This window comes from Triticum urartu, chromosome 7 (genome assembly GCF_003073215.2).
Source record: "Triticum urartu cultivar G1812 chromosome 7, Tu2.1, whole genome shotgun sequence".
In the NCBI taxonomy this organism is placed as follows: Eukaryota; Viridiplantae; Streptophyta; class Magnoliopsida; order Poales; family Poaceae; genus Triticum; species Triticum urartu.
In genome coordinates this window covers 290,895,198-291,039,376 of record NC_053028.1, presented here as the reverse complement: position 1 = coordinate 291,039,376, position 144,179 = coordinate 290,895,198, and the positions used below count along the sequence as shown (strand labels likewise).

At 44.4% G+C, this 144,179-nt stretch overlaps 3 protein-coding genes and 2 long non-coding RNA genes across 6 annotated transcripts; 3 read left to right on the top strand and 2 right to left on the bottom strand.

Moving 5' to 3' along the window:
- The first annotated feature begins 78,292 nt into the window (after nucleotides 1-78,292).
- On the top strand, nucleotides 78,293-79,801 carry LOC125524034. The gene is made up of 2 exons (XR_007290521.1): nucleotides 78,293-78,692; nucleotides 79,536-79,801. It is a non-coding gene; the product is annotated as an uncharacterized LOC125524034 (long non-coding RNA).
- Nucleotides 79,802-85,798: 5,997 nt separating this feature from the next.
- LOC125523443 (protein ALTERED PHOSPHATE STARVATION RESPONSE 1-like) lies at nucleotides 85,799-90,572 on the bottom strand. Its single transcript, XM_048688475.1, has 4 exons — nucleotides 89,047-90,572; nucleotides 88,798-88,946; nucleotides 87,687-87,910; nucleotides 85,799-87,146 (listed from the first exon to the last, which is right to left on the bottom strand). The coding sequence occupies exons 1-4, from the start codon at nucleotides 90,290-90,292 to the stop codon at nucleotides 86,396-86,398; spliced, it is 2,370 nt and encodes a 789-aa protein (XP_048544432.1). The 5' UTR covers nucleotides 90,293-90,572; the 3' UTR covers nucleotides 85,799-86,395.
- Nucleotides 90,573-100,845: 10,273 nt separating this feature from the next.
- On the bottom strand, nucleotides 100,846-118,387 carry LOC125518784. 2 transcript variants are annotated; one of them, XR_007288103.1, is made up of 6 exons: nucleotides 117,751-118,387; nucleotides 109,386-110,261; nucleotides 108,715-109,026; nucleotides 101,687-101,847; nucleotides 101,551-101,616; nucleotides 100,846-101,449 (listed from the first exon to the last, which is right to left on the bottom strand). It is a non-coding gene; the product is annotated as an uncharacterized LOC125518784 (long non-coding RNA). The 2 variants fall into 2 exon arrangements; XR_007288104.1 differs by lacking the exon at nucleotides 109,386-110,261 and having other exon boundaries at nucleotides 117,751-118,384.
- On the top strand, nucleotides 110,289-111,975 carry LOC125518781 (auxin-responsive protein SAUR36-like). The gene has a single exon (XM_048683648.1). The coding sequence runs from the start codon at nucleotides 111,360-111,362 to the stop codon at nucleotides 111,792-111,794; it is 435 nt and encodes a 144-aa protein (XP_048539605.1). The 5' UTR covers nucleotides 110,289-111,359; the 3' UTR covers nucleotides 111,795-111,975.
- LOC125518783 (auxin-responsive protein SAUR36-like) lies at nucleotides 113,943-114,434 on the top strand. The gene has a single exon (XM_048683649.1). It carries the CDS (start codon nucleotides 114,000-114,002, stop codon nucleotides 114,432-114,434), a length of 435 nt encoding a protein of 144 aa, XP_048539606.1. The 5' UTR covers nucleotides 113,943-113,999.
- Nucleotides 118,388-144,179: the final 25,792 nt, after the last annotated feature.

Genomic DNA, 144,179 nt, shown 5'->3' with positions numbered 1-144,179 from the left:
GCGAGGCCCCCGCGAGCCCGAGAGTCGGCCGCCCCGCGCCGCCTCCCTCCTCGGCCCGGCCGCCGCCCCGCCCGGCCGTCGCCGCCCAGCCGTCCGCCACCGCCGCCTCGTCGTTGGGGTCGCCACCCCGAGCCGCCGCAGGAGCTCATCGGCGACGCCCCAGCTCCGGTCGCCGCCGCCGCCTCGGCCACCGGCGACCGCGCCCTCGCCGGCCGCCTCCTCCCTCCTCCATGCCGGCTCCGGCGAACTCGGGTCCGGCCAGCTATAGTGCCTCGAGATCCGATCTGGATCGGGGTTGCTACAGTAAACCCTAGGGGTAGTTTTTTCGCTAAGTCCCGGATATTTTTAGTTCATATGCCCCTGTTCGCGGCCCCGTAACTTTGCATGCGTAGCTCCGATTTGGGTATATAGCATATCAAAATGTTCATCTCAGAGAGTACATCATTTCATTCCATTGCATCATTTTCATTTGAGCTCCTCTTGATGCCCGAAATGCTGTTAGAACAGGGCTACTTGAGTTAATTGTCAGATCTGCTACTCCGTTTAGCACTTTTGTCATTTTTTCCATGATTATTGTGTGCATGCTATGCCCGTGAGTTCTACATATGTTTTGTTAAGGGTTTTGTCATCGTTCCAGAGGTGCAACCCATATATTTTTAGGATGTGTGAGGTGACCTGTGCAAGCTTACAAAGTGGTGCACTTGCTAATTCTGTTTTAGGGACTTAGTAATTTCACTAAGTCCTGGGATTGTTTAGCTCATGATGCCATATGTTCTTGTTGTTTCCTAGTGATCCGTGCCTCTTTTGAGGATGATCTGTAAGGGAGTTTTGTTAATATTGTAGTGCTCTATCCATCCATATCTTTTTTTGCAATTATGGAGCACCCTAGCTTGAGTCAATCGAGCTCTACTTTTGCTTCGTTGCGAATCTGGGCAGATCGTCAACTTGTTTGCGATTTTGCCGATGTTATTGTAGTTGATCCGTGTATGCTATGCCATTGTTCTTGCCATGTCTAGCTTGAATTTTGTGCCTTCTTAAGAGATGTATGCTTGTCCTTCCGTGACTTGCACCGTGGTGAGTGCATCGAGCTCGTAAACATGCCTTCGTGAGTTATATTTCAGCATGTGTCAGTTTTTCACCAAGTCTGAAACTGATTATGTTTTTGCTATGTTCGTGTGCTTGTTAGTATATTTTGTGATCCCTTTTGGCTCAAGGTCACTAAGGGACTTTTGTTAAGCTTGTTGAGTAGCTCCATGCCATGTCTTTCTTTGTCATGTTCAGGCCATGTAGCATGTTGTTTTGTTGCTCCGAAAAGGGCTATATGATCTGAAATTCCAGACAAGTGTTAATTTCACTAAGTCTGAGATCTGTTTTACCATTTGCGTTTTTGCCATGCTTGTTTGAACCTCCTAATGGATGAATTGTCCGTATCTCAGTGCTATACTTTTGCTAAGCATCTTGTGTGCATCACTGCCATGTATTTTGTTGTCATGTTTGGTGGCTGTAGCATGTTCATTTCATTGCATTTAGATGCCTACTTGCTGTAAATCGCAGACCGGTGTCATATTTGAATCGCTTGCCATTTCCAAACCGTAACTCCGATTCCGGCGTTCTTTATATCGTTTTCAAGCGATTTCATCTCATCTTTCCAGTGGCACACTTGGAATTCCAAGAAGAGGCCAGGTTCATGCATTTCCTGTCATATCATGCATTTTGCATCCCGCATCGCATCCCGCATAGCATATCATCTTTGCATCGTGTTGTTTGAGTTTGCACATGGTTGATTGTATCCTTGTTGCTTGTTGGTCTTGTTTGGGTAGAGCCGGGAGACGATTTCGCTAACGAGGAGCCCATTGAGTTTGATTTCGAGGATCCAGTCAACTCTGACAACTGTGCAGGCAAGATGATCATACCCTCGAAATCACTACTATCTTTGCTATGCTAGTTTGCTCGCTTTTTTGCTATGCCATTGCTACGATGCCTACCACTTGCTTGCAAGCCTCCCAAATTGCCATGTCAAACCTCTAACCCACCATTGTCCTAGCAAACCGTTGATTGGCTATGTTACCGCTTTGCTCAGCCCCTCTTATAGCGTTGCTAGTTGCAGGTGAAGATTGGAGGCCGTTCCTTGTTGGAACATCTTTTATTTACTTGTTGGGATATCATTATATTGCCATGTTATCTTAATGCATCTATATACTTGGTAAAGGGTGGAAGGCTCGGCCTCTTGCCTAGTGTTTTGTTCCAGTCTTGCCGCCCTAGTTTCCGTCATATCGGTGTTATGTTCCCGGATTTTGCGTTCCTTATGCGGTTGGGTTATAATGGGAACCCCTTGATATTTCGCCTTGATTAAAGCTTTTCCAGCAATGCCCAACCTTGGTTTTACCATTCGCCACCTAGCCTCTTTTTCCCTTGGGTTTCCGGAGCCTGAGGGTCATCTTATTTTAAACCCCCCCGGGCCAGTGCTCCTCTGAGTGTTGGTCCAAATAGAGCCACTTGCAGCACCACCTCGGGGCAACTTGAGGGTTGGTTTTAGTTGCACGTAGTGTTCATCTGAGTGTGCCCTGAGAAAGAGATATGTGCAGCTCCTATCGGGATTTGTCGGCACATTCGGGCGGTGTTGCTGGATTTGTTTTAACCTGTCGAAGTGTCTTGAATTACCGAGATACCGAGTCTGATCGGTACGTCTTGGGAGGAGGTCTATTCCTTCGTTGACCGTGAGAGCTTGTCATGGGCTAAGTTAGGACTCCCCTGCAGGGATTGAACTTTCGAAAGCCGTGCCCGCGGTTATGGGCAGATGGGAATTTGTTAATGTCCGGTTGTAGATAACTTGAACCTTAACTTAATTAAAATGAATCAACTGAGTGTGTTACCGTGATGGCCTCTTCTCGGCGGAGTCCGGGAAATGGACACGGTGTTGGAGTAATGTTTGCGCAGGTTGTTCTCTAGCTTCTCGCTCGTGCTTTGCCTCCTCTTCTCGCTCTCTTTTGCGTATAAGTTAGCCACCATACTTGCTAGTAGCTTGCTGCAGCTCCACTCATATTTTACCTTGCCCTACCAATAAGCTTAAATAGTCTTGATCGCGAGGGTGCGAGATTGCTGAGTCCCTGTGGCTCATAGATTACTATTACACCAGATGCAGGGCCTGATGATTCCGCTCCAGGAGACGCGTATGAGCTCAAGTGGGAGTTCGACAAAGACTCTCAACGTTACATGTTTCCTTTCCCGATGATCAGTAGTGGTGCCCAGTTGGGGGTGATTGGGACCGTTGTCGCATGTTGGGTTCTCTTTATTTTGGCGCCGTAGTCGGGCCATGAGTGTTTGGATGATGTAATGTTATTTATGTACTTGTTTGACGTGGCGAGTGTAAGCCAACTATGTTATCTCCCTTTTTATTATCTTGTTACATGGGATGTTGTGAAGATTGCCTAACTTGCGACATATGCCTTCAATGCGATTATATCTCTAAGTCGTGCCCCGACACGTGGGAGCTATAGTCGCATCAGGGTGTTACAGCTTGCTTTAGGGTCGCCACCTCGGTCGTGGCCCCTGACAAATATACGTTGATCCTGTCATTTTGCAATCGCGTCTTCTTTCATATATACATATCTATAGACAGGGTATTACTTACCCTTGTTCTCCTCGAGCTGCCTCTTGGCAAGGCCGAGCTCTTTCCTAGACCCCTCGAGGTCCTGCTTCAGTACGGCGACCTCCGCAGTCAGTGCGGCGGACGCCAACAGCGAAGCCTGCATATGCATATTGACATACTTATATTAGACTCCTGCGATATTATTTGATCCTCTGTTCGGCTTTTCTTTGTGAACACCGAACAAAGCATCAGGGGCTACTTTCTATGCGGTAATATTTCCACTACATTTTAAAACACTTACCTCAAAGCCTGTTAGAAGGCTGGCACAGGCTTCAGCCAATCCGCTCTTGGCGGACTAAACCTTCTGGATCACCGCACTCATGATAGTGCGGTGCTCCTCGTCGATGGAAGCGCTGCGAAGCGCTTCCAGCAGATTGTCCGGCGCCTCTGGATGGACAGAGGTCACCGGCACAGGCGTCTTGCCCCTCTTAGAAGGAGGCCGCCTGCCCGAGCCCGGAACCGCTGGAGGGTCCGGCGCGGTGTTCGGCTGAGGGCCGAACTCGGAGTTCTCAGGGGCCCCGTCCCCTCGGCTCCCGGAGTCCGGAAGGTCTCCTTGAGGCGCCTCCAGGACTGTCTCCCCTTCACCCGGTGCCTCTTGAGACAGCACCTCGGCGTCGTCAGCAGGATGAGGGGAGGTGGCGGTCGGGACTGGATCGTTATCCATGTTCGACGAGCCCAGGGAGTCATCCGATGATACATCGATGCTGGTTCGCGGCGGTCTGCATAATCATGTTCGGCATTAGGGAAAGCAGTGTGACAAAGGAATGCTACGAGTTACTCTGGTATCCGAATACTTACGATCTCCCCAGGGGCTTGGCCCTGGGCAACCACTCGTCTTCATCTTCGTCGGCGGCGGTGGAGCTGTCCGGAAGGAGAGTCCTTCCCTTCTTGGACCCTTCGGCCCCCCCAGTTGGGGCGGCCTTACTTTTCTTATCTCCCCCTGCGGGAGGGGGAGCATCTTCCTCTTCTTCCTCGTCTTCTGGGGATGAGTGCGCCACAGAGTCATCAGACGGTGAGTCCGACGACACCTGGCGTCGGGAACTCTTTTGGGTTCCCTTGCCCTTCTTGGTCTTCTCCGGCACCGTATAAGGAGTTGGAGTCAGCATCTCAGCCAGAAGAGCGTCTGCTGGGCCTTCGGGCAAAGGAGCCGGACAGTCGATCTGTCCGGCCGTCTCCTGCCAGTCCTGTCAAAGGTACGGGGGTTTAGATCCCGCATGGAGTCAACCTATAAAAAATAAGTATCCAGCGAGAGGTAAAGCAGCTTACCGCTTTAGCTTGGCGCTTCGCGCTGAATGCACGATCCTCGGTAATGGGAGGGGGGACCTCGGTGCTTTTGAACAGCACCCTCCAGGCATCTTCGTGAGTTGTGTCGAAAAGCCTGTTCAAAGTCCGGTGCCGCGCCGGGTCGAACTCCCACAAGTTAAACTCCCGTTGTTGGAACGGGAGAATCCGGCGGTGGAGCATGACCTGGACCACGTTGACAAGTTTGAGCTTCTTGTTCACCATGTTTTGAATACATGGAGTCCAGTCAGCTCTTCCGAACTACCCCAGGACAGGCTCTTCTCTTACCAGGAGGTGAGCCGCGTGGGGATGCCAGATCGGAACTCGGGGGCCGCTTCCCATACAGGGTCGCGCGGCTCGGTGATGTAGAACCACCCCGATTGCCACCCCTTTATGGTTTCCACAAAGGAGCCCTCGAGCCATGTTACGTTGGGCATCCTGCCCACCATGGCGCCTCCGCACTCCGCCTGGCGGCCGCCCACCACCTTCGGCTTGACGTTGAAGGTCTTCAACCATAAGCCGAAGTGGGGCTTGATGCGGAGGAAGGCCTCGCACACGACGATAAACGCCGAGATGTTGAGGATGAAGTTTGGGGCCAGATCGTGGAAATCTAGGCCGTAATAGAACATGAGCCCCCGGACGAATGGCTGGAGAGGGAATCCCAGTCCGCGGAGGAAATGGGTAAGGAATACTACCCTCTCATGGGGCCTGGGGGTGGGGATGAGCTGCCCCTCATCTGGGAGCCGGTGCGCGATGTTGTCGGGCAGGTATCCGGCTCTCCTCAGTTTCTTGATGTCTCCCTCCGTGACGGAGGAGACCATCCACCTGCCTCCCGCTCCGGACATGGTTGGAGAAGGTTGAGGTGGGAAGTGTGGACTTGGGCGCTAGAGCTCGAGTGTGTGAAAATGGATGAGCAAAGGAGGAAGAAGGCGTGGATAGGAAGGTGAATCCTTATCCCTTTATAAGGGCGGACGAAGCTAAGCGTCCCCACTTGCCTGGTAAAACTCGCTTATCCCCCAAGCACCGTAATTGATGGCGCGGTTGGGTTACCCACGCCCGTATTGATGAGAATCCCGTAATAAGGGGACACGATCTCTGCTTTGACAAGACGTGTCGAAAAACTGCCTCGCGTTATGTGCGGGGCTAGTTAAAGGAAACGGTTCGAATAATCACTGGGCCATGACATAACGTCATGCTGCCAAAACAAGCCTGCAAATTAGATCTGTGAAAATATTATTCTCTCTACGGTGGAATGTGGAACTTATTTTGCAGGGTCGGACACTATCCTCGTATTCAAATTCTTCTGTGATGTATTCGGAGAAGGAACCCGCCTTGCAATGCCGAAGACAATACTGCGCGCCGGACTCATCGTTATTGAAGCCTGGTTCAGCGCTACTAAGGGAGTCCTGGATTAGGGGGTCTCCGGACAGCCGGACTATATCCTTTGGCCGGACTGTTGGACTATGAAGATACAAGATTGAAGACTTCGTCTCGTGTCCGAATGGGAGTCTACTTGGCGTGGAAGGCAAGCTAGGCAATACGGATATGGATATCTCCTCCTTTGTAACCGACCTTGTGTAACCCTAACCCTCTCCGGTGTCTATATAAACTGAAGGATTTTAGTCCGTAGGACAACAACCATAACATACAATCATACCATAGGCTAGCTTCTAGGGTTTAGCCTCTCTGATCTCGTGGTAGATCTACTCTTGTACTACCCATATCATCAATATCAATCAAGCAGGATGTAGGGTTTTACCTCCATCAAGAGGGCCCGAACCTGGGTAAAACATTGTGTCCCCTGCCTCCTGTTACCATCCATCCTAGACGCACAGTTCGGGACCCCCTACCCGAGATCCGCCGGTTTTGACACCGACACCTCCTTTTAATAGAGTACCGGACCAAAGCATTAACACATAGTGAATACATGAACTCCTCAAACTACGTTCATCATCGGGAGTGGTCCCGACTATTGTCACTTCGGGGTTGCCGGATCATAACACATAGTAGGTGACTATAGACTTGCAAGATAGGATCAAGAACTCTCATATATTGATGAAAACATAATAGGTTCAGATCTGAAATCATGGCACTCGGGCCCTAGTGACAAGCATTAAGCATAGCAAAGTCATAGCAACATCAATATCAGAACATAGTGGATACTAGGGATCAAACCCTAACAAAACTAACTCGATTACATGATAAATCTCATCCAACCCATCACCGTCTAGCAAGCCTACGATGGAATTACTCACGCACGGCGGTGAGCATCATGAAATTGGTGATGGAGGAAGGTTGATGATAACGATGGCGATGGATTCCCCTCTCCTGAGCCCCGAACGGACTCCAGATCAGCCCTCCCGAGAGAGTTTAGGTCTTGGCGGAGGCTCCGTATCGTAAAACATGATGAATCCTTCTCTCTGGGTTTTTTCTCCCCGAAAGTGAATATATGGAGTCAGGGTTGAGGTCGGTGGAGCACCAAGGGGCCCATGAGGCAGGGGGCGCCCCCCCACCCTTATGGACAGGTGGAGGCCCCCCTGACGTGGATCTTCCTTCTAGTATTTTTTATATATTCCAAAATAATTCTCCGTTGATTTTCAGGTCATTCCGAGAACTTCTATTTCTGCACAAAAATAACACCATGGCAATTCTGCTGAAAACAGCGTCAGTCCGGGTTAGTTCCAAGTTAGAGTCCAAAACAAGGGCAAAAGTGTTTGGAAAAGTAGATACGACGGAGACGTATCAACTCCCCCAAGCTTAAACCTTTGCTTGTCCTCAAGAAATTCAGTTGATAAACTGAAAGTGATAAAGAAAAACTTTTACAAACTCTGTTTTCTCTTGTTGTTGTAAATATGTAAAGCCAGCATTCAATTTTTTAGCAAAGATTATGAACTAACCATAGTCACAATAACATTTAGGTCTCATGTTTACTCATATCAATGGCATAATCAACTAGCGAGCAATAATAATAAATCTCGGATGACAACACTTTCTCAAAACAATCATGATATGATATAACAAGATGGTATCTCGCTAGCCCTTTCTGAGACCGCAAAACATAAATGCAGAGCACCTTTAAAGATCAAGGACTGACTAGACATTGTAATTCATGGTAAAAGAGATCCAGTCAAGTCATACTCAATGTAAACTAACAGTAATAGATGCAAATGACAGCGGTGCTCTCCAAATGGTGCTTTTTAATAAGAGGATGATGACTCAACATAAAAGTAAATGGATAGGCCCTTCGCAGAGGGAACCAGGGATTTGTAGAGGTGCCAGAGCTCGGTTTTGAAATATATTTGAATAATATTTTGAGCGGTATATTTTCATTGTCAACATAACAACCGAGAGATGGCGATATCTTCCATGCTACACACATTATAGGCGGTTCCCAAACAAAATGGTAAAGTTTATACTCCCCCTCCACCAGCAAGCATCAATACATGGCTTGCTCGAAACAACGAGTGCCTCCAACTAACAATAGTCCTAGGGGAGTTTTGTTTGCAATTATTTTGATTTGATTTGCATAAAGAATGGGACTGGGCATCCCGGTGACCAGCCATGTTCTCGTGAGTGAGGAGCAGAGTCCACTCCTCTTGAGAATAACCCGCCTAGCATGGAAGATACAGACAGCTCTAGTTGATACATGAGCTATTCGAGCATACAAAACAGAATGTTTATTTGAAGGTTTAGAGTTTGGCACATACAAATTTACTTGGAACGGCAGGTAGATACCGTATATAGGTAGTTATGGTGGACTCATATGGAACAACTTTGGGGTTTATGGAATTGGATGCACAAGCAGTATTCCCACTTAGTACAGGTGAAGGCTAGCAAAAGACTTGGAAGCGACCAGCTAGAGAGAGACAATAGTCATGAACATGCATTAAAATTAATCAACACCGAATGCAAGCATGAGTAGGATATAATGCACCATGAACATAAATATCATAGAGGCTATGTTGATTTTGTTTCAACTACATGCGTGAATATGTGCCAAGTCAAGCCACTCGAATTGTTCAAAAGAGGATACCACCCTATCATACCACATCACAACCATTTTAATAGCATGTTGGCATGCAAGGTAAACCATTATAAGCTCCTAGGTAATTAAGCATGGCATAAGCAACTATAATCTCTAATTGTCATTGCAAACATGTTTATTCATAATAGGCTGAATCAGGAATGATGAACTAATCATATTTACAAAAACAAGAGAGGTCGAGTTCATACCAGTTTTTCTCATCTCAATAAGTTCATCATATAATCATCATTATTGCCTTTCACTTGCATGATCGAATAGTGTGGATAATAATAATAGTGCACGTGCATTGGACTAAGCTGAAATCTGCAAGCATTCAATTCAAGAGAGAAGACAAGGTAATATGGGCTCTTTGTCAGATCAACAATAATGCATATAAGAGCCACTTTAACATTTCAATTATGGTCCTCTCCTCTCGACCCCCAAAGAAAAGAAACAAAACTATTTACACGGGAAAGCTCCCAACAAGCAAAAGAAGAACGAGAAATCTTTTTGGGTTTTCTTTTTAATTATTACTACTACAACATGTAAAGTAAACTAACTAAAAGCTACAACTAATTTTGTTTTGTTTTTCTTAAGGTTTATTAAACACACAAGAAGAAAGCATAAAACGAAAAATAAACTAGCATGGATAATACAATGAAAAAGTATGAGCACCGACAACTAGCAATGAGTGTGTGAACATGAATGTAACGTCGGTGAGAAATACGTACTCCCCCAAGCTTAGGCTTTTGGCCTAAGTTGGTCTATGGCCACGGCTGGCCTGGCGGATATCCAAAGTTGTAGTTGGGGTCGTACTGAGATGCAGCGGCTATTGCATCGTGGGCTGCAGCATGGAGGCGAGCTGCCTCAGTCCTCCTCTCATACTCGTTCGCCTCTTCCCTGGTTATGACATATCTCCCTTTTGCCTAAAAGTCAAAGAAAGTAGGAGCAAGGAGAGCGACGTGATAGGTGCGTCGTCTGTCAAAGATTAGTCGGTACTGGAGAAACTGATCGTTCCTCTGAACAAACTGATGACGAACCATAGCCTCATAATCTAAATAAACAGGAGGCAACTCAATATCATACCCACGTATGGGTATATCAAGAAAATTAGCTAGACGGGTTGCACAAATTCCACCAAAGAAATCACCATTAAATCTATTATTATGCAACCTACGTGCAACAATGGCTCCCAAATTATAATGTTTATCTCCTAATACAACACTCCTGAGAACACTAAGGTCAGGGACACACATGTGACATGCTTCATCCTTACCATTTATGCACCTACCTATGAAGAGAGCAAAATAATGTATAGCAGGAAAATGAATGCTCCCTATGGTTGCTTGTGTTATATCTCTAGATTCCCCCACGGTTATACTAGCAAGAAAATCTCTAAACTTAGATTTGCGAGGCTCACTAGTGATGCCCCATTGTGGAAGTTTGCAAGCAGTATTAAAATCCTCTAAGTCCATAGTATAAGAATTTTCATAAAGATCAAATAGGACAGTTTGAGAATTGCGTGATGATGAAATTCAAACCTTATTACAAAGGAATTAGTGAGATAGTGGTATTGGCGGCACTTATCTGCCTCGAAGCTCTCAAGATTGGCATTACACACATACGCGTTAAATTCTTCCTTGATACCTACTCGATCCATAAAGTCCTCTGACGACCATTCACAAGCCCGCACCTGAGCTTCCCTCGGTGGTTCATCATCGGCATCGCGTATTGTGAGACTGGGTCCTTACTTCCTTGAAGGACCACCTTGGTACATTTTCCTCAATGATACGTCCATTTTGCATCATGCTTTTATATCGATATTTATCGCATTATGGACTATTATTTCACTTTATGTCACAATACTTATGGCTATTCTCTCTTATTTCACAAGGTTTACATAAGGAGGCAGAATGCTGGCAGCTGGAATTCTGGTCTGGAAAAGGAGCAAATATTAGAGACCTATTCTGCGCAACTCCAAAAGTCCTGAAACTCCACGGAACGTCTTAAAAGAAATAAAGAAAAATCCACGCCAAAGATGAAGGCCAGGGGGCCCACACCCTTCTCACGAGGGTGCCCCCCCCTAGGGCGCGCCCCCTACCTCGTGGGCCCCCTGGTGGCTCTCCGATGCCCATCTTCTCCTATATGAGGTCTTTCGATGAGAAAAAAATAAAGAGAAACTTTTCGGGATGAAACTCCGCCGCCACGAGGCGGAACCTTGGCGGATCCAATCTAGAGATCCGGCAGAGCTGTTCTGCCGGGGAAATTTCCCTTCGGGAGGGGGAAATCATCACCATCGTCATCACCAACGCTCCTCTCATCGGGAGAGGGCAATCTCCATCAACATCTTCACCAGCACCATCTCATCTCCAAACCCTAGTTCATCTCTTGTATCTAATTCTTGTCTCAAAGTCCGGGATTGGTGCTAGTAGGTTGCTAGTAGTGTTGATTACTCCTTGTAGTTGATGCTAGTTGGTTTAATTGGTGGAAGATCATATGTTCAGATCCTATATGTATATTATTACCCCTCTAATTATGAACATGAATATGCTATGTGAGTAATTATGTTTGTTCCTGAGGACAAGGGAGAAGTCTTGCTATGAGTAGTCATGTGAATTTGGTATTCATTTGATATTTTGATAAGATGTATGTTGTCTAGCCTCTAGTGGTGTTATGTGAACGTCGACTACATAACACTTCACCATTATTTGGGCCTAGAGGAAGGCATTGGGAAGTAATAAGTAGATGATGGGTTGCTAGAGTGACAGAAGCTTAAACCCTAGTTTATGCGTTGCTTCGTAAGGGGCTGATTTGGATCCATATGTTTCATGCTATGGTTAGGTTTACCTTAATACTTTTGTTGTAGTTGCGGATGCTTGCAATAGAGGTTAATCATAAGTGGGATGCTTGTTCAAGTAAGAACAACGCCCAAGCACCAGTCCACCCACATATCAAATTATCAAAGTATCGAACACGAATCATATGAACGTGATGAAAACTAGCTTGACGATATTCCCATGTGTCCTCGGGAGCGCTTTTCCTATTATAAGAGTTTGTTCCGGCTTGTCCTTTGCTACAAAAGGATTGGGCCACCTTGCTGCACTTTATTTACTTTTGTTACTTGTTGCTCGTTACAATTTATCCCGTCACAAAACTATCTGTTACCACTTATTTCAGTACTTGCAGAGAATACCTTGTTGAAAACCGCTTATCATTTCCTTCTAATCCTCGTTGGGTTCGACACTCTTACTTATCGAAAGGAGTACGATAGATCCCCTATACTTGTGGGTCATCAAGACTCTTTTCTGGCGCTGTTGCCGGGGAGTGTAGCACCTTTGGTAGGTGGAATTTGGGAAGGAAAAATTTATATAGTGTGCTGAAATTTATTGTCACTTGTTACTATGGAAAGTAATTCTCTGAGGGGCTTGTTCGGGGTATCTTCACCCCGTCCAGTAGATCAAAGAGTTGCTCCTCAACCTACTGAACCTATTGAAAATGAAATTCCTTATGAGTATCCTTTGGGTATGATAGAAAAACTGCTAGATAACCCTTTTACAGGAGATGGAACAAAGCATCCTGATGAGCACTTAATATATGTGGATGAAGTTTGTGGATTATTTAAGCTTGCAGGTATACCCGATGATGTTGCTAAGAATAAGGTCTTCCCTTTATCTTTGAAGGGAGACGCATTGATATGGTATAGGCTATGTGATGATATGAGATCATGGGACTATAAGAGATTGAAGCTGGAATTTCATCAGAAGTATTACCTTATGCATCTTCTTCATCGTGATCGCAATTATATATATAATTTTTGGCCTCGCGAAGGAGAAAGCGTCGCTCAAGCTTGGGGGAGGCTTAAATCAATGTTATATTCATGCCCCAATCATGAGCTCTCAAGAGAAATAATTATGCAAAGTTTTTATGCTCGGCTTTCTGAAAAAAATCGCACCATGCTCGATACTTCTTGTGCTGGCTCTTTTATGATGAAGACTATTGAATTCAGATGGAATTTATTGGATAGAATTAAACGCAACTTTGAAGATTGGGACCTCGACGAAGATAAGGAGTCAGGTATGACACCTAAGTTTGATTGTGTTAAATCTTTTATGGATACCGATATTTTCCGTAAGTTTAGCACTAAATATGGACTTGACTCTGAGATAGTAGCTTCTTTCTGTGAATCTTTTGCTACTTATGTTGATCTCCCTAAGGAGAAGTGGTTTAAATAGCATCCTCCCATAGAAGTAAAAGTAGCTGCACCTATTAAAGTTGAAGAATAGACTGTCACTTATAATGATCCTATTGTTCCTACTTCTTATATTGAGAAACCACCTTTCCCTGTTAGAATAAAGGATCATGCTAAAGCTTCAACTGGTGTTCGTAAAAGTAATATTAGAACTTATACACCTCCTGAGCAAGTTAAAGTAGAACCTAATATTGCTATTGTTAAAGATCTCTTATCTGATAATATTGATGGGCATGTTATTCAGTTCGAAGGTGAAACTGCTAGAATTGCTAAACCTTGTGCCAAAGATAAACATAGACCTGTGGTAGGCATGCCTGTTATTTCTGTTAAAATAGGAGATCATTGTTATCATGGCTTATGTGATATCGGTGCTAGTGCTAGTGTTATACCTCATGACTTATACAAAGAAATTAAGAATGAAATTGCACTTGTTGAGTTAGAAGATATTGATGCTACTATTAAACTTGCCAATAGAGATACTATTGCACCAATTGGAATTGTTAGAGATGTTGAAGTCTTGGGTGGGAAAACTAAATATCCTGCTGATTTTCTTGTTCTTACTTCTCCACAAGATAGCTTTTGTCCCATTATATTTGGTAGACCCTTCTTAAATACTGTCAATGCTACCATAGACTGCACTAAGAATATTGTTACTGTTGGTTTGGATGATATGGTCCATGAGTTTAATTTCTCTAAATTTAGTAAACAACATCATGAGGAAGAATTACCTAGTAAGGATAAAATTATTGGTCTTGCTTCTATTGCCGTACCTCCTAGTGATCCTTTAGAACACTATTTGCTAGACCATGAAAATGATATGTTCATGAAAGAAAGAAGGGAAATAGATGAAGTATTCTTTAAACAGGAACCTATTCTGCATCACACTTTCCTGTTGAAATTTTAGGGGATCCTCCTCCACCCAAGGGTGATCCCGTGTTTGAGCTTAAACCTTTGCTTGATAATCTTAAATATGCTTATCTTGATGAAAATAAGATATATCCTGTTATTATTAGTGCTAACCTTTCAGAGCATGAAGAAGAAAGATTATTGAAAACTCTAAAGAAGCACTGTGATGCTATTGGATATACTCTTGATGATCTTAAGGGCATTAGTCCCACTCTATGTCAACATAAAATAAATTTGGAAGCAGATGCCAAACCAGTTCGTGATCCTCAACGATGTCTGAATCCTAAAATGAAAGAAGTGGTAAGAAAAGAAATACTAAAGCTTCTGGAGGCAGGTATAATCTATCCCGTTGCTGATAGTGAGTGGGTAAGTCTTGTCCATTGTGTCCCTAAGAAGGGAGGTATTATTGTTGTTCCTAATGATAAAGATGAATTGATTCCACAAAGAATTATCACAGGTTATAGGATGGTAATTGATTTCCACAAATTAAATAAAGCTACTAAGAAAGATCATTACCCCTTACCTTTTATTGATCAAATGCTAGAAAGATTATGCAAACATACACACTATTTCTTTCTAGATGGTTATTCTGGTTTCTCTCAAATACCTGTGTCGGCTAGAGATCAATCAAAGACTACTTTTACATGCCCTTTTGGTACTTTTGCTTATAGACGTATGCCTTTTGGTTTATGTAATGCACCTACTACCTTTCAAAGATGCATGATGGCTATATTCTCTGACTTTTGTGAAAAGATTTGTGAGGTTTTCATGGACGACTTTTCCGTCTATGGTTCCTCTTTTGATGATTGCTTGAGCAATCTCGATCGAGTTTTGCAGAGATGTGAAGAAACTAATCTTGTCTTGAATTGGGAAAAGTGCCACTTTATGGTTAATGAATGTATTGTCTTGGGGCACAAAGTTTCTGAGAGAGGTATTGAAGTTGATAAAGCCAAGGTTGATGCTATTGAAAAGATGCCATGTCCCAAGGACATCAAAGGTATAAGAAGTTTCCTTGGTCACACCAGATTTTAAAGGAGGTTCATAAAGGACTTCTCAAAAATTTCTCGGCCTCTGACTAATTTATTGCAAAAAGATATACCATTTGTCTTTGATGATGATTGTGTAGAAGCATTTGAAATACTTAAGAAAGCATTAGTCTCTGCACCTGTTGTTCAACCACCTGATTGGAACCTACCCTTTGAAATTATGTGTGATGCTAGTGATTATGCTGTAGGTGCTGTTCTAGGGCAAAGAGTTGACAAGAAATTAAATGTTATTCATTATGCTAGTAAGACTCTAGACAATGCTCAAAGAAACTATGCTACTACTGAAAAAGAACTTTTAGCAGTTGTATTTGCTTGTGATAAGTTCAGATCTTATATTGTTGATTCTAAAGTAACTATTCAAAGAGATCATGCTGCTATTAAATATCTAATGGAAAAGAAAGATGCTAAACCTAGACTTATTAGATGGGTTCTCTTGCTACAAGAATTTGATTTGCATATTGTTGATAGAAAGGGAGCTGAGAACACCGTTGCAGACAACCTGTCTAGGTTAGAAAATATTCTTGATGACCCACTACCTATTAATGACAGCTTTCCTGATGAACAATTAAATGTTATAAGTACTTCTCGTAGTACTCCATGGTATGCTGATTATGCTAATTATATTGTTGCTAAATTTATACCACCTAGCTTCACATACCAACAAAAGAAAAAGTTTTTCTATGATTTAAGACATTACTTTTGGGATGACCCACATCTTTATAAAGAAGGAGTAGATGGTGTTATTAGACGTTGTGTACCTGAGCATGAACAGGAACAGATCCTATGCAAGTGTCATTCTGAGTCTTATGGAGGACACCACGCTGGAGATAGAACTGCACATAAGGTATTGCAATCTGGTTTTTATTGGCCTACTCTCTTCAAGGATGCCCGTAAGTTTGTCTTGTCTTGTGATGAATGTCAAAGAATTGGTAATATTAGTAGATGTCAAGAAATGCCTATGAATTATTCTCTTGTTATTGAACCGTTTGATGTTTGGGGCTTTGATTATTGGGACCTTTTCCTGCCTCTAATGGATATACACATATTTTAGTTGTTGTTGATTACGTTACTAAGTGGGTAGAAGCTATTCCAACTAGTAGTGCTGATCATAACACTTCTATTAAAATGCTTAAAGAAGTTATTTTCCCGAGGTTTGGAGTCCGTAGATATTTAATGACTGATGGTCGTTCACACTTTATTCATGGTGCTTTCCATAAAATGCTTGCTAAATATGATGTTAATCATAGAATTGCATCTCCTTATCACCCGTAGTCTAGTGGTCAAGTAGAGTTGAGCAATAGAGAGCTCAAATTAATTTTGCAAAGACTGTTAATAGGTCTAGAAAGAATTGGTCCAAAAAACTTGATGATGCATTGTGGGCTTATAGAGCTGCATACAAAAATCCTATGGGTATGTCTCCGTATAAAATGGTCTATGGAAAAGCATGTCACTTACCTCTCAAACTAGAACATAAGGCATATTGGGCTATTAAGGAGCTTAACTATGATTTTAAACTTGCCGGTGAAAAGAGGTTATTTGATATTAGCTCACTTGATGAATGGAGAACCCAAGCTTATGAAAATGCCAAGTTGTTTAAAGAAAAAGTTAAAAGATGGCATGACAAAAGAATACAAAAGCGTGAGTTTAATGTAGGTGATTATGTATTGCTATACAACTCTCGTTTAAGATTTTTTGTAGGAAAACTTCGCTCTGAATGGGAAGGCTCGTATGTTATCGAAGAGGTCTATCGTTCCGGTGCCATAAAAATCAACAACTTCGAGGGCACAAATCCGAAGGTGGTAAACGGTCAAAGAATCAAACATTATATCTCAGGTAATCCCATAAATGTTGAAACCAATATTATTGAAACCGTAACCCCGGAGGAATACATAAGAGACAATTTCTGGAACGTTTCAGACTCCGAAAAGGAATAGGTATGTGGTACGGTAAGTAAACCGACTCCAAAACAACTTTTAAGGCAATATTTCTCCGTTTTGGAATATTTAGAAAAATAGAAAATAAGTAGCAGTCCGGGAAGGACACGAGGGACCCACGAGGGTGGTGGGTGCGCCCTACCCCCCTGGGCGCGCCCCCTACCTCGTGAGCACCTCGTGTGCCTTCCGGACTCCGTTTTCTTGCACGTTACGTATTTTGGTCGGTAAAAATTCATTATATAATCTCCCGGGGGTTTTGACTCCCGTATCACGCAAATTTCCTCTGTTTTTGTTTTTGAGTTGTTGCTGCTGCAGATTAGAGCAAGATGTCTTCTCAAGAGTCAATCGGGGAGAGCCGGGTATATAATCCGGCACCGGAACCAAGGGCAAACAACGATGCTGACCACTTTGGGCCAGCAACGGAGGAGGAGATGGAGGCTGACTTTATGAGAGTAAAAAAATAGATGCTATGGAGGATCAAGAAGTCGCCTCTCGCCTCCGAGCTGGGTTCATAATGGGGGAACTACAGAGCTTAGCTATTCCAAACTCGGTTATCGCATCTAATGTTAGATTTCTTACTTATGAAAATATGAAGAGGAGTGTCACTTGTTCTCCCGTAGCTATGCAACACCCTTGGGTGCAAGGAGCTTTAGCTGCCACAGGAAAGCTTCGTAAGGAAATAATGGACCTCAAGCAGCAAGTCAATAAGCTCGAGGAGGAGAATTGTATCCTGAGAGGAATAATCGCCAAGAATATTACACCAACAACAAAGAAGGAGACATGATCACATGGGTATGGGCACTCCCCTTGGCAACTGCCAAGCTTGGGGGAGATGCCCCGGTATCGTATCACAATCACAACTCCTATTTTTACCATTTTTCTTAGTTCGATCCTATTAGTAGTATCTTGATCTAGTAGAATAAAGTTTATGGCATGATCTAGTTTTGAGTTTTGCTTTATGATCTCTCTATGTAATCGAGTCCGTGAGCTATATATAATAAAGATTAGTGTTGAGTCAAGGGCCTGATTATTTTGCCATGATCTTGGGTGAATAAAAGAAAGAAAAAAAGGAATAAAAAGAAACAAAAAGTTCATATTGATCTTATTGAGAGTAATGACTTCACATAGAAAGAGTATGATGATTAAAAGTTGTTGGGAGTTGGCAGACATAGCTTTGGTCATTGTTGCAATTAATAGGAAGTAATAAGGAAAGAGAGGTTTTCACATATAGATATATTATCATTGACATCTTTTATGATTGGGAGCACTCAATAAAATATGACATGCTAAAGAGTTGATGTTGGACAAGGAAGACAACGTAATGAGTTATGTATTTCTTATATCTGAGATAAAGTATGTTGTCATGGATCCTCTAACTTGTTGAGCTTGCCTTTCCCCCTCATGCTAGCCAAATTCTCAGCACTAAGTAGAAATACTACTTGTGCTTCCAAAATCTCTAAACCAGTTTTGCCATGATAGTCCACCATATCTACCTATGGATTGAGTAAGATCCTTCAAGTAAGTTGTCATCGGTGCAAAGCAATAAAAATTGCTCTAAATATGTATGATTGATTGGTGTGGGAGAAATAAGCTTTATACGACTTGTGATGTGGAAGTAATAAAAGCGACGGACTGCATAATAAAGGTTCATATCACAAGGGGCAATATAAAGTGACGTTCTTTCGCATTGACATTTTATATATCCAACCATAAAAGCGCATGGCAACCTCTGCTTCCCTCTGCAAAGGGCCTATCCTTTATTATTATCTTCTACCCTATGCAAGAGTCATGGTGATCTTCACCTTTTCTTTTTCATTTTATCCTTTGGCAAGCTCAGCATGTGGAAAGAACATGATATATATACCTAATTGGATGTAGGGGAGCATGAACCATTATTGTTGACATTACCCTTGAGGTAAAAGGTTGTGGGGCAAAACTATAAGCCCCTATCTTTCTCGGTGTCCGATTAAAACTCCGTAACCACAAGTATTGCGTGAGTGTTAGCAATTATGGAGGACTAAATGATAGTTGAGTATGTGGACTTGCTTTTTTAGCTCTGACATAGACTCTTTCCGATGTTATGATAAATTTCAATTGTTTCAATGACTGAGATTATAGGTTGTCGGAGCCCAATAAGGTTTATGATTTATACTTTTGCATTGTGAATAGATCATCACTTGAACATAAGTAATCATATGACAAAATCTATATATGTTGCTGTTATGAGAATAATCATGATGCCTTCATGTCCGTATTTTATTTTTATCGACGCCTCTACCCCTAAACACGAGGACATATTTATTGTTATCGGCTTTTCGCTTGAGGACAAGCGAGGTCTAAGCTTGGGGAGTTGATACGTCCATTTTGCATCATGCTTTTATATCGATATTTATCGCATTATGGACTGTTATTTCACTTTATGTCACAACACTTATGGCTATTCTCTCTTATTTTACAAGGTTTACATAAGGAGGGAGAATGCCGGCAGCTGGAATTCTGGTCTGGAAAAGGAGCAAATATTAGAGACCTATTCTGCGCAACTCCAGAAGTCCTGAAACTCCACGGAACGTCTTAAAAGAAATAAAGAAAAATCCACGCCAAAGATGAAGGCCAGGGGGCCCACACCCTTCTCACGAGGGTGGGGGGCGCGCCCCCCTAGGGCGCGCCCCCCTACCTCGTGGGCCCCCTGGTGGCTCTCCGATGCCCATCTTCTCCTATATGAGGTCTTTCGATGAGAAAAAAAATAAAGAGGAACTTTTCGGGACGAAACTCCGCCGCCACGAGGCGGAACCTTGGCAGATCCAATCTAGAGCTCCGGCAGAGCTGTTCGGCCGGGGAAACTTCCCTCCGGGAGGGGGAAATCATCACCATCATCATCACCAACGCTCCTCTCATCGGGAGAGGGCAATCTCCATCAACATCTTCACCAGCACCATCTCATCTCCAAACCCTCGTTCATCTCTTGTATCCAATTCTTGTCTCAAAGTCCGGGATTGGTGCTAGTAGGTTGCTAGTAGTGTTGATTACTCCTTGTAGTTGATGCTAGTTGGTTTAATTGGTGGAAGATCATATGTCCAGATCCTATATGTATATTATTACCCCTCTGATTATGAACATGAATATGCTTTGTGAGTAATTACGTTCGTTCCTGAGGACAAGGGAGAAGTCTTGCTATGAGTAGTCATGTGAATTTGGTATTCATTTGATATTTTGATAAGATGTATGTTGTCTAGCCTCTAGTGGTGTTATGTGAACGTCGACTACATAATACTTCACCATTATTTGGGCCTATAGGAAGGCATTGGGAAGTAATAAGTAGATGATGGGTTGCTAGAGTGACAGAAGCTTAAACCCTAGTTTATGCATTGCTTCGTAAGGGGCTGATTTGGATCCATATGTTTCATGCTACGGTTAGGTTTACCTTAATACTTTTGTTGTAGTTGCGAATGCTTGCAATAGAGGTTAATCATAAGTGGGATGCTTGTTCAAGTAAGAACAGCGCCCAAGCACCGGTCCACCCACATATCAAATTATCAAAGTATCGAACGTGAATCATATGAACGTGATGAAAACTAGCTTGACGATATTCCCATGTGTCCTCGGGAGCGCTTTTCCTATTATAAGAGTTTGTTCTGGCTTGTCCTTTGCTACAAAAGGATTGGGCCACCTTGCTGCACTTTATTTACTTTTGTTACTTGTTGCTCGTTACAATTTATCCCGTCACAAAACTATCTGTTACCACTTATTTCAGTACTTGCAGAGAATACCTTGCTGAAAACCGCTTATCATTTCCTTCTGCTCCTCATTGGGTTCGACACTCTTACTTATCGAAAGGACTACGATAGATCCCCTATACTTGTGGGTCATCACTAAACATATTTCTTCCTCTGAAAAATTTCTGAAATTTTTAGTAACTTCAAAATAAAAGTGAATCAAATTCAACAAAATTGATAGCAACTACTCCCACAAGTGCCTAGAGGATATATCATGCATTAAAACTACTTTTGACCATATAAATTTGACATGCAAGCTCAAGAACAGGGTCACCTAAGAAACAAAAATATGCAATGAATAAAGCACTAGAACAAAAACTAATTGGACCAGTGGAGGAGTCACATACCATAGAACAATCCCCAAAGCAGTTTTGTGAATGGAGCTTTGAGCAAGGAGATCGAAAATGGCAGCAAGATGAGCTTGGACTTGGGTTTGAGCTGGCTAGTGATGTTTTTGGGAGGAAGAAGGAGTGTGTGGTGGCTGGAATAAGTGGAGGGGAGCCACCATGGGCCCACGAGGCAGGGGGCGCGCCCTAGACCCTCGTGGCCAGGTGCTTGCTCCCCCTGTTGTGTTCTCAGTGCCAGATATTCTCAAATATTTTAGAAAAAATCATATTTAATTTTCAGGGCATTTGGAGAACTTTTATTTTCAGGGTATTTTTCTATTGCATTGATAATTCAGAAAATAGATAGAGAAAATACTATTTTTGCTTTATTTAACATAAATAACAGAAAGTAAAAAGAGGGTACAGAGAGTTGTGTTTTCTAAATTCATCCATCTCATGCTCATCAAAAGGAATCCACTAACAAGGTTGATCAGGTCTTGTTAACAAACTCATTTCGAGTAACATGAAACCGGAGAAATTTCGAGTAACACTATGTTACCTCAACGGGGGTATGCATGTCCCCAATAATAAGAATATCATATTTCTTCTTGACAGTAGGTAGAGGAAATTCAAAACCTCCAAAAATAATCGATGGAATTTTTCCAATAGAGTTTATAATATGAACTTGAGGTTGTTTCCTCGGAAAGTGTACCGTATGCTCATTTCCATTAACATGAAAAGTGACATTGCCTTTGGTCCAATCAATAACAGCCCCTGTAGTATTCAAAAAGGGTCTTCCAAAAATAATAGACATACTATCGTCCTCAGGAATATCAAGAATAACAAAATCCGTTAAAATAGTAACGTTTGCAACCACAACAGGCACATCCTCACAAATATCGACAGGTATAGCAGTTGATTTATCATCCATTTGCAAAGATATTTTAGTAGGTGTCAACTTATTCAAATCAAGTCTATGATATAAAGAGAGAGGCATAACACTAAGACCGGCTCCAAGATCACATAAAGCAGTTTTAACATAGTTTCTTTTAATGGAGCATGGTATAGTGGGTACTCCTGGATCTCCTAGCTTCTTAGGTATTCCACCCTTAAAAGTGTAATTAGCAAGCATGGTGGAAATTTCAGCTTCCGGTATCTTTCTTTTATTTGTAACAATTTCTTTCATATACTTAGCATAAGGATTCATTTTGAGCATATCAGTTAATCGCATACGCAAAAAGATAGGTCTAATCATTTCAGCAAAGCGCTCAAAATCCTCATCATCCTTTTTCTTGGATGGTTTGGGAGGAAAAGGCATGGGTTTCTGAAACCATGGTTCTCTTTCCTTACCGTGCTTCCTAGCAACAAAGTCTCTCTTATCACAACGTTGAGACTTTGATTGTGGGTTATCAAGATCAACAGCAGGTTCAGTTTATACATCATTATCATTGCTAGGTTGAGCATCAACATGAACATCATCATTAAAATTATCACTAGGTTCATGTTCATTACCAGATTGGGTTTCAGCATCAGAAATAGAAGTATCATTGGGATTCTCAGGTGTGTCTACAACAGGTTCACTAGAAGCATGCAAAGCCCTATCATTTTTCTTTTTCTTCTTCTTAGAAGGACTAGGTGCATCTACATTATTTCTCTGAAAATCCTTCTCAATTCTCTTAGGGTGGCCTTCAGGATACAAAGGTTCCTGAGTCATTTTACCAGTTCTAGTAGCCACTCTAACAGCAAAATCATTATTTTTACTATTCAATTCATTGAGCAAATCATTCTGAGCTTTAAGTACTTGTTCTACTTGAGTGGTAACCATAGAAGCATGTTTACTAATAAGTTTAAGTTCACCTTTAATATTAGCCATATAATCACTCAAGTGTTCAATCATATAAGCATTGCATTTCAATTCTCTACCAAAATATGCATTGAAGTCTTCTTGCTTAACCATAAAGTTATCAAACTCATCCAAACATTGGCTAGCAAACTTAGTAGGAGGGATTTCAGCTTTATCATATCTATAGAGAGAATTTACCTTTACTACCTGTGTTGGGTTATCAAGACCATGTGTTTCTTCAATAGGTGATGGATTAAAACCATGTATTTCTTCAACAGTAGGTAAATTCTTAACATCTTCAGCTTTTATACCTTTTTCCTTCATAGATTTCTTTGCCTCTTGCATATCTTCAGGACTGAGAAATAGAACACCCCTTTCCTTCGGAGTTGGCTTAGGAGTTGGTTCTGTGATACGTCTCCAACGTATCTATAATTTTTGATTGCTCCATGCTATATTATTTACTGTTTTGGACATTATTGGGCTTTATTATCCACTTTTATATTATTTTTGGGACTAACCTATTAACCGGAGGCCCAGCCCAGAATTAATGTTTTTGCCTGTTTTAGGGTTTCAAAGAAAAGGAATATCAAACAGAGTCCAAACGGAATGAAACCTTCGGGAACGTGATTTTCTCATCGAATACAACTCAGGAGACTTGGACCCTACGTCAAGGCACACAACAGGAGGCCACGAGGTAGGGGGCGCGCCTGCCTACCCCAGGCGTGCCCTCCACCCTCGTGGGCCCCCTGTTGCTCCACCGACGTACTTCTTCCTCCTATATATACCCACGTACCCCCAAACGATCAGATACGGAGCCAAAAACCTAATTCCACCGCTGCAACTTTCTGTATCCACGAGATCCCATCTTGGGGCCTGTTCTGGAGCTCCGCCGGAGGGGGCATCGGTCACGGAGGGTGTAACACCCATGATGCGGCTATATCTCCCACGTGTCGAAGCACGACTTAGAGGCATAACCGCATTGTAGGCAATGTCGCAAGAGGGGTAATCTTTACACATCCCATGTACTGAATAAGAAAGAGGAACAGAGATGGCTTACAATCGCCACTTCACACAATACATGAATAAAGCATTACATCAACAAGATACAATCAAGGTCCGACTACGGAACCAAAATAAAAGAAGACTACCCCTTGCTACAGATCCCCGATCGCCCCAACTGGGCTCCACTACTGATCAACTGAAATGAAACAACACAATGAACAAGATCTTCATCGAGCTCCTCCTTGAGCTCGGTTGTGTCATCTGCACGGTATCAGCGGCACCTGCAAACTTGGTTTGGAAGTAATCTGTGAGTCACGGGGACTCAGCAATCTCACACCCTCGCGATCAAGACTATTTAAGCTTATGGGTAGGATAAGGTACGAAGTGGAGCTGCAGCAAGCACTAGCATATATGGTGGCTAAACTTACACAAATGAGAGCGAGAAGAGAAGGCAAAGCAGATCGTGAACTAGAAGTGATCAAGAAGTGATCCTGAAACTACTTACGTTCAAGCATAACTCCAACACCGTGTTCACTTCCCGGACTCCGCCGGAAAGAGACCATCATGGCTACACACGCGGTTGATGCATTTTAATTAAGTTAAGTGTCAAGTTCTCTACAACCGGACATTAACAAATTCCCATCTGCCCATAACCGCGGGCACGGCTTTCGAAAGTTCAAATCCCTGCAGGGGAGTCCCAACTTAGCCCATCATAAGCTCTCACGGTCAACGAAGGATATTCCTTCTCCCAGGAAGACCCGATCAGACTCGGAATCCCGGTTACATGACATTTCGACGATGGTAAAATAAGACCAGCAAGACCGCCCGATGCGCCGACATCCTGATAGGAGCTGCACATATCTCGTTCTCAGGGCAACACCGGATGAACACTACGTACAGCTAAAACCAGCCCTCAAGTTTCCCCGAGGTGGCACCGCAAGTGGCTTTGTTTCGGACCAACACTTAGACAAGCACTAGCCCGGGGGGTTAAAATAAAGATGACCCTTGAGTCTGCAGAACCCAAGGGAAGGGGATAGGTTATTAGTGCAACTGGTAAAACCAAGGTTGGGCCTTGCTGGAGGAGTTTTATTCAAGGCGAACTGTCAAGGGGTTCCCATTATAACCCGACCGCATAAGGAACGCAAAATCAAGGAACATAACACCGGTATGATGGAAACTAGGGCGGCAAGAGTGGAACAAAACACCAGGCATAAGGCCGAGCCTTCCACCCTTTACCAAGTATATAGATGCATTAATTAAATACTAAGAGATATTGTGATATCCCAACAAATATCCATGTTACAACATGGAACAAGCTCCAATCTTCACCTGCAACTAGCAACGCTATAAGAGGGGCTGAGCAAAGCGGCAACATAGACAAACAATGGTTTGCTAGGACAAGGTGGGTTAGAGGCTTGGCTTAGCAATATGGGAGGCATGATAAAGCAAGTGGTATGTATCACAGCAAAGGCATAGCAAAAGAGCGAGCAACTAGCAAGCAAAGATAGAAGTGATTTCGAGGGTATGGTCATCTTGCCTGCAAAGATCTCCGAGAAGACGAAAGCTTGATCCTCGTAAACGTACTCAATGGGTACCTCGAACACGAACTCGTCTCCCGGCTCTACCCAAGACAAGAACACAAGCAAAGGAAACAACAATCAACCACGGTGCAATGCACAAGCAACATGATGCAAAACATGGCATGATATGCGGGAATGTGATATGCAATGCATATGCATGTTTCAGAAAAGAAAGATTGAACCAGGCCTCAACTTGGCAAACCAAGTGTGCCACTGGAAAGATGGGTTGATTTCGGTCGAAACCGATATAAAGATCACCGGAATCGGATGCACGGTTTGGAAATGGCAAGCAAAACAAATGACACCGATCTGCGATTAACAGCACGAGGCCATCTAAATGCATCAATAACAACAAGCTACTGCACTCTAACATAACAACAAAGCACATGGCAGTGATCCACTCAAGATGCTTGACAAAAGATGAACATTGAGCTACGGCTAAATCACTCAATAGCAGGTTCAAACAAGCATGGCAAAAGGGCAAAAGATAACAGGTTACAGACTTAGTGAAAATAACAACATGGCAGGAATTTAATATCAGGAAGCAATGTTTAGAGCAAGATAACAACATGCTACAGGAACATATCATGGAAAAGCAAGGCATGTCATGAAGCTACTCAAATCATACAACAAAAGTCCCTTACTGACCATAAGCCAAAAGGGATCAGAAAATACAATGGCAACCATGTGAACATAGCAAGTTTCGTTAACAGATTCAGACTTAGCAGAAAACTGGAACATGGCAAAACAGATTCACGTAGGCATGTTTGCGAGCTCGATGCACTCACCACAAGGCATTGCATGACAAACTAAGCATACACCCAGCAAGTAGACATGATATAGAAGCTAAACATGGCAAGAACAACCTCATAGCATGCGCGGATCAACTACAACAACCTCGGCAAAATTGATTAACATGTAAACAATCTGCCCGGAACATTTTATAGCAAAAGTAGAGCAAGATCGAGTCATGCTAGGGTACTCCATAATTGCAAACAAAGACGTGGATGGATAGAGCATAACAATATCTCAAAATCATCGTTATTGAACATGCTCAAAAGAGGCATGGATCACTCTGTAACAACATGAATACATGGGATAAAAATAACATCAGGCAAAGACAGTGAAATTCGTCCCTGAAATCAGCAACATCACGAGAGCTACTTTGCATGCTTGTGCTAGTCACTACAAAGATCACAAAAATACATGGCATACACCCCTGTAAAGATGGCATGGCATACTACAAAACACATGTAGAGCTCAAGATCATAGGAGGCACACATTAAACATGGAAAAAATGGCAAATGTCCAAATCCTGATAAGAATCTGAAACTAACATTACATAGCACTCTTGCAACAGTATTTAGGGCATCAAGATGAACTCAAACGAACATGGTGCAATGGAATGAAATGAAGTACACATTGAGACGAACAATTTGATATGCTACACGGCCAAAACGGAGTCACGGATGCAAAGTTATGATGCGATGAATATGGCATGAAAATATGCAGATCTGGGGACTTAATAGATTTTCACCTCACGAGAAAAGTCAACGGGCGGACGAGGATATCCGGGACAGAGCGGATCCAGGATGGAGGGCGCCGTTTGGATGGACGAGCGGGTGGATCTGATCCCGCTTCTTCTCCGGCGAGGCGCGAAACTCCGGCGAGGGCAAGCTCCAGCGAGGCGCGGAACTCGGGCAATCTCGAGGACAAGGCGACGGGGTTTTCTGCGGTGGCAGTGCTGGCGAGAAAGGACGGGCGCGCGGCCTCTGACGAGGTCGCGCCAGCGAGGCGGCGCCGGTGAGCGCCGGCGACGAGCGGGCAACGGGCGGCGAGCATGGACGGCGACAGGGCGGTGGAGCTCGCGTGGTGGCGGTGGAGCAACGCGCGCGGCGGCGGCAAGGCGCGAAGGCGGCGCGGTGAGCAAGGCGGCGGGGCGCGGTGGCCGGCGGCGCAGGGGAGACTCGGGCGGCTCAGCGCGGGGGGCGATCTGGGCTCTCGCGGGCTCGGGCGGGTCCCGGATGGGCCTGCAGGGCCGCGGTGGCGAAGTGGGCGCGGTGGGGACAGGTGGCAGCCTCCGGTTGGACGAGGGAGCGGCGGCGACGACGTGGAGAGCCCTCATTGGTCGAAGCGACGTGGCGGTGGCGGTGGACGCGTCCGGCGCGGACGGACATGTCCGGCGGCGCGGAGGGAGTTGGATCTAGGGTTTGTCTGCGCGAGAATTTCGGAGGGAGACACATATTTATAGGTAGAGGGAGCTACGAGAGTACAAATGAGGTGCGGTTTTCGGCCACGCGACCGTGATTGAACGACCGAGATGATGGAGGGGTTTAGGTCGGTTTTGGGCCACTTTGGAGAGGTGCTGGGCTGCAACACACACGAGGCCTTTACGGTTCCTCGGTTAACCATTGGAGTATCAAACGAAGTCCAAATGGCACGAAACTTGATAGGCGGTCTACCAGTAGTGAAACAAGACCGCTTGGCAAGTCTCGGTCCAATCCGAGAATGTTTGACACCCACACACAAAAAGAGGTAAAAGGGGACACCGGATGACATAGGAGCGCCGGATTGCAAAACGGACAACGAGGAAAATGCTCGGATGCATGAGACGAACATGTATGACAATGTGATGCACATGATGACATGATATGAAATGCATGACACGCAAGCATATGACAATCCAACAACAGCGAATAACTGGAAGACACCTGGCACATCGGTCTCGGGGCGTTACAGAGGGCTTCTACATCAACACCATAGCCTCTCCGATGAAGTGTGAGTAGTTTACCTCAGACCTACGGGTCCATTGTTAGTAGCTAGATGGCTTATTCTCTCTTTTTGGATCACAATACAATGTTCTCCCCCTCTCTTGTGGAGATCTATTCGATGTAATCTTCTTTTTGCGGTGTGTTTGTTGAGACCGATGAATTGTGGGTTTATGATCAAGTCTATATATGAATAATATTTGAATCTTCTCTGAATTCTTTTATGTATGATTGGTTATCTTTGCAAGTCTCTTTGAATTATCAGTTTGGTTTGGACTACTAGATTGATCTTTCTTGCAATGGGAGAAGTGCTTAGCTTTGGGTTCAATCTTGCGGTGCTCGATCCCAGTGACAGAAAGGGAAACGACACGTATTGTATTGTTGCCATCGAGGATAAAAATATGGGTTTTTCTTCATATTGCATGAGTCTATCCCTCTACATCATGTCATCTTGCTTAAGGCGTTACTCTGTTTTTAACTTAATACTCTAGATGCATGCCGAATATCGGTCGATGAGTGGAGTAATAGTAGTAGATGCAGGCAGGAGTCGGTCTACTTGTCTCGGACGTGATGCCTATATACATGATCATGCCTAGATATTCTCATAACTATGCTCAATTCTGTCAATTGCTCAACAGTAATTTGTTCACCCACCATAGAATACTTATGCTCTTGAGAGAAGCCACTAGTAAAACCTATGGCCCCCGCGTCTATCTTTATCATATTAATCTCCTACTACTTAGTTATTTCATTTGCTATTTACTTTGCCTTTATTTTACTTTGCATCTTTATCATAAAAATACCAAAAATATTATCTTATCATATCTATCAGATCTCACTCTCGTAAGTGGCCCTATAGGGATTGACAACCCCTATTTGCGTTGGTTGCGAGGATTTATTTGTTTTGTGCAGGTGCGAGGGACTCGCACGTAGCCTCCTACTGGATTGATACCTTGGTTCTCAAAAACTGAGGGAAATACTTACGCTACTTTGCTTCATCATCCCTTCCTCTTCGGGGAAAACCAATGCAGTGCTCAAGAGGTAGCAAGAAGGATTTCTGGCGCCGTTGCCGGGGAGGTCTACGCAAAAGTCAACATACCAAGTACCCATCACATACCCTTATCTCCCGCATTACATTATTTGCCATTTGCCTGTCGTTTTCCTCTCCCCCCACTTCACCCTTGCCGTTTTATTCGCCCTCTCTCTCTCTATCCCCCCTCTCTTTCTGCTTGCCTTTCTTCTGCTATGTGTGAATCAAAAAGGGTTGGGGGTTCTCTCCAGAGTTTTAGTACTTTGGACAACCCCTCTATCCTCGCTAAACTTATAAATATGGATACTATGGAAAAACCTACCGGAGTTATCAATGAGAGTCTTAATAATTTTGATGAATAGGATTCTTGAATTTTTTGTTATTTACTTGATGAATCTTTGAAAGATGCTTGGTATAGACTGTTAAGGATCAGGGCTAGCTATGTTCCTCAATATCAAATTGAAGTTTACCTAAAAAGCTTTTATATTGCCCTTCCTTCTTCTTTTAAGCATGTCTTAGATTCTATATTGGAAGAAGGTTTCCTTGAAGGGGATGTCGTAGACACTTATGAAAAAATCAAAACTATATTTGGGCACCCCATGAATGAGAAAGTTGAATCTACATCTCTTTTGCTCTCTTACCAAAATGAATCTATTAAAGAGATAAAGGCTAGCCTAGATACAAACTTCCGTAACATGATTAATCTTTCTTCTACCATTAATAGCCATGTGCTTTATCAAAATAGAAGGATTAATTCTATATATAGAAAGTTTGCTCTTTTCTTTTCTAATACCAAAGATGGCAATACCTAGATCTATTCTTGCTTGTTATGCCTAGCTAGGGGCGTTAAACGATAGCGCTTGTTGGGAGGCAACCCAATTTTATTTTTATTCCTTGCTTTTTGATCCTGTTTAGTAATAAATAATTTATCTAGCCTCTGTTTTGGTTGTGTTTTTTTGTGTTTAATTAGTGTTTGTACCAAGTAGAACCGTTGGGAAGACTTGGGGAAAGTCTTGTTGAACTTGCTGTAAAAAACAGAAACTTTAGCGCTCACGAGAACTGCTGTCATTTTTATTTGGAGAGTGATATTTAGTTAATTCTTTTTGAAGATGATTAATAGATAAATTCCTCACGTCCATAAATTTATTTTATAATTTTTTGGGTTCCAGATCTTGCGCTAGCTACAGATTACTACAGACTGTTCTGTTTTTGATAGATTCTGTTTTTCGTGTGTTGTTCGCTTATTTTGATGAATCTATGGCTAGTAAAATAGTTTATAAACCATAGAGAAGTTGTAATACAGTAGGTTTAAAAACAATATAAATAAATAATGATTTCATTACAGTACCTTGAAGTGATCTTTTATTTTCTTTCGCTAACGGAGCTCACGAGATTTTCTACTTTAAGTTTTGTGTTGTGAAGTTTTCAAGTTTTGGGTAAAGATTTGATGGATTATGGAACAAGGAGTGGCAAGAGCCTAAGCTTGGGGATGCCCATGGCACCCCCAAGATAATCTAAGGAAACCTAAAAGCCAAAGCTTGGGGATGCCCCGGAAGGCATCCCCTCTTTCGTCTACTTCTATCGGTAACTTTATTTGGAGCTATATTTTTATTTACCACATGATATGTGTTTTGCTTGGAGCAACTTGTATGATTTGAGTCTTTTCTTGTTAGTTTACCACAATCATCTTTGCTGTACACACCTTTTGAGAGATCCATACATGATTTGGAATTTGTTAGAATGCTCTATGTGCTTCGCTTATATCTTTTGAGTTATATAATTTTGCTCTAGTACTTCACCTATATCTTTTAGAGCACGGTGGTGGATTTGTTTTATAGAAACTATTGATATCTCATGCTTCACTTAGATTATTTTGAGAGTCTTCAATAGCATGGTAATTTTCTTAAAATCTTAATATGCTTGGTATACAAGATTAATAATAAAACTTTCTTATGAGTGTGTTGAATACCATGATAAGTTTGATACTTGATAATTGTTTTGAAATATAGAGATGGTGATATTAAAGTCATGCTAGTTGAGTAGTTGTGAATTTGAGAAATACTTGTGTTGAAGCTTGTGATTACCATAGCATGCACGTATGGTGAACCGTTATGTGATGAAGTCGGAGCATGATTTATTTATTAATTATCTTCCTTATGAGTGGCGGTCGGGGACGAGCGATGGTCTTTTCCTACCAATCTATCCCCCTAGGAGCATGCGCGTAATACTTTGCTTTGATAACTTGTAGATTTTTGCAATAAGTATATGAGTTCTTTATGACTAATGTTGAGTCCATGGATTATACGCACTCTCACCCTTCCACCTTTGCTAGCCTCTCTAATACCGCGCACCTTTCGCCGGTATGATACACCCACCATATACCTTCCTGAAAACAGCCACCATACCTACCTATTATGGCATTTCCATAGCCATTCCGAGATATATTGCCATGCAACTTTCCACCGTTCCGTTTATTATGACACACTCCATCATTGTCATATTGCTTAGCATGATCATGTAGTTGACATCATATTTGTGGCAAAGCCACCATTCATAATTATTTCATACATGTCACTCATGAGTCATTGCATATCCCGGTACACCGCCGGAGGCATTCACATAGAGTCATAATTTGTTCTAAGTATCAAGTTGTAATTATTGAGTTGTAAGAAAAATAAAAGAGTGATGATCATCATTATTAGAGCATTGTCCGAGTGAGGAAAGGATGATGGAGACTATGATTCCCCCACAAGTCGGGAAGAGACTCCAGATGAAAAATAAAGAAAAGAGAAATAAAAGAGGCCATAAAAAGAGAAAAGGCCCAAATAAAAAATGAGAGAAAAAGAGAGAAGGGACAATGTTACTATCCTTTTACCACACTTGTGCTTCAAAGTGGCACCATGATCTTCATAGTAGAGAGTCTCTCATGTTATCACTTTCATATACTAGTGGGAATCTTTCATTATAGAACTTGGCTTGTATATTCCAATGATGGGCTTCCTCAAATTGCCCTAGGTCTTCATGAGCAAGCAAGTTGGATGCACACCCACTTAGTTTCTTTTTGAGCTTTCATATACTTACAGCTCTAGTGCATCCGTTGCATTGCAATCCCTACTCACTCACATTGATATCTAGTGATAGGCATCTCCATGGCCCGTTGATACGCCTAGTTGATGTGAGACTATCTTCTCCCTTTTTGTCTTCTCCACAACCACCATTCTATTCCACCTATAGTGCTATATCAATGGCTCACACTCATGTATTGCGTGAAAATTGAAAAAGTTTTGAGAATGTCAAAAGTATGAAACAATTGCTTGGCTTGTCATCGGGGTTGTGCATGATTTAAATATTTTGTGTGGTGAAGATAGAGCATAGCCAGACTACATGATTTTGTACGGATAACTTTCTTTAGCCATGTTATTTTGAGAAGACATAATTGCTTTGTTAGTATGCTTGAAGTATTATTATTTTTATGTCAATATGAACTTTTGTCTTGAATCTTTCGGATCTGAATATTCATACCACAATTAAGAAGAATTACATTAAAATTATGCCAAGTAGCACTCCGCATCAAAAATTCTATTTTTATCATTTACCTACTCGAGGACGAGCAGGAATTAAGCTTGGGGATGCTTGATACGTCTCCAACGTATCTATAATTTTTGATTGCTCCATGTTATATTATCTACTGTTTTGGACATTAATGGGCTTTATTATCCACTTTTATATTATTTTTGGGACTAACCTATTAACCGGAGACGCAGCCCAGAATTGCTGTTTTTTGCCTGTTTTAGGGTTTCGAAGAGAATGAATATCAAACGGAGTCCAAACGGAATGAAACCTTCGGGAACGTGATTTTCTCATCGAATACAACTCAGGAGACTTGGACCCTACGTCAAGGCACACAATAGGAGGCCACGAGGTAGGGGCGCGCCTGCCTACCCAGGCGCGCCCTCCACCCTTGTGGGCCCCCTATTGCTCCACCGACGTACTTCTTCCTCCTATATATACCCACGTACCCCCAAACGATCAGATACGGAGCCAAAAACCTAATTCCACCACCGCAACTTTCTGTATACACGAGATCCCATCTTGGGGCTTGTTCTGGAGCTCCGTCGGAGGGGGCATCGATCACAGAGGGCTTCTACATCAACACCATAGCCTCTCTGATGAAGTGTGAGTAGTTTACCTCAGACCTACAGGTCCATAGTTAGTAGCTAGATGGCTTCTTCTCTCTTTTTGGATCTCAATACAATGTTCTCCCCCTCTCTTGTGGAGATCTATTCGATGTAATCTTCTTTTTGCGGTGTGTTTGTTGAGACCGATGAACTGTGGGTTTATGATCAAGTCTATCTATGAATAATATTTGAATCTTCTCTGAATTCTTTTATGTATGATTGGTTATCTTTGCAAGTCTCTTTGAATTATCTGTTTGGTTTGGCCTACTAGATTGATCTTTCTTGCAATGGGAGAAGTGCTTAGCTTTGGGTTCAATCTTGCGGTGTCCTTTCCCGGTGACAGTAAGGGCAGCAAGGCACGTATTGTATTGTTGCCATCAAGGATAACAATATGGGGTTTTCTTCATATTGCATGAGTCTATCCCTCTACATCATGTCATCTTGCTTAAGGTGTTACTCTATTTTTAACTTAATACTCTAGATGCATGCTGGATAGCGGTCGATGAGTGGAGTAATAGTAGTAGATGCAGGCAGGAGTCGGTCTACTTGTCTTGGATGTGATGCCTATATACATGATCATACCTAGATATTCTCATAACTATGCTCAATTCTGTCGATTGCTCAACAGTAATTTGTTCACCCACCGTAGAATACTTATGCTCTCGAGAGAAGCCACTAGTGACCTATGGCCCCCGGGTCTATCTTTATCATATTAATCTCCTACTACTTAGTTATTTCCTTTGCTATTTACTTTGACTTTATTTTACTTTGCATCTTTATCATAAAAATACCAAAAATATTATCTTATCATATCTATCAGATCTTACTCTCGTAAGTGGCCCTATAGGGATTGACAACCCCTATTTTTGCGTTGGTTGTGAGGATTTATTTGTTTTGTGCAGGTGCGAGGGACTCGCGCGTAGCCTCCTACTGGATTGATACCTTGGTTCTCAAAAACTGAGGGAAATACTTACACTACTTTGCCGCATCATCCCTTCCTCTTTGGGGAAAACAAACGCAGTGCTCAAGAGGTAGCATTCAGGAAGTGTCCAATTATTTTCATTGGTCAACATATTATTCAAGAAAATGTCAGCTTCATCTGTTGTTCTTTCCCTGAAAACACAACCAGCACAACTATCCAGGTGGTCTCTGGAAGCATCGGTTAGTCCATTATAAAAGATATCAAGTATTTCATTTTTCTTAAGAGGATGATCAGGCAAAGCATTAAGTAATTAGAGAAGCCTCCCCCAAGCTTGTGGGAGACTCTCTTCTTCGATTTGCACAAAATTATATATTTCCCTTAAAGTAGCTTGTTTCTTACGAGTAGGGAAATATTTAGCAGAGAAGTAATAAATCATATCCTGGGGACTACGCACACAACCAGGATCAAGAGAATTAAACCATATCTTAGCATCACCCTTTAATGAGAACGGAAATATCTTAAGGATATAATAGTAGCAAGTTTTCTCATCATTAGTGAACAGGGTGGCTATATCATTTAATATAGTAAGATGTGCCACAACAGTTTCAGATTCATAGCCATAGAAAGGATCAGATTCAACCAAAGTAATTATATCAGGGTCGACAGAGAATTCATAATCCTTATCAGTAACAAAGATAGGTTAAGTAGCATAAGCAGGATCATATTTCATTCTAGCATTCAGAGTTTTTTTGTATCTGCTTAGCTAATAATTTCTTAAGATCACTCCTATCATTGGAAGCAAGAAAGTCTCTAGCAGTTTCTTCATCCATAACATAACCCTCAGGAACAACAGGCAATTCATATCTAGGGGGAGAATCTTCATCATCACTTTCATCAATATTATCAGTTTCAATAATTTCATTCTCTCTAGCCCTAGCAAGTTGTTCATCAAGAAAATTACCAAGTGGCACAGTAGTATCAAGCATAGAAGTACTTTCATCATAAGTATCATGCATAGCAGAAGTGGCATCATCAATAACATGCGACATATCAGAATTAATAGCAGAAGTAGGTTTAGGTGTCGCAAGCTTACTCAAAACAGAAGGCGAATCAAGTGCAAAGCTAGATGGCAGTTCCTTACCTCCCCTCGTAGTTGAGGGATAAATTTTTGTTCTTGGATCTTTCAAGTTCTTCATAGTGATAAACAAATATAAATCCCAAGTGACTCAAAGTACAGATATAAATCCCAAGGTAAAATACAAGGACACCAAAAATCCTAAGCTTGGGGATGCCCCGGAAGGCATCCCCTCTTTTTTCTTCGTTCATCGGTAACTTTACTTGGAGCTATATTTTTATTCGCCACATGATATGTGTTTTGCTTGGAGCGTCTTGTATGATTTGAGTCCTTGCTTTTTAGTTTACCACAATCATCCTTGTTGTACACACCTTTCGAGAGAGAGACACATGAATTAGAATTTATTAGAATACTCTATGTGCTTCACTTATATCTTTTGAGCTATATAGTTTTTGCTCTAGTGCTTCACTTATATCTTTTAGAGCACGGCAGTGGTTCTGTTTTATAGAAATAATTGATCTCTCATGATTCACTTATATTATTTTGAGAGTCCTTTAGAACAACATGGCAATTTGCTTTTAGGCATAATAAAAACTTTCATACAAGTGCATTGAATACTAAGAGAAGTTTGATACTTGATGATTGTTTTGAGATATGGAGATGGTGATATTAGAGTCATGCTAGTTGAGTAGTCGTGAATTTGAGAAATACTTGTGTTGAAGTTTGTGATTCTTGTAGCATACACGATGATGAACCGTTATGTGATGAAGTCGGAGCATGATTTATTTATTGATTACCTTCCTTATGAGTGGCGGTCGGGGACGAACAATGGTCTTTTCCTACCAATCTATCCCCCTAGGAGCATGCGCGTAGTACTTTGTTTCGATAACTAATATATTTTTGCAATAAGTATGTGAGTTCTTTATGACTAATGTTGAGTCCATGGATTATACGCACCCTCACCCTTCCACCATTGCTAGCCTCTCTGGTACCGCGCAACTTTCGCCGGTACTGATAACCCACAAGTATAGGGGATTGCAACAGTTTTCGAGGGTAGAGTATTCAACCCAAATTTATTGATTCGACACAAGGGGAGCCAAATAATATTCTCAAGTATTAGCAGCTGAGTTGTCAATTCAACCACACCTGGATAACTTAATATCTGCAGCAAAGTATTTAGTAGGAAAGTAATATGATAGTAGTGGTAACGATAGCAAAAGTAATTTTTTTTTTGGGTTCTGTAGTGATTGTAACAATTGCAACGGAAAAGTAAATAAGCGAAGAACAATATATGGAAAGCTCGTAGGCAATGGATCGATGATGGAGAATTATGCCGGATGTGATCGATCATGTAACAGTCATAACCTAGGGTGACACAGAACTAGCTCCAGTTCATCAATGTAATGCAGGCATGTATTCCGAATATAGTCATACGTGCTTATGGAAAAGAACTTGCATGGCATCTTTTGTCCTACCCTCCCGTGGCAGAGGGGTCCTATTGGAAACTAAGGGATATTAAGGCCTCCTTTTTATAGAGTACCAGACCAAAGCATTAACACATAGTGAATACATGAACTCCTCAAACTACGATCATCACCGGGAGTGGTCTTGTCACTTTGGGGTTGCCGGATCATAACACATAGTAGGTGACCATAGACTTGCAAGATAGGATCAAGAACTCTCATATATTGATGAAAACATAATATGTTCAGATCTGAAATCATGGCACTCGGGCCCTAGTGACAAGCATTAAGCATAGCAAAGTCATAGCAACATCAATCTCAGAACATAGTGGATAGTAGGGATCAAACCCTAACAAAACTAACTCGATTACATGATAAATCTCATCCAACCCATCACCGTCAAGCAAGCCTACGATGGAATTACTCATGCACGGCGGTGAGCATCATGAAATTGGTGATGGAGGAAGGTTGATGATGACGATGGCGGCGGATTCCCCTCTCTAGAGCCCCGAACGGACTCTAGATCAGCCCTCCCGAGAGAGTTTAGGGCTTGGCGGCGGCTCCGTGTCGTAAAACACAATGAATCCGTCTCTCTGGTTTTTTCTCCCCGAAAGTTAATATATGGAGTCAGGGTTGAGGTCGGTGGAGTGTCAGGGGGCCCACGAGGCAGGGGGGCGCGCCTAGGGGGTAGGACGTGCCCCCACCCTTGTGGACAGGTGGAGGCCCCCCTGACGTGGATCTTCCTTCCAGTATTTTTTATATATTCCAAAATAATAATCCATTGATTTTCAGGTCATTCCAAGAACTTTTATTTCTGCACAAAAATAACACCATGGCAATTCTGCTGAAAACAGCGTCAGTCCGAGTTAGTTCCATTCAAATGATGCAAGTTAGAGTCCAAAACAACAGCAAAAGTGTTTGGAAAAGTAGATACGACGGAGACGTATCAGGTACCATAAACCCACCATATACCTCCCTCAAAACAGCCACCATACCTACCTATTATGGCATTTCCATAGCCATTCCGAGATATATTGCCATGCAACTTTCCACCATTCCGTTTGTTATGACACGCTTCATCATTGTCATATTGCTTTGCATGATCGTGTAGTTGACATCGTATTTGCGGCGAAGCCACCGTTCATAATTCTTTCATACATGTCACTCTTGATTCATTGCATATCCTGGTACACTGCCGGAGGCATTCACATAGAGTCGTATTTGGTTCTATGTATTGAGTTGTAATTCTTGAGTTGTAAGTAAAAAGAAGTGTGATGATCATCATTATTAGATGATGGAGACTATGATTCCCCCACAAGTCGGGATGAGACTCCGGACGAAAAATAAAATAAAAAAGAGAAAAGAGGCCAAAAGAAAAAAAAAAGAGAAAGAAGGCCCAAATAAAAAATGAGAGAAAAAGAGAGAAGGGACAATGTTACTATCCTTTTACCACACTTGTGCTTCAAAGTAGCACCATGATCTTCATGATAGAGAGTCTCCTATGTTGTCACTTTCATAAACTACTGGGAATTTTACATTATAGAACTTGGCTTGTATATTCCGATGATGGGCTTCCTCAAATTGCCCTAGGTCTTCGTGAGCAAGCAAGTTGGATGCACACCCACTTAGTTTCTTTTGTTGAGCTTTAATACACGTATAGACCTAGTGCATCTGTTACATGGCAATCCCTACTCATTCACATTGATATCTATTAATGGGCATCTCCATAGCCCATTGATACGCCTAGTTGATGTGAAACTATCTTCTCCCTTTTTGTCTTCTCCACAACCACCATTCTATTCCACCATAGTGCTATATCCATGGCTCATGCTCATATATTGCGTGAAGATTGAAAAAGTTTGAGAACATCAAAAGTATGAAACAATTGCTTGGCTTGTCATCGGGGTTGTGCATGATTTAATATTTTGTGTGATGAAGATAGAGCATAGCCAGACTATATGATTTTGTAGGGATAACTTTCTTTGGCCATGTTATTTTGAGAAGACATGATTGCTTAGTTAGTATGCTTGAAGTATTATTATTTCTATGTCAATATTAAACTTTTATCTTGAATCTTTCGGATCTGAACATTCATGCCACAATAAAGAAAAATTACATTGAGAAATATGTTAGGAAGCATTCCACATCAAAAATTCTGTTTTTATCATGAACCTACTCGAGGACGAGTAGGAATTAAGCTTGGGGATGCTTGATACGTCTCCAACGTATCTATAATTTTTGATTGCTCCATGCTATTATATTATCTATTTATGATGTTAATGGGCTTATTTTTACACTTTTATACTATTTTTGGGACTAACCTATTAGCCGGAGGCCCAATCCAAATTGTTGTTTTTTTGCCTATTTTAGAGTTTTGCCAAAAAGGAATATCAAACGGAGTCCAAACGAAATGAAACCTTTGGGAGCGTTATTTTTGGAACAAACATGATCCAGGAGACTTGGAGTGGACGTCAAACAATCAACGAGATGGCCACGAGGCAGCCCCCCCCCCGGGCGCGCCCTCCACCCTCGTGGGCCCCTCGTTGCTCCACCAACGTACTTCTTCCTCCTATATATATCCATATACCCCGCAAACATCCAGGAGCACCACGAAACCCTATTTCCACCGCCGCAACCTTATGTACCCAAGAGATCCCATCTTGGGGCCTTTTCCGGAGCTCCGCCGGAGGGGGCATTGATCATGGAGGGCCTCTACATCAACTCCATGGCCCCTCCGATGATGTGTGAGTAGTTTACTTCAGACCTTCAGGTCCATAGCTAGTAGCCAGATGGCATCTTCTCTCTCTTTGGATCTCAATACAAAGTTCTCCTCGATTCTCTTGGAGATCTATTCGATGTAATCTTCTTTTGCGGTGTGTTTGTCGAGATCCGATGAATTGTGGGTTTATGATCAAGTTTATCTATGAACAATATTTGAATCTCCTCTGAATTCTTTTATGTATGATTGGTTTATCTTTGCAAGTCTCTTCGAATTATCAGTTTGGTTTGGCCTACTAGATTGATCTTTCTTGCAATGGGAGAAGTGCTTAGCTTTGGGTTCAATCTTGCGGTGCTCGATCCCAGTGACAAAAAGGGAAACGACACGTATTGTATTGTTGCCATCGAGGATAAAAATATGGGGTTTACATCATATTGCATGAGTTTATCCCTCTACATCATGTCATCTTGCTTAAGGCATTACTCTGTTCTTATGAACTTAATACTCTAGATGCATGATGGTAGCGGTCGATGTGTGGAGTAATAGTAGTAGATGCAGAATCGTTTCGGTCTACTTGTCTCGGACGTGATGCCTATATACATGATCATACCTAGATATTCTCACAATTATTCGCTTTTCTATCAATTGCTCGACAGTAATTTGTTCACCCACCGTAATACTTACGCTATCTTGAGAGAAGCCACTAGTGAAACCTATGGCCCCGAGTCTATTCTCCATCATACAAGTTTCCAATCTATTTTATTTTGCAATCTTTACTTCCAATCTATATCATAAAAATATCAAAAATATTTATCTTATTATTATCATCTCTATCAGATCTCACTCTTGCAAGTGGTCGTGAATGGATTGACAACCCCTTTATCAGGTTGGTTGCGAGGTTCTTATTTGTTTGTGTATGTACGAGGTGACTCGCGCGTGGTCTCCTACTGGATTGATACCTTGGTTCTAAAAAACTATGGGAAATACTTACACTGCTTTACTGCATCACCCATTCCTCTTCAAGGGAAAACCAATGCAGTACTCAAGAGGTAGCAGCCAGCGTTAAGCATGAACATTATATCTGGATCTTGTTTGATGTGAGACGGTTATTCATTTAAATTAGAGAATAATTGTAGCGACCAGACCTCAAACAGTCTGATCTCTGTGCTCCGGTGTCATCCCTGGATCAGTAATGCTGACACCACACAGTACTCGGAGGATTTATAACAGAGTAGCAATCACACACTTATTACATTGAGTGTCTCCATAGAGAACTTATTACAATAAATATGGCTTAAGGCCATCTAATAACGATAACAGCGGAAGGCTTGGAAGATAAGTGAGTCCATCAACTCCAACGGCATCACTGAGTATAGAACCACGACCTAAAAACTCCTTAATCGTCATCTAAAAAGTCTGCAACATTATCGTTGCAGCCCGAAAACGGGTCAGCACATGGAATATGCTGGCAAGGTAACACATAGAGAATAATGGAATGAAACAGCTATACTATATGCATATTTGGCTGGTGGAAAGCTCTATGGTTACTGTTTTGCGAAAAGCCAATTTTCCCTAGTACAAAGGAATAAATTTAATTACTACCATGGTGGTTGTTAAACATTGAGAACGGTTGACAGCATTCTCAATCCCAATTAAGCATCATCATTAAACAAAACCCAACAAAATTAATTTAGAGTAACATGTTGAGATTCACATGATAATCCAGGTACTAGATACTCAAGATGTCCATAACTGGGGACACGGTTAACCATGATTAGTTTATTACACTCTGCAGAGGTTTGCGCACTTTTCCCCACAAGACTCGATCGCCTCCGTTTGGTTTCTCGCACTACATGGTGTTTGAGGAAGACGGATGACCGAGACATAGTCTTTCAGAAGCGCTAGCACCTTACGATCGGGTAGACCGTACCACCTACATCCCCTACATCTGCTAGTCTACCACTGTAAGAGTTCGCACGACTTAGTCAACTATGCTAGAGCCCATAATAGCTTCGTGGCTGCACACGGAAGTTTCTAGTATGAATAATCTCATGATCCCTTTGAGCCTGGGTGGCGGTCCAAAAGAAAACAGGCAAGTCCTGGAATACCCAGGTGCCTCAATCCACCCAGAATGTGTGTTTAAGTTGCCACCTTAGATAAACCATTAATTAAAATCTCACATCTGTCATGGATATCACTCACCCAATCCACGTCTACTAGCATAGCATGGCATAATAAGCGAAAACGTAGAAAGTAACTCCAAATGTTTAATAATACGGTACGAGTTATTCTTTAGTGATTTAAATTTCTACACATATGACTTTTAATGGATGTGATAAATCTTAAGGGTTTACTTTAAAATATATTGCTGGGTGTCTTTTTTCCCGAAATAGAACTCTAACGTACTTCCCATCCCACAACATCTATTATATTATCACCTATTCCTAATCATGCAATGTGTGAGGATTGATCTAATGCAATAAAACTGGGTAGTAGAAAAGGTATGATCAAAGTGTTACTTGCCTTGCTGATGATCCGGGAAACCTAGTGATTCGAAGTAACAAGCGGCGCACTCCGGGTATTCTATCGCATACAAACAAACAAGCACACAATAAGTACTCATCTAATGCACATGTAAAACTCAAATAAGAGATCTAACTAGAAAGTTCAACTTAAGAACTCCGGTTTGCAAAAAGAATCAAATCGAACGACGCAACGAAAGTCAAACAGCGAAAAAAACAACTTCGTTCTACTAATCTGGATCTAGGGCAAATTTTACAGTAGCAAAAACTTGTTTAGGTTGATTAAACGGATAGAGGGTTTCGAGACGAAACTCTAGGCGCTTGAATCGCCTGATTCCGATAAACGAGCGAAAAGTTATACTAAAAAGAAAATCGGATGAGGAATCGCGATCAAAAAAATCACAGATTAAATCCGAGAAAAAGAAAAACGATGAACCTTCGTTAGAACGAACGAACGGACGAACGCTCGCTATTTAAATAAACCGGAAAAACCGATCTATTTAAAAAAATCGAATCTAAAAAAACCGACGAAAAACCGACGGAAAAACCGAACGGTTTTTTGAAGAAAAAAAACGGCACGGAAATCGAGGCGGCGGCGGACCTCGGACGGCGCGGCGGGGCGGCGCGGGGCGGCTTGGGGCGGGGGTATGGTTTGGCTGGGCCTCTACCCCGGCTTATATAGCCTAACGGGTCGGGAGTCCTAGTCGGACACGGCCCTAGGTCGGTTCGTTGTTTTCTTTAAAAAAATAATTACGCGCAGAAGAAAAATAAAAAGAAATACTTAACGGACTCCAAAAATTCTGAAATAAATTTTCACGGTCTTCTAAAATAAAGCCGCACAAGGTGAACATTTATTTGGGGCCTAAATGCAATTTTGAAAAATGCACATTTTACCTAAATTCAAATAAAATAACGAAAAAGTCCGAAATAAAATCTTATTTGATTTTATTATTAAATCATAAATATTTCTTTATTTTGGGAAAGCCATTTTATTCCCTCTCTCATATTTTTGTAATAGAAATAATTGATGATAAAATAAATAAAATCAAATGATCCTATTCTCAAATTTTGAGAAAACTCAAATATGAAAATAATGAATTCCCCAACTCTCTCCGTGGGTCCTTGAGTTGCGTAGAAATTCTAGGATCAAAACCAAACTCAAATAAAATATGATATGCGATGATGATCTAATGTATAACATTCCAAATTGAAAATTTGGGATGTTACAAACCTACCCCCTTAAGATGAATCTCGCCCTCGAGATTCGGGTTGGCTAGAAAATAGGTGAGGGTGGTCCTTGAGCAAATCTTCCTCTCGCTCCCAGGTGGCTTCATCCTCCGTGTGGTTGCTCCACTGAACTTTGCAAAACTTGATAACCTTGCTGCGAGTGACTCGGCTGGCAAACTCGAGAATCTTAATTGGTTCCTCCTCATAGGTCAAATCATTATCCAACCGAATAGTTTTCAATGGCACTGTATCTCTCAAGGGTATGTCAGCCATCTCAGTGTGACACTTCTTCAACTAGGAAACGTGGAACACATCATGAACTCCTGACAATCCTTCAGGCAATTCCAACCTGTAGGCCACTTCTCCGATACGCTCCAAAACTCGATATGGTCCTACAAATCGTGGTGCTACTTTTCCCTTAACTCCAAAACGCTTTGTTCCCCGAAGTGGAGATACTCGAAGATAAGCTCTATCTCCAACGTCGTAAACTGTCTCCTTCCATTCAGAATCTGCATAACTCTTTTGTCTGGACTGGGCTATCTTGAGCCTATCGCAAATCAATTTCACCTTCTGTTCAGACTCCTTAATCAAGTCAGGTCCAAACAACTGGTGGTCTCCTACTTCGTCCCATGACAACGGTGTCCTGCACCTCCTTTCGTACAAAGCTTCGAAAGGGGCCATCTTCAAACTGGTTTGGTAACTGTTGTTGTAAGAGAACTCTGCATATGGCAAATTATCGTCCCAACTAGATCCGTAATCTAGCGCACAAGCTCTCAACATATCTTCCAAAATCTGATTGACTCTCTCGGTCTGTCCATCTGTCTGTGGATGAAAAGTTGTACTGAATTCTAGTCTGGTACCCAAAGTTTCATGCAACCGCTTCCAAAACTTTGAGGTAAACTAGGTTCCTCTATCTGATACGATACTCCTCGGAACTCCATGCAAACATTCGATCCTGGTCATGTATATCTTTGCCAACTTAGTACTGGTGTAAGTGGTCTTTACCGGGATGAAATGAGCTACCTTCGTCAACCGATCGACTATAACCCAAATCGAGTCATAGCCTGAACGAGTCCTGGCTAAACCCATGATAAAATCCATGCCTAACTTATCCCACTTCCATTCGGGTATCGGCAATGGTTGTAAAACCCATGATAAAATCCATGCCTAACTTATCCCACTTCCATTCGGGTATCGGCAATGGTTGTAACAATCCTGCTGGCTTCTGAGGCTCTACCTTTACTCTTTGACACACATCACAGACTGCTACATACTCCGCAATATCCTTCTTCATTCCGGTCCACCAGAAAATATCCTTCAAATCCAAATACATCTTGGTATTCCTGGGTGAATCGAATATGGTGAATCGTGTGCCTCTTGCAGAATCAACTTCCTAATCTCTGGGTCATTTGGCACATAAACACGGTCTTCAAACCATAGGGTGTCGTGCTCATCCTCACGAAATCCTTTAGCCTTTCCTTTGCTCAGTTTCTCCTTAATAGAGACAATCCCTTGTCAGTCTTCTGAGCTTCTCTGATTTTATCCATCAAGATTGACTGAATCTCCAATGCTGCTACATAGCCTCTAGGAACTATTTCCACACATAGTTCACGAAGATTTTCTGCTAACTCCCTTGGTATTTCGTCATTAGTGTATTGACATGGCTCTTACGGCTTAATGCATCGGCTACTACATTAGCCTTTCCGGGATGATAATGCAATCTCATATCATAATCTTTGATGAGTTCCAACCATCTCCTTTGTCTGAGGTTTAACACCTTCTGCGTGAAAATATATTTCAAACTCTTGTGATCCGTGTACACCTCACAATGATTTCCAATGAGGAAATGTCTCCAAGTCTTCAGTGCATGCACTACGGCTGCTAACTCCAAACCATGCGTAGCATAATTCAATTCGTGAGGTTTTAGTTGTCTTGAGGCATATGAAACAACTCTCCCTTCCTGCATAAGCACTGCTCCAAGTCCTCGACATGAAGCGTCGCAATACACCTCCTAGTCCTTGGTTTGGTCTGGCAAAATCAACACTGGTGAGGTAACTAAACGTTTCTTCAACTCCTAGAAACTAGCCTCACATTCCTCCGTCCATTTGAACTTGGTATCCTTCTTCAACAACTCCGTCATAGGTTTTGCAATCTTGGAGAAATTCTCAATAAATCTTCGGTAGTATCCTGTGAGTCCCAGAAAACTCAGTATCTCTCCAACCATGGTCGGTGCTTCCCATTTGGTCACGGTATCAACTTTAGCGGGATCTACTGCTATTCCTTCTCCAGATATAACGTGTCCGAGAAATCCTACTTCCTTCAACCAAAATTCACATTTGCTGAACTTGGCGTATAATTGATGTTCTCTGAGCTTTCCAAGTACCAAACGCAAATGCTCCTTATGCTCCTCTTCATTCTTCGAGTAAACCAGGATATCATCAATGAACACTACGACGAACTTATCCAAGAACTCCATAAACACTTTGTTCATCACGTTCATAAAATAGGCAGGTGCGTTAGTCAGACCAAATGACATAACGGTATACTCGTACAGCCCATACCTGGTGGTAAAAGCTGTCTTAGGTATATCCTGTTCTCGAATCTTCAATTGATGGTACCCTAATCACAGATCGATCTTGGAAAATACCTTAGCTCCTTGCAATCGATCAAACAGATCATTTATCATTGGTAGTGGGTACTTGTTCTTGATCGTAACTTCATTCAATCCTCGATAATCAACAACCATACTTAACGATCCATCCTTCTTCTCCACTAGAAGTACTGGCGATCCCCAAGGCGAAGAACTTGGGCGAATATATCCTTTATCCAGTAACTCCTTAATCTGCTTCTTAATTTCCACCAAATCCTTTGCTGGCATCCTATATGGTCTCTTTGATATTGGCCATGTGCCTGGCAATAGCTCAATCAAAAACTCAATATCTCTATCCGGTGGCATGCCTGGCAACTCCTCTGGAAATACTTCAGGGAAATCCCTTACCACTGGTACTTCCTCCTCCACAACTCCTGTTAAGCAATTTACTTGTGTCCTCTTTGGCACATGTCGGGATACATACTTGATCCTTCTCCCTTCTGGGGTGGTAAGCAAAATTGACTTACTAGCACATTCAATATTCCCTTCATACTTTGATAACCAATCCATGCCTAATATCACATCCAATCCTTGGGATTCCAATACTATTAGGTCTGAGGGAAAAACATAGTTACCAATCCTTAATGGTAACCGATCACACCATCGACTAGCCATATACTCTGCTCCAGGCGAGGTTACTAACCTGGGTGACCTAAGGGCTTGGGTTGACAGGTTGTACTTATCCACAAATCCCCTTGAGATGTATGAATGCGATGCGCCAGTATCAAAAATAACGAGTGCAGTAAATGACTTAACCAAAAACTTACCTATTACTGCATCAGGCTGAGCTTCAACCTCCTCCACGTTAACGTGCTTCACCTGTCCCCTGTTGAAAGGGTTTAGCTTCTTCCCAGAGCTTCCATTGCCATTTCCATTTTGTAATTCAGGACATTCATTGGCATAATGTCCGGTCTTCGAACACTTAAAGCAAGTGACTTGGCTCAGGTCTTTCTTGGCTGGGGTTGATGGGTTGGTGTGATTCTGGCCATTGCTTCCTCCATTCCCATTACCATTCCTGGTGCCATTGTGATTATGCGAGCTACCTCCTCCATGAGTATGCCGAAAATGTCCTCCCGGTCTAGGGGTAAAACGTGGCTTCTGCTGAGCTCCTGAATTGTACTTCCCTTGTCCATACTTCCTCTTGCGGTTCTCAATTTGTTATTGCTTGCCTTCAATCATAAGGGCACGATCTACCAACTCCTGATAGTTGTTGAAGGTTGCTACCATCAACTGCATGCTCAAATCATCATTCAGTCCTTCTAGAAACTTCTCTTGCTTTGCTGCATCCGTAGCAACATCATCTGGGGCATAACGGGCTAACTTACTAAAGTCCTCCACATACTGGCCAACTGTCCGTCCTCCTTGGCGCAAGTTGCGAAACTCACGCTTCTTCATGGCCATAGCTCCTGCTGAAACGTGGGCAGTGCGAAAAGCCTGCTAAAACCGGTCCCATGTGACAGTGTTGACAGGGAAAGTGGCTGTGAAATTCTCCCACCATGATGTTGTGGGTCCTTCAAGCTGATGTGCGGCAAACTTCACCTTCTCCGCATCCGTGCATCCTGCTGTGGTCAACTCTCTAGCTGTCTTGCGGAGCCAATCATCTACTACTATCGGCTCGGTGCTACTGGAAAACACCGGTGGATTCAGCCTAAGAAAATGCGCTAAGTGATCAACAGGTGGTGGTGGTGGTGGGTTGTTGTTGTTGTTCCCCTGATTCTGATTCTGGACTAGCAACTGCATCAATGTGTTCTGCTGCTGGATCAACTGGGTGAGCTCCGGTGAAAAGGCAAATCTGGGGTCACGTCTCGGAGGCATCTGAGGGTTTAGAAAAGATGAGATGTAAGAATAGAGGGGGTCTAAAGAGAAAACACTACCCATATGCACATGAGGCAAAAGCAAACAATTCACTTCATTCAATCAAACAAGGGCATACAATCGATCTAACTATCGCAAAAGTGCTCGGACTACTATATTTACATGGTGGACTACTACTACTTATGAGGTGGTCTACTAGAAATATTCTTCGGTTGCAGACTCCATGATATCTGCTCCAGCTTCATCAACATAATCATCATCACTATCATCTAGATCCGAATCGGTGTCGTCAATGATGATGTAGTCTTCCGGGCGAATCTCCTTGGGTTCTTTGTCTTCATCTACTGGTGTAGGGCCTCCCATAAATATCCCGATCTTCTTTGTTAGGTCGGCATTCTTATCCACCAGTACTTCAATTTCTTCTTCATAATCTTCACGTGTAGCCTTGAGTTCTTCCTCCAGTTCCTTGATTCTTGTCTTAGCCTTCTTCAGATCTATCATGTCGGCGCACATCTGGTTTTCCTTGTCGTCGAATGTGCTGGTTTAATTCCTGGATAAAATCTGCAATTGATCTATCCTTCCTGGTGCTGATCATCTCCCAGTGCTCATCTCGGCGCCCACAAATCTGGTAGATAGTATCCTTGAGATCATTGCGGTAGACTTCTCCAATGTGTCATATGGCGATGTGAGCTGCCATGCTCTTTCCTAGACTCCAAGTTGGTGCATCAAAAGAAAACTCTATGGGCTCAGTGACTGGCATGAATGTTCTTCCTGGAACTTGAACTTGAATCATCCAGCGCTCTTCTTCAGGTAAAGTGGCGTTGTAGGTTCCGGTGAAGCTTGGTACTCCTATGTTCAGGTATCTAGTGACTTCCTTCAAGTGACGTCCAAAGGGTGTATCTTCATCTGGTTGTGTGAACTTGTTCCTTGCATCCGCCATCCTAAAAGAGTCGAAAAGGTGAGGAGTCAGAAGAGAAGAGGGTGAATAGTGTTCTAGGTCTTTAGCTTAGTGGTCGTGTCCTATAGTCAGCGTGTGCTTTGATACCATCTCTGTAGCGACCAGACCTCAAACAGTCTGATCTCTGTGCTCCGGTGTCATCCCTGGATCAGTAATGCTGACACCACATAGTACTCGGAGGATTTATAACAGAGTAGCAATCACACACTTATTACATCGAGTGTCTCCACAGAGAACTTATTACAATAAATATGGCTTAAGGCCATCTAATAACGATAACAGCGGAAGGCTTGGAAGATAAGTGAGTCCATCAACTCCAACGGCATCACTGAGTATAGAACCATGACCTAAAAACTCCTTAATCATCGTCTGAAAAGTCTGCAACATTAACGTTGCAGCCCGAAAACGGGTCAGCACATGGAATATGCTGGCAAGGTAACACATAGAGAATAATGGAATGAAACAGCTATACTATATGCATATTTGGCTGGTGGAAAGCTCTATGGTTACTGTTTTGCGAAAAGCCAATTTTCCCTAGTACAAAGGAATAAATTTAATTACTACCATGGTGGTTGTTAAACATTGAGAACGGTTGACAGCATTCTCAATCCCAATTAAGCATCATCATTAAACAAAACCCAACAAAATTAATTTAGAGTAACATGTTGAGATTCACATGATAATCCAGGTACTAGATACTCAAGATGTCCATAACTGGGGACACGGTTAACCATGATTAGTTTATTACACTCTGCAGAGGTTTGCGCACTTTTCCCCACAAGACTCGATCGCCTCCGTTTGGTTTCTCGCACTACATGGTGTTTGAGAAGACGGATGACCGAGACATAGTCTTTCAGAAGCGCTATCACCTTACGATCGGGTAGACCGTACCACCTACATCCCCTACATCTGCTAGTCTACCACTGTAAGAGTTCGCACGACTTAGTCAACTATGCTAGATCCCATAATAGCTTGTGGCTGCACACGGAAGTTTCTAGTATGAATAGTCTCATGATCCCTTTGAGCCTGGGTGGCGGTCCAAAAGAAAACAGGCAAGTCCTGGAATACCCAGGTGCCTCAATCCACCCAGATGTGTGTTTAAGTTGCCACCTTAGATAAACCATTAATTAACAATCTCACATCTGTCATGGATATCACTCACCCAATCCACGTCTACTAGCATAGCATGGCATAATAAGCAAACGTAGAAGTAACTCCCAAAGGTTTGATAATAAATAGGTAATAGGTACTACCTCAACTACTTCCCATCCCACAATTTAATTAGATCCTAATCATGCAATGTGTGAGGATTAATCTAATGTAATAAAACTGGGTAGTAGAAAAGGTATGATCAAAGTGTTACTTGCCTTGCTGATGATCCGGGAAACCTAGTGATTCGAAGTAACAAGCGGCGCACTCCGGGTATTCTATCGCATACAAACAAACAAGCACACAATAAGTACTCATCTAATGCACATGTAAAACTCAAATAAGAGATCTAACCAGAAGGTTCAACTTAAGAACTCCGGTTTGCAAAAAGAATCAAATCGAACGACGCAACGAAAGTCAAACGGCGAAAAAAACAACTTCGTTCTACTAATCTGGATCTAGGGCAAATTTTACAGTAGCAAAAACTTGTTTAGGTTGATTAAACGGATAGAGGGTTTCGAGATGAAACTCTAGGCGCTTGAATCGCCTGATTCCGATAAACGAGCGAAAAGTTATACTAAAAAGAAAATCAGATCAGGAATCGCGATCAGAAAAATCGCGGATTAAATCCGAGAAAAAGAAAAACGATGAACATTCGTTAGAACGAACGAATGGACGAACGCTCGCTATTTAAATAAACCGGAAAAACCGATCTATTTAAAAAACCGAATCTAAAAAAACCGACGAAAACCGACGGAAAAACCGAACGGTTTTTCGAAAGAAAAAAAAACGGCATGGATATCGAGGCGGAGGAGGACCTCGGGCGGCGTGCGGCGGCGCGGCGGGGCGGCGCGGGGCGGCTTGGGGTGGGGCTAGGGTTTGGCTGGGCCTCTACCCCGGCTTATATAGCCTAACGGGCCGGGAGTCCTAGTCGGACACGGCCCTAGGTCGGTTCGTTGTTTTTTTTAATAATTACGCACAGAAGAAAAATAAAAAGAAATACTAAACGGACTCCAAAAATTCCGAAATAAATTTTCACGGGCTTTTAAAATCAAGCCGCACAAGGTGAACATTTATTTGGGGCCTAAATGCAATTTTGAAAAAAGCACATTTTTCCTAAATTCAAATAAAATAACGAAAAACTTTGAAATAAAATCCTATTTGATTTTATTATTAAATCCTCAATATTTCTTTATTTTGAAAAAGTCATTTTATTCCCTCTCTCATATTTTTGTAATAGAAATAATTGATGATAAAATAAATAAAATCAAATGATCCTATTCTCAAATTTTGAGAAAACTCAAATATGAAAATAATGAATTCCCCAACTCTCTTCGTGGGTCCTTGAGTTGCGTAGAAATTCTAGGATCAAAACCAAACGCAAATAAAATATGATATGCAATGATGATCTAATGTATAACATTCCAAATTGAAAATTTGGGATGTTACAATAATGGTTGTTCTATTTATATGAGTAATATCTTTTATGGTCATGCACCCTTGATGAGTGGTCTATTTTTATTGAATCTCGATAGTAGTGATACACATATTCATAGTATTGAAGCCAAAAGATGTAATTTTAATAATGATAGTGCAACTTATTTGTGGCACTACCGTTTAGGTCACATTGGTGTAAAGCGCATGAACAAACTCCATGCTGATGGGCTTCTAGAATCACTTAATTATGAATCACTTGATGCTTGCGAACCATGCCTCATGGGCAAGATGACTAAGACTCCATTCTCCAGAACAATGGAGCGAGCAACAGACTTATTCGAAATAATACATACTGATGTATGCGGTCCGATGAGTGTTGATGCCCGCGGTGGGTATCGTTATTTTCTGACCTTCACACATGATTTGAGCAGATATGGGTATATCTACTTGATGAAACATAAGTTTGAAACATTTGAAAAGTTCAAAGAATTTTAGAGTGAAGTGGGAAATCATCATAATAAAATTAAGTTTCTATGATCTGATCGTGGAGGTGAATATTTGAGTTATGAGTTTGGTCTTCATTTATAACAATGCGGACTAGTTTCGCAACTCGCGCCACCTGGAACACCACGGCGTAATGGTGTGTCCGAACGTCGTAACCGCGCTTTATTAGATATGGTGCGATCTATGATGTATCTTACTGATTTACCGCTATTTTTTGGGGTTATGCTTTAGAGACAGTTGCATTCTCATTAGATAGGGCACCATCGAAATCCGTTGAGACGACACCATATGAACTGTGGTTTGGCAAGAAACCCAAGTTGTCGTTTCTTAAAGTTTGGGGTTGTGATGCTTATGTGAAAAAGTTTCAACCTGGTAAGCTCGAACCCAAATCAGAGAAATGTGTCTTCATAGGATACCCAAAGGAGGCTGTTGGGTACACCTTCTATCACAGATCCAAAGGCAATATATTTGTCGCTAAGAATGGATCCTTTCTAGAGAAGGAGTTTCTCTAGAAAGAAATGAGTGGGAGGAAAGTAGAACTTGATGAGGTAACTGTACCTTCTCCCTTATTGGAAAGTAGTTCATCACAGAAATCAGTTCCAGTGATTCCTACACCAATTAGTGAGGAAGCTAATGATGATAATCATGAAACTTCTGATCAAGTTACTACCAAACCTCATAAGTCAACCAGAGAAAGATCCGCACCAGAGTGGTACGGTAATCCTATTCTGGAGTTCATGTTACTTGACCATGACGAACCTATGAACTATGAGGAAGCAATGATGAGCCTAGATTCCGCAAAATGGCTTGAGGCCATGAAATCTGAGATGGGATCCATGTATGAGAACAAAGTGTGGACTTTGGTTGACTTGCCCGATGATCGGCAAGCCATAGAGAATAAATGGATCTTCAAGAAGCAGACTGACGCTAACAGTAATATTACTATCTACAAAGCTCGACTTGTTGCGAAAGGTTTTCGACAAGTTCAAGGAGTTGACTACGATGAGACCTTCTCACCCGTAGCGATGTTTAAGTCTGTCTGAATCATGTTAGCAATTGCCGCATTTTATGATTATGAAATTTGGCAAATGGATGTCAAAATTGCATTCCTTAATGGATATCTCAAAGAAGAGTTGTATATGATGCAACCAGAAGGTTTTGTTGATCCTAAAGGTGCTAACAAAGTGTGCAAGCTCCAGCGATCCATTTATGAACTGGTGCAAGTCTCTTGGAGTTGGAATATACGCTTTGATAGTGTGATCAAAGCATATGGTTTTATACAGACTTTTGGAGAAGCCTGTATTTCCAAGAAAGTGAGTGGGAGCTCTGTAGCATTTCTGGTATTATATGTGGATGACATATTGCTGGTCGGAAATGATACTGAATTTCTGAATAGCATAAAAGGATACTTGAATAAGAATTTTTCAATAAAAGACCTCGGTGAAGCTGCTTATATATTGGGCATCAAGATCTATAGAGATAGATCAAGACGCTTAATTGTACTTTCACAAAGCACATACCTTGATAAAGTTTTGAAGAAGTTCAAAATGTATCAGTCAAAGAAAGGGTTCTTGCCTGTGTTACAAGGTGTGAAGTTGAGTCAGACTCAATGCCCAACCACTGCAGAAGATAGAGAGAAAATGAAAGTCATTCCCTATGCCTCAGCCATAGGTTCTATCATGTATGCAATGATGTGTACCAGACCTGATGTGTGCCTTGCTATTAGTTTAGCAGGGAGGTACCAAAGTAATCCAGGAGTGGATCACTGGACGGTGGTCAAGAACATCCTGAAATACCTGAAAAGGACTAAGGATATGTTTCTCGTTTATGGAGGTGACAAAGAGCTCGTCGTAAACGGTTATGTCGATGCAAGCTTTGACACTGATCCGGATGACTCTAAGTCACAAACCGGATAGGTATTTTTATTGAATGGGGGAGCTGTCAGTTGGTGCAGTTCTAAGGAGAGCGTCGTGGCGGGATCTATGTGTGAAGCAGAATATATAGCTGCTTCGAAAGCAGCAAATGAAGGGGTATGGATGAAAGAGTTCATATCCGATCTAGGTGTAATACCTAGTGCATCGGGTCCAATGAAAATCTTTTGTGAAAATACTGGTGCAATTGCCTTGGCAAAGGAATTCAGATTTCATAAGAGAACCAAGCACATCAAGAGACGCTTCAATTCCATTCGAGATCAAGTCAAGGAGGGAGACATAGAGATTTGCAAAATACATACGGATTTGAATGTTGCAGACCCGTTGACTACGCCTCTCTCACGAGAAAAACATGATCAGAACCAAGACTCCATGGGTGTTAGAATCATTACTATGTAATCTAGATTATTGACTCTAGTGCAAGTGGGAGACTGAAGGAAATATGCCCTAGATGCAATAATAAAGTTGTTATTTATATTTCCTTATACCATGATAAATGTTTATTATTCACGCTAGAATTGTATTAACCGGAAACTTAGTATATGTGTGAATACATAGACAAACAGAGTGTCCCTAGTATGCCTCTACTTGACTAGCTCGTTAATCAAATATGGTTAAGATTCCTAGCCATAGACATGTGTTGTCATTTTATGAACGGTATCACACCATTAGGGAATGATGTGATGGACAAGACCCATCCATTAGCTTAGCACTATGATCGTTTAGTTTATTGCTATTGCTTTCTTCATGACTTATACATGTTCCTATGACTATGAGATTATGCAACTCCCGAATACTAGAGGAACACTTAGTGTGCTATCAAACATCACAACGTAACTGGGTGATTATAAAGATGCTCTACAGGTGTCTCCGATGGTGTTTGTTGAGTTGGCATAGATCGAGATTAGGATTTGTCACTCCGAGTATCGGAGAGGTATCTCTGGGCCCTCTCGGTAATGCTCATCACTATAAGCCTTGCAAGCAAAGTCACTAACACTAGTGCAGAACCGGGTAATAGCACCGGTTCGTAAGGCCCTTTAGTGCCGGTTTGGTAACCGGCACTAAAGTGTGGGCACTAAAGGCCCCCCCCCCTTTAGTACCGGTTCAGCACGAACCGGTGCTAAAGGGCAACCACGTGGCATGAGCCAGCTTCGGGGGCAGGGAGCCCTTTAGTACCGATTGGTGACACCAACCGGTATTAAAAGGTTGGGGGGTTTGGGTTTATGATTTATTTTTCATTTAATTTTGTGTTTTCCATTTAATTCTTTTTCGTTTGCTGGTATTTTACGATACTACATATTGTACACGTTATGCATATATATAAATAGAATTTCTAGTAGAATCGATCATAATATATATATATCATTGAATGTCTCACAACCACCATTAATTAATTCACACATATATACACACATGTATATATATATACAATTAGCTAGCTATCTATAATTTCTCCTAATTGGTGCCTTCGGAGCCAGTGGCATTAGCCTAATTGGTGCCTTCGGAGCACAATAACAATTGGAAGTGGTTCATGGGGGCGGTAGCGGGTAATAGTATTCTCCTTTGGGATCTATGACCTGGTCGAGCAAAAATCCCGCTATTTCCTCTTGAATTGCTTCTATGCGGTCCTCTGGTAGGAGCTTCTCCTGCACCTCTTTGAACTGTTAAGAAGGAGATCAATATGCATGTGTATTAGTTGTGTGACTAGATATCGATAATGGTGTAAAAATTGTGAATAGTGTTCTGACAAACGTACCCACTCCTGTCTTTGAGATCTGCTCCTTTCGAACGCCATCATGAGAATGTTCTCGCAAACGTAGTATGCACACAGATTATTCCCCGGCGCCTGCTTCAGGGCCTTTACGAGAATGGAATTTGATCAGATAATAATTAATCAAGCATGATAATTAAAGAGATGGCAGCTAGCTAGTACTACTTAATTACTTACCTGGGGTCGATACCATTTCAGATTTTGTTTCCATGGGCCTGGAGTGTCCCTGATGAACTTTGCCCAAGCCCTGCCCGCCGACAAAGAAAATGAATAAATGGGTTATTAAATAGTTGTTATCAGGAAATGACGAACTAATTAAATAGGCTGAGATATAGTTAATAATGATTGAAATTACCTGTTGATTATCCCCTTCACGATGGTGTAGTCACTTGCTTTCTTAAGTAGTGAGTCTAGTACTTCAACTGTTCCTTCATCAACTTTAATGATTAACAAGATCCAGTGAAATCTGCATGCACACACGTTTGCATGTCTTAATTAAGCGGGCATATGTAAGCAAAAACATGTAGCTAGCTAGTAGGCAAAAACAGAATTTGTAGTACAAGACAGTGTGACTCACTCGAAGTTGTAAGGAAGTAGTATATCTTCATTGTATTTGAGGCACTTGAAGAACTCTAGCATGCTTTCCTCTACACTTTTTTCGTAATATGGATCTAATTTCCATGTGTATTCATTAATGGTATTTGGGTCAACGAACCCAATGCCATAGCGTCCACCTTTTTTCATTTCATAAATCTTCATCCTGCATAATACCACAGAAAAGAATATAGTGAGGATAATTACAGGTAATGTTTGATCAAAATGATCACTACAGCTAGCTTGAGACTTAAATTACAGAAAGAAATCACTTACAGACAATAGCAACTGACGATAGATTTGTCGAGTGTGTCTTGATTGTATAGCTGAAATAGTTCTGAATACTCAATGGACACAGCTTTCTCATGGTAGTAATGATCCTTCTTGACATTCAACATGAGGGACTCTTGATTGGAAATCTTGGTAATGTCCATGTACCATTGATGCCATTCATACATTCTCGTTGGGAGCTTCTTGACCTTGTCTGGCTGGACCAAAGGTTGGCCCCGAACATATTTCCGTTTTATTTCCTCCTCTCTAGTCGGAGACATGGGCTCGATATCGAGGAGTTGTCCAACAGTGATCATGAGCGTTTCAGCCTGCTCAATATGCTCCTCGGTTATTACCACATCGCCTAGCCCGGGAAAGTTAACGGTTTGCCCACAATAATATTGGGCGCGCCTACTCTCATGTGTTGTTGGCACAACAAGCGGGGGGGTTGATTGCGCCGCCTGTTCTCCTAGCTGGGGAACGGTTTTACCGCTCCTTTTGCCAGCTGATTTGCTCGAGCTCGAGCTCGCCTCTTTCTGTAGACGTGCTCGATTTAACTTCATGATGTGGCATTCATAGTCTGTGTCAACAGGCTTGGGAGCTGGTGCTCTAGCCATACGAATGAAGTGGTCAATCTTTTCCTCAGGCACTTTCTCCCTTGGCGGCGGTGGCGGTTTCGGTGCAAAATGGGCTTCCACCTCGGCCTTCGATATGGCTATGTTTTCCTCCTCGGACTTGTCGTAAGGCCTCTGCGGAAGAGGCGCGAGGCTTGGACCATATTGAAATCGCTTGCCTCCACCTGTACCTCCAGTACTACCTCGACTTGTACCGCTACGCACCATAGCTGAGGCGGCTCTCTTCCATGATTGCTGAGGCGGCGAAGACGGTTGACGTGGCTGAGTTGGAGGAGGAGGAGTGGCCTGAAGCTGTGCCGGACTTGGAGGAGGAGTGGCCTGATGCTTTGCCGGACTTGGAGGAGGAGGAGTGGCCTGAAGTTGCGCCAGACTTGGAGGAGGAGTGGCCTGACGCGTTGGTGGACTTGGAGGAGCGGGAGTCTGCTGACTCGGTGGCGGACTTCGACGAGGAGTCGGATGACGCGGTGTCGGTGGCCTTCGAAAGATGATGCAATCCTTTCTCCATAGGATGATATGATGGTTGGCCTCTCCCAGTGTGTGCTCATCGTCACCTCCAGGAATGTCAAGCTCTAGCCCCGAATATTGGTCCACCACCTCATCAACCAAGACACCAGCATAGCCCGCTGGAATCGGGTTGCAATGGAAGGTTGCCTCGGGGGATTTGTAAAAGCAAGGGCGTCCGCCACCTTCATGGATATGTTCTTCATTTTGAAGTGTAGCTCGCAGTTAGTGTTCTCCATGATGTCATCCACTGGATAGCTATCCAGCAATGCGTTTCCCGGGGCGGAACCCACGCTGCTTCTCGGCATGGATGGGACGGTGCTATCCAATGTTGGATCATCCGCTAGCTGCTGCAGCTGCTGAGACCCCCTTTGCTGGCTAAGTGAGTCGATCTGCTCCTGCTGCCGCTGGAATTTGACTGCCAAGTCCGCGTGCGCTGATTCTAGGCCTTGAAGGCATTCATAGTCTAGCTTCCTCTGCTCCTCCTCCATCTTCCTCTTCTTCTCCTCCACAATCTTCTTTCTCGTACGGGTTCTGTAGTCGGCATTCCAGTCCAAAAACCCCTCATACCACGGAATAGCGCCCATGCCTCGTGTTCTTCCCGGGTGTTCAGGATTTCCCAGGGCACGCGTAAGCTCGTCGTTCTCTCTGTTGGGCTAGAACACCCCCGATCGAGCCTCTTCTATTGCAACAAGTAGCTTGTCTTCGGCTCCGTCCAGACATGCCTTCTTCAAAACTTTGCCTGTCTTCAGGTCCAACTCCCCCCCATGCGCATAGAACCAAGTCCTGCACCTGGGGGGGCAGCTCAATGTTTCTGGAGTGACACCTGCATCCTCCATCTCTTTCTCAGACTTATCCCACTTAGGCATTCCCACCGCATAGCCACCTGGCCCCAGCTTATGGAACTTATCCTTTTTTGCGGCATTGGCCTTGTTTATTCTCGACCGTTCCTTAGATAATTCCGAATCCTTGAATTTCACGAAATCGTCCCAATGAGCACTTTGCTTCTCTAGTGTTCCCTCAAATACTGGAGTCTTCCTTCCTCCCTTGGCGTACTTGGCCCATTCACGATTCTTGTGGTTGTTGAATGCAACCGCCATCTTCCTAAGAGCAACGTCCTTGAATTTCTCCACATCTGCATCTGTGAAATGATCTGGTAGGGTGAAATGTTCCATGAGCGTTTCCCAAAGCAGAAGTTTTTGTCTGTCGTCGACAAAAGTAACTCCTGGACGTGGCTTTGCTGGCTCTCTCCATTCTTGAAGGGAGATCGGGAGTTGGTCCTTCACAATAACTCCGCACTGACGAATGAACTTGTCCGCAATATTCTTAGGCGCTAATGGTTCGCCATTAGGTTTGATGGCCTCGATATTGTACTTTACGCCCTCCTTCAACTTTTTGTTCGGGTCTCGTTTCCTGTTGCCTGAAGATTTGCTCGATCCGGATGGCTGAAAGAAGAAAGATCGATTCGTTAATATATCTTCAAGTCATTTAAAACATGTGATGATCACCAGATGCCTGCTTATATAAATATATATACCTCACCGGTCTTTGTTGTTTTAAGATCAACATTTTCTTCGTCATGTTCATAGTTCATGACTCCATCAATTCGGTCATCGCGATCGAATATCATATCACCCTCCCCGGTGTTGTTTAGATATTCGGATCCGTCATAATCTTCTTCATTATGATCATCATCTGGCCCGCGAGGATTGCGTATGATATTGAACAGGGCCTCTTCTCCCTCTCTGCCGGTATTGTCCGCCATAGGTTTTGTTTAACTAATCCAAAAGAAATATATTCAAATTACAGTGCATGGATGCAATCAATTAATAAGGAAAAACTGAATCAATCGTAGTACATAATAAGCATCATCGAATATAATCTCGAATACGTCGTCTCGAATAATAGACATAATCTCGAATACATCGTCTCAAATAATATATATAATCTCGAATATTATATATCGAATACATGACTAGCTAGCTAGCTAATAAAGATCGAATACTAGAGAGTAATCTAGGTGGTGGACAACCAAAGTGAAGGAACCATCACTTGATCATAGCTTGGGTGATCTCCCCAAAGAACCTGCCAGGTATTGGAGAACCTAACGTCCATAGCAGCCATATAACGATGGACATGCTCGTCCTCCTCCCTAACACGGCGACGTACCACCTCCGGTGGGGCCGGCTCCCTCCGCACCGAAAGTGGCCCACGCGAACGCCACCAAAGGCGATGAGGGTTGACGACGGGACCCGGGGCCGGGTTCCTCACCAAGCGTCGCGCCCCTGAAGGTAGCACCTCCCAGTGCTAGCCCGGCGGAGCCCAGTCCCAGACATGGGTCCTCTGAAGCAGGACGTCGTCGCGAACAGGTCGACGGCGAGGATGCGGGCCGGGCATCGTCGACAACAAATACTATATGCCGCAAAAGTAAAGTAACATTTTTTAAATGATGGATTGTGATTTCATATATGCAAATTCTAAATTTTATAACTAAAACTAACATTTCTATAACTAAAACTAACATTTCTAATATTTCTATAACTAAAAAACATTTCTATATAACTAACATTTCTATATAACTAACATTTCTAATATAACTAACATTTCTATATAACTAACATTTCTAATATTTCTATATAACTAACATTTCTATATAACTAAAATTTCTAATATTTCTATAACTAAAAAACATTTCTATATAACTAACATTTCTAATAATTCTATAACTAAAAAACAGAAAGATTGTTTGTGTGTGTGTGTGGTACATGGCGGCCGGGGCAGGAGCTCACCGGCGAGGCGCGACGATGGGGGGCGGCGACGGGGATGGGGACGGAGACGGAGACGGCGACGGGGACGGGGCGGCGACGGGAGGACGGGGCGGGGCACGGCGACGGGGATGACAGGGATGGGGACGGCGACGAGGGACGGCGGCGATGGGGCAGAGGAGAAAGAAGCAGAGGTAGAGATGAGAAACTAAAAAAAATTGAAGTGTTTTCTTATATAGAACAACCTTTAGTACCGGTTGGAGCCACCAACCGGTACTAAAGGTCTGTTTTGGCCAGGCCAAGAGGCGGGAACGGCACCCCTTTAGTACCGGGTGGTGGCTCCAACCGGTACTAAAGACCCCCCCCCTTTAGTACCGGTTTGAGCCACCACCCGATACTAAAGGGGGTGCGCTGGCGCAGGTGCGGTGCGAAATGTTTAGTCCCACCTCGCTAGCCGAGGGGCGTCCACACTGGTTTATAAGCCCCAGTGTGGTAGCTCCCTCGAGCTCCTCTCCAAAGCAGGCCTACTGGTCCTAAATGTTCTGTGCTGCCCTGTGGGCCTACTAGGCCTTTGCGGGCCAGCATCCTGGCCCAACAACAGGTTGGGTTTCTAGTCGTATGCAGGCCGCTGTGGCGCAGTAGGTGGGCTTTTTTTCTTATTTTTCTTGCTTTATTTATTTTTGTTTTATTTATTTTTGAGTTGTTTTTTGCTGTATTTAGAGTTTCTTTGTGAATATTTTTGCTTTAGGTACAAAAAATTACAAACTTTCTGTTAGTACCAGTATTTTACAAATTTGAATAGTTTAAATTTTGAATTATTTGAAATTTGTGTGAATCACTAGTTTGTGAATAACTTAACTTTGAAAATAGATTTTCCAGTGATTCTTTTTTCTTATGTTAATATTAGTGTGTTTTATCATTATATTCAATTTGGTAATGCTTAGGTTATTTAAAAAATGAAATGCCTTTGTAACGGATGAGTTTTCGTCCGAAACCCTGATACTTCAAAAGAGATTGTCCATTTTGTATACGAAGTGCATCTAGTTTTTGCGATAACCCTCTCTACTTTTTTGCACATGCTATGTGGGTGAAATTATGATACCATGCCAACTTTCAACCTTTTCTGAGTTCATTTGAAATGCTTTTCAATTTCAGGATCATTTAGCTGAAAAAATCAGTAAATGCATGAAAGAATTTGCTTGCACATAAAATTTCTTCGCGTTTCAAATGCCAAAACACATAACTAGCTACCCTAACTATTATAGAGATTCCCTCCTGGGTGTGAAACACAGAAGAAAGTGATGATAGTGAAGCCGATCACATCCCAAATCTTTGGGTGTGAAACTTTTTCTTCGCGCGTGTCCCTTTGCGCCGTAGCCATGGAAAATCTTCATAATTTAACTGGATGCTCGGGTCAATATTCACTGTGAATGGAGCAATTTCATAAAACTTTTCATAATCTCCTGACATGTCTGTCTTGTCATCCACTCCCATGATGTTTCTCTTCCCAGAAAGAACTATGTGCCGCTTTGGCTCATCGTGCGATGCATTCGCTTCCTTATCTTTTCTTTTTCTCGGCTTGGTAGACATGTCCTTCACATAGAAAACCTGTGCCACATCATTGGCTAGGACAAATGGTTCGTCTGCATACGCAAGATTGTTGAGATCCACTGTTGTCATTCCGTACTGCGGGTCTTCCGTTACCCCGCCTCGTGTCATATTGACCCATTTGCACCGAAACAAAGGGACCTTCAAACCACGTCGATAGTCAAGTTCCCATATGTCCTGTATATAACCATCGTATGTTTCCTTTCCTGTCTTGTTTTCTGCATCAAAGCGGACACCACTATTTTGGTTGGTGCTCTTCTTATCTTGGGCGATCGTGTAAAATGTATTACCATTTATCTCGTACCTTTTGAAAGTCATTGTATTCGAAGATGGTAACTGGGACAGCAAGTACAGGTCATCTTCAATAGAGGCGCCATGCATGGTACGTGTCTGCAACCAGCTGGCGAAACTCCTGGTTTGTTCACGTGTAATCCAGTGATCAGACCGCTCCGGGTGTTTGGAGCATAGCAAATTCTTGTGTTCATCCATATACGGAGCCACCAAGGCGGAATTCTGTAGAACTGTGTAGTGTGCTTCAGTGAGAGAATGTCCGTCCATACATATTATTTGTTCCCCTCCTAGCGTGCCTTTTCCATCCAGTCTGCCCTTATGCCGCGATTCAGGAACACCAATCGGCTTAAGGTCAGGAATAAAGTCAATACAAAACTCAATGACCTCCTCATTTTCATGGCCCTTGGAGATGCTTCCTTCTGGCCTAGCACGGTTATGAACATATTTCTTTAAGACTCCCATGAACCTCTCAAAGAGGAACATATCGTGTAGAAATACAGGACCCAAAACATTAATCTCTTCACATAGGTGAACTAGGACGTGTGTCATGATGTTGAAGAAGGATGGTGGGAACACCAACTCGAAACTGACAAGACATTGCACCAAATCATTCTCTAACCTTGGTATGATTTCTGGATCAATTACCTTCTGAAAGATTGCATTGAGGAATGCACATAGCTTCACAATGGCTAATCGAACGTTTTCCGGTAGAAGCCCTCTCAATGCAACCGGAAGCAGTTGCGTCATAATCAGGTGGCAGTCATGAGACTTTAGGTTCTGGAACTTTTTCTCTGCCATGTTTATTATTCCCTTTATATTCAACGAGAAGCCAGACGGTATCTTAATACTGAGCAGGCATTCAAAGAAGATTTCCTTCTCTTCTTTGGTAAGATAGTAGCTTGCATGACCCTGATGTATGTCGTCTTTTCCGTGCATACGTTGCTGGTCCTCCCGTGCCTCAGGTGTATCTTTTGTCTTCCCATACATGCCCAAGAAGCCAAGCAGGGTCACACAAAGATTCTTCGTCACGTGCATCACGTCGATTGCGGAGCGGACCTCTAGGTCTTTCCAATAGGGAAGGTCCCAAAATATAGATTTCTTCTTCCACATGGGTGCGCGTCCGTCAGCGTCATTCGGAACAGGTTGTCCACCAGGACCCTTTCCAAAGACCACCTTCAAATCCTTGACCATATCATGTACATCAGCACCAATACGGTGGCGAGGCTTCGTCCGGTGATCCGCCTCACCTTTGAAATTCTTGCCTTTCTTTCTTACGGGATGCCTGCTCGGAAGAAATCAACGATGTCCCAGGTACACATTCTTCTTACAATTAGCCAAATATATATTGTCGGTATCGTCCAAACAGTGTGTGCATGCGCGGTATCCCTTGTTTGTCTGTCCTGAAAGGTTACTAAGAGCAGGCCAATCATTGATGGTCACGAACAGCAATGCCTTTAGGTCAAATTCTTCCCCCATGTGCTCATCCCACGCACGTACACCTGTTTCATTCCACAGTTATAAGAGTTCTTCAACTAATGGCCTTAGGTACACATCAATGTCTTTGTCGGGTTGCTTAGGGCCTTGGATGAGCACTGGCATCATAATGAACTTCCGCTTCATGCACAACCAAGGAGGAAGGTTATACAAACATAGAGTCACAGGCCAGGTGCTATGGTTGCTGCTCTGCTCCCCAAAAGGATTAATGCCATCTGCGCTTAGACCAAACCATACGTTCCTTGCGTCATCTGCAAACTCCTTCCCGCACTTTCTTTCGATTTTCCTCCACTGCGACCCGTCAGCGGGTACTCTCAACTTCCCGTATTTCTTACGGTCTTCTTTGTGCCATCGCATCACCTTGGCATGCTCTTTGTTTTGGAACAAACATTTCAACCGTGGTATTATAGGAGCATACCACATCACCTTGGCAGGCAATCTTCTTCTTGGGGCGCTCGCCCTCGACATCACCAGGGTCATCGCGGCTGATCTTATAGCACAATGCACCGCATACTGGGCAAGCGTTCAAATCCTCGTACTCACCGCGGTAGAGAATGCAATCATTAGGGCATGCATGTATCTTCTGCACCTCTAACCCTAGAGGGCAGATAGCCTTCTTTGCTTCGTACGTACTCTCGGGCAATTCATTGTCCTTTGGAAGCATATTCTTTATCATTACCAGCAACTTTCCAAATCCCTTGTCAGATACACCATTCTCTGCCTTCCATTGTAGCAATTCTAGTGTGGTGCCCAGCTTTTTCTTGTCACCTACGCAATTCGGGTACAACAATTTTTTGTGATCCTCTAACATGTGCTGCAACTTCTTCTTCTCCAAATCACTTGTGCAGTTTCTCTTTGCATCGGCAATGGCCCGACCTAGATCATCAACGGGCTCATCCGATGTCTTTTCTTTAGCTTCTTCCCGCATTGCCGGCTCAGCTTCTTCCCGCATTACCGGCTCAGCTTCTTCCCTCATTGTTGTATCATCGTATTCAAGGAACCCATGGCCAGGATAGCTGTCGTCGTCCTCTTCTTCTTCATTGTCTTCCATCATAACCCCTCTTTCTCCATGCTTGGTCCAAACATTATAGTGGGGCATGAAACCGGACTCAAACAGGTGGATGTGAATGGTTCTTGACGTAGAGTAATTGTGACCATTCTTACAGCCAGCACATGGACAAGGCATAAAACCATCCGCCCGCTTGTTTGCCTCAGCCGCAAGCAGAAAAGTACGCACGCCATTGATGAACTCGGGAGAGCATCGGTCATCGTACATCCATTGTCGGCTCATCTTCAATACACAGCACCGAAAACACCAAATTAATACAATACATAAAGTTCATACATAAAGATCATACAACACTTAAATGCAACAAACAAATAACTCTCTAGCTAAAGAATTTAAATGCAACGACAAATGCGATCAAGATCGCAACTAAGGTAACAATTGATCCAACAGCATAATGATACCAAGCCTCACTATGAATGGCATATTTTCTAATCTTTCTAATCTTCAAGCGCATTTTCTCCATCTTAATCTTGTGATCATCGACGACATCGGCAACATGCAACTCCAATTCCATCTTCTCCCCCTCAATTCTTTTCAATTTTTCCTTCAAATCCTCATTTTCTCTTTCAACTAAATTTAACCTCTCGACAATAGGGTCGGTTGGAATTTCCGGTTCAACTACCTCCTACATACAAATATCTATGTCAACTTGATGGGCATAATTTATCATAAACACGAAATGCAATGAATAGTTTTAAAAGAGAGTATACCACATCCGAATCATAACCCGGACGAGGGCCGACGGGGACGGATATCAAAACCATGGAACTATGTATAACAAACAACGTATGGGTAAGATAATTATACGAGTAACTATATATCCAAATCACACAAACATCAATTTTTTATATAAAACTTCATGAACAAGAGGCTCACCACAAGGTGGTGCCGGCGACAGGACGTTGCGAGCGATCGACGGTGGTTACAACGGAGATTTAGAAGGTACTAAGTAAACCACACCTACATATGCAAACTAAGTGTTATTTTTGACCTCAAATTGCATATAAATCAAATACTAGAACATATATATAATTCCTCCCAAATTACTAAACTCAAAAATCAATCACTATATAAAGCATTGCACGAGCTAATCTAGCAATGAGAGATGAAAGGACAAAGTTGCTAACCTTTGTGATCATTTGAATGGATGGGGGCCTTTAAATCTTGACAAATTTTGGGAAAAATGTGTGATGAGCTTGAGAGGAAGAGGGAAAAGAACAGAGAGGAGAGGGGAAGGGGAAGAACAGAGCGAGCTCGGGTGGACGAAGGGTCTATGTAGGACGACCTTTAGTACCGGTTCGTGATACGACCCGGTACTAAAGGTGTTGGAGGGGCCCCGGACTGACAACATCCTGCCACCACTCACTTTAGTACCGGTTCGTTGCACGAACCGGTGCTAAATGTTCGCCACGAACCGGTACTAATGAGAGAGGCCGGCTAGCCGTTGGAACCGGCACTAATGCACACATTAGTGTCGGCTCAAATTCAAACCGGCACTAATGTGCTTCACATTTGACCCCTTTTCTACTAGTGTAATGAGTTAGTTGCGGGATGATGCATTAGGAACGAGTAAAGAGACTTGCCGGTAACGAGATTGAACTAGGTATGATGATACCGACGATCGAATCTCGGGCAAGTAACATGCCGATGACAAAGGGAACAACGTATGTTGTTATGCGGTTTGACCGATAAAGATCTTCGTAGAATATGTAGGAACCAATATGAGCATCCATGTTCCACTATTGGTTATTGACCGGAGATGTGTCTCGGTCATGTCTACATAGTTCTCGAACCCGTAGGGTCCGCACGCTTAACGTTTGATGACGATTTATATTATGAGTTATATGATTTGATGACTGAAGGTTGTTCGGAGTCCCGGATGAGATCACAGACATGATGAGGAGTCTCTAAATGGTCAATACATAAAGATTCATACATTGGAAGGTTACATTTGAACACTGGAATGGTTCGGGTCGTTTCAGATGAGTTTCGGAGTACCGAGGGTTACCGGAACCCCCCCCCCTCGAGAAGTTATTGGGCCTCATGGGCCTAGTGGTGGAAGAGAGGAGGCAGGACAGGGAGTGGCGTGTGCCCCCCTAGCCCAAACCGAATTGGACTAGGGTTGGGGGCCTTTCCTTCTCTTCTCCTCTTCCTACCCCCTTCTCCTTGTGGGAATAGGAAAGAGGGGGGAATCCTACTTGGAGTAGGACTCCCCCCCTTGGGCGCGCCACCCCTTGGCCGGCTTCCTCCTCCCTCCCCCCTTTATATACGTGGGAGGGGGGCACCCCATAGACACACAAGTTGATCTTTTAGCCGTGTGTGGTGCCCCCCCTCCACAGTTACACACCTCGGTCATATCATTGTAGTGCTTAGGCGAAGCCCTGCGGCGGTAACTTCATCATCACTGTCACCACGCCGTCGTGCTGACGGAACTCTCCCTTGGCCTCAACTGGATCAAGAGTTCGAGGGACGTCACCGAGCTGAACATGTGCAGATCGCGGAGGTGTTGTACATTCGGTACTTGGATCGGTTGGATCGCGAAGACATTCGACTACATCAACCGTGTTATTGAACGCTTTCGGTTTCGGTCTACGAGGGTACATAGACACACTCTCCCCTCTCGTTGCTTTGCATCTCCTAGATAGATCTTGCGTGATCGTAGGTAAATTTTTTGAAATACTGTGTTCCCCAACACTTACGTGAACTAGGTGCATCATTATTCATTCTCTGAGAATCTTGCTCACTTCTTTGACGTTCAGGATATAGTGGATCCTGAGTCATTTTACCTCTCCTAGTGACAAGCATTAAACATAGCAACATCAACCTCAGAACATAGTGGATACTAGGGATTAGGCCCTAACAATTGACTCAATTACATGACAAATCTCATCCAACTCCATCACCATTCAACAATCCCATGAAGGAATTACTCACTCTCGATGGTGAGCATCATGGAATTGTTGACGAAGAAGGGTTTATGATGATGATGATGACGATGAATCCCCCTCTCCGGAGCCCCGAACAAATTTCAGATCGGCCCTCCGGATGAACAACGGGAGGTGGCGGCGGCTCCGCATCATATGACATGGTGAAACTTTCTCTCTGAATTTTTTCTTTGCGAGATGGTACTTAAGGACTTGGAGGTAGGGAAAACGAAGGCTCAAGGTGTCCAAAAGCTGACGTGGCGCTCCCTAGCTCTGTGGTGGCCCCCCTCCAGTAGATCTTCCGCTAATATTTTTTATATATTGCGGGGAAATTCTTCGTAAATTTTCAGCCCAATCCAAAAACTTTTATTTCTGCACAGTTCTGCTAAAAACAACGTCAGTTTGGGTTAGTTCCATTCAAATCATGCAAATAAGAGTCCAAAACAAGAGTAAAAGTGTTTAAAAAGTAGATAGGTTTGAGATGTAGCAAGAAGGCAGTGAGGCGTCGGGCGATTATGCTGCCCCGTTTGGTTTTGCGCAAGGCCAATTCTGGATTAAGTATCTGAGAATACCGATCCATTACCGACGTATCACTAATGTGGAGTGGAAGCATGTAGAGGAGCGCTTAGAGAAAGGGTTAAGCAGTTAGAAAGGCAAGTTGCTCTCAGTTTGAGAATGACTGATCTTATCAACTCGATCCTCACAAACATGGTTCTTTACATGCTCTCTTTCTTTCAACTTCTCAAAGGGGTCCTGGAAAGACTGAATTATTTTAGATTTAGATTATTTTAGCAAGGAGATAGTGAAAAGAAAAGGTATAGATTAGACAAATGGAGTGTGGTTTGTAGGCCGAAATACCAAAGTGGCATTAGCATTCATGACCTGCAGGTCAAGAATGAGGCCCTACTTAGTAAATGGTTATTCAAACTTTTTACTGGGGATGGTGTCTAAAAACCATGCTGCACAATAAGGCCTTGTATAATGGCAGGGTGCTTAGGAGAGGTGCTTGGAGAAATAAACTAGGCTTTCCTTAAGCACCAGTGATTATTTATATAGAGCAGATGCTTAATTAGGCATCTCTCTTGTAGAAATAAGCACTGGTGCTTCAAAAAACCTAGTTTATTTTTCTAAGCACCTTCCTAATCATCTAGCATTTTACAAGGCCTAAGTACCTAGACCAAAAGTCTATGTCCCAGGCATATTAGAAACCTGATGACTTGAACTTTTGGGATGGCCTAATGACAACAAAGAAACATATCTTTCGCTTTGGGTTTTTGATAATAAAGGATGGGTCAGAGATTCGTTTCTGAGAGGACATTTGGCTAGGCAATGTCAGTCTCCAATAACAGTATCCAACCTTATACAACATTGCTCAAGTTTGTGGTGGGTAATGGAAAGTCCATTAGATTCTGGCTTGATTGGTTGTGTGGTGACTCTACTCTTGTTGTGGCTTTTCCTATGCTTTTTTCATATTGCCCGGATCCGGAGATCTCACTCTTTGAGCTCTCTGTTAACAATTGGGACATTGCTTTCCGACGTTTTCTTTCACCTGAAGAGCTTGATGATTGGTAGTGCCTTGTTTCTTTCACCCCCGTGCTCTTGGAGAATAAGGACTCGGTGACCTGGCCCCACGCTGCCTCTCGCCGCTTTTTTGTTAAATCCTTATACTCTAGCTCATTTCGGGTACACCTACTATTAAGTTCAGGCCGATCTGGCGTGCTCGAATTCCTCCTAAAATTAAGATTTTCATGTGGCAAGATTTTAAGGGACGCCTTCCCGCCGTTGACCAGATTCGTAAGCACAACGGTCCTGGCTCAGACACATGTTCATTATATGGCGATCTGGAGGATACGAATCATATCTTTTTTAATTGTGTCTTAGTCGGGATGGTTTGGTGCTATATTCGATCTTGGCTTGGAGTTCCTTGGAACCCCTCTTCTTTTTCCAAGCTTAGGGTATTGGCTAATGGCTTTACTGGGACTACTAAACGCATGTTCTGGGTTGGTTTTGCTGCGATCTGTTGGGCCTTGTGGACGACTAGGAACGAATTTACCATTGAGCATATTTATCCATCTAAGCCTGTCGACTTCTTATTCAAAACTTGTTTGTTTCTGCAGAAGTGGAGATTGAAGGAAATATGCCCTAGAGGCAATAATAAAGTAATTATTTATTTCCTTATATCATGATAAATGTTTATTATTCATGCTAGAATTGTATTAACCGGAAACATAATACTTGTGTGAATACATAGACAAACAAAGTGTCACTAGTATGCCTCTACTTGACTAGCTCGTTAATCGAAGATGGTTATGTTTCCTAACCATAAACAAAAGAGTTGTTATTTGATTAACGGGATCACATCATTAGGAGAATGATGTGATTGACATGACCCATTCCATTAGCTTAGCACCCGATCGTTTAGTATGTTGCTATTGCTTTCTTCATGACTTATACATGTTCCTATGACTATGAGATTATGCAACTCCCATTTGCCGGAGGAACACTTTGTGTGCTACCAAATGTCACAACATAACTGGGTGATTATAAAGGAGCTCTACAGGTGTCTCCAAAGGTACATGTTGGGTTGGCGTATTTCGAGATTAGGATTTGTCACTCCGATTGTCGGAGAGGTATCTCTGGGCCCTCTCGGTAATGTACATCACTATAAGTCTTGCAAGCAATGTAGCTAATGAGTTAGTTACGGGATGTAGCATTACGAAATGAGTAAAGAGACATTCCGGTAACGAGATTGAACTAGGTATTCAGATACCGACGATCGAATCTCGGGCAAGTAACATACCGATGACAAAGGGAACAACGTATGTTGTTATGCGGTCTGACCGATAAAGATCTTCGTAGAATATGTGGGAGCCAATATGAGCATCCAGGTTCCGCTATTGGTTATTGACTGGAGACGTGTCTCGGTCATGTCTACATTGTTCTCGAACCCGTAGGGTCCGCACGCTTAAGGTTTCAATGACAGTTATATTATGAGTTTATGAGTTTTGATGTACCGAAGGAGTTCGGAGTCCCGGATGAGATCGGGGACATGATGAGGAGTCTCGAAATGGTCGAGACATAAAGATCGATATATTGGACGACTATATTCGGACATCGGAAAGGTTCCGAGTGAATCGGATATTTTTCGGAGTACCGGAGAGTTACGGGAATACGTATTGGGCCTTATTGGGCCATACGGGAAAGAAGAAAAAGGGCCTCAAGGGTGTCCGCACCCCTCCCCTTGGTCTGGTCCGAATTGGACTAGGGAAGGGGGGCGCCCCCTTCCTTCCTTCTCCTTTTCCCTTCCTCTTTTCCTATTCCATATGGGAGGTGGAATCCTACTAGGACTAGGAAGTCCTAGTAGGACTCCACACTTGGCGCGCCCCCTCCTAGGGCCGGCCTCCTCCTCCCTTGCTCCTTTATATACGGGGGCAGGGGGAACCTCTAGACACACAAGTTGATCTTCGTGATCGTTCCTTAGCCGTGTGCGGTGCCCCCCTCCACCATATTCCACCTCGGTCATATTGTAGCGGTGCTTAGGCGAAGCCCTGCGACGGTAGAACATCAAGATCGTCACCACGCCGTCGTGCTGACGGAACTCCTCCCTGACGCTTTGCTGGATCGGAGCCCGGGGATCGTCATCGAGCTGAACGTGTGCTAGAACTCGGAGGTGCCGTAGTTTCGGTGCTTGATCGGTCGGGCCGTGGAGACGTACGACTACATCAACCAAACGCTTCCGTTGTCGATCTACAAGGGTACGTAGATCACACTCTCCCCTCTCGTTGCTATGCATCACCATGATCTTGCGTGTGCGTAGGAAATTTTTTGAAATTACTACGTTCCCCAACAGAGATCACTGGCTAAGGTTGCCGACCGTGATGCTTTCGACCTCCTCTATGGCAAAATTTGGGCTTCGGCTTCCTCTATCTCGCAGCTGGTCCCAGATGGCTAGTCGTCTTCAGCTCTCCTTTTGTACTAGATAGTGGCCTAGGTTGTTTGGCGTCGTCCTATCCGGTCTGCGTGCCGCTGATCTTTGGCATGTGTGCCCTGTGTCTCGATACTCTGTTTATGTGTATGGTTGTGGCCGACACTCTTCGTTTGTTTGGTCTCGATGTACTCTACCTGGTGGCTTTATCTATAAAGTCGGGCGTATGCCTTTCCTCTAGAAAAAACATTGCTCAAGTGAAGAATAATACTATTGCACATATGCTCAGTTCATCTCCGCCAAATATTTCATTCAGGTGGCATTTGATTTTGTGCAGCTTGCCAAGTCCGGCTGTAGTGAAATCTATTGTGCTTGCTCTTCCTACATATATGATGGGTGTTTTCAATATTCCATTCTCAGTGTGTGATGAATTAACACGGATGGTACATGCCTTTTATTGGGGTGCTGAAAAAGGTAAGAGGAAAGTACACGGGCGTGCATGGGAGAATTTACAACAACCAAAGAGTAAAGGAGGTGTCGGGTTTAGAGATTACAGAATATCTAATCAAGTCTTATTAGCAAGACAAGCTTGGAGACTGATTTCAAAACCTGATAGCCTATGTGCACAAGTGCTCAAAGCCATGTACTATCCCGATGGAAACATAGAGTATATTGTCTTCTCCGGCAACGCCTCTTCTTCGTGGCAAGCAATCCGCTATGGCCTTGATCTGTTAAAGAAGGGCTTAATCTGGAGAGTGGGGAACGGCAGAAGTATTCGTGTGTGGCATGATAACTGGATCCCAAGACCCTTCTCCTATAAACCCATCACCTTACAAGGAAGATGCAGAATCCGCTTCATGTCTGATCTACTTAATGATAATGGCTCATGGAATTTTGGGTTGTTGCAGGAGTATTTCCTCCCGGCTGATGTAAATGAGATACTGAAAATAAGGGCGTCTCCTAGGCATGAGGACGACACATTGGCTTGGGGACTGGGTAAGTTCGGCGTTTTTTCGGTCAAGGGTGCATACCAATTTGGTTTTGAAGAGGCTCACAGGAGTTCGGCAATGGGCTCTAGCTCACGACCTGGCGGTCGACTCTCTTGTTGGAAACTCATATGGTCTTCGAATGTTCCTCCTACGGTCCAGAATTTTGCATGGTGGGTTGCTACAAATTCGCTGCCGACATGGTGCAACAAGTACATGCGTGGACTTGAAACAAGTAACCTTTGGCTAGTATGTGCTAGTGAACTAGAGGACTGCTTCCATGCTCTCTATCGCTGCTCCTTTGCGAGGATCTTATGGGAAGCAATGTCTGAAGTTGGGCCACTCCCATGTTTATCTACCCTGCAAAATAACAGGGATGAGTGATTGTTGCATGCACTTGAACCGCTTTATGAGATTGAGAGATCTATGTTATTGTTATCCATGTGGAGGGTATGGCATATACGCGATGAGGTCGTACACCATAAACCAGCCCCGCCTATGGAAGCGTCAAAAAGATTCTTGGTAAGCTATTTGGATTCTCTGATTGGTATTAAAATTGATCTCTATACCGATCCACGCAAAGGAAAGTCTACCATCACATATGAAAGACGGAGTCCGCATATGATAATGAAAAAAAACGGTTACTAAGTGGTCAGCGCCAAAGTCCGGATGGATGAAGCTTAGTAATGATGGATCTTTTGCGGACGACGGAACAGCTGGCGCTGGAATGGTCCTACGTGATGATAAGGGAGTGATCATTTTTTTTCCTCTTGCAAGCAATTGTTCTCTTGTCGCGAGGCACTGGAAGCTGAGTTGTGTGAGTGTGTGGAAGGTTTGTCCTTTGCTATCCAGAGAAGTGAGCTACCGGTGATCGTGGAAATGGACTCAATTGTGGCAGTGAAGATGATCCAAGCTTCGGAGGTTGACCGATCCATTTACTTGTCCAACATAAAGGAGATTAAATATCTTATGTCTCTTCATGAAAGTTGTATTGCTCATGTAAATCGTAGCCAGAATAAGGTTAGTGATAGACTAGCTAATTTTGCTCGTATTGAGGGTAGAACCATGACTTGGTTGGGTTCTAGACCTCACGTATCCATAGAGTTGGCTGTGATGGACTGTACAAGTGTGGAGTTTGAGTAATACTCCCTCCGTTCCTAAATATTAGTCTTTTTAGACATTTCAAATGAACTACAATATACGGATGTATGTAGACATATTTTAGAGTGTAGATTCATACATTTTGTTCCGTATGTAGACACTTGTTGAAATCTCTAAAAAGACTTATATTTTGAAACGAAGGGAGTACAAGTTATTTCATCCGCAAAAAAAAATAGTCCGGCCGTAGTTAAATGCTCTTATATGCATGCATGTAATTGTAAGCATGTCCGCATATCGAAAGCCAATCGATCCCCTAAAGTTGTTAACCGCGTGATTAAATAGAGATAAACAACGACAGGGGCCAAGGGCGCGCCGCAGTTGGGTTCACAAAGTGTGACACGTATCTCTGGTGAGGTAGGAGCGAGGAAGAAGATGGACACAAACGGACACAGCAGAGATATTAATCTCTCATGATCGGGAGATACGGATGCTCTTCAAAGGATCTCTCGAGACATTCCAGGGACAAGCTAGGGGCTGAGCTCCATGATTGGTCGGTACGGACGTGAGGCGGAAGCTCGCACGGATCATTGCCATGTCCTGTCCTTATCTGCGCATCAGCGCATGCACGGCAGCTTCGCCTACCTCCTGCTGGCGCGCCCGGACGCGTCCATGTGTCCGCCTCCAGCCAACTGCTCGCGGTTGGAACGCTCCCAAGTCCTAGTCCTAGTACTTGGTACGTACGTATGTATATGTGCATCGTCTCCGCGCCCGCCCGTGGGGGTGCATGCCAGCCTGCCGTGCCGGTGGCCGGCCGGCGCCAACATGACAGCGCACGGTGCGCGACCGCGAACAGCACAGGGTATATATGCGCTCGCGCGGCGCCACGGGTGGAGGAGCAGCGCCCTACGACTACGATCGAGTTTGCTGCGACTGCGATCAACTTGGCATCTATTCTCGTCTCAGTCATCTCATCTGGGCGTCCAGCAGCTACGTGACCAGAGCTTGTTGTACAAGTGAAGTACTACTAACATGGAGGCGTACGTGTGTTCGTCGTCGGCGGCAGCGATGGCGGGGGACCTAGAAGGCGTGGCGCGCGTGTACAAGCACGTGGAGCCGCTCCTGCGGTTTGCGCGTGCCGAGCAGGTGGAGGAGGAGCTGGAGGCGTCCGTCGGGCTGCTCGACGCCTGCGCCGCGGCGCGGGACGGGCTGCGCTCCATGCGCGCCTCCGCGTTCGACCTCGAGGTCGCCCTCCGGCGCGGGGACGACGCCGCCGCCGAGATCGCCGCTCGCGCCTACACGCTCCTTGCCAGGAAGGCCCGCGCCGACGTGAAGAGGCAGCAGCAGCGGCAGCACCGGCACCGGCACATCAGCCCGTGTCAAGCGGGAGAGAGCGGCGGGCGGTCGCTGGAGGAGGCGCGACGGGTCACCGTGGCGGTGCTGGAGCGCGTCGTGACTGCGCTGTCGCGACGGGTGGCCGTGTCCGCCGGGCGGAGCAGGTGGTCCACGTGCATCGCCGCGAGGGCGTTCAGGAAGAGGACGCGGGTGGCGTGCGAGGACGCCGAGAACACCACCGCCACAACCGTCCTGCCGTCGCTGGCTCTGCGCAAAGATTCGACGGCGTCGCGGGCGCAGAGGGAGCTCAGAGCGCTGGGAGACACGATCCAGCAGCTGGAGGAGGGGCTGGAGTTGCTCTTCAGGCGCCTGGTGCAATGCAGGGCATTCCTGCTCGACATGTGCAGCTCATAGGCTGGCTTTCGTCAGAGAGAGCTTCAACACATCACCTGCATGCGCATGCACAGTGGATGGTGGTAGATGTCTCTTCAAATTTTGAGTTAGAATTAGGAGTATCAGCGCTGCTATACACAGTACGCGTGTGGACGACTTGTGCACGACAGCACATGTCAAGCAGTCCATGCATACTATCCAGCGCATATCAGCGGCTGGATTACCCATCGTCCCACTGTCGTGCACACATCCATCGTCTATACAGCAGTTTCGTAGGAGTACAGCGCCGTTGGTGATTTTTCTTGAACTTCTGTTGTGGCTGTCTGCCTATCTATCTGTCCGTACGATCGTAACTGCAAAAGAAATGAAATGGCTCAAAGCTTTTATATAGAAGAACCACAGATGCTTTTGTTTTACCTTCCTTTATCTTGGTCAAATCAATGTGAAACTAAATACAATCACCGAACACCGAAAATAGGGTAACAAAAAAACCCTAGCTGCTTCCACCAATCTTTCAACGCCTCCGTCCTCATCTCAGCTCCTCGTACCCTCATCATGTCCCCCCAAACAGTGAGGAGGGTCTCTCGTCTCTTCCTATCTACTCCCCAAAAACGTCTTACATTATGAAACGGAGAAAGCACCTTCCTAAGGTTGTGGCGGGTCCCACATCCAAAGGATTTGTGTCGGCATTCACCCATTCCCACTAGTAGAAAAAGGATCATTTGTTCCGGTTCTAGAGGGTCTTTAGTCTCGGTTCTGGAATCAGGACTAAAGGGTCGTTACTAAAGCCTCCCCTTTAGTCCCGGTTCTTACACGAACCGGGACTAAAGGCCGTCCACGTGGCCACTGTCTGGAGCTCCACCTTTAGTCCCGGTTGGTAACACCAACCGGAACTAAATGTATTTTTCCGTAACTTTTTTTGATTTTTTTAAAAAGAATTATTTTTAAAAAAATCGATTTTCAAATGTCTGAATTATTTTCCAATTTAATCTCTAATCACCCATCATCACTGCTTTATCTAACCTCTAATCTCTAATCTCAAATCAACTAACTTTCCGGCCGGTCACCCATCCTCTCACTACTCGCCTGATCACGCTTAACTTTCGGGTTCTAATTCCCCCTCGTTTCCAAGTCTGCACTTGTTGTTTTCCTGACAATAGTAAGATGTCAATCCTATTAACCCTCAGGAGTTTAGCTTGAGCATGAAGTCACACGTTTCACTGTTTGAGTTTGAAACTACTATTCTAAAAAAACTATAATTATTTAGTAACACTAATATTTTTTAAATAAGTAGTTTGACCATAGTTTGACAACAGTTCGACCATATTTGACCAAAATTCAAAAATTAAAATAATTAATTAGTAACACTAATATTCTTGAATAATTATGTAGTAACACTAATATTTCTTGAATAAGTAGTTTGATCATAGTTTGACCACAATTTGACCATAGTTTGACCAGATTTGATCAAAATTCAAAAAAACTGTAATAATTATTTAGTAACACTAATATTCTTGAATAATTATTTAGTAACACTAATACTTCTTGAATAAGTAGTTTGACCAAAGTTTGACCAGATTTAACCAAAATTCAAAAAAAAACTGAAATTTGAGCATAACTTTTTTTCCTTTTAGAATTTGAGGATTCTAAAAATTTGCAAACAGGCCATAGGCTGTCAAAATCGGATGCGGATTTTCGTGCTGAACATTTTGATATATTATACTTTTTTCGACATCGTATGCAAAAGTAATAGCCGTTTTACTTTTTCATGACACTTTTTTGCAAAACATGTCTAAATTTAAGTTTTTAAATTTTCCTAACTAGTAGATGTAGTAATATAACTACATCTCAAAGAATTTTATTTTATTTTTGAAGTTTTTATCATTTTCTTTTGCTTTTTACAAAACTGAAAAGGTGATCCACGGGGTGAGGGGTAGAGTTTGAAAATGAGACCTTTAGTACCGGTTTGAGACACGAACCGGGACTAAAGGGCATTGCACCCTTTAGTCCCGGTTCGTGTCTCAAACCGGGACTAAAGGGCTCATTTGAACCGGGACTAATGCCATTAGCCGCACGAACCGGGACCAATGCTCACATTAGTCCCGGGTCGTGACTGAACCGGAATTAATGGGCTTACCTGGCCCGAACGAAAGCCATGTTTTCTACTAGTGTCCTACTAAGCAGTGGCTCTTTATTTTCACCTCTAGGACGGCGATGACTGGCATACTAGTGTTGGGGGCGTCTTGGGTTTTGCCCTTGTGAACAACAAGGTGCTGTTTGCCTAGCGTGACATGAACGATCGATCTATGAACAAGCGGTTGTGTGGAGGCGATGAGTGCAATGGCGGTGGTGCTTCAATGTTGCGTGAGTACATGCAAGATGAAGGATAGCGTGATGCGGGACCAACACATGAGGATGGCAACGGTAACAGACCGCCAGGCACGGGATGATAATCATAAATGGAAACTCACATGATGGACGAAGAGAGAGATATTAAGGACAGTAAAACTGAACCCTTTTCTAGCCCTTTCCCGCACTCGGCAATTTTGGCCGTCAGATATTGTGTGCAGATCGTTTCCCATCGTCCGATCGCTGGATCACCCAGTAGTTACTCGCTAAATGGGCTGGCAGTCCTTAGGGTGGCTACTCCGGTGGAAAAAACGGTGCGACGTGGTTAACTGGCCTGTGCGGGGGGCTGGCTCCCGCACGAAGCCCATCGAGCAAATATCGCGACGATTGGGGATGCAACGCTCCCACTTCGCCGCTACTGATCGGTGACAGAGAGAGAAAGAGGGGATCTAGGCGTTTGCGATGCGGAGGATCCAATCGACTTCTCCGGCGCTCGATGTAGAGGATCGGTCTTCTTCGGCGCTCGGTGCAGAGGATCAGTGACAGAGGGGGTATCCAGCGTTTGCGATGCGGCCGACGAGGAGGATCCAATCAACGCGCGCACACGGGCGACGCGGGCGATCGATCTACTGAAGCGATCCAGCCATGTCGCACGCCCTTCACGCCGGTTGTATCCCGCCGGACTCTTCTACTCCTATCCGTGGGGCATGACAACTACTGTTGGTGAGATCCTGTGCAACGCCCCCCTACTACCTCCCTTAAACACGATACCTGCCCGCTACCCCTTCATGCCCTCTGCTTGATGCTGCTGATCCATTGTGAACCATATTAGTTAAGAGCGGACTAGATTGAAGTTCTTTAGCAGGAGGTCAAAATTGACATAGTAATAGATCTTCAGATTTATGTAGATTATTAGTTTATTACTGGCAAGCAAGTTAAATCGCCAAATGGTGGTATTAGTTATATAGCAGCTACACAAACGATCATCTAATATTCCGGTTGTCGAATCATGAGCTATTCCAAGCCGGCTTGATTATTGCCATTTTCTACTTTTAAGGTTATCTTGTGACATGTTAATTATCAAGCCAATCCAATTCCATTACTTCTTGCAATGCTGGATATATAGGCATGTAGCAATGATATATCTGTCCAGTATGAAAGATCTTATTGTATGGACCAGTAGAGAGTTTTACTTGTGGCCGTATGATCTGATTGCATTTATTTAGTACCCAGTTCATCCTTCCGGTAAGAAAAACTAAACTTCATCTGAATATCATGTTGTACCTGTTAAGTTCCACTCTTAGGAAATGTGTTATCCATATGGAAGTGGTCTTCAGGTGTCATTAATATGAAAACACATGTTGTTCCCATGCACTTTTAATTTGTCTCCTATCTGACCAAATAGTATCTACTGTTTGTTCAGATATTGCAAATAAGAAAGGATGTTGAATGATTGCTACTCCATGGCATGCTTTATTGTGGCCTTTTTTATCAGCTCAGATAATTTGTGGTAGATTTGAATTTAATATGATGGTAAGAACTTACTTCGCCAATGATTGTCGACAGATATATTCTACTTATGATTTGAGAACTGAATTTAGTGAACACTTGCTGGCGAGCTTACCATTCCATCACATCAAGACAAATATTGCCTCATATTGATGCAACTTCCAACGCCTTTTTCCAATTTCTGGTAAGTAGCTCCAGCCTCCATGGCATCTGATGTACTCCTGCTTGAAAGGATTGATGGGGAGGTCGCAATAATAGGGATAGTAAGAGTGTTTTGTTCCCGGATAAGATCTGTCAAGTTTCAGTTCTTGGACTTCTTTTCATGGGTTTTGCTGGTGCTACAAGCTTTCATCAAGGTCAATGCTCATGGAGGTGACGTCAATGCTGTCTTGAAAAAAATCGAACCATGCAGGAAGACTGTATCTTTTTTGAGGATCAGGAAGACTGCATCTAATCTTTATAGAGAATAATGAAAGGCCAAGCCCATGTCCAGAAAACATAGCACAACAACGATTAAGACAAAGCTCTATGTTAATTTTTGCCAACTTCGGCCCCATTGCACACCGAGGAACAGCAACACAAGAAGAAGAAAAAAAATCAGTGCGAAATGTAATAAAACTAATGGGTTAGTTACCTTGATTTATGGGGACTGATAAGGATACACTTGCAGTAGATTATGTCACATAAATTATGTGTTGTGTATAATTTCAAACCTCTATGATGCTCCCTTGGGTTAGAGGTTTGGGCTGAAGATAAGCAAGTTACTTGATTAATGTGCAAGAAAGTATTCCATCATTCACTTAGCCATTTCGAAAAACAAAATTCCCTTAGCCTGATAGCACATTATCTTGCTGAAGTTTTTTCTATGCTTTCCAATGGGTGAATGTCCAATTTGAAATATCCCATGTTTTCAACGGGTGAATGCCACATTCTGTCTGGTGCTGCTTCTATGCATTAACATCTTTCTTGAAATAGGTTGGGTCTATTATTAACATAGATTTTCTATCATTATTTTGTATCACTGAGTAATATATAGATGACTATGTGGGAGAAAAATCACTTACATCTTTGCTGCTACCATATATTTGTAGAACTTTTTCCACATTTATTATAAAAATAGACGGGTGCGGCAACACGCACCATCAATGATCTAGTAACACGTAACTACTAATACAAAACCTCAACCTTAGGATGGACTACTCCCACATCATCATAGGAGCGGCACGGGATGATGGAGAGGTTGATGAAGATCAATTCACCCCTTGGGCGGGTGCGGAAAAGAGATAAAATGAAGTTCACATCGGATCAGGCAGTGGCGGAGGAGGAAAACTTAGGATAAACATATGCCAGGTGTTTTTGAGCTTATATAGAGGCAGGGCTCCAGGAGCAGTGTAGAAAATGTCCAGGAGCCTTACGCCTGCACGTCACGCGGCCAACACTATGACGCATGGTGGGGCAGTGTAGTTCTGGTGGGCCCCTCCAGGTGGGCTTATGGCCCGGTGGCTCTTTTGGCTTGAAACTTTGCATCATACTTTTATTTGATTTTTTGGGCTCCGAAAAATTTTATTTATGCAAATTCCAAAAAGAGGCAAGAAACATCAGTCGGGATTGGGTTTTGGATTAGTTGTTTAGTTCAATATAGTGATAGAAATGATGCCAAAGTGAGGCAATCAATATAAATACACCATGAAACAAGTAAAAATTATAGATACGTTTAACACATGTAAAGAACCACCAACAAAGTGCTTCAGAATAGAGGCAGGTGCCTTCACAGATTTTTCTTATGTGCATATGTCTGTTTCCATGTCACAACAATAGCTTCCTATCTATTTTTTGCGAAAAGATCTGAATCTGTTATGAAAGTATACCAAAAGAACAAAGCACCTCAAATATAATAAATATTACATTGAAGTCCCTGGACCGCCGAATGACCACTACCGCCGCCAAAGAGTCGTTGACACGCTGCTATCGCCAGAGCCGGCTTGTTGTGGATGACAACCGAGGAATCTTCATGCACATGCCCTAAGGATCAACAATATGGAGCCACGGTTATTGCCATTGAACCCTTAAATAGATCTGAAGCAGCTGACATCAAATCTCGCCATCGCGCACACGACAAGAAATCCTAACCTCAGCACGCCTAGGAGATGGCAAGAATCTACGTTGGAGCTCCGTCAAGGATGTTCGGGTGGATGAACTCAAGGATGGTCGAACCCTAAAGGACAAACTTGAAGAAGAAGTGTCGCCATCTACCCAAGCGCCGCATATGCGAGGACTAGAAAACCCTAAGCTAAACTACTAGGCTGCGAGCGAAGGCACGGGGATTCCCCTAGTCATGGAGGGGTTAATCCACGGGCTCGCCAGCAAAACTTGGAGGGAACAAGTTTGCCATAGCTGCCGAGGGGGGAAGGAAAGGAAATGCTTTGTTGCACACTTTTGCTTTGATAGACCCCCCCCCCCTAAACACAAAGACGACTCAGTCAGATTAACCCATACCTCTTCATAATAAAGGGCATGATGATCATATTTCACTATATACTTTTTTTCAGAATCATTTTGTTGTATATGTATACGTCGTACTCTTGCCGCGCTCACAAGAAAATGCGTCCCATCATCTCTTTTTTCTCTGAATTTAAATCACAAAAAATTCTGAGAGTGCCAAGATTCAAGCCAGCAACTTATAGTTCACAATGCGTTGCCATAATCAACTTGCCAACATCACTTAACGTGATACAAGTGTACTCCCTTCGTCCGGAAATACTTGTTCAGAAATGAATGTATTTAGATGTATTTAGTTCTAGATATATCCATTTGTATCCATTTCCACGACAAGTATTTTCGGACGGATGGAGTATTTCTTATTCTTTTCTTTTTCTTATTTTCTTCTTTCCTTCTTTCCTTTTTCTTGCTCTTTTTTCACGTGTTTTCAAGCGGTTTCGTTCTGGATTTATTTTCCTTTTCCATTTTCCTTTTTTGTTTTCCTTTCTTTTTTGGTTCATTTTTTATTTTCCTTTTTCTCTTGCAATGTGCAAACTTTTTTGATTTTGTTTTTTTCCGAAATGAATCAACTTTTATTAAAAAAATTGAACATTTTGTCAAACTTGGTGAACTTTTTCCAAAATTGAGAACTCCAAATTCATAAAAAAATATTGATGAACGTCTTTTCAAAATGGCAAAATGGATGTTTTTTTTTTCAAAATCGATGAACCTTTTTCTCAAAATTGATGAACTTTCTTCAAAATGAATGCATTTTTTAAAGTAGATGAACTTTGTTTTTCAAAATTGATGGACTCTTTTCAAAATCGACGAACTTTTTCAAATCCTTAAAAAAATTCTCCAAAATCCATGAAATTTTTCTCAATTCATGGTGTTTTTCATTTTGTGAACATTTTGCAAATCCACGAATATTTTTTCAAATACATGAACTTCTCCAAAAAGATGATCCTTTTTAAATTCAACGATCAAAGGTCAAAGATGTCCATGCTCAACTTGTCATCCAGGTCAATCATGAAGAAGGTTTTTTTGGTCGAACCAGAAAGAAGCGGTCAGGCGTATGGTCATGACGAGCGACAGCTGATCGCTTGTGTAGTTGGGCCGACCTATGAAAGGTGGTATGCGAGTGCTGCCTAGGAGCTCCCCCTGTACAGGGAGTAGCTTGACATACTTTGTTTTTTTATATTTCAATTTTTTCTTTTTGAATGTTATTATGCTTTTTGAAATTTGTTCAAAATTAAAAAATGTATTCTTAAAATTGTTTGGAATACAAAAAAAATCAAGGTGGGCATTCGGTAGGAATCAAAAATTTGGTTTATACTATTCTTTTTTAATCCGTTTAGCAAAACTAAAACTAAAACTTTTCTGGCCTATCCGAACAATCTCGGTTGAACATGATATTTTTTGGAAATCTCAGGACTAGCCCCAACCTTGGTAAGCACACAGGTAGGTGTGCCCATGGTAGTCACCCACACCAGGTTTGAATGATTTCCTACATCATATGCAAGTTGCGACACGTCCGAACATTTAACGACCATTTTTGACCCGGAAAACTTAAGAAAATACAAATTTTGTCGAAAACCAAAACAACTTTGCATGGTTCCTTAACTTGGTCATACAAGCCACGTGAAAAATTGGGGTCATTTCAAGGATGTCGAAAAAAACATGCTATAAGATGAAGCCTTGTATTTTATTATTAAGGATTTTTTTCATTTATAGCACTAGTTGTATCTCACTACTCAGTTTTGCCATTAGAAATTACAACTGCTCAAAAAATGCCATCACTCTGTGAGATGTTTTCTCAAAAATACCATTAGATATCTCAAAAATGCCAACGTTTCATTAGATGTTTGCTCAGAAATGTCATTAGACATCATTATTGTCAGGTCAAACTAGTTGACCATGTTATATGACAAAAATAACCCTGTACCCACATGTGAGCTCTCTCTATCTCACAATGATAAGTGTGAACCCCATTTGTTTGGAGTAAGTAAGCGAATAATTTTAGAGAAAATAAGAACGTTGTTGGGATCAAGTGGGACCCACACATTATTGTAGTGAGATAGAGGGAGAACTGACATGTTGGTCTATAGGTATTTTGGTCATTATGACATGGCAAACGTGATTTGAGCTAACAATCATGGTGTCGAGTGGCATTTTTGAGCATGCACCTAACGAAGCGGTGGCATTTTTGAGCAGTTGAAATTCCTAGTGGCAAAACTGGCATAAATGATAAAAACCCTTATTAATATTTGTATTTCAATGTTTGTACATTTTTTTTACAATTGCGGCCATTTCAATGTTTGTACAAGTTTCTAGAATGCAAATATTTTAATTTATGAACAAAATTTGAAAAGCAAACTTTTAAAAAAAATGGACAAATTTTTAAAAGCGAGCATTTTTTAAAAAAGGAAAAATAAATTAAAAGGGAAAAAAACTATCAGCAAAAAAGAGAAAGAAATAGTGGAAAAAGTCTGTTGTGCTACAGTAAACTGGTCAGTAAAGGATAGTTCTAGTAGGTTGTGTTTTTGTAGTTAGACATTGAAGCTTATCAGCTCGTGTACCTAGCGACGAGCGATCGGTAGTGAGAGTTACAGGGTTCGATCCCTCGCACTGCCATTTCATTTTTGATATATTTTCCCTGTTTTCGCATGCGATAATGGGCGGGCCCAGTCGGGCAGCATACTGTACATGGCGCCATCTATATGACTACTTCCCAGACGGGGAACCCTATTTGCTGCCCGTGGGTGTTAAACCGTCGCAGCTCCTTTGAAGCGAATCGAGCGACCGACAGGATAAGAGTCGGCCCACTTTGAACGAGCAACCGGGTTTGGGAACCATTTAAAAGGTTCCCTGAGCATTTTTCATTTTTTTTCTTCATTTTTTTCATTTTTTTTTGTTTTTCTTTCTGCTTATTTCTTCCTTTTCTTTTATTTTCTTCTTACCTTATTTTATTTTTATTTTTGTTTCCTTTTTATTTTCCATAAATTAGACAAATTCGAAAAATGATTGAAATTCCAATTTTTCTTCACATATTCGAAAATTGTTCATGTTTTTCAAATGTATTTATGTTTCAAAAAGAGTTCAGAATTCCAAATTCCAATAAAAGTTCAAAAGTCCAATTTGTTCCCTTTCCAAAAAATATTCATGTTAAAAATAGTTCACCGTACATTGGGAAAATGTTCACTGTGTATAAAAAGTGTTCATTGTGAGTAAAAATTTTATTCAGCATGCATTTCAAAAAAAGAATCAGCATATATTTTCAAGAAAGTTCAGTTTTGTATTTGAAAAAATTCACCATGTACTAAGAAAATGTTCAGTGTGTATTTTAAATTCACTTTTTAAAAAATTGTTCACATTTAAGAAAAGAATATTCATTTTTTTTAACAATTTTGAAACATTGTTGGTATTCTCAAGAAATTTTGTTCACATTGTTTTGTAAAAGTATTAAAAAAGACCCGGATCTGCAGCTCTAATTATAACTTTAAAAAAAATTTGAACACTATTATTACTTTAAAGTTAACGCTGCCTTTAAGTTGTCATCAGTCACTAGGTCGTTTGGTTAGCATCTATTGCACGCTTGGCCAGGCTCTTGGGAAATGGGCTGGCCTGTATTAATACATATACATCAGACTACCGTATAATTTGTGAAAAGTCTATATTACCCTTTATACGTTTTGTGAGGGGGGTCTACTGAGGCGTATCTCCATTCCTAATTGTGTGTTTAGCTTCCTAGCCGTATTAACAGTAACATAGTGACAAAAGGTTAAAAAGTAGAACAGCTGTTACACAAAGGCTCAAGTTATACCATAGCTGTACAAAAGTCACAATTACAAATGAATCATATGTATAGAAATAAATAAGATGTGAATTTCGACAATGGATGAAAAATCAGAGTATGCTAGCGGTGCCAGGACCTTTGTCTATACTAAAAAGCTCAATCCCCGGATAACTTGGGGACGAAGCTGTAGCAGAGCTCCAGAATGAGCACCAAACATCTATCAGGATCATGCATTGGCTAGAGAATACCAAGCTCTTACACCGACAATTGTAGGGTTTTCATCATGAATGATAAAAGATCTCTATTCCGATCCGCGCCTTCTGTTTGCCTTCTGTTTCTCCTTTGTCTCTGATGCTTTCTTCCTTCTGGCGATAATGCCGTCTTCCGGCCGGCATTGGTACAACGATTGGTGAGGAGGAGCAGACGATCATCAAAAGGTTTGGTAAGAGCAGTGGGAATCTGATCATCAGAGCTCATCTTTAGGACAAGCTTTCACATGGGCTGCTTAAAACCCAGTGACGATCCCAAAACCCAACAGAGGGAGAAAGACAGTGCAATTTGAATCTGTGATACTGCTGCTATGTGCACCTTTGCTGCTCATCCAAACCACTTCTCACTGTACAAGCAAAGTCTGAAAACGCAACTAGGAAACTCTGTCGGTCTCCTGGGCAGGTCGAGCCCTCTCTTCTTCGCAACGAAGATGGAGATCCTTGTACGCGTTTGCGCAGGCGGCGGCGAAGCTCTCCATCGCTTCGAAGAACCTGTTCATGCATGACTGCAAACCCACTTCAGAGGGCGGATCACCATCCCGCACGGCCTGCGCAGACAAGGACACGCCGCCCTGATTCGAAACGAGCACGAGCTTCTTATTCTGTGCCTCAAGGGCCTTGCGCATCGACGCTTCATCCCTCTCCATCACCCTAAGCTCCCTGTCCATGTCTCCGTTGACCATCATGCCCTGCCTCCACTCTAGCCTGTGCTTCTCCCACAGGTGCAGAACCTGGGAGGCAAGAGCCTGCATGGCGTCTACCACCCCCGTCTCCGGTATCCTCGCGATTCCGGTCGCCCAGTTATTACAGATGATGAAGATGGGGGGTGCTCCCAGGCGCCCCGGGGAGAACGGGGGAGTGCCGTCGTCGGTCACTTCAGGCACGTAGTCAATTCCCTTCTTCAGCCAGTCGTTTATAGTGCCAATGTAGCTCGTTTGCGCGTTAACCCATGCGGCGAAACTGGCAACCAAATCCAGCAACTCAAGCTCCAGGTGCTTGATTAAGTCGATATGGGCTTCACTGAATCTTGCAGCTGCGACAGTGGAGTCGATGCTTTTAGCTTGCGACAAGGCATGGCACTGGATTTTATGGCATTCTGACATGGCATGCCACATTTGCATCAACCTGAAAATGCACCAGAGTTAAACATACAAACAGCAAAGTGACACAAGGTGCCAACATAGTGATGCATGATAGGAGCTTCTGTGTCTTGAAAAGTACTACTTGATACTGAAAATAACTTGAAGCCCAATACATCTTCCGGGTCAAATGCCTAGTCGGGTCTTGAAATCATCTCATTGGGTCTGACAGCTTACCAGGATACCCAAAATTTTACGACGTAACAAACTGCGGTGCTTCAACAGAGGAAATAATCCGGTTATTGCTAGTGACATGTTTGAAGCCACAGAACCAGAAAGATTATTGTCTGATTAATTTAATGACTTCCCTTTTATGATTGTTCGTGGATGCCCGGAATGAAAAATACTTTGTATACCAACAAATGTGTGCTAACTGTGTACTAGAGAATGATCTAACATCTCGGTTGCCTGCTGACCCAACGCTACAATTTATCCACTCAATTCATTTAAAAAAATGTATGCATTGTGAGCATTCATCTGGAAATTATTGTTATTTTCGGAAAGAGATGCATAGCATACTACATACCCTTGAATCAGCTCATTTGTTTGCGGCCATAATTCTTCATCTCTCAGCTTATTGATCTTCTTTGAGATAGTGTTGACAACCTGAATGGCAACACTCATTTTTGTCGATAGCTTCCTGGTATAAGTTTTAATTGCCTCAAGTTTATGAGCCTCAGCACCTCTCTCATAAAGAACTTTTAGTTCCTCACATTTTTTACCATACAGCACCCTCATCTTCTCCTCGGTCTATAATAAACAGAAGTACATGAGTATAACCAACACAAGACAAAAAGGATAGAGAGAAATCAAGTACTTTTAAGTTTTTACTATGAATAAATAAACCCAATTAAGTAAAATACTTGTGCAAAGAGAGCCTTGGCTCAGTGGTTGGGTATGCGGTTGTGCAGCCTAACGACCCGAGTTCAATTCCTAGAATTGACAGGTGATGCACAAGGGTTTTCCCCTGTTTATTGAGGATCAAGTTTGGTGTGTGATGGAATCACGCATCAAGAAATATCTTGATACTCATTTAAAAAAAATTCTGAGGACCATGTTTATCTTGGTACTCATACTAAAATGGCCGTATGCATCCCTAGTTGGTGCAGAGGCCGGGAAGTGAAATTCTCTCCCATTTTAAAAAAAAAGTAAAATACTTGTACTACATGGCAAGGAAAGCAAAGGAACAGTGATGCCAAAGCATTTGAAGATGGTTCCTTCAGAAGGCAGTTATCTGAATGGTACTCTTCACTAGCTTCAGAAGGAGTAAAAAAGATTAAAAAAGAAATGGTTGTGTAAATTGTTGAAACAGAAAAATGAGCAGTCTACAACTACTAGGAAACTTTATATAAAGCTAAAATGGAGTTATTCATAGCGTAAAACTCCCAATTGTCTATAACTGACTACCTGCAATATTTGTGAGCATACTCGACAGCTAGTAGCTGACATTCAAGTTTGTTAAACATAGTACTATATCGCTACTCAAGAATCTTACAACCGAGTCATCTTGGATCATATTAAGCAAGTAGCAAAGCTAATGAATGTTCAACATCACACACATAAAGACAAAATTGCACACGGATAATATCATTCAACTAGTAGAAACTAAAACGAAGGTAGTAAAGCATGCTCAGAACCTTGAGTTCTTCAAGAAGCTTCTCCTCCCACATGTAGAGCTTCTGCAATGTCGAAGAAAGGTTGCCATGTTCTGTAGCTTTGTCCTCCACAAACTGCACGAACTCCTCGCCGACCGAAGGCCGGCCACAGATTATCATCGATGAGGATACTACAGACAGAAGCAATTGAGTTAGCCAAAATTCCTATTTTCATCAGATGGCCATCAAAAGATGGAAACTCTGGAGAATGCTTCATAATCATAGATAAACCTTTCAGCCCTGAGGTCTTGGGGTGGTAAGGCATCTTCCCAACCTCGAGCACCTTGGATACATTGGCTGCAGAGTTTGCGGCATGCTCGAACTGCGACCTGATCTCCCTTGCCACCTCAATATCATCGTTGTAGGACTTCCCGGGAACCGCAGCAGCGGCATCTGAATGTCCTTCCACCACACTCTTCTCCACTACATGGACATGATGAACCATGCTGCTTGCCTCCGACGACTTGGACTCCCTGTGCGGCTCCTCGCCGGCACTGCTCCTCCCTTCGTCCTTGGAGAGCCCAGCTCTGTCGGCTTCACTGTCGTGGTTGCCATTGCTGCGTGCTTCCTTGACGACCTCTTCTTCCACTTTGGCATTCTCCAATTCCGGGATTTCACCCCCCTCCTGCGCCACCTTGGAGGTCCGGCTAGGGGTATGGGCCGCCACGGCGGCCGGCTCCTCTTGGTAGTAAGTTTCAACTGACTCAAACGGGTTAAAGAAGTCCCAGCTCGACACCTGCGGTGGCGCCGGCGCAGCCCCATCGACAGAGGAGGCTGCCGTCTCATGGAAGCCGCCGTAGTAAGATCCGGGCAGCGGTGGCCCGGAGGCAGCATTGCCCGGGTAGTAATGGACGGTGGCATTGGTGGCTTGGGTGCGGTGCTCGTATGACACAGACAGCGGCGGCGGCTGGCTGCGGGCATAGGTGATGTTGAAGAAACCATGTCCATAGGCGTCAATGTCGGGCCCGTACCCATACGCTTGGCCGGGGACGTAACTGTAGAGCGGCGGAGCGTATCCGGAAACGAAAGGCGGAGGCACCTGCTGCGGTGGCGGTGGCGCGGACGGGAGGGGCTCGAGGCGGGGGGCATGCGGGTCGGCCTCGTCGTCGTCGGACGGGAAGCTGATGTGCGCGCCGTCGGGGCCGTCTTCGTCGTCCGAGTGGAAGCAAATGTGGCCGCCGTCGTCGTCATCGGCCTTGTTGTCGGGCGCGTCGGCGGCGGGGAGCGGGTCCCCCTTCCGGCGCTCAGGGAGGCGCGGCGGCAGCGCCGGTGGCTCGGGCGGAGGCGGCGGCGGCAGTAGGAGGAAGTCGTGCAGGGCGGCGCCGGCGGCCTTGAGCGAGGCGGCGTAGGCGCGGTGGGCGTCGGCGAGGGCGTAGCGGTGGCGAATGGCGTCCGCCAGCAGCGCGGAGCGGTCCCGGCAGAGCGCGACCGCCGCGTCCTGATCCCCACGGGGCGGCTTGGAGTGGCCGCACCCCATGGCAGCACCCAGCCACCAAGCAGCAGCAGCAGCAGAGCGCAAAACAGTTTCGAAAGTTAACGTTGGTGTAGGGATGGGATGCAGGTGGGGTGGGGTGGGATAGGATTCGGCGACTGCTGCGGATCTAGAGCAGAGCAGGTCGGGCGGGAGTCTGCTCCTTTCCTTTTGGGCAGATAGCGACCGTGCGTGCGCGAGGGATGCCCCGCCGCGGCGGCCCCTTCCGCAGTCCAGTCCAGTCCAGTCCAGTCGAGTCCAGTGGGTGGGAGGAAGGGAGGCGGAAGAGCCGGAGTGGGGGACAGGGCACCCGTGCCGTACGTGGCGGCGTGGAGGGCTTTTCGGCTTTGCTCCGGTGGGAGTGGGACAGAGCCACTCGCCAGGCCACTCACGGGGCACGGGCTCACGGTGACGGTGAGCAAACCTGGTCGAGTTTTGGAAGGATCCATGCATATGAATCCATCATCTGTTCATCATGATGCACGGTGAGTCGTGATTTCGTGATGACTTCGCTGGTAGAAAAAAGGGAAAGTTGGCTACTTTTGCGTTTGTCAATCTTGTAGCCTCCGACGGGACAAGCGCTGCATGCCAAGATTCCACGTCAAAAGTGTAATTTTTTTACGTCTACATTGTACCGTACTTTTGGCTTTTTTGCACGTGACACGAGTACCACACCATGTACTGCCCGGCAACTGGCATTGGCATGAGCAAAACTACAAAATGCCAGCTGTGTCCCAAAAGAAACTAGTACACCCTCAATGCATAAGGCACCTCCGAGGACAACCCGTAAATTTTCTATCGCATGTAGGGGGAGCCTGTCCCCGGACATGAACATGGGAGTCTGTCATTCAAAACTAGCCACATAAATTGCGGACTTTTTTTTAACAAACCGGATGAAATTCATGCAAACACGGTCGGATTTTATACAAACATGATGGATTCCATACAAACCGGACGAAAGCGGTTACATTTTAGACATATTTTAACTAAAAAGGTAAAATTATGTGCATGTACAGTCGTGCAGAGCTCCACTCTCACGACATGTATACTCTACACTAGTCTACGGCCGGCCGTGATGGATACCTTTGTCTTCCCCATGTCCGGCAGCCCGCCCGAGGCATATTCTTCCCTCGTTTCTTTCCTATGTCCGGCCAACGGCGAATCTACTGGGGGGCTTTAACAGGCTCGAGCCCCCCTCCAGCGACGCAATTTTTTTTACTACTACTCTTAAGGGCCTAGCCCAGCTAAATATTGGACTTCAGCCCAGCCGGACTCCACATGTTCGCTCGCACCAGGCAACCTCGTTCGTTCTAGAGAGAGAGACGGAGGCAGAGACCACCCGCTCGTGAGCCGCCTCCACCCGCCATGTCTCTTGTGCCCTAGTCGCCGCCGGCCGCCGGAATCTCTTCATCGCGTGCTCATCCCAACCAACCCCAGTCTCCAACGACGGTGCTCATCCCCGACGGCTGCTCATCCCCTCCCCAACACCGCGCCCGGTGGCATCCTCGTCTGATCCGGCGGCAACGGCGAGGCCGTGGATTTGGGGGCTTGGTCAGCCTCTTGCTCGCCGACGATCAGCATCTGGTCAACATGTCGAGGCTCCGGCGTAGTTCGGCCGGTGCCGCCGCTGCTGCTCTGCTCTGAAAGTCTGAAGGTTGATTCACTTGATTAAATTTCAGCTTTTCAGATTTTTAGACTTAGGTAGCTGCCTAACTATATACTGTAGTAAATTGTTTAGCTACCAATTGATTACTGATTCATAGTAGATGTACAGTGGCTGTTGGTGGTGGTTGTTAACATCCTAAAATTAATCCATGTATCCATCTTTATTCTTGTTTGTAGAAATGAAAAGAAAGAGGACCTTGCACAGTTGGTTTGCAAGCAATTCAGACGCATCCCCCGTTGTTCCTGAACCCAATACTCCCCCAACTGATGTTCTTGTTCAACCAGCCCCAGTTGAGAACTTAATTCACTCAACTCCAACAAATGAGAGCACTAATCCCTCTACCGATGTCGATGAGAGCACTATCCCCCCTACAACAAATGAGAGTATTGATCCCCCAGTCGATGAGACCACTACCCCTCGCACAAATGAGAGTACCAATCCCCCAACTAATGAGAGCACAAACCAACCACCAAGGCATCATATACTAGAATTCCATCCGAGTCAGATTTTTGGTGATCCGGCTGATCGAATACCAATAGAAGATTATGTCCCTGAAATTCAAAGTGAAGTGAGAAGAGCTTATTTGTTGAAAGGAAGAAACAAAGCTAGCGGGCACAAATTTGAAGTGGGATTGGAAGGTAAATTTTGGTGATCTTTTCAACCCCAATGGCTAGATAGGTTCGATTGGTTGGAATATAGTGAGAAAAAGGAGGGTGCCTTTTGTTTACCTTGTTTTCTTTTCAAGAATCCATCACATGCCACTAGATTTGGCAATGATGTATTTACAATAGATGGATACAACGTTGGAAAACAACTTTGGCAAATTTTCAGAAACATGTTGGTGGTCCATCTAGTTACCACAATATCGCTAAGGGCTTGAGTGATGATTTCAACAATCAAAGGGCCAATGTGGGTACCAAACTCCGAGTTTACAATAAAGAGGCTGAAATAAAATATAAAATCCGCTTGACTGCATCATTGGATTGTGCAAGGTATCTCATAGCTCAAGGGGAAGCTTTTCGTGGTCATGATGAGTCTTCCAATTCCATCAACAAAGGCAATTTTAGGGAGTTCTTGGATTGGTACAAGGACAAGAATAAAGATGTGAAAGATGCATTTGATAAGGGGCAAGGTAATGCACTAATGATATGTTCAGATATTCAAAAGGACCTTGCTACATGTTGTGCAATGGAGGTAACCAAAGTCATCAAGAATGAGCTTGGAGATAAGAAATTTTCGATACTTGTTGATGAGGCTAGAGATTGCTCAATAAAGGAGCAAATGGCAATAATTTTGAGGTAATGCATACGAATTTGCATAGTCTTTTATTTGTCATTGTTGTTCGTTTCTCTTCTTTTAATTTGTAGCTTTTCAAATGTGCAGATTTTTGGATGATCATGGAGTGCTTCAGGAGAGATTTCTTGCTATTAAGCACATAACATATTGTACATCAGCCGGAATTAAAGAAGTATTGCTTGATGTGTTAAAGTACCATGGCTTGCCTATTAATAGGATACGTGGACAGGGTTATGATGGGGCTTCAAATATGAGAGGAGAATTCAATGGTTTGCAAAAGCTAATTCGTGACGAGAGTCCATATGCTTTCTTTGTTCATTGTTTTGCTCATTAGTTGCAATTGGTGGTTGTCACAGTGGCTCTGTGTTGTCCAGTTATTGCTGATTTTTTTAACTATCTTCCCTTGATAGTGACTCGAGTAGGTTCATCTTGCAAAAGAAAAGATGCATTGCTTGCAAAGCATCATGACAACTTGATAGAATTGATGGGGAATTGTAAGATATCATCTGGAACTGGTTTACATCAAGAAACTAACCTTTCTAGACCAGGAGCTACTCGTTGGGGCTCACATCTTAGAACTTTGCTTCGTATCTACACAATGTGGAATGCAGTGGTGGATGTGCTAGCAATTGTGGTGGACGATGCCAGAGAACACTCTTCTCAAGGTGGAGCTTCGGGTTTGATTGTACAAATGGAATGCTTTCAATTTGTGTTCATCATGCTATTCTTGATAAACTTGTTGAACATCACAAATATGCTATCACAAACTTTGCAAAGGAAGAATCAAGATGTTGTTGAAGCCCTTCGTTTGATCTTGGATGTGAAAGAAGCTTTGCAAAATATGAGGGACAATGGGTATGAGTCATTATGTGACCAAGCAAATAACTTCTGTGAGGAACATGGCATTGAGGTGCCAAATATGGATGATCTTGTTGGAGCTATGGGGCAATCTGTTCGTTTCAAGAATAAGGTGACTCGACATCATTATTTCAAGGTTAGCATATTCAATGTTGCTATTGATGCAACTCTCACTGAGATGAATCATCGATTCAATGAAGCTAACACCGAGTTAGTGGATTGCATGTCTTGTCTTAATCCGGCAAACAACTTCTCAAAGTTTAACATTGACAAGCTTATTCGGCTTGCTGAAATTTATACTAAGGATTTTACGCAAGCTGAACGGTTGTTGCTAAGATATGAGCTTCCAACATTCCTTACAAATATTAGGAGAAGTGAGGAATTTAATGCATGTCCGGATGTTTCTAGCCTTGCTCGGTTGATGGTTCAAGCAACAAAATATAGAACTTTCCAATTGGTATATCGCCTCATCGAGTTGACATTGATTCTTCCAGTGGCAACTTCATCGGTCGAGAGGATATTTTCAGCAATGAAGATCATCAAAACTGATTTGCGCAATAAGATATCAGATGATTGGCTTAATGATTTAATGGTTTGCTATTGTGAGAAAAGGATATTCAGAAGTATTCCCGATGATCAAATTATGATATGATTCCAGAAAAAGAAAGATCGAAAAGGACATTTGCCTCCTGAGTATAATGTGATTTCTTAGAGGTATGCCTCTGTTTTTCTACTAGTGCTGATAGTCACTTGAGGATGCCTTACTATATCACTAACAATTCTGCTCATTTGGACAGATGGCTTGTAGTTTGTCTCTTCGATTTTGGTGTGGAGGTGTTCTGCAACTACTAGTATCAGCTAAGAAGCAACACGCAACACCAATATCATTGTTTTTGTCTTTTTTTGTTGCTTCTCTAGTACTTGATCTATGGGTGTGTGAACTGTATGAAACTTTATCAATCATGCTACTAGTTTATGGGTGTAAACTGCACTTGATCTATGGATCTGGGAAAATGTGAGCATATTTGGATGACTGGATTATGAGATAAGGGCTATTTTTGCTAAACAGATTCAAGTTTTTCTTGAAACATTGATATTTTTCAAAAAATCTGAAAAAATTCAGTTAAATAGTACATGTTCCAAATAGTAATCTGGGAAATTTTGAGCTTATTTTGACAACCGGATTATGAGATAAGGGCTATTTTTGCTAAACAGATTCAAGTTTTTGTTCAAAAATTCATATTTTTTCATAAAATCTGAAAACAAAATTCAGTTAAATAGTACATGTTCCCAGTAGCAATCTGGGAACGTTTGAGCTTATTTGGACAAATGGATTTGGATATAATCATCTTTTTTTCTTCAGAGTAGTGTTTAGTTTTCTTGGCATAAACTTTGAGCCCACCCTTCATTTTCTTTCTAGATTCGCCGTTGTGTCCGGCTACGTCGCTCATCGGAGTGGCAAAAAGGGTGCTTCAGCCGGAGGGGAAGGTGCTTCTGAAGGGAATATGCCCTAGAGGCAATAATAAAGTTGTTATTTATATTTCCTTATATCATGATAAATGTTTATTATTCATGCTAGAATTATATTAACCGGAAACTTAGTACATGTGTGAATACATAGACAAACAGAGTGTCACTAGTTTGCCTCTACTTGACTAGCTCGTTGAATCAATGATGGTTATGTTTCGTAACCATAGACATGAGTTGTCATTTGATTAACGGGATCACATCATTAGAGAATGATGTGATTGACTTGACCCATCCGTTAGCTTAGCACGATGATCGTTTAGTTTGTTGCTATTGCTTTCTCCATAACTATACATGTTCCTATGACTATGAGATCATGCAACTCCCGAATACCGTAGGAACACTTTGTGTGCTACCAAACGTCACAATGTAACTGGGTGATTATAAAGGTTCTCTACAGGTGTCTCCGATGGTGTTTGTTGAGTTGGCATGGATCAAGATTAGGATTTGTCACTCCAATTGTCGGAGAGGTATCTCTGGGCCCTCTCGGTAATGTACATCACTATAAGTCTTGCAAGCAATGTAGCTAATGAGTTAGTTACGGGATGTAGCATTACGAAATGAGTAAAGAGACATTCCGGTAACGAGATTGAACTAGGTATTCAGATACCGACGATCGAATCTCGGGCAAGTAACATACCGATGACAAAGGGAACAACGTATACCGTTATGCGGTTTGACCGATAAAGATCTTCATAGAATATGTAGGAGCCAATATGAGCATCCAGGTTCCGCTATTGGTTATTGACCGGAGACATGTCTTGGTCATGTCTACATAGTTCTCGAACCCGTAGGGTCCGCATGCTTAACGTTCGATGACGATCTGTATTACGAGTTTATGTGTTTTGATGTACCGAAGGTAGTTCGAAGTCCCGGATTTGATCACGGACATGATGAGGAGTCTCAAAATGGTCGAGACGTAAAGATCGATATATTGGAAGCCTATGTTTGGACATCGCAATGGTTCCGAATGAAAATGGGAGTATATCGGAGCACCGGGAGGTTACTGGAACCCCCCAGGGGGTGTATGGGCCTTAGTGGAAGAGAGAGAGAAGAAGCAAATGAGGGGCGCCCCCCCCAAGCCCAATCCGAATTGGGAGCCCCCCTTTCCTTCCTTCTTCCTCCTCCTTCCTTCTCTCCTAAAACCAAACAAGGGAAGGGGGAATCCTACTCCCGGTGGGAGGACTCCCTTGGGCGCGCCTAGAGAGGCCGGCCTCTCCTCCTCCTCCACTCCTTTATATATGGGGGAAGGGGCACCCCATGGACACACAAGTTGATCATTGATCTTTTAGCCATGTGCGGTGCCCCCCTCCACCATAATCCACCTCGGTAATATCGTAGCGGTGCTTAGGCGAAGCCCTGTTCCGGTAGCAACATCATCACCGTCATCACGCCGTCGTGCTGACGAAACTCTCCCTCGAAGCTCTACTGGATTGTGAGTTCGCGGGACGTCACCGAGCTGAACGTGTGCAGATCGCGGAGGTGTCGTACCTTCGGTGCTAGATCGGTCGATCATGAAGACGTACGACTACATCAACCGCGTTGTCATAACGCTTCCACTTACGGTCTACGAGGGTACGTAGACGATACTCTCCCCTCTCGTTGCTATCCATCACCATGATCTTGCGTGCCCATAGGATTTTTTTGAAATTACTGCGTTTCCCAACAGCTTCCGTGGAGCCCCGACGGGTGTGCCCTGGATGATCTGAGATAAAGACCGGATAGATCACCGGTTGCACAAGCTAGCGACGTGTCGGCGATGGCCTCCATGGGATACAAGCGGCGGCGGCCTCCTGTGTTCTACTTCTCCTCGATGATAGCGGCAGGTGTAGACGTGTTGGCTGCCACCTCGTCGACATCCGCACAAGCCGGCTTCTTTCTCCGCATGCATGGCACGGCTACGCGCACATCGACGGCGAATGGCGCGATCGTAGGCACTGGAGGCACGATACAACGCGGCGTCATTGACGACAGCGACGATGCCCATGCCGCCGTGGCAGACTGGAGCAACTTGACACTCCTCCTCGAGCTGGCTTGGAGCTGCGAGTTGCTCCGTCGGGCTTGGAGGTGGAGCAGCGAGCTGCCTAGCTCGTATCAGACGGGCTCGGCAGGTCACCCAGACGGCTTTTATGCCGGAGAACTGCTCTTCCAGCTTGTCGGATGCCATTGAATGATTGGAGAAAATGGTGGAAGGAGGAGATGGAGAGCGACGGAGTGGTGCGATTCTTACCTAGCGTCTGGCCTTGTTTAAATAAAGAGCAGACGAGAGGAGCCTGCCCGGCGTTGCGTTTAATGTCAGCCCGCTCGTGAACAGACGTGTGGCCGGAGTAGGTTTCTCGGCTTCCACGCGGGTGTAATGGAGGCGTTTGAATGCAACGAGGAGGCGTGTTCAGCCGGGCGTGCAGCGGGCGGCGCCCTCAACCGGGGCACCTTCAATGACAAAGGCGGTGAGAGGTCGCATCCGCTCTGAGCCGTCTTTAATGTGAAACGATGTGCTCTACAGCAGCATGAATGTGGACAGTTGGGCGACGGGCGGGAAGCGAAGGGAGGGGTGTTGGCGGGCCTTTGGTGCGTTATTATGCATTGAAAACAGTAAGGCAAATGCCATAAGGCCCTCTTATATTTTCTAAATATAATCTTGGGATTTTTTTAAATATTTTTCTGAGTAATGCGCTAACAAATAAGTTGTCAAAACATTCATGTACGTACATAAGAATGTTCATATGTGCAATAAATTGTTCATCACGTGTTTAAAAAATATTCATGTAATAAACAAGTTGACGTGTTTTTTTCAAGAAATCATGGATTTGAAAAAGATAACCATATACATGAAACAGAATGTTCATCATATGTGTTCATGTATGCATAATAGTTATATTTATGAAATTAAAGGGATAGAAAAAAGAAAAATACTATACAACCAGAACAAAACAGAAAGAAATAGAGAAACTAGAAGTAAAGCGATAAAAACCAGAAAAAAACTGACAGAGAAAAACCCCGGAAACCCTGTCTAGAACAAAGGTCGACATTTCGGGCACCCCTATTTCTCGCTTTAAGCGAGCACCGGGGGAAGCCCCGCGTCGGTGGTGGCCAAGATGGGCCGGCCCAGCCGCGCAGGAGGCCATGGCCTGTTTTTTCTTCTGTTTTCTATTTTTGTTTTTTGCTTTAGTTTTGTATTTATTTATCTATACTCCCGGGAGTATGTACTTCCATCTTCAACATACCCTGTAGACGTATTAATTATATCTCTTTATCATTCTCAATATACTTTATTAAATATTTTAGGATGCCCCAATACGAGTTTTGTGGAAAAAATATCATTTTTGACGTACTTTTTGCAATATACCTTTCTCACATACGAACAAATCAGTATATATGTAAACCTTTAAAAATATGTAGACTCACATAATTTTTTTCATTAAAATCATTTTAAGGTATCTAGTAGTTAATAATGAAGTATATTAAAAATAATAAAGGGGTATAAAAGATTTATCTATGTGATATATGAGGAGCGGGAGTACGTACTCTTAGGAGTATACAACCATTTTCATGAAAAAAATTATGTTGCTAAAAGACATTTCTAGATTACACTAACATCATATAGAACATGACTAACAAGAATAATTCATGAGGAAAGCCACGGTTAAGAAGATGGCCCGAAGGTCGGGTTTGTACAGAGGGAAGTTCAGGCGCGTTACTCAGGCAGTTCAGGTTGTGATCAGAATATTATTCTGATCAGAATAGTGTTTACGTGTGTGTGTGTGTATATATATACACACACACACACGAAAACACTATTCTGATCACGAGAATAAGTTATTCTTCACCCGAGGTAATCTTAAGATCATTTCATAATTAAATTACGTTTGTAATTTAAATAGTTACATTCCTATTGATTCACTACGTAAAATTTGGCACAAGAAAATAAAAATATAGATCATAAACCAAGAAAATTTGTAGTTTATGTGTATTTTACACTATATTTTTACATTTGTAATTTTACATAACATAAAATATTTTTTACAACGATTATATATTTTCTTACGGTCTCTTTTTACGTCGGAAATAAGACAAAACTTATGAAACGTAAAATTACGAGGCATTGATGGTAAAATAGAGGGGGATAAAGAATATATATATATATATATATATAGGGTCGCGCTATTCGTTACCCTGAGTGAGAAATATTTATGTACTCCTATAGACTAAACAGGCTAGCGGTTGTTAGATCGGCTGTTAGATCTATTTACTGATCATTGCACCGGCTGAATAAATGATTTTCAATTGCATGCATGCGTGAACAGAGATATTTGAGGGATCCTTCTAAATGGATAAGGTTGCGCTCGTTCAAGTCTACCACGAGCCTAGTAGTTCAGCACTTTTATATAAAAAATATATGCATGGCCAATATATACTATTTTTTGCACGTGAGTATATACCACGTCTTATGAAAGATCGTACTCTGTTTTTGTAGGGTATATATACTGCTATTTGAATTGTAGTATATAAAGGTTTTTCTACATGCAAAGTATGTGTAGTATGTTTTTTTTGTTGTGTGGAAAGTATATGTACTATTTGTGCATGGCCAATATATATTATTTTTTTTGGTAAGGAGCATCACTACTTTTTTATGTGAGTATAAGTATATACTTGTTTTTTATATTGTATTATATACTCCTTTTTTTGGTCTGGAAGCATATACTTTTTTATGTGCGTATATACCACTTCTTATGGAAGAACTCTTTTTTTTCCACATCAGTGTATATACTGCTATCTGCATTGTAGTTTATAGAGCTTTTTCTACATACAAGTATGTACTATTTGTGCACGACAAATATATACTACTTTTTTTGGTATGGACTATATAATTTTTTTTGTAGCTGAGTACGTACATTTTTAAATTGTAGTATATACTACTACTATTTTGGTCTGGAAGCATATACTTTTTTAATTAGTATATACTTTTTTAATGGGGTATATACCACATATTGTGACTCTTTTTTGGGTAAAGGAACATATACTATTGTTATTAATATACTTCACTTAGAAATATAAATAACTACAAACTAAGGAGTATTCAGAATGAAGATAACAAAAAAAAAGGTATACTCCATTCAAAAAGAAGATTCAGCAAAAACATGTACAATTTGTATGGCACTGAGCAAACAATAGTATAGGTAAAAGAGTAAGAAGCCAGATAAAACATCGGCGGTATTAAATTCTTTTTATATAGCATCAAGCACATACGGCTTCTGCAAAGCAAAATGAAGCACTCGTTGAAGAGGGAAGTGCATATGCCCTTTTACAAATAGAAAATTAAAGCAGCAAGTTCAGTAAACTGATACTAACATAAAGGAAGCAAGGTAGTGTACTCTTCGACAACTAAACAGGTAGGATCCTCTAGCTTTAATAAAATTAGTAGTTTCTACACAGTAAATTAGCAACCGGAGCTACTGTTCCTTTTGCTGGGTATACCAATTTCCCAAGACGAAACAACAGCTGGGTACATTTGATCATTTATCCACTAGCAGAAGTAATTAAGAAGTATGCCAGTAATCAGTTTACGGCTAGCTGGGTGCCGCTGGCCATATGACCGTGAGAATACGTTGGAGATCGACAAGCACACCACGCATGATGTTGCCACCCTCAACTGACCACCAGAAGCCACTGAATTGATTCTTCCGTTCTAGACGCCCTAAGCCGCATGCCTCCAGTGACAACCATAGACCACACAAATATTCTTCCGTTCACAGAATTAATGTCAGCAAACGATGAGACCCATCTCCTCAAAGGGACCGTATATTCTTATTTCAGATCTGGAAGCAAAGCAAGAGGATTATGATCAATGGATAGAAATATGTTGCAGATCTAGCCGTGGAATCGGCATGCACAAAAAGTTCAAGAACAGATCGTTGACCTCAGATTTCAATCAACCTCAAGTCCGGTTGTGTCGTGCTCTCTGATCCATCAGCCGGTTGAGGTGCTAGATGCATGTGAAGGAAATGATTAGCTCATTGCCGCCCGATAGATCAATTAATTAACGATCAGCTCACCTCTCAGTAGGATGTGCTTCGATGGCCATAAGATGAGCTGCACGCTGATGTATCTTGTGGATTAAATCCACCGGAGATCACCAATGATTGATTCCGCCGGTGAGCGCCGACGTCGGCCGAGTCGGCCTGGCTAGCTAGGTATTAATGGGTAACGAAAATACCTATTGTCACGGGAGTTGTTTGAGTTAGGAAGATAATTGAGTCCGTATCGAATTGTTTAATTAGATTAAATATAATTAAACAAAGACTAAACGGGCAGGCGTCTGTTACCCGCTAGGACGTGTGTGCATGCGGTTTAAAGATGAGAGTATGTACTCTTAGGAGTACTAACCCATTTCATATATATAGTGTTACTATTCATCACCCAGGCTGCAGAATAAGTTATTCTTCATCCGAGGTAATCTTACGATCATTTCATAATTAAATTACATTTCAAATTCAAATAGTTACATTCCTATTGATTCACTACGTAAAATTGACATAAGAAAATAAAAATATAGGTCATAAGATAAGAAAATTTACAGTTTATGTGTATTTTAGACTATGTTTTTATGTTTGTAATTTTACATAACATAAAATATTTTTTACGGCGATTATATATTTTCTTACGGTCCCTTTTTGCGTCAAAATTAAACAAAACTTACGGAACGTAAAATTACGGTGCATTGATGGTAAAATAGAGCGCGGGGGGGGGGGGGGTGGTGAAGAATAACTATCCCTTACACAGAGTGACGAATAGCGCGACCATATATTTGGATGATTTGAACAAGTATTTGAAAAATGTTGGAAAAGTATAGAAAAAATGTTGAAAAAGTATTTGAAAAATCTTAAACAAGTACTGGAATTTATTTGAATAAGTAATAAAAATGTTGAACAAGTATTTGACAAATGTTGAATAAGTACTAAAAATTGTTAAACGAGTATTTGAAAAATGGTGAACACGTATTTGAAAATGTTGAATAAGTATTAAAAATGTTGAAAAAGTATTTAAAAATGTTAAATAAGTATTAAAAATGGTTGAATGAGTATTTTAATAATGTTGAACATGTATTTGAAAAAATTTGTTGAAAGAGTATTTGAAAAATGTTGAATAAGTATTTAAAAAATGTTGAACAAGTATTTCAAAATGTTTAATAAATATTAAAAAAAATTAATGAGTATTTGGAAAAAAATTTGAACATGTATTTGAAAAATGTTGAATAAGCATTCTGACAATGTTGAATATGTATACAAATAATTTTGATCACTTATTAAAAAATGTTTTTGACATATATGAAAATGTAGAGTGAAAACGAAAACAAACATAAGAAAAATGAAAAAATGAAGAAGAAATGTTAGACTTGTATTTGAAAAATATTGTTGACATGTACAAAAAATGTAGAATAATAACCAAAAGAGCAAAGAAAACCAAAAATATAAACAAAATACAGAAAAGAGAAAAGAAAATTAAATAAACAAAGAAACAAAATGCAAAAAAGAATGAAAAAATGGAGAAGGAAAACGTATCAAAATAAAACAAAGAAAATCAAACAAAACAGAAAGAAAATACAAAAATCTACGATATCTGAGAAAGAAAGAAAACGGCTCAAATGGCATAAAGCAGGTCGCGCCCCTAGTACTAACCACAAGTGTAACCAGACATCTTTGCTCGACATTTCGGCTGGCACTGCACAGCCAAGACGATATCTCGCTCATGATGAGATGTAGCCTCGCATGGCCTCTGACTCTCCACTAAACGGGCCAGCCCAACACTATCCCCTGGAGCGGGTTTGCAAAGGTTCTATTTAGCGCGAGCAAACGGGCCAGCCCAATTATTTTGAACCTTCAGCAAGACATCTCTGATGACTTGATTTAGGTGATAAATAATCGCTGTGTGACATATCGGCTGGCACTGCACAGCCAAGACGATATCTCGCTCATTATGAGATGTAGCCTAGCCTGGCCTCTGATGCTCCACTAAACGGGCCAGCCCAACGCTATCCCATGGAGCGTTTTGCGAAGGTTCTAGGAACCATTTCAGACTGGAACCTTCTGTGTTTTTTTCTTTGTCTTTATGTGCTTTTTAATCGATTTTCTTCAATTTTTTCTTTTTTATTTTATTTTTATTTTATTTTTCATTTATTTTTCCAAATACATGTCAAATTTTGTCGATACACGTTGCCAATTTTTTTGTAGACACACATAACATTTTTTATACACATTGAACATTTCTCAAATACATGATGAACGTTTTGTCAAATACATGTTTCAGTATTTTTTAAAACAAATGTTAACATTTTCAAATACACGTAGAAAAATTTCTGGATGGTACGAAACCCTGGTTAAGGAGGGTTGTGATAGACTTGGCAAGCCAACGTCAAATTCCAGCCACTCTTATGGAGATAAAACCTAGAAGAACATCGTTGGGGCGTAACCCTCTCAGCGACGCGCCATATCGGAACCTGGGTGTGGTGTCAAATGGGCAAGGGCCAGGCCGTCACCCCCTTGGTGGCACACCATATGTTGATCCGGATATGGTGACAAGTGAGCAAGGATCAGGTCATCGCATCCTTAGTGGTGTGCTACATCGATGCCCGGGCGTAGCGAAAAATGAGTAAGGGTCTTCGCATACTCGACAAGTGCGATGGGTAAAGGAAGTTATCTGAGCCTAGGAGGACCCGCTTAGGTAGCTGGAGCGTAGGGTCCTACGGGGGCTAGTCGATAGAGTGGTGAGGAGAGATGTTGATATCCTTTGGAGGGAACAGAAGGCAGATGAGGTGGAGGATACCGGCTTCAAGCTATGGTACACGGGGACAGTTGCAAAACAGAAATGGAGTAGGCATCTTGATTAACAAGAGCCTCGAGTATGGAGTGGTAGACGTCAAGAGGCATGGGGACCAGATTATTCTGGTCAAGCGAGGACTTAGTTCTCAATGTTATCAGCGCATATGCCCCGCAAGTAGGCCACGGTGAGAAAACTAAGAGGGAGTTCTAGGAAGGCCTGAAGGACATGATTAGGAGTGTACCTGTAGGCGAGAAGTTCTTCATAGGAGAATTCATGATTAGGAGTGTACTTGTTGGCGAGAAGTTCTTCATAGGAGAAAACCTCAATGGCCATGTGGGTACATCTAACACATACTTTGAAAGGGGTGTATGGAGGCTTTGGCTAGGGCATCACGAATTAAGAAGGAGAAGATATCTTAAGCTTTGCTCTAACCTATGAAATGATCGTAGCTAACACCCTCTTAAAAAGAGTGAATCACATCTAGTGACTTTTAGTAGTGGTCAACACTCTAGCCAGACTGATTTCACCCTCTCAAGAAGAGAAGACAGACGTGCTTTCCTAGATTGTAAGGTGATACCCGGAGAGAGTGTTGTCCCTCAGCATAGCTTGTGATGGCTGATGATCGCTTTCGGATTCATTTCCGGTGGGATAAGCATACCAAAATAGCTAGAACATAGCGGTGGAAGTTTAAGGGGGAGACAACTTAGGCTTTCAATAAGAGGGTCATTAAGGAGGGCCCTTGGAAGGAAGGAGGTGATGCAGACAATATGCGGATGAAGATGACGACTTGCATTAAGTGGTCTCAGAGGAGTTTGGAGTGCACAGGGGAAGTAGAAGCAAAGCTAAAGATACTTGATGGTGAAACGATGATGTCCAAAAGGCTATTAATGAGAAGAATAATTGTTTCAGTTGCACCTGAATAGGAGTGCAGACAATATAGAGAAGTACAAGGTGGCAAAGAAGGCCGCAAAGCGAGATATGAGTGGAGCAAGGGGTCGGGTGTATGAGGACCTCTACCAACTCTTAGACACCAGGGAAGACAAAAAGGACGTCTATAAGATAAGCCAAGATCCGAGAGAGAAAGATGGGGGATTTTGACCAAGTCAAATGCATCAAGGACGAAGCAGATGAACTCCCGGTGACCGACCATGAGATTAAGCATAGATAGCAAGAGTACTTTGACAAGCTATTCAATGTAGAGAATGAGAGCTCTACCATTGAATTGTACGACTCTTTGATGATACCAGAAGGCATTTTTTGCGGCGAATCTAGGAGTTTGAGGTCAGGGAGCCTTTAAAAAGGATGAAAGGAGGCAATACGATGGGCCCTCAAAGACATAGTGATATTATGGCTAACTAAGCTTTTCAACCTCATGTTTGGAAAATAAGATGCCTACCAATGTTCAAGAACAAAGGGGGTGTTCAAAGTTGTATTAATTACCATGAAATTAAGCTGACGAGCCATATAATGAAGCTATGGGAGAGAGTCATTGAGCACCGCTTAAGAAGAATAACAAGCGTGGCCAAAAATCAGTTTGGTTTCATGCCTGAGAGGTCAACCATGGAAGCCATTTTCCTGATTCGACAACTTATGAAGAGATATAGGGAGCAAAAGAAGGACATGTATATGGTGTTCATTGACTTGGAGAAGACCTATGATAAGATACTATAGAATGTCATGTGGTCAGCGGTGGAGCCAAGAAATTAAGATTAGGGGGCCAAATGATTCAAATTTCTGATTACAGGGGCCAAACTACACTGATGCATGTATTTGTTCCTAATTTCTACATTGTTCATCTTCAAACTAATAGCAAATTAGGGATGTTAGGGGGGGTCAGGGCCCCTGCTGGTCCCCCTGTCTCTGCCACTACATGTGGTGGGCCTTGGAGAAACACAAAGTCCCAACATAGTTTGTTATCCTCATCAACATGTAAAATAATGTTGTGACAAATGTTCGAACAAGGACACTGATGACTTTCCGATTAAAATAGGACTATACCAAAGGGTAGCTTTATGCCCTTATCATTTTGCATTGGTGATGGATGAAGTCACAAGGGATACACAAGGAGATATATCATGGTGTATGCTCTTTGTGGATGATGTGATGCTAGTCGATAATATCGGACGAGGGTTAACAAGAAGTTAGAGCTATGGAGACAAACCTTAAAATTGAAAGGTTTAAGACTTAGTAGAACTAATACCGAGTACATGTGGTGCAGTTTCAGTACTACGAGGCACGAGGAGGAGGTTAGTTTTGATGGCAGGTGATACCTCAGAAGGACACATTTGGATATTTGGGATCAACGTCGTAGAAGGATGTTGTTATCGATGAGGATGTGAGCCATCAAATCAAAGCCGCATGGATGAAGTGGCGCTAAGCTTCTGCCGTTCTCTGTGACAGAGAGTGCCATAAAAGGTAAAAAGCAGGTTTTATAGGATGATGTGATAAGAGAGTGTCACAAAAGGTAAAAAAACAGATTTTATAGGACGGCAGTCGACCCACAATGTTGTACGTCATCAAGTGTTGGCTGACTAAAAGACGGCACACTCAACAGTTAGTTGCAGCGGAAATGCGCATCTTGAGATGGTATCCGTGACCACACAAAGGAGTGATTGCATCCAGAATGATAATGTGCGAGATAGAGTTGGGATAGCACCGACTAAAAAGAAGCTTGTCAAACATTGTATGAGATGGCTTGGGTATATTCAGCGCAGACCTTCAGAAACTTCAGTGCATAGAGGATAGATAAAGCGTGCTAATGATGTTAAAAGGGGTCAGAGTAGACCAAAGTTAACATGAGAGGAGTCCATAAAAGGAGATATGAAGGACTAGAATATCACCAAAGAACTAGTCATGGATAGACTGGTTATCCATGTACCCCAACCATGAGTTATTTGCGAGATTTTATGTGTTTCAGCTCAAGCCTGCCTCAACTTGTTTGGAACTGAAGACTTTGTTATTGTTATTGTTGTTGTTTGGTACTTTTTTTTATATCACCTGAACATATTTACATCATAGTAACATAATTTTAAAATGTCATGAATATATTTTTGGACCGTGTGAAGATTTTTTTAAACATTTTCTTAAAGCCACACACTTTTTAGAATAGTGCGAAACATCTTTTTAACTTGCACGTACATTTTTTCACATTATATAACTTTTAAAGTGTCATGATTTTTTTAAAAACACGGTAACATTTTTATAAATGTCATAAACGTCTTTTTTAATGGCACGGACATTTTTCAAAATTGCAGGAACAAAAAATTCACACCATTTTAACATTTTCCGAATGCACTGCAATGTTAATTTTAAATAAATTAATTGGAAGTATATGTATTTAGAATATTTGAAATATAAAAAAGAAAATAAAAAAGGAAGCAAATAGTGTGTGTGCCTACATGCCTACGTATGTGTCCATTTGTGGGTGAGCCATATAGATTTTTGTTTCAGGGATGGATGAGCCAGATAGATAAGCACTGTAACGTGAGCTGCCGCTGTATTGAGCCAGCCCATATCCGTGCGTTGCGACCGAAGCATGCATACAGCTCGTAACAGACGAACTATAGCAGCGCCCAACAATTTCCCTTACACAGTCAGTCAGAGTGTAGCGTGCTATACTATTTGGAGCCCAAATCTGCCTAGGGTGGGCCATATACAAAGCCTGGGCCAGGCCATATACAAATTAATCTGTAACTGGACTGACCCGTGAACATACAAATTAATCTTTGTCATAGGAGTTACTTTGTAATTTCTTTGATTTTAAATCCAAATCAATGTACCTGTAACAATTATAAATATGAATAAAACTATAGGTTTTCTAAAATTCATGATGAGATACGTTTTGGTGTGGTCTACACAAAAAAAATCATGTGCTCCCTCCGTAAAGAAATATAAGAGCGTTTAGAGAGTGATCTAAACGCTCAAGCGCTCTTATATTTCTTTACGGAGGGAGTACTTTTATGATGAATAGTACATCTGTTAGAAATCCATGATCTCTTTTTGTGGTTCGCAAAAATGGTATTTCACCGAGAAATTTTACAAACAAGTAGTATACATCCATATCTATGTATTCTTTAAAAAAATTGAAACTTAGAAGTTTTCTGAATAATTTAAAATCTGGGCTTCATGCCCGGGAGCTGAAAGCAATTTCCGCTTTGAGGTGCCGTGCTTTGATGACATATATATATGGCCCACCGCACTGGAATACCCATTTTTACCGCATTGTGTAGAAGGGACTTGAACCCGTGTAAAAAGAAATAAATACCTTTGCATCCAGGAGCAGTATTTGGTCAAGAGTGTGCTTGCAAGGTTGCACCTGTATGCTCTGCTGATCAGATGTGTGCTCCAGAGCTGTCAATCATCTTAGTTCATGGCTCATGTGATTACTATCACGTCAGCATATCAATGTGTAAAAGGATCATGGGCCAGTTCTTTTGCAAGATTCTCCCAGAATCAGACCCCTCCCCAGCTTACACCGAACAGACATGCTGTCTGATAGGTAATAGCCTGCAGCCATGGGAAATCCTCCGTCACCACACAGCTGCTTCAGCGTAATTCTGCTTTACATGACCGTAACCTGCTCGGAAATGAATGAAAACCACTGTGAGTTTCTCAAAAGGAAAAATTATAAAGACGGGAAATTTATCTTTAATATCTATATATTTTTAGATCATCAGGGAGTAGCCTGCTGGGTCTCATATTGTTGGAATGAAACCAGCCACAGCAGGTTCAACAGAATCTTGGCCTTCAAGCCAAAAGTTTAGACACAAAAGCAAAGAGCAGAAATGGAAGTACATTACGAAACAAGAGCCATAACAAGCTTTTTTCATCATTCTGACTGCTGCATCTGGACGTCCAGTCTTCGCATATGATTTAATCTCGAATTCCGATGCAAAATAAAGCGTAAGAAAGTACAAACTATATATGCCAACTCACGAATTCGCTAAGTGCGTCACTAGATGCCATCAAGAAGCCTGTTTCAGCACAAAATGAGATCAAACGATTGACAAAAGAATTGGCGCTAGTACCAAATGATCTCCAGTTGTCCACGAATTTGGTTGAGATGATAACCAGGTTAGCTGCACTATTTCTGTAGGCCTGTTAGGGATGGCAGGAAGAAGCAAGGAAATGAGGGCGCCGCGTCACAACCAAGACCTTCCTAACAGAATTGGTGCTGGAAATCAATTTGGCCGGGCCACAAGGTACAACAGCCGTATTGAATTGTCCACCAAGCTGCTTGAACCAACCAAGACCTTCCTAACCAAATTAATGCGTAACAAAGGAAGCTGCTTCTTAACTCTCTAGGCCCTACAATGCTCCCCTGCCCTCATGTCTTTCAGCTACCGCACGGATCAGTACTCAGTACCACGGCCATGGACATGTTGTAAGCTTCGGAAGGTCGCACGAAACATCCCAAGGAACCCACTTGATGGTGGCTCTCCAGCTGACGCTGTCCTAAATGTCCCCTCCGTGTTGACGAAAGCTCAAACTTGAGTAATTGTCTGAATAATGCTTCTGCCCAACATGGCACCACTGCCTATCGTACTACGTACGTCGCAAATCATCTAACCACTTTGGCCTCCACAAGGACCCCGATGCACTAACTGCATGTCGACCCACCGATATCCAGTTCAAATCATTGCCTCTGTTATAGCCAACATCGCATGACCACATTTATGATGGCCTTGCTGCTTTGCTAACTGGTGTCAAAACAAAATCACACGGAACTGTTGGCACAATTCTATATTACACACTGCACCGTTCTAGAAAATGTGATGATAGCTGAATCATCTTGAGCCAATCACATAGCACCTGAAACAAAAAGGGGCAGGAGGAAAATCAGCAAAAGCAACATAAAAGGCTTCTGTAAAATTTCTCAAAATCATAATATGGGAGAACGGTAGACCTCAGTTTTGGATTCTCCTTGAGCCAGGTGGAATACAAAATTAACGGACAAACAAAAGCTGCATAATAACGCACGGAAGGGGCAGCAAGTTGGTAAATATTTTTATTATCCAAGATATGTTGCTTCAAGCACAATTATCGGTAAACAAGATAGTGTCTCGTACAGCTATCTTTACAGCTCAACCCACTGTGGTTCTCAGTCACGTACCAAGCTATCAAAGATGGCTCCACCATGTGTGTGTTAGCAACCCAGGCCCAGCTCCCGGTCCATCGGCATATGCTCGGACGTTTCCGGTGCGCATCGGACACTCCACTATAAGCAGAAAGCCCACAACATCCCAAAAGACCGGCCTGAAGGGAGTGTGGCACTCTCCCTTATAAGGAGCTCCTAGCCTCCTCCCATATCCGAGGTGGGACTAAAGTCACAGACGTTGCCCAAGGTCAGGTTCCTGACACCCCACCCCCCTAGGGAAGCCCCCCTTAGGGTGGCGTGGGGCCCAGCTCTGATACCACTTGTTAGCAACCCAGGCCCAGCTCCCGGTCCATCGGCATATGCTCGGACGTTTCCGGTGCGCATCGGACACTCCACTATAAGCAGAAAGCCCACAACATCCTAAAAGACCGGCCTGAAGGGAGTGTGGCACTCTCCCTTATAAGAAGTTCCTAGCCTCCTCCCATATCCGAGGTGGGACTAAAGTCACTGGCGTTGCCCAAGGTCAGGTTCCTAAAAGTGTGAGAGGCAGTGGTCCTATGCATTCAGTCCTTCAAAGTTGCAACCACGTACAGATAGGAACATCCCACCAAGGGAGTTCATGGTCTTGTCCCCTGACGATTTGCTATCTGTGATAGTTGTGGAAACGAAGATGCAGATTTCCCACCAGACCTGCCCACTATAAATATATGATCATGGAACAAACCATCAACACACACACACAGACCGACTTTTTTCTCTGATTATTCCATCTCAGAGTCACAGCCCATCTCCTTGAAACAAAACAAGCAACCATGATCAGCTCCAGGAAGCTAGCTCAACTTTCCAAGAAGTGGCAGGGCATTGGCGCCATTGGGCGAAGAAGGTTCGCAATATCAGACAAGGATATCCACCCATCATGCAGCTCAGTTGCAGGCAAGGGCCACTTCGTTGTCTACTCTTCCGACGGGAGGCGGTTCGAGATCCCCCTGGTGTGCCTCCGCACAACGGTCTTCGAGGAGCTCCTGAGGATGTCTCAGGAGGAGTTTGGGTTCACAAGCGATGGGAGGATCACGCTGCCTTGTGATACAACAATGATGGAGTATGTGATGTGTTTGCTAAGGAGAGAGGCCTCCCAAGATGTTGAGAGGGCACTCCTCAGCTCCATAGTGACGACTTGCCACCGCCCAAGCAGAGTGATGCAACCACCCAGCGGACTTAACCAGCAATTCACTGTGCACAGCTCCTGAAAAACGAAGATCTGGCAGCTTCTTTCTTTTTTCACCTTCCATCTTTTTTTTCCCGGACGTACTTTTGGAGCACACTTCTGTGCAGATTTTTTCCAATTGTCCCGTGGATGTACAGATGGATGCATGTAAGAATAATCACATTGTGATTTCGAATACAAGGATCAAGCTTACCACATTGAAACAATATCTACTACTTTTTTTTCTCATTCTCAAATGCATCTAAATCCATGTCATTTTGTACTACAAGATAACACCAAGAAGACACACGTTTTAGAGTCTATACAGTGAAGGCGAAACAAACGAAAAGAAACTATATTGTTACTACTAGGTTGTAATAACATTATACCATGGGAAGGAGGGAGCACTGTTTTAGAGTCTACAATATTCTTTTATGTATGGATGCCATCAGAGAAGTGAGTTCCAATACCAAATGATGTATGAAATTGTAAGCAAGTTGCTTGAATCAAGAAAGACCTTCCTAACTGGATTAACGTCGGCAAAATCTGTACCAAACCAGCAGATCCAATTCTTTATACACAATTAACAAAAGGTGCTGCTTCTGTAAACCTCCTACAAAATCTGGAGCCTACATGCTGCAGTACTGATATTTGCTAGTATACCACTGAGAAGCTCATGAAGTGACTGACCTTCATAAGTTTCAAATAAGAAAAATGAGCTTCATCATCCAAGGAAGCCCCTGCGGAACATCCTAAGTAACCTAATTCTGCAGTATGTACGTATCCAACCATCTAACCACCACATCTCAGCTAGGACCTCTGCAAGGACCACGAGTGCATGCGCCAACTGCAAATTGGCCCAGTACTATCCAATTTAAATCACATTGCCTCCATTGTAGCCAACAATGCATGGATAGACTCATGGCCTTGTTTGCTCACCAACTACTGTCAGTGATTACTACGCGTAAGTCATGGACCATTTGCTCACCTACCAGATATACATCAGATTCACAACCAAGGAATATCCTCATTTCATCCATAGAATAGCATTCCAAATACAAAAAGCCTAGATCTGATAATACGATGTGTTTATCTTCAGTCCGTTCCCTCCTAAACCATAACAAGAACACATTGTTTTAGCTTCTCAACAGAAAAATGCTTAAGCACAACAAACCACATCAATGACAAATTACTTGGCAAGGTTTAAACTTATGTTCGGATCTTAACCGTTGATCCTTCATGAAGAGTATCACCTGAAGCCATGTGAACAGTAAACCCTATAGTGGTATGGTAATAAGCACAGGATTGGGGTGCATGCATACAGAGCCATTGGGAAGTTTGACAAAATCCTGTGGAATTTAAACACCCTAGACTAGTGGTAGAAACATAGCTGTATTTATGTATGTAAGTAATTGGTGTTTTTTAAGTCTTAACCTAAATAGCAGTAGTACTGCTTGGCCAACCCCCAAGGTTCCTAACTCCAAGCCTATAGTAGAATCTAAGCGGAAATACGAGTTTTTGTATCAGCTGAAGCCTGAATTAAAAAGTTTAAATAGGAACATGGAACCTCTAGTTTGCTCAGACCATTGCATTACATTTACATGATCCACCTTTCTAGAAGATGTGGTGATAGTTAAGTCATCTTGAGTCAATCACATGACACTTGCGGCGAAAGGGAGATGAGGAAAATCAGTGCATGAAGCAGGGTAACTTCTCTAAGATTTCCTGAAATCGTAAGATGGCGGAATGATGCAATGCACCTCATGTTAAGATAACACTGAACATGCGCAATACAAAATTAATCAGGCACGCAAAAACTGCATAATAGCATATAAAAGGGCCAATATGTCAGTAAATATATTCATTATCTCAAATCAAGCTAGTTAAAGGGCTGTACCCAAAACTTTGTACCGCCGTGTGCGCATGTTAAAGCTCAACCAGCTGTGATGATGAATTATGCACTTAGCCAGCAAAGATGGCTCCACCATGTGAGAAAAAATGGTCCTGGGCAACAAATCTTGCAAGTTGCAACCACAGATAGCAACATCACACCAAGGGAGTTCATGGCGTTGTCTCTGGAACACTTGGTCTTTGTGATAGTTGTACAAGATTCAGACCCTACCATGACACACGCGCCCTATAAATACATGATCACGGCACAAACCATCGCCACACACAAGCTGACCTTTTTTCTCTGATCATTTCTTCTCAGAGACACATTCCATCTTCAAAATCAAAACAAGTGGCCATGATGAGCTCCAAGAAACTAGCTCAACTTTCCAAGAAGTGGCAAGGAATCAGTGCCATCGGGCGAAGAAGGGTCACAACAACGGACAAGGATGTGCACCCATCCTGCAGCTCAGTTGCAGGCAAGGGCCACTTCGTTGTCTACTCCTCCGACGGGAGGCGCTTCGAGATCCCCATAGCGTGCCTCCGCACGATGATCTTCGAGGAGCTCCTGAGGATGTCGCAGGAAGAGTTTGGGTTCACAAGTGAGGGGAGGATCACACTGCCTTGTGATACGACAATGATGGAGTATGTAATGTGTTTGCTCAGGAGAGAGGCTTCTGAAGATGTTGAGAGGGCGCTTCTCAGCTCCATAATAACGACTTGCCACCACCCAAGCAGAATGATGCAAGCAGCCACTGGACTTCACCAGCAATTTTCTGTGCGCAGCTCCTGAAGAGTGAACATCTCCAGATTCTTCTTTCTGTTTTCATGTTCCATCTTTTTTCCCGGTTGTACTTTTGGAGCACACCTTTTGTGCAACGTTTTTCCAAGGGTGCCGTACTGTGGATGTACAGATGGATGCATGTAAAAATAATCACATTGTGATTAGAAGAAGAAAGAATCAAGTTTAGCCAATTGAAACAATATCTAGTGCTACTACTGCTAGTGCAGTTTCTGCACTGTATTAGAGAGGTCACCACAGAAGCCAACTAGGAATGAAGCCAAGTAGGAATCACATGAACAAAACTAAGAAATGGATTGCATGTGAGATGCTGGAAAATATCAAAATAATCAGACCACAAGGTGCAATGGCCATATGAAATTGTTGAGCAAGTTGCCTGAACAACCAACAACCTTCCTAACCGGATTAATGTCTTTTTTTTAAGTAATATACCCAACTAGCAGACCCAATCCTCTATACACCATTAACAAATGATGTGCTTCGGTAGGCCTCATATGACTCTGGAGCCTACATGTTGTAGTAATATCTCTTAGCCACTACACAACTCAATACTCGGTATTTCTATTTGCTAGTACTACTGCGAAGCCCATGAAGTGAGCTTCATACTTATCAAAAGAGAAGTGAGGCCTATCAGCTAAGGAAGGCCTCATCAAACATCCTAAGTTACCCACTTGTGCAGTGCGTATCCAATCATCTAACCACTTATTCACAGCTATGGCCTCTGCCAGGACCACAAATGTATGTAGCAACCGCATTAATCCAGTTCAAATCACATTGCCTCCATTATAGCGAACACTGCATGAGCAGACTCATGGTCTTCTTACCTGCCAGTTGCCAACTAGTGTCATTGATGACACACGGGAGTCATGGACCATTTGTTCACCTACTAGCTATACAATTGATTCAGAAGCCCTGATAAATGTCCTCACCTCATCCATAAAAATATGATTGCAAATACTGAAGCCTGGACCTGATAACACAATGCATTCCCTCCTAATAGGGCTTAAGAACAATAAGGCACACCAATAACACATTGCTTCGAATGGTTTAAACATAACTTCAGAGGTCATCGGTTCTTGCTATCCTATGTAAGACCTGGGACGCCCGTAATGCCATGGTTTTCCATCATGTAAACCACGGTCAGGAACATCCTCGACAACTTCACCAACTGGTCTCATCGGTTCACCAAGGCCGGTCATAAGGATGACACTAATGCTTGGCGCCTATGCCTTTCTTCACATTTAGACCTGCTTGTGCCAAACTCTGTCCTGGCAACTTTGAGTAATATATTCAGGTGGTGGAGCCCCCTCTCGAAACAGGCTTTCGCCCCGCTTTATATATAAAGCAACACCCGAAGAAGTAAACGACCGAACGATACAAGATGGTGAGGTAGCCGTCTTACAAAGCCAATCCTGAGATAACTGGTAGACACAGAACGCACGTGACTATGCTACCAACAAAGAGCACTGAGAGAACTAAACACACCCCACGCTACGACCTAGCACACCTAAGCTCCACGACAACGCCCCCAATAGGGAGAACGGCACAGAGCGTCGCCGCTGCCGAGTCCACACGGACAAAGATCTTCACCTGGAGCCATGACACAAAGAGAACCACAACGACGTCTTCAAGAAGAGCGCGGTACCCACGGGTGACGCCGTCGTCGGCGCCAAGGCATGAAGCTTTCGCTCGGCAACTCACCCGTGCCACCACGAGGCCGCCATGAGGAACGCGACGATGTCAGGTCCCCAAATCCGGATCAGGACGCCGCCCCTCCGAGAGAGAGGGCACGTCCGAGCTACCAGTCGCAACACCTCCCGTTGCCCACACAACCCGGGAGGAGAGCCACCACCACCGCAATTGCCCGCCGAAGAGCAACCATGTGAACCGCCTCGGCATCCCTTTCGCGAGACAGCGTGCGCCGCTCACATCACAACGCACTCAACCACGATAGGAAGAGTGACGACACACCATCTACTCCTAGCCCGACATCAGTCCCCGAGTCTGGGTCAGCGCCTCCATCGTAGGAGGCACTAACACCTGTGTCACTAGCCAATCCCGGTGAACTGGGAGGGACACGACTCACCAGACTGCCGACGGCCGCTGGCGAGCCAGCCCCAACCCTTGGCCAGGCGAGCTCACTCGACGTCGTGTCCGTGGTCACCGGCGCCGATCCCCGCACCGACGCAACGCTAACACGACCACCACCATCGAGCACCATACCTGCAAGCACATCCCGGGCCAAGCCAAACCTCTCCTACCTGAAGCACTTGCTCTGATCCGCCCCGGGCCCTGACCTAGCCCGCCCGAGCACGAACCATAGATCCGAACCTTTCCCCGTTATGCGCGCGGCTGGCACCTCCAGCGGCCCGCCCGGCCCCGCGCACCGTCGGTCCAAACCCAGGAGAACGAGACAGTCACCATCACCCCGCACCCCGCCGTCACACGCCAACCGTCGTGCCGCAACCACGCCGATGAATGGTGCAAACCACCACAAGCACCCACGCCGACCAGCTCGAAGTACGGAAGAACCCCAGCCGGTGCCAGCACCCGTCACCGGAGGGGAGTCCCACCCAAGGGCCGCCACCACGACCGGAGGGGAGCCCCGCGACCCCAAAGGAGCCGGGGGCCAGATCTGGACAAACCAGATCAAGCCACCACGGCCACCCTAGAGGCGCTCTGTGCAGCCCTCCACGCCACATCCAGACGCAGTTGTGGGAATGGAACACGCACGAGCCCTCGCTGCCGCCCTTCGTCGTGCGGCCGCACCCCGCCGCCCAGCACGCCGCCACCAGCCAGAGGACGCCCGCCCGCGCCAGCCTCCGCCAGCCGAGGGGAGAGGACGCCCCGTCGCCACCTACCGGACTTTGCCCGGCAGCGCGACTCGGCAACGGCGAGGGAAGGAGGTGGGAGGAGAGGTAGAGACCGGCGACACTGGGGTGGCCCTCCCGGCCGCCTGCGGGAGCAACGCGGGAGAGGAGGGGGGAGTTCTTTTTTCGTGGAGCCCCTCCCCCCTCAGAGGTCAGCCATAAGACCCCCTAAGAGCATCTCTAGCAGACCCCTTAAACTGATCAAACCCGTAAAAAATGGCGGTGTTTACAGTTTCGGTCGGAAAAAACTCGTTCGGCCCTTAAACTTTTTAAAGGGCACTGAAAATTCATCTGCGAGAACCTTATATGTACAGTTTCGAAGGCAGTATACAGTTCAGCCCGTAAACCAGTCAAACCTCGTCGGATGTATATTGCCTTACGTCGAACGAGTATATGTACGCCGCTGCTGAACTGGCCGGAATCTACCCGGAACTCACCGGTATCCGTCGCCGCACGTCGGAAGAAGCCGCCGCACGCCGGAATTTGCCGCCGCTGGTCCGAATTGCGGCCGGCTCGACCTCCACTGTCGAGGCGAGGCTGTCCACGGGTAGGGCGGAGCAGGCCACCGGCGGCCCGAATCGGGGAGGGGCGGCGCCGGAGAAGGGCGGCAGGAGGGTGGGCGGGTCGCACGTAGTGGCAGGGGGCGCTGGGGAGCTCACGCAGCCACGCCGGGGAGCGCGCGCAGTGGTGGCCGGTGTCGGGCTCAATTGGGGACAGGAAGGCACGCCAGGGAACTCGCGGTCGGGGCAGGCGGCGCGGGGGCAAGGCGGGCGGCGCTGGGGCGAGCAGAGGTGCCAGGGCGAGGCATGCTGTGGCCGGAGACGGGCTCTGCCGGGAGGGAGGAAGAAGGAAATAAAAGAAAAAATATGAGCTACAGTGGGATACAGTTTTATCTACGGGGTATGCTCTGTCCAGGGCAATTTCGCACCGTAAAAATAGTTTACTGTGCCCCTTATATGCGTTTTTAAGGGTCAATTTTTAAGGGGTCTCCTAGAGATGCTCTAAAGAGGCCTCAAGTAATGTTCTAATTTGTCTTGGCAGCTCAAAAATGTAAAGCATCTGAAGCCATGTAACCAAGAAACCTTATTTTGGAAATTGGTGGCCGTGATGGCACCCTCACACACCTCACACATCTCTTTCCCACCTTTAAAGAAAATCCCTATATGATCGATTATAAATTCTTGTCCGTAGAAAGGATATTTTGCTAGTAAGCTTGTTATGTCAGATCTAGAAAATCCTACAATGGCGCCCGGCATATTTTTTTTTTACTTCTGTGTCAAAATACTCTCAACCCACAGATATGGCCAGCTACATACAAAGCCAGTAAAGATGTCCCACCATGTAAGGATAATGGTCCAGTGCACTAAATCTTGCGGCCACATATAGCAACATCTCAACAGGGAGTTCAATGCCTTGTCCCTTGACAACTTGCTATCTTTGATGGTAGTGGAACCAAAGATGCATAGCCTTCCATCACACCTGCTTCCTACAAACACATGCTCATGGCACAAACCATCACCACACACAAACTGACTTTTTCTCTGATCATTTCTTCTCAGAGTCATAGCCCATCTTGGTAAAAAATAAAACAAGCGACCACGATCAGCTCCAAGAAGCTAGCTCAACTTTCCAAGATGTGGCAGGCAGCTATCGGGCGAAGAAGGGCAACGATAGTGGGCAAGGAGATGCACCCATCCTGCAGTACAGTTGCAGACAAGGGCCACCGTGTTGTCTACTCTTCCGACGGCAGGCGGTATGAGATCCCCTTGGTGTGCCTCTGCACAAGAGTCTTCCAGGAACTCTTAAGGATGTCTCAGGGGGAGTGTGGGTTCACAAATGATGGGAGGATCACACTGCCTTGTGATACAGCGGTGATGGAGTATGTGATGTGTTTGCTTAGGAGAGAAGCTTCAAAGGATGTTGAGAGGGCACTCCTTAGTTCCATAGTGATAACTTGCCACCAGCCAAGGAGAATGGTGCAATCACTCAGCGGACTTAACCAGCAATTTGCCATGTGTAGCTCCTGAATAGTGAAGACCCACAACTTTTTCACCTTCCATCTTTTTTTTGCCAACTATACACCTGGAGCACGGTTTTGTGCAATGTTTTTCCAAAGGTACTGTGGATGCATGTAAAAAAAATCACATCTTCAATAGAAACAAAGGAATCGAGCTTTCCATCAAAATAGTAACTACTGCTCAATCACTTCCGTAGATTCCACCAAATATATATCATGTATGCTATTTGCATTACACCAAACAAAAGTAAATCAGAACTAATGGTCCAGTGAGCCTCTTAACCATTTGCAGGTGAAGTTGCCCCTTAATACCTAGAAGGAATCAAGCTTTTGTTGATTCGACTGTCGTGGTTCTAAGTCTGACAGTAGTGTAGGGGGGTAAGTATGGAGAGGCAAGATCTTAGCTATGGAGAAGTTGTAAGCACGCAAGGTTTACGAGTTCAGGCCCTTCTCGGAGGAAGTAATAGCCCTACGTCTCGGAGCCCGGAGGCGGTCGACTGGATTATGTGAGTATGAATTACAGAGGTGCGAACCCTTGCCTCGGAGGAGGGGGTGGCTTATATAGAGTGCGCCAGGACCCTGGCCAGCCCACGTTACAAAGGGTTCAATGTACATTAAGGCAGGGCGTTACTGGTAACGCTAGTAATAAAGTGCTATGATGACCATAAAAGCTACTTAATGACCGACCGTTAGCGTGCGGAGTGACTTTAGGTCTCCTGGACGTCGAGTGGTTGGATCTTGGTCGAGTGATTGCTTCTTGGTCGAGTGTCTTTGAGTCTGTCGAGTGGAACACCTCCAAGTCGATTGAAAGGTGATTTCTTCTAGAGATGTCCTTGGGTAGGGCAGTTAGGACAGGTCCATGACCCTACCCTAGGTACATAGCTTCATCATTAGCCCCCGAATGGATCGAGGTTTGAGTGGGGAAGGAGTTGAGAACTTCTCCGACTCGTTTTTCATGCCGTGAGCATATCTTGTTTCGGATCAACGGACCTGAGTGATGACATCAACTTCCTTTTCAGTCGCCTTGATCCATTCTTAATTCTTCGTCGAGTGAGTTTCTTTACTTGTAAGGCTCCGAGTGACGGTGCGGAGGAGATCTTTGGTCTGACAAGTTGTTTGCTGCTTGCAGATTTCGTGGGATCCGAATTTTGGGAAGCGCGCAGGACGGGAGAGGCCGGACTAATCGGATGGGATAGAGCGGAGCCGCCTTGATCCCCGCGCCGCCTTTTTCGCCACGTATCGCGCGCGCGATCGTTACGGGATTTGACAGAGCCACCTGGGCCTACCCGTCAGCCACTCGGAAGCGGCCTCATATAAGGCGTTGGACCGGAGTCTCCCGAACAGTGCATTCTCATTTCCTCTTCTCCTCTTCACGCCCCTCCGCTGCGCTCGCTCTCGCCCCAGCATCACCGCTCCGTACGCGTCTCGCCGACGACAATGGGGAAGGAGAAGACGGCGGCTCTGGAGCGGGCAAAGAAGGCGACGGCGAGGTCGAAGGGGAAGGCGACCAGCCGGGGCGGATCTTCCTCGCGGACCGGCCTGCCGAAGGGCTGGACCCAGGGCGACCGGATCCACTCGAGGATCACCCAAGAAGACCTCGACGACCTGGCCGAAGGGGGGCTGATCCCCTATGACTCGACGCGGCTTCCGGGGAAGGAATCTGAGCCGCAACCTTGGGAGGGTGAGTGTGTTCTTCTTGCCACCCACGTCGACCGTGGATTTTCTTTGCCTCCTCACCCTTTCTTTCGAGGGTTTCTGAACTTCTTTGGGGCACAACTCCACCATTTTACCCCCAACTCAATCGTTTATCTCGCCGCTTTCAATTCTTTGTGAGAGAATTTCCTGGGTTGCCGGCCTCACTGGGGTCTTTTCAAGCATATTTTCACTTGTCGCTCCCAGACAGTGAAAAAGGCTAATCCGAGTGATAGAGGACCCAAGTGATCCAGATGTGTGGGGGTCTTGGCATCCAGACGAGAGGGAAAAGCTCCTTTCCGGCCATGATTCTTCCTGACTCAGTTCGCGGATGGCAGTCGACCTGGTTTTACTGTAAAGACCAATCGACGCCAGGGCAATCGACTGGCCTCCCTCTCTTTACCATGGACCGAGTGGAGAAACCCTCCCCTTTGAAGGTGCTCCCGGAGGAGAAGGCGCATGTGAAGGTGTTGGTCAATCGAGTGGTCTAGCTTATTCGTGACGGGGTCACTGGTATGGATCTCTTGGAGGTCTTCCTTCAGCGGCGCATCCAGCCTCTTCAAGCTCGAGACCATCCGATGTGGATGTATTTGGGTCTTGAAGACTCCACTCGGATCCACCCGGAGGAGGTCGACGACGACACACTGGAGAAGTGGCTGTCGGGCATTACCGGGAACAAGGACAATCCCAGGGGAGCCAGGAGAGTTCCCCCATTCGACCAGTCTCATGCACCAGAGCAGGTCTGATTCTGAGTTTTTGCTTGTAATCTGAATTCACTCGCGCAGCTGCCTATATTGCGTCGACTGACTTTGTTCTCCCTGCTTTCTTTCAGGCCATTATTGAAATGTATTCAATGCCCAACGGGGAGCAAGAGCAAGCACTGGAAGGCGAGGCGAGTGGCGGCGACAGTGGCGAGTGGACTTCCGATGGTGAAGGGGATGTAGGAAGCGACGACTCAAGTGATGGAGAAGAAGTCGAGTCGCCCCCTCGCAGGAAGAGGCGATCCAAGCTCGACCAAGAACGGTCGAGTGCCCGCGACAAGGCAACTACTCAGGCTGGTCAGTCTTCGAAGCGTCCTCGGATCTCTTCACCAACCCCGACTAAGAAGGCGCCAAAGCACCCCAAAGTTGCAGAGCCGAGGACTCGGAAGGCGTTGCCGAAGATCAAGATTGATATCCCCGTCGCCTCCGCATGAGTGTCTCTCTTTGTATTCACTCGACGCTCCACGCTGTTTGTTTTTCTTGTTTTAACTGGACGAACTTTGGAATTGTCAGCGCTGCCACTTCCGGGACCTCAGCTTACAGGGATGATGATGAGGTGATGGAGGATGCGGTCACTTCTAATCCGGGTATGATTTCTTCCATACTATCTTTATTCGGTGGATTCAACTGCAATGTGCATCATTGGGTGACGTGATTTTGGCAATTGAACTTTGCACAGCTCCCAACATTATTGACCTCCCTAATGATGATGAAGAGCCCGAGAGGCCTTTGACGAGGAAGAATAGGTGAGCTCCTGTAAGTGAGGCGCTACAGTCGACGCCGAGGGCGGAACCAGTCGTTCAGGACACTGGCGACGTCAATCGGGGTTCTGTTACCTTCGCCGAGCCACTGTCGAGTGCCTTGCCTTCTTCGTCGACTGCTCGGGCCCCTGTCGACCCGCCTTCAGTTTTTGCGACCCATCATGTCCCAGAGGACGAGGTGAATGCTGCTAGGGAAGCCATACGCCAGGCGGGCATTATGATGGAGAAGATGAAGACGGTGCGGGATGCCAGCCAAGCCGCCTATGATGCCAGCTCGGCTCTCCAGAGCAACGTTCAGGTTAGTTGGTCGCCGCTTGTTCTGTTAGGATATGTTATCTGAAGACTCTTTCCAAAAATCTTTTCATCTGTACACCCATTGGGTGTGTCGATTGAATTTTTTGGACTAGTGGGGGCACGCTGAGTGCACCCACTGGGTGTAGTCCCCGAGACTACGGTGGACTGCTGGCAGTCGACTGTAGTCTTTGTATTTTGTCGAATGTATAAATAGTTTGTCTCTTCCACTCGGTCTGGTTGAGTGGGATCAGAACCGGTGGGGGCACGCAAAGTGCACCCACTGGGTGTAGCCCCCGAGACTACGGTGGACTGCTGGCAGTCGACTGTAGTCTGAGTTCTACTTTCTCTCTTTTTGCCTTTTTTTGGACTCGACTTCGGCGGGCCGGTCGAGTGGGATTAGAACCGGTGGGGGCACGCAAAGTGCACCCACTGGGTGTAGTCCCCGAGACTATGGTAGACTGCGGGCAGTCGACCGTAGTCTTAGTATTTATTGCCTTTGTTGTTTTTCGCTGTAAAATAACTTCTCCCCTTTGATTTCAGAAATCTTGTGATCTTGGAGCTCGCTTTGCTGACTTGGAGAGGCAGCAGATTCAACTGAACCTTGACTTGGAGCTGGCCAGGACAGAGCTGCAAAAGGTCAGAGACGGCGCCGCTGGTAAGACGAGTTTGTCGACTGGTCAGTTTTAGGCTCGAGTACCCTTCTGCTATTTCTGAATCAATCATCATTTCTTTGCAGAAAAACTGAGAGAAGCTCTGGCGAAGAAGGATGAGGATTTGGCTGCTGCTTGTAAGGAGGCTGACGACAGGACCGCTCTGGCCGAACAGAAGCTGGCTTCGGTCGGCCAGTTGGAAGAAGAGAATACCAGGCTGAAGACCGCTCTGAGTGACTCCAACAAGGAGTGCTCGCGCTGGAAGAAGGCGAATCTTGTCCAGGGCGAGAAAATGGAAAGCATTGCTCGCAGGAGGGATGATCTGGAGAGCTATCTGAGAAGTCTTGCCAAGAAGTTGTTCATCAAGCTTGAAGGTGCACATTCTGTTCCGACTGATTTTTTTTGTGTCGACTCAGTGTACGAAAATTGACTTATCCTTGGATCATGAATGCAGAGTTTTGCCAGAACTTTGAAGAGGAGACTGGGCGGATCGAACCAGGTTTGGATCCAATCAACTCTCCCGTGAAAGATGAAACTGCCATGAATCTGCTCCGTCTGGAATCTCGCATCGACAGTGACGTGGACTACTTGGCTCGACTGAAGGTCGCCATGTCACGGATCGACCCAGCACTTTGGCCAGAGGCCACACTCCAAAACGATCTTGAGTCTCTAATGACTCGACTTAACGGAATCCCTGACCGAGTGCTGGAGTGGAAGAAGTCTTCTGCTCGGTGTGGCACTGATGTGGCTCTGTCTTTGGTTCGTGTCCACTGCAAGGAGGTGCGACAAGATAAGCTGGCCGCAATCAAGGTCGCCAACACTCAGAAGCACGACTTCCGAACTTTTATGGAGACTTTCATTGCTGCCACCACTCGGATTGCTGATGGTGTCGACCTGGACGAGTTCGTCGAGCCTGCCAGCCCTCCTCCCGCGGAGTGAACAAACTCTTATGTCCCACCTTAAATTTGCCTCGGAATACCGAGTGGTTTTTGTAACCGTTAAACTTTTTTGGGCTGCATGCCCGAGTACTTCGATTTGTGATCCGGAACCTTTAGAATTTATCTGAACTTGGTTTACCGTTGAATATCTTTATGAATCTCCTGCTGAGTGAACCCATTCTTCATTCGAGACAACTTTTGTATTCGCAGCGCAGCTCCGAAGGAGAGGGAAGCAGTCGACCCATGTCTTGTCGCCCTTGCGGGTCAGCGACGGAGTGCACATCGTATTTGTGGCGAAGCTCTCCAGGGGAAGGCGGCGGTCGACCCACACCTTGTTACTGCAGAGCGGGACGGAGCGCACATTGTATTTGTGGCGAAGCTCTCCAGGAGAAGGTGGCAGTCGACCCGCACTTTGTTACTGTAGAGCGGGATGAATCTCGCATTGTATTTGGCGAAGCTCCCCAGGAGAAGGTGGCAGTCGACCTGCCCCTCGTCGTCCTTGAGGATTGAGATGTGTTTCGTACTTAGGCGAGTTCTGGACTGCAGCTAAGCCCCCGAGTGGGAGGATTGCTCTCCACTCGGTAGGATTTTTTCAAACTTAGGCGAGTGCCGGACTGCAGCTAAGCCTCTAAGTGAGAGAACTTAGGCGAGTACTGGACTACAGCTAAGCCTCCGAGTGGGAGGATTGCTCTCCACTCGGTAGGATTTTTTCAAACTTAGGCGAGTGCCGGACTGCAGCTAAGTCTCCAAGTGAGAGAACTTAGGCGAGTACTGGACTGCAGCTAAGCCCCCGAGTGGGAGGATTGCTCTTCACTCGGTAGGATTTTTTCAAACTTAGGCGAGTGCCGGACTACAACTAAGTCTCCAAGTGAGAGAACTTAGGCAAGTACTAGACTGCAGCTAAGCCCCCGAGTGGGAGGATTGCTCTCCACTCGGTAGGATTTTTTCAAACTTAGGCGAGTGCCGGACTGCAGCTAAGTCTCCAAGTGAGAGAACTTAGGCGAGTACTGGACTGCAGCTAAGCCCCCGAGTGGGAGGATTGCTCTCCACTCGGTAGGATTTTTTCAAACTTAGGCGAGTGCCGGACTGCATCTAAGCCCCCGAGTGGGAGGATTGCTCTCCACTCGGTAGGATTTTTTCAAACTTAGGCGAGTGCCGGACTGCAGCTAAGTCTCCAAGTGAGAGAACTTAGACGAGTACTGGATTGCAGCTAAGCCCCCGAGTGGGAGGATTGCTCCCCACTCGGTAGGATTTTTTCAAACTTAGGCGAGTGCCGGACTGCAGCTAAGTCTCCAAGTGAGGGAACTTAGGCGAGTACTGGACTGCAGCTAAGCCCCCGAGTGGGAGGATTGCTCTCCACTCGGTATGATTTTTTAAATACTTAGGCGAAACGTATTCGCAGCTAAGCCCTCGAGTGGGAGGCTGGCTCGCCACTCGGTAGGAAACTGTTTTTACAAACTTAGGCGAAGCGGATCCGCAGCTAAGCCACCCACTGGGGGATTTCTTACGCAAACAAAAACAATAATAATCACTAGAAAAATTATAACACTCTTGTCTTTGATAAATAAACTATAGGAGTTTTTCTTATTACATCTCATCCAAGTGAGAATTCAAGTATAAAAGGGGCAGAGTAGCTCCGCATTCCAGGCTCGTGGCTCATCAATTTGGCGATCGACATTGTAGAGGTGGTATGCTCCATTGTGGAGGACTCTGGTGACTATGAAGGGGCCTTCCCAAGTAGGAGCGAGCTTGTGTGGTTTCTGCTGATCCACTCGGAGGACTAAGTTTCCTTCTTGGAAGGCTCGGCTCTTCACGTTTCTGGCATGGAATCGACGCAAGTCTTGCTGATAGATGGTCGATCGAATTAAGGCCATTTCTCTTTCTTCTTCTAGGAGGTCGACTGCGCCCTGCCGGGCTTGTTCTGCTTCATCTTCAGAGTAGAGCTCGACTCGGGGAGCGTTGTGAAGCAGGTCACTCGGTAAGACTGCCTCGGCTCCGTAGACCAGAAAGAATGGGGTTCTTCCGGCCGATCAATTCGGGGTTGTCCTCAATCCCCAAAGGACTGATGGAAGCTCGTCGACCCATGCACCTGCTGCGTGCTTGAGATCGCGCATCAATCGAGGTTTCAGTCCTTTGAGAATTAGGCCGTTTGCCCTTTTTGCTTGCCCATTCGACTGGGGGTGAGCGACCGAAGCATAGTCGACCCGAGTGCCTTGAGAGGCGCAAAAGGCCCTGAATTTGTCGGAATCGAAGTTTGCCCCATTGTCCGTGATGATGCTGTGCGGAACTCCATATCTGAATATCAACTCTCTGATGAAACTGATAGCGGTGCAAGCATCGAGATTCTTAATAGGCTTGGCTTCAATCCATTTGGTGAACTTGTCGACTGCTACTAGCACATGAGTGAAGCCGCTCCTGCCTGTTCTCAGTGGTCCAACCATGTCCAGCCCCCAAACAGCGAAGGGCCAAACGAGTGGAATGGTTTTCAGGGCTGACGCGGGCTTGTGCGGCATATTGGAGTAATACTAACATCCTTCACATTTGTCGACTATCTCTTTTGCCATCTCATTGGCTCTTGGCCAGTAGAACCCCGCTCGGTATGCTTTAGCCACAATGGTCCGAGAGGACGCATGATGACCACAGGTCCCCGAGTGGATATCGTTAAGGATCATCTGTCCTTCTTCTGGTGTAATACACTTCTGGCCGACCCCAGTCGCGCTTTCTCTATATAACTGTCCCTTTATGACTGTAAAGGCCTTGGATCGACGGACGATCTGTCGAGCCTCTTCTTCGTCTTCTGTGAGTTCTTTCCTTAGGATGTACGCGATGTACAGTTCTGTCCAGACGGGAGTGATAGCCAAGACTTCCATGATCAGGTCGACCACAGCTGGAACTTCAACTTTAGTCGGATCCGTGGTGCTTTTTGGCTGCGAGGCCTCTTCAGTGAAGGGATCCTTCTGGACTGATGGTGTGTGGATGTGTTCCAAAAACACATTGCTGGGAATGGCTTCTCTTTTGGAACCTATTTTTGCCAGATCATCAGCTGCTTGATTTTTCAGTCGGGGTATGTGATGAAGCTCTAACCCCTCGAATTTCTTCTCCAGCTTTCTCACTGCATTGCAATAACCAGTCATGGCTGGACTTCTGACGTCCCATTCCTTCATCACTTGATTAACCACCAAATCTGAGTCGTCATAGACCATGAGGCGACGGACGCCGAGTGAAATGGCCATGCGCAACCCATATAAAAGTGCTTCGTATTCTGCCTCGTTGTTAGAGGAATCAAAGTGGATTTGAAAAACATATCTGAGTTTATCTCCTCTGGGGGAGACCAACACTACTCCGGTGCCGGAACCATTTAGCATCTTGGAACCGTCGAAGAACATCGTCCAATGCTCCGAGTGAACCTGAGTCGGCAGTTGCTGTTCAATCCACTCGGCGACGAAATCCGCGATCGCCTGGGACTTGATAGCTTTCTTTGCCTCAAACTTGATATCTAGAGGAAGGAGTTCAATCGCCCATTTTGCCACTCGACCAGTTGCGTCCCTGTTATGCACGATCTCTGACAACGGAGCGTCGCTAACGACTGTAATGGAATGATCAGAGAAGTAGTGGGCAACTTTCTTTGTGGTCATATAAATCCCATATACGAGTTTTTGATAATGAGGATATCTTTGCTTCGATGGGGTCAAGACTTCAGAAATATAATACACTGGGCGCTGAACTTTGAAGGTTTTCCCTTCTTCTTCCCGCTCGACCGTAAGTACCGTACTAACGACTTGTCCTGTGGCTGCAATGTTAAGCAGCAAAGGCTCCTTGCTGATTGGGGCAGCAAGCACTGGCTAGGTGGAGAGCAGAGCTTTGAGCTCCGCGAACGCTGCGTCAGCTTCAGGAGTCCACTCGAATTTGTCAGACTTCTTCATCAATCGGTAAAGAGGCAATGCCTTTTCACCGAGACGAGATATGAATCGACTTAGGGCAGCCAAGCAACCAGTAAGCTTCTGAACATCGTGCACTCGCACAAGACTTTTCGTTCGGAGTATAGTACCGACTTTTTCTGGATTGGCGTCGATTCCCCGTTCGGAAACGAGAAAACCGAGTAACTTTCCGCCAGGAACCCCGAATGTGCATTTTGATGGATTAAGCTTGATATCAAACCTTCTGAGGTTGGCAAAGGTTTCAGCAAGGTCAGTCAGCAGGTCGGAACCCTTCCGTGACTTGACCACAATATCATCCATGTACGCCTCCACATTCTGACTGATTTGGGTGAGCAAACACTTCTGAATCATCCTCATGAATGTGGCTCCGGCATTCTTGAGGCCGAATGGCATGGTAACATAACAGAAGCACCCGAATGGAGTGATGAAAGCTGTTTTGATCTCGTCAGGCCCATACAGACGGATCTGATGGTACCCGGAATAGGCGTCTAAAAAAGACAGTCGCTCACATCCCGCAGTCGAGTCGACTATCTGGTCGATGCGGGGGAGAGGAAAATGATCTTTCGGGCAGGCCCGATTTATATGTTTAAAGTCAATGCACATGCGAAGTGACTTGCCCTTCTTGGGGACCATGACAACATTGGCGAGCCACTCGGAGTGGTAGATTTCTCGGATGAACTCCGCCGCTAAGAGCCGAGCTACCTCTCCGCTAATGGCCTTTCTCTTCTGGACGGCGGACCGTCGGAGATGTTCCTTGACAGGTTTTATTTTTGAGTCGACTCTTAGGCGGTGCTCAGCCAGCTCCCTGGGAACACCCGGCATGTCAGAGGGCTTCCATGCGAAAATGTCCCAGTTCTCACGGAGGAACTGGATGAGCGCTTCTTCCTATTTGGAGTCGAGTGTTGTCGAGATATGAGTTGGAGCAGCGCTGGGGTCGGTCGGGTGGATGTGAGCTGTCTTCGTATCGCCACTCGACTGAAAAGCTGACTCTGTAGCGGGCTTCTTGGCTCGCAACAAATCACTCGGGTCTGCAGTCTTCTGGTATTCCTGCAACTCCACCACTGCCATCTGAGCATCGGCGATCTTCGAACCTTTCTGAAAACATTCTTCCGCTTTCTTCCGATTGCTCGTAATAGTGATCACACCTTTGGGGCCAGTCATCTTCAATTTGAGATACACATAACACGGTCGGGCCATGAAGCGTGCATAAGCCGGCCTGCCCAAAATAGCGTGGTAGGCACTCTAGAAGTCTACAACTTCAAATGTCAACTTCTCTTTGCGGTAATTCTTGGAATCACCGAAAACCACATCAAGAGCAATCTGACCGAGTGATTCAGCCTTCTTCCCAGGAATAACGCCATGGAAACTCATGTTGCTGGCACTGAGTCTGGACATCGGAATGCCCATCCCTTTCAACGTCTCAGCATACAATATGTTCAAACCACTGCCACCATCCATCAGGATTTTGGTCAGTCGAGTGCCTTCAACAACTGGGTCGACCACCAAAGCTTGCCTCCCAGGGGTGGCGATGTGCGTTGGGTGGTCGGACTGGTCGAATGTTATGGCAGTCTGAGACCATTTCAGGTAACTAGGTGTCACCGGAGCGACCATATTCACCTCTCGGTTAATAACTTTCAGTCGACTTTTGCTTTCAACATTGGCAAAAATCATCAGAGTGGAATTGACCTGAGGGTATCCGTCGTCACTATCTTCTTTTTCCTCGACCTTGTCCGACTCCTTTTCCTTACCTTTGGGCTGCTTGCCCTGGAACTGCTGGATCAAGAGTCGACACTGTCGAGTGGTATGTTTCGGGTAAATGAAATTACCCTCTTTATCTTTCTTTGTGTGGACGAGACATGGTAAGTCCAACACATCATTTCCGTCCTGGTCTTTAACCTTTTTGGGGTTCCAAGGTCCTTTAGGTTTCCCTTTAAACTTTCCTTGGGTTAAAACCAAGGCTTCCCCGAGAGCCGCTGGCTCGGCTTTCCGCTTCTGTTTCCGATTGGAATTTCCTCCGGTTTTTTGGGCGACTGACTTGAGCTTGCCACTCCTGAGTCGATCCTCATCTTCACCATTAGCGTACTTCGTGGCAATCTCCACCATCCGATTCAGGGACATATCTCCGGTTCGACCGAATTTCAAATTCAGTTCTCTGTATTTGACGCCTTCCTTGAAGGCACAAACTGCTTGGTGGTCAGGCACATTCTCCACCGAGTGATGTAACGTGATCCACCTCTGGATGTAATCCCTCAAAGTTTCATTTGGCTTCTGCATGCAAGACCGCAGTTCCTTCAGCCCTGCCGGTCGCTTGCATGTGCCTTCAAATGTGGTGACGAACACTCGGGAGAGATCTTCCCAAGTGTAAATGCTGCTAGGTGCTAACTGGTTCAGCCACACTCTGGTCGAGCCCTCCAACATGAGAGGCAGGTGCTTCATGGCCACTTCATCATTGCCGCCGCCAATCTGGACGGCCACTCGGTAGTCCTCAAGCCAAGTATCGGGCTTGGACTCACCAGTGAACTTACTGACTCCAGTCGCCAACCTGAAGTTGGGAGGAATCACAGCAGCCCTGATGGCTCTATTAAAGCACTCTGGCCCCGAAACATGTACTCTGCTGCTGGTAGGTGCATCTCTGTCATGACCTTCTCGGTGAGCCCTGTTCCTGTCGACCAAACCTTGGACGAAAATGGATCTCGCATCAAAGCCTGGCCCTCTGGGGTCGACTGGAATCCTTCGCCCACCACTATGAGGGCGCCTGCCATCCTGCTGGCGAGGCACATACGACCCGCTCCTCGGGGAAGGCGTGGGCACTCGACGTCGACCGTCACAATCGACTCGGTGATCATACTGCTCATGGTTCCCATATTGGTCACGCCGGTCTCCACGTCCCTCACACCTCGGGGGCGATCTCGGGCTGTGAGCCGACTGGACTGTGTCCACGGCAATGGATCTGCTGTGAATCCTGTTCCGCGACTGAGAAACAGCGGAATTCTGATCTCCTGCTGCCCGGAGTAACGCTCTGATCTGCAGCAAGCCTCTGCCCGCCTCCGACTGGGAAGGCTGAATCGACTCCGCTATACGGGCCGTAGCTGCTAAATTCTGAATCGGAGTTCGATATACCTGCGGGGGCGGGAAGAGCTGACGTCGACTGGATTCGGGAACCCGTTGTCGCGCACGCTCGTCGAGTGCTCGCTGGAGATTCTCCAGTCGAGTGCGCTCGGCCAAGTTTGCCAGGCGCGCGTCCTCCAAGGCGTGAGCCTCGGGGGTTTCTCCAACGATAGGAGTGTGCAGTGCATCCACGTTCCGGCGGCGAAGTTCTTCTCTCTGCAGCGACGTGAGAGGCTCGGGAAGATACTCCTCATGAAGACGCGACGGGTCACCTCCACCCGCGCCTCCGTCGGTGTGGGGAAAACCGGGAGGACTGGGCGGTCCATCGACCATCAGAACCTCCGCCGCCGGATCGCTGCTGTCGCACTCGGATGCGGTCTCTGCGGAGCCAGTCGACAGGTCGAACAGGCCGTAGAGGGATTCGTCGGGCTCGATTGCCGCGACTTGATGGGTGGCCGACTAACGTGCCACCGTGTGTCTCACCCACCGCTGAAGTCTCGACCAATCGGAGCGCTTGCACCGGCGGGAAATGGGGAGGGAGGACAACACAGGAGCCGACCGATAGGGGGTCGACGGTTGCCGCAGGAGAACGCCGCGGACACACACGCTAAAGTGCGTTGCCCCGTGAACAGGAAGTGCGTCCACGTCGAGCGGAGCCTCCTGGAGCCAAGCAGAGTCGTCGACGATGAACGCGAGCGCGCCGAGACGGATCTCGCGGCCCTCCACCGAAACTCCGCCGAAAACCATGATGATTCGGGTCGGAAAAGGTCGCAACTCCTCCAACAAACGCTAAAACACCTGCCCCACGGTGGGCACCAACTGTCGTGGTTCTAAGTCTGACAGTAGTGTAGGGGGGTAAGTATGGAGAGGCAAGATCTTAGCTATGGAGAAGTTGTAAGCACGCAAGGTTTACGAGTTCAGGCCCTTCTCGGAGGAAGTAATAGCCCTACGTCTCGGAGCCCGGAGGCGGTCGACTGGATTATGTGAGTATGAATTACAGAGGTGCGAACCCTTGTCTCGGAGGAGGGGGGTGGCTTATAGAGTGCGCCAGGACCCCGGCCAGCCCACGTTACAAAGGGTTCAATGTACATTAAGGCAGGGCGCTACTGGTAACACTAGTAATAAAGTGCTATGATGACCATAAAAGCTACTTAATGACCGACCGTTAGCGTGCGGAGTGACTTTAGGTCTCCTGGCTGTCGAGTGGTTGGATTTTGGTCGAGTGATTGCTTCTTGGTCGAGTGTCTTCGAGTCTGTCGAGTGGAACACCTCCAAGTCGATTGAAAGGTGATTTCTTCTAGAGATGTCCTTGGGTAGGGCAGTTAGGACAGGTCCATGACCCTACCCTAGGTACATAGCTTCATCATCGACCACAAAGGATACTCCCTCCAGTTCACAAATAAATAATCTTTTGGATATTGATGGTCTTCAAGATATAACTTTGACCATTAGTTTGTATATAAAGATACATAAGAAGATTATAGTATTCGCCCATCCTATCGAGAATACTGACCAGCGAGATGCAAAGAGCAGAGTAACACTTTGAAGCAATATCATGCAGTTGTATGCCAAACTGAAACAGATAGGCTGTAATAGTGTTCACACTTTTCAGCTTCCACGAAGAGGTGGCACATGAACAGCTAAAAAATTGTAGGCGTAGTTCAAAGTTGCAGGACTCCTGAGTGAATCGGTTGATCGACTGTTTCACCGTTTAACCGCCGGCTAAGCCAGTTCAATGTGGACGAAAAAAAGCCAAATATTAATTTTGTTGGTACGTTGCCACGGCCATTTGAAATATTTAATGGTGTTATATATAAGCATAATGCATGTTAATTTTTACATGTAAAGAAATGATAGCCAATAACAATGGGATAATAATTGAGATCCACTTCACTTTCAGTAGCAGTGTAAGTTGATGAAGAAAGGTATTTCGACGATGTATACATAGAGAGCGATAATCCAACTAATAATCTGTTACGAATTAAGTTTTACTTCATGTGCTTAAGATATTCTCGTACAATATCAAGAATGTTGTCTTTAGCTTCATTCGCACGATACTTGAGCAAGTATAATACAAATTTCGTTCTCAACTCATAATCATCATGCACAAGCAATATATGTATTTAGCACAAATATTTCACATGGAAGGTCTAAAAATGTGCAACGGAGCATAGTCACTGTGTGAACCAAATGAACAAATTCTTTACCATTCCACGGGAGCATAAAATCAAAATCAAAATAGTCAGACACATCCCTGCAATTGAATAACTTAATATTATCTTGAATATAGTGAGAATAGAACTAAATGTTTGTATCTTGAATGTTATAATAATAAAATATATAATTTTACGTATTTGTGCTCGTTGGAATACCAAGGTTGCGCTATTTCGAGTGCGTAGTTGAAGTCCCTCGCAAATCTCAGTAATTTCACTACATGCCTTAGAGTTTTAATCTCTGATGAATGTGATGTGTATAAAGGGTGGCATGTATATTTGTCGATGACGTACAAGATGTATCAGCCGAATGCATATACAAGATAAATCTACAAGTGGTGGCTATTATAAACCATAAATCATGACAACAATGGACAAGAGACCTACTTACCAAGTTGCATGATGAGATGTTATTGTCTACCTTAGGCCAACTATCAAACAGTGTTGCTAGCATCTGAATATTTGGCTTCATGTGGAACTTTAGATCTCGTGTTGAATCCTAACATCATGGAGTAAGAAAAACTATTTAGAAACATGTTGATACTAAAGATAATATAGTTATGATTCTGATAACTTACACAAAATTGTAGATCCATAGTGTATAGGATGGACTATGAACAATAAGACCTCATCGCATGCCAGTATACACACGGCCATGTTGAAACAATCATTGCCCATAGACTGCTCCACGTTAAGTATGCCCTGAAGTTTGCTCAGACTTACGCCCATTGGATGGGGTATCGACCTTCGCACTCATTCCTTCCTAACAAATAATTGGTAAGAATCATAATATTGTATGGCCCGTGATATATTTTTAAATGTTGCTTACTCCAAACACCCAGCATCACCGATCAACATGATGTAGATGCAGAGCCCGACAACTAATTATCATGGATCCATGGGCATGATGGGATTGAGAGAGGACGTGTGTCTTCGACTCCGTCGGGTGGATTCTACAGAAGCCAACATCAGAATTAGATAGACTTTCTTCATCATCAGCTTGGTAGTATATCAGACTTCCTTTTAGATTATTCAGGCCTGACACGAGCAATATGACAACTAACTTCTGTCGAAAGTGTTTCATATCCTCCTACAAAATATTTAAAAACTCAACTTTAATACAATATTGAGATAAAATAATGAGATCATGTATGAAAATGAAATAACTAGGTGAAATTATCAAACAACATATCTCCTGTCCAATACTCCATATAATTTAGCATAAACAGTCCACACGATCCGCTACAATATTACAAAATGATGTTTTAGGATACCCATCTGCATGCTTGTTCAAATAGTTTCTTTATTTAATTCGTAATATCATAGTGGATCATGTAGACTGTTTATGCTAAATTGTATGAAATATTGGACAGGAGATGTATTATCTAATAATTTCACCAAAGTATTTCATTTTCATACATGATCTCATTATTTTATATCAAAATATTGTATTCAAGTTGGTTTTAAAACATTTTGCAGGAGGATATGAAACACTTTCGACAGAAATTAGTTGTATTGCTCGAATCAAACCTGAATAAGCTAAAAGGATATCCGATATACTACCAATTTGACGATGAACAAAATTTATTTAATTCTGATGTTGTGCTCCTAAAGAATTCACCTGACGGAGTCAAAGACAAACGGCCTCTCTCAATCTCCATCAGGCCCACGGATCCACATGAACTAGTTGTCGGGCTCTACAACTACATCATGTCGATCGATGAGGCCGAGTTTTTGGAGTAAGCAACATTTAAAAATATATCATGTGCCAATATATATTATTATGATTCCTACCAATTATTTTGCAAGAAAGAACGGGTGCGAAGCTCGACAACCCATCCAATGGGCTTAAGTCTCAGAAACTACAGGGCATACTAATAATGAGCCGTCTATGATAATGATTGTTTCAACATCGCCGTATGTATAATTGCATGTGATGAGATCTTATTGTTCATAGACCCTCCTGTATACTTCATGGATCTACAATTTTTTTCTGAGTTATCAGAATCATATGTATTATATTATCAGTAGTATCAACATGTTTCTAAATAATTGTTCCTACTCGGTCCACGATGTTATATTCAACACAAGAGATCTAAATTTCTGCGTGCAGCCAAATATTCAAATGTTGGCAACATTGTTTGGTAGCTGGCCTAGAATAGACAACATGTTATCATGCCACTTGATAAACAAGGTCTCTTGTCCATTGTTGTCATGATTTATGGTTTCTAATAACTACCACTTGTAGATTTATCTTCCATATGCATTCCTCGGTCGATAAATATTGCGCGTCATCGACAAAAATACATGTCATGCATATATTCTGGACCCTCTATATACATCACAGTCGCCAGAGATTAGAACTCTGACACATGCAATGACATTACTGAGATTTGCGAGGGACTTGAAAGACGCACTCAAAGTAGCGCAACCCGGTTGGAATCCTATATATATAGATGGCAACATATATTTCCGACTGGTATTCCAACTAGCATAGATGGGTAAATTTATATATTTTATTATCATAACATTCAATATACAAATCATTTATTTTTGTTATCACTGTATTCAAGATAATATTATTATTTTCAACTGCAAGGATGGGTCTGGCTATTTTGTTATTGATTTTATGCACTTGTGAAATGGTAAAGAATTGGTTTGTCCGGTTTGCATGGTGAGTATTCTCCGTTGCACATATTTAGACCTTGCACATGAAATATTTGTGCTAACTACCTATATTGCTTGTGCATGATGGTTATGAGTTGAGGACAAATTTTTTTATTATTATACTTGCTCAAGTATCATGCAAATGAAGCTAAAGACAACATTCCTGATATTGTACGAGAATATCTTAAGCGCATCAAGTAGATCTTAATTCATTACAGACTATTAGTTGAATCATCGCTCTCTATGCATACACCGTCAAATTACCTTTTTTTATCAACTTACAATGCAAGTGGATTAGCATCATTCGTCTCTTTGTAAGCTTTGTAAACCCGTCACAAAGTAACAAAATATATTATCCACGGTTTATGGAGCAAATGTATTGAAGCTAATATAGAGGTTCAGTAAGATGTGCACTAACTGAGAAGAACAATGACCGGATCAACATCCCCCGGATGCAGCTGTTCAACGATTGTATCGCGGAGCTCGGCCTCCGTGAGCTAGAGCGGATGGGTGCCAGGTACACCTGGACAAACCGTCAAGTAGACCTGACGCGATCCGTCCTGGATCACGTCCTAGTTTCTCCGGAGTGGGAACTTAGGTGCCCCTTGGCCTCGCCGCGGGCGATCACCCGGATCGGGTCCGACCACGTTCCCCTCCTCCTTTCCACTGCCGACGAGCGCCCTCCCATCCCGCCGCACTTTCGGTTTGAGCTCTTCTGGCTCAACCAGGCGGGTTTCCGGGAGGCGGTCGCGGCTAAGTGGATTTCCGCGCGCTCATCTCCCCACCGCTCCATGTCCGTCATTGATTCGTGGCAGTTCTGTGCCAAGCTTGCCCGCCAGTTTATGAAGGGGTGGGACGCGAACCCTGGCCGTGACCTCCGCGAATGGAAGAAGGCCCTTCTGTCAACTATCCAAGGCCTGGACGCCCGCGCTGACACTTCCGGGATCTCCCCGGATGAGTGGATGCTGAGATATGATCTGGAGGATCAGCTCTCGACCATCTACACGGATGAAGAAGCATACTGGAGGCTCCGCGGCACCCAGCGGTGGGTGCTCCATGGAGACACCAACACGGCTTACTTCCAGGCGATTGCCAATGGGCGGCGGCAACGGAACTCCATCCATTGCTTGTGGGATGGAGATACTCCTCTCGTCCATCCATCCATTGCTTGTGAGATGGAGATACTCCTCTCGTCCGTCCTTCAGGCATCTGAGTCCACGTCGATGGCTTCTATAAAGCCCTATTTTCCCCCGACACTTGGTCGGCTAACCAGTTAGTGTCTGACGAGGCTAATGCCGCCCTGGTGGCGCCTTTCTCTGAGGACGAGGTCCTTGCGGCCATAAAGGGTATGAACCCCTCCTCGGCCCCGGGTCCGGATGGACTTCCAGTGACGTTCTTCAAAACGTTCTGTCAGACCATCAAACCGGAAGTCATGGCCCTCATTGATGAATTCTACTCGGGGGCCATGGACCTTGGGCGCCTTAACTATGGGGTCATCACACTCATCCCCAAAGTCCCGGGCGCTTCTGACATCCGCCAGTTTCGGCCTATCACTGTGATTAATGTGATATTCCGGATCTTGGCCAAAGGGTACGCCAATAGGGTGACCCTTCTTGCTGACTCCGCCACCCACCCCAACCAATCCGCCTTCATTCAAGGGCGGTTTATCCTGGATGGGGTGTTAGTCTTCCATGAAGTTCTTCACGAAGTCCGATCTAAGCACCAACGAGCGATCTTCCTGAAGCTCGACTTCCATAAAGTCTATGATACGGTTCACTGGCCCTTCCTTCGGGAAGTCTTGCTCCGCAAGGACTTCGATGACCAGTGGGTGACCAGAGTTATGCAACTCGTCTCCTGCGGTCGGACCGCGGTGAACATTAACGATGAGATCGGGCCTTACTCCCCCACTCTCTGTGGGGTTCGCCAGGGAGACCCTTTCTCCCCAATTCTGTTCAACATGGTGGTTGATGCCCTTGCTATCATCCTGGATAAGGCCAATTCTGCTAGCCATATTCACGGCGTAGTCGCTCACCTGGTAGGAGGGGGAGGGGTCTCCCTCTTACAATATGCAGACGATACCATAATAATGGTGGAGGGCTCCGCGTCCGACATAGCCAACCTGAAGTTCCTCCTCCTATGCTTCCAACAGATGTCCGGTCTCACAATCAACTTTGATAAGAGCGAAGTGATGATTCTTGGCTACCCCCCCCCCCTCCGAGGTGGCCCAGGCTATGGCCGACCGACTGAACTGTCGGTTGGGTACTTTCCGCAGGACCTACTTGGGGATACCCATTAGTGACTCGAGGCTCACTGTGGCTAACCTTCGCCCGACTGTGACCCGGATGCAGCCCGGGTTGAGCCCTGGAAGGGGAGGTGGCTCTCGAAGACTGCCCGCGTGATCCTCATCAACTCCTCGCTTGCCAGCCTACTCTGGTTTCTCATGAGCTTCTATAGCCTCCATGAGACGCTACACCAAGAGATCGCCAAATACCAGTCCAGGTTTTTCTGGGCAGGCGAGGGGGACAAGCAGAAATACCATATGATGAGCTGGCCCGACATTTGCAAACCCAAGGACCAGGGTGGCCTTGGGATCTTGTCCTCCCGGCGCATGAACATTGCTCTCCTGACCAGATGGCTCTGGCGGACCGCCAATAGGGAGGGAGGCCTCTGGCTTACCATAATCCGCAATAAGTACCTTCGGGGCCAACCACTTGCTTTCTGTCAGCGTTTTGGTGGCTCCCAGTTCTGGCAAGCCGTGATTCAGCTCCTACCCGTGCTACGCATCGACACGTCCATCTCGGTTGGCTCCAGGTCCTCGACCCTGTTCTGGTTCGATCGGTGGATAGGGGATGCTCCCCTGGCCGCTGGATTCCCAGAACTATTCGCCATAGCAGTTGACCCTTGGGTCTCTGTCAAGACGGCCCTTATTGACTTAGGGTGTCTCGCTTTCCGGCGCCCCTTTGGCCCCCTTGAGGTGGCCGCTTGGGACTCCCTCCTCCAGGACATCGCCCTTCTACCGATGGACGTCAAAGGCGCCCCTGACTCCATCTCTTGGCGCCTGGAGAGCTTTGGCCGCTTCTCCACTAAGTCCCTATACTCGGACATCGCCCCCTCGTTGGCCCCTAAACCCTTTAGCCTGATCTGGGACATTCGCCTGCCTCTGAAGATTAGAATCTTCCTGTGGCAGTGGGTCCGAGGACGCCTTCCCTCTGGGATTGAGGTCCTCAAACGCAATGGCCCAGGCGACGGGATGTGTCCCTTGTGTGGCATAGTCGAGGATGCTAATCACATCTTCTTCTCTTGCTCCACAGCCCAATTCCTGTGGTCCTGCTTCCGCGAGACGGTTGGTGGACAATGGTGCAACACCAACTTCCCTGACCTGTTTGCGGAGATCCACGCCTCTGCCCCTCGCCACCGCCATATTAGATGGCTTTGCGTTGGGGTCCTCGCCTGGACACTTTGGACCATCCGCAACAAGCTTGTTATTCAGAAAGTGCCTCTCCGACGTGCGACTGACGCGATCTTCAAAATGTGTGGTTATTTGCAGCTCTGGCGGCCACTTAACCGCCCCCAGGACACTTTACTCTCCAATCTTCGCTCGATGGCCTTCCGCGTGGCGCCCCCGCTGCCGCCCCCTCCTCCGGAGCCCGATTAGGCTTGATGCTCGGGTTGTTGTGTGTGAGTGTGTTGTTTTGTTTTCAGGGCTTGTTGAGTTGTGCCCTCAGCATTAACCCTCTTCGCTACTCTGTTTGTTTGTGAGACTTGGGTGTGTGTGTGTGTGTGTGAACCTTGTTGGATGTTTGGCTTGGATGATTTGCTTTATATATAAGGCGGGGCGAAAGCCTTTTTCGGTAATATATGTTCATATTTTGGAACATCGAAATTCTATCAATCATAGGTTCGATGCTCAGGAATAATGTTGTCATTCAAGAATAGTGACACATTTAAGTTTTTTTGAGTCAAGCGGACTGCAAATGTTTGATGCTCATCACACAAGCCTAGACATGCCATCAAGAAAATTAAATTTAGCTATACTATGCAAAACACACAAGATAGACTTCAAATTCTTTATGCTATGCTCGGAACTTGGGAGTGGGGGCCATAGCCAGTAAGCCTCCTCGGCTGGTTGTCCGGTGCCCGCAGTAGATACCACGACCCATACATGCTCGGCTTGCAGGTCATGGACATTTCATCAGCGAGTACCCAGTTTTCCTTGTCGGCATAGGAAGTGTCAGCCCGTCATTGTAGGGGCAACCGCGTGATTGTCATGGTCGTTGTTTGTCTGTATTGGCACGGCGAGTGGATGGTGCAGGTAGGATATCTTGAGTGATGGCCGGCTATGCTTAGGTGGCCCATAGTCCACTGGGAGGCGGTGAAGGTAGGAATTCTTGGAAGTCAGGCCAGCAGCGCTGAGCGGCGGGTGCCACAATGTGTGGTGCTGGTCAGCTATCTTGATCGTGAGGGCGGTGAGATGACATATGTGGGTCACTCATGGTCGGGAGCCACCGACAATCGCTCTCGGCCACATCTGGATATCCCTGCCTGCTTCAGTTACCCTCAACCTTGGGCCTGTGCAATTTCATTAATGGTGGTCATGGTACCAAAGTGAAAATCTTGCAGCACTACCAGTATCGGGCGACAGCGATGCTCTTTGCTGTCATTCCAGCAAGTGCAACTCCTTATTGGAGGCACCACCTCAGGAGCCAGGGTCTTCCGCCTGATCATTATGTGGTTGGTTGGCAGTCTCACTGGTGCTTTTCTTGATGTGGACTCAGCTCTGGTTGGGCCATCATGCCCTTTGACTTTCTTGCCTTGGCGGCCTTGTCTTGTCTTGTCAGTTGCTTTTGTTACGGGCTCTCATGTGAACCTCTCCAACTACCGGCAGTAAGGCGCTCTTCGAGCCAAAGGCGAGGGGGCAAGTGGCCCTCTTTAGAAGTGGAGATAAATGGTGTGGCGACGACTTGCAACCTTCCTATAATAGACGGTTGCAGGATTCTTTAGTGAATCACCACCTTCTCTCGCATCATCTAGCTCCAGCATTCACCTCACCTATGGTCAGCAATGGTTTCGGCCACCAAGGTCTTGGGGCGAGTTCATATAACTTAAACTAAAAAAAATACTAGAGAATCCCTTTTTGCACATAATAAAGAAATAAATAAGCCATTGCAATTGCCGAAAATACGAAGCCATGAAAATGGAAGGTAAATTGAAATCCGCATGGAATAGGTGAAGTGGCATATCACATTTTAGTATTTACTCGTTCTTGTTATTTTTTTACATGTGTTCCTGTTCTTTTTCGTCATAGGCTGATTTCCACGATATCTTGTATCCTCTTCTGCCGTCTAGGGCTTTATTAATTTAAAGTTGGGCGCAATGCCTTTTGTCTAACAAAAATTGATTAACAGAGAAACTAACTTGGCATAGCGGGGATGATTGAGGGGTATTTCGCCGAGCACCTCCGGGTTGGTAGGAACATCACAAATCACATAATTCCTAATCAACAAGCTCTAAATAAGTATAAAAGGAGCAAATGACATATCCAGGAAGGTTTTTTGGTCTAACTGAAACTAAACTGAAATTCTGATGAACCGAACTGTTGGCTCCCAGATTTTTTCTTTGACGGGTGACAGCAAGAGCTCTCTTTTTGCATTATTATTAGGGGGAATCAACAAAGTTATTTACTTTTTTTAGAAAAGGAGGATGGCCCCCGGCCTCTGCATCTGGGAGATGCATGCGGCCACTTTATTGATTATTCTCGAGGACCTTACAAAGTATTACAATAATATGTCTGAATCCGTCATCTTGGCATCATATGCCACTACTCCTATCCATATGATGAAGCGGCGCTAGCTGGGCCAAATACCCAGTCCACTCACCTAAGCCTATCATCAAAAGCCAGAAACCCCAGCCGAGCCACATACCGGGTCTAGGGCATGAACTGGTCAGACGCACTCACATGTGTCGTCGCCGCCATCTTCCACTGGTCCGTCTTCAGAGCAGATATTGAGGCTTCTACCTTGTCAGGCCACTCTGCCATCGACGCTACCATGACGCCAGACAGCAACCCCCTCCTGCGCGAGTCCAGCACCGCGCATCGGGCGCCAAGTCTCCACTGCATCACGCCGCCGAGATCCAGCGTCATCAATGTGCAGGATGAAGCACCGCTCCACCAAAAAAGCCGCCCACTGGTCCCTCGAACCCGTGTACGCCTCCAAGAATGACGCCCCCAAGGAGGAAACGACACCAACGCGCCGCCGTCATCTGATCTACTGATCTAGGGTTTCCCCCGGAGGTAGCGGATAGAGGTCTGGAGCTTCTCCACGGCGATGCCTTCAAGAAGGTAATGACACAAAAGAGTGCCGCCAACGCCGGTCTTGGCATCAAGCCGAGAACTAGGTTTTCACCCGGATCCGCTTAAGGAACCTCCATCAAGCATCGTGTGCACGGGTCGCTGCCGATCTGAGCCGCCGCACATTGAGCAGGTCGCACCGGCCAGATCAGATCTGTCCGGAGGGCAAACCACACATGGCGCCGACCCAACCACCAGGCCCTCCATGCCGCCACCGCCAAACCGAGGTAGGATGATCCATCGCCGCCGACCCGGCCGCCGCCGCCGAACGCAGCCAAGGCCGCTGCCCGAAGCAGGGCCAGCCGCCGCGCCCGCCACCATCCACCCTAGACTGAGGCGGCCGCCGCGCCGCCGCTGGTAGGCAGGCTCGCCGCGCCACCAAGGCCAGATCAGGCCATGCCTCCACACACCGCAGGGCTCCGCACCGCCCCCATGGCGCAGGAGAGAGGGAAGGCCCCCGCCACCGCCGTCAGCCCCCGGGCTATAGGCCGGCGGCATCCTCCGACGGCAGCGGAGGGAGGGGAAGAAGGACGGGGAGCCCCGGCGGCTAGGGTTGCGTCCCGCCCGAGTCGCCCGAGCGGGGGCGACGCGGGGGGTGTTATGAATGGTCCTGGCACCTTTAAAAATGGGGGAGAATTTCACTTCCCCGACCTCTGCACCAACTAGGGATGCATACGGCCATTTTAATATGAGTACCAAGATAAACATGGTCCTCAGAATTTTTTAAATGAGTACCAAGATATTTTTTGATGAGTGGTTCACCATACATCAAACTTGATCCTCAATAAATGGAGGAAAACCTCTGTGCATCACCTGTCAATTCTAGAAATTGAACTCGGGTCGTTAGGCTGCACAACCACATGCCCAACCACTGAGCCAAGGACTAAAGGTCAACACAGCCTGACCTCAATTCACTAAACTCACTCGCAGCATCTTTTAATGTCTAATTGCCAAATTTGTAGTTAATTATTACGTTGTTGTTTACAGAAAACTGATGAATTCGGTTGTTGTTTTTAGGAAACTGTACGAACTAAAGCCCGAACCGAGAAAACCAAAAGACATAATTAACTACGACACCAAATTTGTTTGGAGGAAATGTAACGAAGTAATTGGACAGAGGCTCTCACCGATGGCGACCGGAGTTGGTAAAGATGGAGAAAGTTCCAGCGATGTAGTCGACGAATCTCCAAAGAGAACAGTTGTCCTGCACCCGGGGGGCGTGGCGATGCCCCCGCAATGACAAATCTGTGCCTATCTTCCGGAAGCGGTCTCCGAGCGGAGGCAACGGAACTTCGTGGCGACGGCGTTTAGTGGTGGCGTCGGGAGGTGAGACAAGGGACACGGTGCAAACAGACGAGGGCGGCAGTTCGGGGGCGCCGGACGCCCGGACGTGGCTTCCTGGCCGCGGCGGCTATTGCCGCCTGCGCCGCCTCACAACCGCGTCGCAGACTGCACGCGTGCGAACTTGGAAGTTTGGA

What these genes read in the sequence shown, in the direction of transcription:
- LOC125523443 (XM_048688475.1), bottom strand. Translation starts at nt 90,292, where the DNA reads ATGGGGTGCGGCCACTCCAAGCCGCCCCGTGGGGATCAGGACGCGGCG. An exon ending in CAAGACCTCAGGGCTGAAAG is followed by an intron (nt 88,947 to 89,046) that starts GTTTATCTATGA and finishes TTCTGTCTGTAG; the next exon opens with TATCCTCATCGATGATAATC. An exon ending in AGCTTCTTGAAGAACTCAAG is followed by an intron (nt 87,911 to 88,797) that starts GTTCTGAGCATG and finishes TGTTTATTATAG; the next exon opens with ACCGAGGAGAAGATGAGGGT.
- LOC125518783 (XM_048683649.1), top strand. Translation starts at nt 114,000, where the DNA reads ATGATGAGCTCCAAGAAACTAGCTCAACTTTCCAAGAAGTGGCAAGGA.
- LOC125518781 (XM_048683648.1), top strand. Translation starts at nt 111,360, where the DNA reads ATGATCAGCTCCAGGAAGCTAGCTCAACTTTCCAAGAAGTGGCAGGGC.